Source organism: Ursus maritimus, unplaced genomic scaffold (assembly GCF_017311325.1).
Source record: "Ursus maritimus isolate PB19 unplaced genomic scaffold, ASM1731132v1 scaffold_8, whole genome shotgun sequence".
NCBI classification, from domain to species: Eukaryota; Metazoa; Chordata; class Mammalia; order Carnivora; family Ursidae; genus Ursus; species Ursus maritimus.
Window position 1 is genome coordinate 2943958 of NW_024426996.1, and position 144179 is coordinate 3088136.

General features: G+C 38.6%; 3 protein-coding genes across 7 annotated transcripts; 1 reads left to right on the top strand and 2 right to left on the bottom strand.

Moving 5' to 3' along the window:
- Positions 1–21904: 21904 nt before the first annotated feature.
- Positions 21905–66883, bottom strand: LOC103677927 (microsomal triglyceride transfer protein). Its single transcript, XM_008707199.1, has 18 exons — positions 66823–66883; positions 61000–61187; positions 59552–59695; positions 53881–53988; positions 52883–52999; positions 52430–52569; positions 50358–50508; positions 47716–47873; positions 43941–44109; positions 43017–43124; positions 37628–37840; positions 35900–36111; positions 33604–33701; positions 33361–33482; positions 31715–31942; positions 27066–27190; positions 24710–24880; positions 21905–23212 (listed from the first exon to the last, which is right to left on the bottom strand). Exons 1-18 carry the CDS (start codon positions 66881–66883, stop codon positions 23041–23043), a joined length of 2685 nt encoding a protein of 894 aa, XP_008705421.1. The 3' UTR covers positions 21905–23040.
- Positions 66884–78507: 11624 nt separating this feature from the next.
- Positions 78508–95050, top strand: TRMT10A (tRNA methyltransferase 10A). Of its 5 annotated transcripts, none has more exons than XM_008707195.2 (8): positions 78508–78774; positions 84614–84830; positions 85660–85822; positions 86746–86817; positions 88416–88490; positions 90768–90917; positions 92618–92723; positions 93940–95050. In XM_008707195.2, the coding sequence occupies exons 2-8, from the start codon at positions 84646–84648 to the stop codon at positions 94206–94208; spliced, it is 1020 nt and encodes a 339-aa protein (XP_008705417.1). In that variant the 5' UTR covers positions 78508–78774; positions 84614–84645; the 3' UTR covers positions 94209–95050. The 5 variants fall into 5 exon arrangements, with proteins under 5 accessions (XP_008705417.1, XP_008705419.1, XP_008705420.1 ...); XM_008707197.2 differs by having other exon boundaries at positions 84625–84830; XM_008707194.1 differs by lacking the exon at positions 78508–78774 and adding an exon at positions 78862–79410.
- Positions 95051–106456: 11406 nt separating this feature from the next.
- CUNH4orf17 (chromosome unknown C4orf17 homolog) lies at positions 106457–131995 on the bottom strand. The gene is made up of 8 exons (XM_008707246.2): positions 131926–131995; positions 123168–123377; positions 120822–120886; positions 115641–115784; positions 110653–110734; positions 109109–109295; positions 108135–108178; positions 106457–106644 (listed from the first exon to the last, which is right to left on the bottom strand). The coding sequence occupies exons 1-8, from the start codon at positions 131993–131995 to the stop codon at positions 106457–106459; spliced, it is 990 nt and encodes a 329-aa protein (XP_008705468.2).
- Positions 131996–144179: the final 12184 nt, after the last annotated feature.

Below are 144179 nucleotides of genomic sequence, written 5' to 3' on the forward strand. Positions count from 1 at the left end.
CTATGCGGCGAGGCTGACCACCCACGGGGGACCCCGTATGGTCCCACAGGCCAAGAACCCGCACGCCAGCGAGAGGACACAGACCCGTACACGCAGACCTGTGAGACCAGGATTCAAGTCCTGTCTTAACCTTTAAGATTCCTTCCAGCTCAAATAATAAGTATTTCATCGTCTATTTTTAGCTGCACGTTGTAACAGGGAGCTTTGCTCTCTCCCCCTGTGTATATCTGAGCGTAACCAGCTGCTGTGATCTCTCTCTGACTATGAGGTTATGAATTTCCCTTTGGTTCAGCTTTCACAGGGGTCTTGCTGCTTCTTGCCTCCCTGGGGTCCATGTGGCAGCATTCCTCAAACTTTGCCAGGTCACAGCCCAGCTAAGAAGATAATCAGCAATATTATTTCCTTTATCCTTCCTTAGTAATGATGTCACACATTGTGGCCAATGGAGGCAGCTCACAGCCGGTGGCCCAGCGGCCGGTAGTCACAACGGGAGCCCTGGACGTGACACACCAGTGTGCTAGGCACACCGGTTGCCAAACTTCGCCGTTTTCTCCTTTTTTGTCAGGACTTTTCTGTTTTAGGCCTTTGTTGTTTGTGGACTTTGGGTTGAAAGTCCCTTTTCCGCAGGATTTTTGATGCCTTTTCTGATGAGATTATTTTTGGTTGAGTTTTCTGTCATTTTGATACATGTAGCTGTATTTTTCCTTCCCCAACATGTTCACACTCATGCTTTCTCCTGCCCACCCACTTCGATGCCAAAGTTTTGTTTTAATACGTTTGTTGAGGGGGCGCCTGGGAGGCTCAGCTGGTTAAGCATATGCCTTCAGCTCAGGTCATGATCTCAGGGTCCTGGAATCGAGTCCTTCATCAGGCTCCCTGCTCGAAGGGGAGCCGGCTTCTCCCTCTCCCTTTGCCCCTCCCCCTGCGCACAAACTTTCCTTCAGACTTGGTCACAAATGCCATTTGCGGGGGCATAAAGAGAAAATAAATACGTAATAATAACAAGAGAAGACTGTAATGGGCACCACGCCTGCCCCACGGTGGGTCACACAATTGTTTTGTTTCATTGAATGTCTGGTTTTTTCCCTGTAAGGCTTGATCCACTAGTCGTTTCATTTCGGAGTGTGCTTCATGTTACTCCTACACCTTGGACTCTCTTCCTTGCCTCCTCTGGGTTCTTTCCACCCCCTCAATGGAGCCCCACACAGCAGCAGCTGAGGTGGAAAGAGAGTGGGGCTGGGCGCAGGGGCAGCCCTCCAGGGCTCCTCAGATCATCGAACCCTGTCACTGGCATTCAGATTGCTGGAAGGGAGGAAGGGGAGGGGCTGGGGTAACCGGGTGATGGTAGTAAGGAGGGCACGTGATGGGACGAGCACTGGGTGTTATACTCGACTGATGAATCACTGAACACGACATCAAAAACTAATGATGGCTAATTGAATTTAAATAAATTTCAAATAAAGAAATAAATAATAAAACAAAGTAACACTGCAGGAGGAAAGTGGGGCTCAGAGAGGTTAAGTGACCCTTTTTACGTCACAGTGTCCCTGCGGGCAGAGTTGGGACTCAAAACCCGAATTATCCGATGCCAGGATCTCTTCCCAGCTGGCTTCTTTCCTGCTCTTCGTTTCGCCTCTTCTCTTCCCCTTGGAGGCCTCTCCTCTTTGGTGGCCGTCCTTCCTGCTGTCTGTCCCACCCGTTCACTCCCCATCCCTTTCTTCCCTTCCCATAGGTTTGCGAATTTAGTTTTCACTGATTTTTGCTTTTCTGTGTTTTGCTTGGCGATTTCATTCCCTTTTACGGTCTCTGTTTTCCCATCCGCTTCCGGCTGACTTGGTGTGATGCCCCACCTTGCTTCTTCCCGCTCCTCAGCTTTTCCTTCCTGCGGTTTGTTCGCATCACCCGCTGGGGGGAAGGACAGGTGCGCCTGTGCGTTCTCAGTGGCTTCGTGCGGGAGGCCAGGGGGCAGGGCTGCAGGCTGCAAGCCTGACACTTCGTGCATTCTGTAATTACACTCCTGAATCACTTCGCTTATTTCTACTCCCCCCTCATTTAGCTGTAGCTTCCTCTCTCGGTTATCTATAGCTGCTCTTTTATTATCTTCCTCATGTCTTGTTCGCCTTTTCTCCCGTTTTCTTGTCTTCGATTCCAGCTTCCCTCCAGCTTACACGTGTGTGTCCTTCTCTGCAATTGGATTGCCTTTATATTTTCTTCTCTACTGTCTATAAAATTAATAATAAATGAAAAATAATAGCTAATGGGAATTAATCATTGATTATATATCAAGACTTAATATCATGCCATTTGATTCTTAAAGTAAGTAGGTACTATTTCTAATTCCTGTTTGACCGATGAAAAAATGACATGTCCCAGATGAACAGGTCAGCTGCAGTCCAGGCCCTTCCAGCTCTGTGGCCCACCCTCTCCTGGGTGACCCCTCTATGCCTGCTTCTTTTGCTCTTGGGTCCCCATGCCTCAGTTTCTTGTGGCGAATTGTCCCTCTTCCCTTCCCTGGGAAAAGGGGGAGGAGAATCAGGTAACAAACTGACCCGAATCTGGCAGTGTCTAGCAGCTACTAAGTCTCCATATTAGCGGTCCTTAGTTATTTGAACATCTTATGCCTCAAAGAGAATTCAAGGCAGGTTCAGAACTTGTAGGGGTGGCTGTGGCTGCCAGTGGGCGGGGGTAGGGAGGTATTGTGGTACGTGGGCAGGGGTGGGTGTGGGGTGCCCACATGAGTTAATGGGTTCATGCGTTGTAATTGAAGGGGAACTGTGGGGCTTTGACTAAAGGCCAAGCATATGCACCTTGAAGTCAGGCAGCTCTGGCTCAAATTCTCATGCTCGTATTACTTTCGGCAGGTGACTTTTCTTGTCTAAGCCTTGATCTCTTCAACTGTAAAATGGAAATATGTTGTGAGAGTGTTGTGAAGATTGAGTTCTAAAACCAGTACGAAAGACCTAGCAAACAGCTATGAACGTCCTGAATGCCTCAGAAGCCCCTCATCCTTGAGGGCCCCTCCCCGGAGCAGCAAACTGGCCCCGATCTAGGCAGGTTTCCAGGGCACCCAGCATCAGGGGTCTGCGTTCAGGATCACTGTGTATTTCCCCCAACTGAAGGCAGTGCTCACAGCCCCGCGGTCGCCTCTGAGCTGGCTTATCTCTTGGGGAGGCCAGTTGGCTGTGGGTCAGGGTACTCTAGGACCAAGGCCTTCCAGAATGTTATATAACTCTGGATATGGCTGGCCAGCCGCATGTAGATTCGCCTCTCTGTCTGGGCACAGGTCTGCATGGGGCAAGGGAAAATCTGACCCAGCATCCCTGCGGAAGTCTGTCATGTGTTCTGGTCCTATAATCACAGGAAGTCATCCAGGCCAAACCGCCTGGTGACACAGTGTCATCACCCCTCTCCTCTTTACTGGCTTCTTCATGATCTTCTGGTAGGTTAAACTGGTGGTTTTGTTATTTTACCCTTAATAGGAGTCGGAGCAACTTTATTATTTCCAGAATTTCAAGTAAAAGTCCTCTGAAGTTAATGTAAGCAGACCCAGTGTCCTGGGAATGAATGGGAAGGCAATATCTGGACTGTGGGTCCCGGAAATGATCCTAGTAGATTGTATAACTAGATTTCTCCTTCACTTCTCAGACTGTTCTCACCGTCCCGTAGTTCACCTCCTGCCCCATTCCACCCTTGTCGGCAACCCCCCAACTACCACCCTATGTCCTTCTCACCCTGCTCAGGGAATCTTTGCAAAATCTTGCCTCATGATGGGCTCAGCCTGAGCTGATCTTGTTGTCAGATCCTTGGGTCCTTGAATCTGAAATTATTCTTCTTAGTTTTCTATTTTCTTCTCCTCTGCTTGTAATTATATTTTCTTGTCTGGTTGCTGCTTTATATGTCCTAAGGTTCAAAAACTTAAATTTAGCAAATGAGAAGTGTTCAAACCTACCACAACCCCTTTCATCTTGAAGGTCAGTCCTCAATATAAAATACAGAAGAATAAAATAAACAAACGTGATATATATACGTATGAAATCATAACTATTCTTTTTTTTAAAGATTTTATTTATTTATTTATTTGAGAGAGAGTGCTGGCACATATGAAAAAGAGCATGGTGGGGAGGGGCAGAGGGAGAGAGAGAAGTAAGCTCCCCGCTAAGCAGGGAGCCCCACATGGGCTCAGGGCTCAATCCCACCACCCTGGGATCATGACCTGAGCCGAAGGCAAACACTTAACCAACTGAGCCACCCAGGTGTCCTCATAATCATAATTATTCTTATAGACTTTTTTTTCTTACGTGTTTAACACAGGTCAGTTCTTACATGACAGGAATAAAATATCCATTGCCGAGCTACTCTGATTGCATAGAATTGATTAGATAGCTATTGTTTGATACTACTCAGAGGTTATTTTCCACATGATAGAATCTTCTTAATCCCTGACAAATATTACCTGTAGGACACTCTACTTCTGTCTTCATAATATTGTGTTCAAATATCAACTCTCAAATGTTAAAAAAATTTTTTTTAGGCAAAGTGTTAGTAAATATACTGTATAGAGAGAGCTCGACAGGGCTCGTTTTCAGTTTGAACTTGTCAGTGCTTGTGATCGAATGGATTTAAGTAAGTTACAGGGTCTAGTCAGTATATCTCATTTCCATCAAAAGGCACTGTATGGAATTCGACACTATTTAAGTTGTGATCATTCACTTTTAAGAATTCTCTGTATAGAGTTTACTCCCTTAACTAGATTACTATCTCATGATAAATTTCAAATATTTCTCCTTAGCTTACATATCATTTCTGCATGTTTTAGGAACATATCTATTACACCGTTTCATCTCTGCTAGGGATGATTTCAATGAAACTAAACATTTAACTCTAAAATCATCTTCAAACAGTTGATTGGATTTAATTCAAGCTTCAAAGAGAGGTTCCACTCTGGGCACTTTCTTGAAGTCAGTTTAATGTCTAAATAAGTTCAGAAACACATTTGCCAAACACATTTGAAAATGTGAACTTCATCATTAGTAATGTTGAAATTAGCCAAATAGTTAAATAAAATGTGTCCTGACATTTTGCTTGCTTGTTGAGAAGTGAGATTTACTGTTAGAACTAATGATCTTCTCTTCGACTATGTTTGTTCATAGGAGCAAGACAGAAGATGGACTATTCTGTAATCCGAAGTTTGCGTTGTAACAGCACTAAGAAGTCAGCTGAAAAGCTTCCTCTACATGTGTTATTCTTAGTTTTTGCTTCTTATAAACCAAGTGTGTAAGTTTCTATATTTTCCCGAACAGCCCTGTTGAGACAGTTTGTGTTATTTTAGTGTTACGAAGCTGAGTGAATGGTTGCGGTTTTCCCCTGTGAAACGATTTCTTTTTATACTTTAATACAGAAGATAAGCTTTCTCTTCATCTTTCCCTCCTGTACTTGTGACTAGGCCAGCCATCCCTTAAGTGTTCTCATAGTTCAATCCAAACATACGACAGAGCGAGATTGTTCAGAAAGCCTGCTGGCGGATCAATGATTCGGATCGCGGATCTCCCTAGAGGTCTCGGATTAGCAGACAGAGTTGGAACACGGGTCCGATTTTAAATACCACGGGTCTGCATTTTGAATCATATACCAGCCGAGCCTAGTCATTCCCTTGGTTATGTTCTCCTTGTTCTTTTGTTGGGTTTAGCATGATTTCACATGTGATTGTGAAAGCTAGTGGTTTTAACTCTTGGGCTTTGTTTTCATTTTCCCATTTGTACAACGCCACGACGCTATCTGTTGCCTTAAAGTAGAATGGCTTGAAATACCGAAGAGCCAGTGATTGCGTTTAAAATTAAGTTCTTAGTCTCAGAAAGGTATAGAATACCTCTTTGCCTCTAGGAATCCAACCTTTGTTGTGAGTGGATAGCCTCTGTTTGTCTTCCTCAGTGAGTCCCTCCCTCTGGAGTTGCTTGCCCCTCTCTCACGGATTGTTTGGAGTCTGAGGAGCGACCTGTTTGGGGCAGTAGAGTGAAATGTAAACTGATTCAGCGGCTCTGATGCTCTCCAGCCCCAGCCCTACCGGAAGCAACAACCTGGGATCGCATCACTTGCTCCTTATGGGCTTACGAGGTGTCAAGGTGTCGAGAATCCAAATCACAGAATCTTTCAGCGACTTTCAATACTGCCTCGGTTGTAACTCGATTCTGAAGGTTATTTTAGTGAGTGTTCACAGAGAGTCTTGAAGAGTTGTTTGAACAGATAAATATTTAGATTGTCATCATTAATAAGTGTGTCAACATATATTCGAAAAATGATACGTTGAAATATTTCTTACTTTTAAAGAGAATAACTTGAAGGTTCTCTCAGACTTTCTTTAAGGAATCTCCTCTTATCTATTTATTTATTCGAAGACAAGGCATCCTGGTGAATTTCTTTTAGATCCTTTATGATTTTAATGATCATCAGTCTTTGGTTTCTGCTTAAAATTTTTTCTCGAAGCCACAGCATTTTATGCTACTCACAACTGAGATGTGAGTAAAAACCCGAGACTGATTTTTGTATGATTTACATAATCTCATTACTTTGTAGTTAGGCTTCCCATATCAGACTCCTTTAGGAAAAATAACTTAATTTCACTTTCAGGGCCTTCCTTAAAGGGATCTTGTTCTAAAAAGAAATACTGTTGGATAGAAGAAAGGGTTTAAGGCAGGAGTAGTCCGCTCTGGTCGCAATTCAATCAATGCACTGATGAGCCATGAAATGAAGCACGAAATATAAAACAGCCTCCGTGCATAGACGAGATGCCTTTGTCCTGTACTGGGGAAAGCCTTGTCCTTGGCCACGGAGGTCCTCTCACCCAGGTACAGCAGCAGCTTTGCCCCAGAACTGACTTAATTTTTCACCACTGGAGAGCTTCTCTGACAGCATCAGCCATTCCTTATTCTCTATAGAGATTGGCTGGGTATGAGCTCACTGAATATTACAAGAAGAACGTGCAATCAATTTCAGAGCGCTCCAACCTGTAACATTCAAAGCAGCACCATGAATTCTCAAGTGTTTGAACACATCTGGCAAAGCCGATCTAGGATCTGGGGGGAGCTGGTACCAGAATTGACAAGACTTAAAAAACCGTGGGTGACTTTTAGGAAAAGGCTAACATGATCATACCGGGTGAGTATCGTCGGTGACCGTATGGAGTAACCGACTGCTTGCCAGGTCTTCAGAAAGAGAGACATTCTTTCCCCGGCAAATGTGGTAGAGTGCTCACCTACCAAGGGCCTGGGACCCCATAAGCTATTTCTCATTATTTATCACCAGCAGATCTGAGCCTTAAATTCTGGGTAAACTAGTACAGAAACTAGGAAAGAAAAGAGAACTTTTCACTTGTCAGCTCTATCAGAGAGGCCACATCCTCTAAGAAGCTGTCAAGGATATAGTAAATGTCCAGGTGGTTAAAACTGTAACTCTGAACATAATATTCTATGAATGCCATGTTGTTGAGTGATAATTTTATGGTTCTCTGTTTCATCCAACCAAAAACCAGACCAACGCTGCTGGCCATTTACTATCTCAAGTGATAGGGAGGAACATTTTTAAAGACATGAGGTAAATCCAAATCCTTATTTTCAGTGCTTTTTTTTTAAAGATGTTATTTATTTATTTGACAGAGAGAGAGCGAGCACAAGCAGCGGGAGCAGCAGGCAGAGGGAGAGGGAGAAGCAGGCTCACCTTGAGCAGGGAGCCCGACGGGGGCTCGATCCCAGGACCCTGGGATCATGACGTGAGCTGAATCAGACGCTTAACCAACTGAGCCACCCAGGTGCCCCTGTTTTCAGTGTTTTATTATTTCTCGAGGTTGCCTTGCTATTTGAATGAAGTGGTTGTGCCCTTCCCATTTCAACCAAAGTTAAGTGGAATAAAATAAGAGTCTATGAAGCCTTCTTATCCATAAAGCTATTAGCCTGACACTGTCCCTGTAGCTACTGGACTACTCTTTTATGTTTTATGTACCAAAACCATTGATAAAGCACGTGGCATTTCCTAAATAGTGCCTCGCACCGGAGTCGAACTAGAATTGTACAGTCCGGTTTTTGCCATTTCCTCTCAGGGTTACGTGTGTGACTCAGTATTCCAGAGGAACCACAGGGCGTCGTCTGTAGAAACCCTCGACCCGTTTCCTCTTTCCCCCTGTTGGTTAAATGGTCAGGTTGAAATAGGCTCCATTTGAGTCGTTTCTGGAAAACTGAATGCATTTGTAACCAGTATGAAAACTTTAATCCACTAGAATATGTTTTCTTAGCACTCGCTGAAATTGCCCTCAGGATTAAGTGAAGCCCAAATATGCCATTACTGACTTAATATATAGGCTCTCTGTGTGTCCATATACGTCTCTATGCATTTGCGTGTACGTGGCTGTCTATACACCACTGAGTAGATAAGCTAAACCAAATTACACTTTGACAGCTTTGTGACAAATCTCAAATGTTAGCATACATTTCAAATTCATCCTTATAACACTAGGAACTATCTAGTGATATAAATTTCTTGATTTCAGATTTGACTTTATCATTCTTGCCTCTTAAAGAGATTTCATGCATTTTAATTCTGTTCATACTTCATAGAAATGAAGTCTGTGTTTGCTACAAATTGAATGCTCATGCTACCTGAATAATACTTTGGACTGCAGGACAGTATTAATTCTTAAGTAGATTGACTATATAATCTCATGATAAGTATATATATATGTGCATGAGAAAACACATTCAGTAATAGTCTCTGTGTTTAAAAACTATCATGGTATACATTTTCCTACGTGGTGCTTAAGGAGTTTCATTCTACAGTTTACAAGGTGTAGGTTTGCACCCCAAATTCTCAGGGTATACTATTTTACCCAAATACTTGAAAGAAAAAGGTGCCCTGTATTTTATCAGTACTGTTGAGGGGAAAAATTATGTGTAGGCTTGTTTTAGAAAACTACTTATAAAAATCAAATTCATAAACTACGTTAGGCTTTTTCATAATTTCTAAGAAGCTAAACAGATAGCTATGATATATATTTCAAGAGACTGTTTCTATATTCTTACCTAACTTCTGGGTCCTAAGTAGACCTCACAGGTGCATAAAATCATTAATAAAGCATGTAGCATTTGCTAAATTGTACCTCGAGCTTGAATCTAATCAGAATTGCAGCCTCTGGTGCTCTGGAAAGAGACACATCCATCTGTGGCACATGCGACTACAAGGCCCAGAGGAAGAGTCTGCAAATTGGACTCACGTGTATGCCCCGTGTCTCAGAAGAGAACTGAGCGTTCCGGCAGTGTTTGTAAGCTGTTAACATTCTCGTTTCGTGGTGCGACTAGAGCGTATTATTAGATTTGTTCCTATTTAATTCAAGATGGTGCAGAACAAAACACACACACACACACACACACACACACACACAAACAACACGTCTAATTTGATTTCTTTTTTTTAAGTTTCACAATTACTTTTTACAAGCTAGTGTTAACGGCAGAGTCCTTGCCAGGGCTCCCTGAGATCACCTGTCCTACCGGATCTGTGCTCTAGCAGCTGGTCCGTTCTTTTTCTCCCTCTCTGAGGATGTGGGTTCTGTATTTATATGCAAGTCATATTATTGTATAGTAAAGACGGTGGTGGCAGAAAAGAATGTGAAGACTGCGGAAGTTGTGTCCCAAGCAGAGGAGAGGACATCGTGTGGTAAATGGAGAAAGACATTGGGTAATGCCGAATTGTACCCCCGCCTATGAAAAAAGCCAGAGGTAAATGGAAAGAATGTGAACGTTAAAACTGCTCTCAAGACAGACATCTTGGTGGAGAAGTTCCTACCTGAGGTCTGATTCAATTATAAGACACAGTGAGCTTGGCCAATGGGACTGTGAAATCAGCCCAGCAGCTCTGAGAGTTACATTATCGGTGTATTGCAGACGGAGAAAACTTCTTAGACAAGGACTCTGTGAGACTGGCCTACTTACCTTAAACTGCGGCATCCGTAGTGATTGTGCAATCTTGTGTAATGGTCTTTTATTTTGATTCTTTTGAAAAAAAATGTTTTGTTGTTGTTGTTTTTCCAGTAAAAGTAACTGCGAAGAAAACATGCCCTGTTTGTCTCTATTTTGACTCAAAAAACAAACTGTGGACATTTTGACTTTTTTCCGTGTTCTGATTTAAATCCTGCACTTAACTAAAACCCTCTGTTGTAATGGCTCACATCCAGGTTGCATTGGTTTCCAATTGCCGCGGTAACCGCAAGCTTCGTGGCTCCGGACCCCACGAGTGTGTTATCTGACGCCTGCGACATGGGGAGTCTGGCATGGGTCTCTCCCTGTGCCCGGCCGGCGGGAGGAATCTACGTGCTTGCACCAGTAAGCAGCATGGTGAGGGGCACCTGCCACGGTGTGCGATGCTCCAGCGACACCAGAGGCCAGCCCGGACAAGTGTCCCTGGGGGCCCACACGGAGGCCCGGAGAGGAATTGTGCTTCTCCCCCTCAAAGCACAAACACTAGAGGCATGTATTTTGGAGCCCCGGTGCACGGTGAGAATCAATTCTGGAACGTGCCCCATAAGTCAACCGCTAGTCAACTGAAGTCACTCTAAACCTTAAGATCGAAGCCCCCCAAAGACTGGAGCCCACATTCCACAAAGAGAGACATCCAGGATCCCTCACATATGTCCAGGGGCTGGGGGTTAGGGGTGAGAGAGAGTGGAGGACAGTTACAAACCTTATGTGTTCCTGAGTCACCTCTGGCTTCTGGCTCTTGTTTCCAGTGAATTCTCAAATTGCATTCTCCATTTGCCTCAAGTGTTCACCGTGTTACTCGGCCCCGCGTTGTCTGCAGACTTGAAGGCAGTACCCTCATCAGATCCTGAGCAGTCCAGACTGGAAACTAGACATGCAGCAGGATGGGGGGGGAAGGGTTAGGGTGCGTGGGATGGAGTTGAGGAGGTGCTCCGTCATGGCAGCCGCTGCCTTAGCAAACACCTTAAACCTGAACCACGGTATCTCCGTTCCAGGTCATCTCCGGCATCTCTGGCGCTAATTTCACAGGCCGTTCAGTTCATTTATCCTTCGGCCACTCTCCCTATGTCTACAGCCCTCTCCCTCCCTTCCTCCTCTGCTTCCTCTGCTCCTCAGCTTGCTGCCTTAGAACCGTCCAATAGCCTGTTATCTCCTACACAGAGCCATTGAGCCACCGACGGGAGCCCCGCTAATGCAGACCCACTGCAGTGTGTGCAGATAACCGTGTACACCCCCTGTTTTAGTTGTATACGGCTAACAGTCCGCCCCCAAACAGGGTCTGAAAAACCACAAAAACCATTTGTTTGGCTCAGGAATCTGTAATTTGGGCAGGGCTCAGCACGGCAGGGCTGGGTCTGCCTTACCCAGCAGCTGCAGTAGGGACCGGAGAATCTGCTTCCCAGGTGGCTTACTCACATGGCCGCAAAGCTGATGCTGTCAGCTGGGTGTTCATCTGGGGCCTCAGTTCCTCTTCCGGGGGGGGAGGGGCTCTCCACGGGCTGCTTGGGCTTCCTCAAAACATGGTGGCTGAGTTCCAACAATGAGCATCTCAACAGACAGTAGCAGATGCTGCCAGTTCTCAAGGCCTAAATTTATATATAGTGACATGGCATCACTTTCTCCACACTTGATTTGACACGCAAATGCAGAATCCAGATTTAATGGGCTGGAACACAGATCCCACTTTTCTTGACAGGAAGAGGGTCAACTAATTTGGGGACATGTTTTAAGGCCAGCATGCTCATTAAGGTGTGGTTTTAAATGGATACTTTCTTTTAAAGGAATTCTAAAGTTGGTTCTCAGGTTAGTAAAGGCTCAGTCAAAGATTCCAGAAAAAAATCTAGAGTGAGAGTGGCCTGTACAAGGTTTAGTGGGCACGCCTTTTTGTGTGTGCTGAGTATATGTTGGAGTCTCATAGGGAAGAAATCACTGTTGCATTTCTAGTGTGGAGGGAATCGATGTCCTTTAGGAATGAATGAATGAATGCCTACTGTATGCCAGGTGCAGTGATTCATGAAGAGGTTAGGATTTCAGGAAGCCTGTAAATATGGTGAGAATGCCTGATATGCTGATGAAGCTATCTGGTCTAAGCCTTGTCAAAGGCATGGGGACTGAAAGAGGAAACTGGCTACCAGCCACAAAGAAGAGATCCATGCCAACGCCCCAGCATGGGGCAGGCAGCGAGCAGAGGGCTAGGTGTGAAGAGAGTCGGGAAAACCAGAGCGATAGCAGGAGACCAAAAGTGAAGAAACTGCATAGTTGTGCAGAGGGCAGGGAGCTACTGAGGGGATAGTATACCCACACTAAAGGGGATAGGGAGAAGCAGCCCGGCCCAAGCCCTTCGATAGGAAGCTTATCCGACAGAAGTGCTGAGAAAAGGTAGTCATCAAAGACAGAGCCAAAACTAGTATTTCTTTCTGCCCCTTGAAGTTACAACCTTGATCAGCAGATTGTCCCTCGAGTGTAGTCTCCTCTGAACGCTTACGTATTTCAGTACCACCAGATACGGAATAAGAACAGGGTTCATTATATACATACGTACATGCACACACAAACCCACACTAGAAATACAGTGTTGTGGAATAACATTATTGGATTATACGTATTTTTAGAATGTGAGAATTATAAGGAGATACTATGTATTACCTCTAGCCCGAGGTTAGCATTCGGGAAATATTAACTACTACAATACGCATCTCCCTTGCAGCTTTTCTGCTTCTGAAAAATTCAAATTCACTGCTATACAGGTTGCTTAAAAATACTCAGACCATTTACTGGGACACATTCTACTTATAAAAATAAAGGATGTTCTTGGAAGGAAATTTAGAAAATGTTAGAATATTCTAGAAACTGACTAGTCGGGAAAATTTGTAATCACCCAGAGCTACCCACTACACAAGTTGTCCTCTAGAAATAAATACTTGTAAGCATACTTGATACTTTACATGCCATTTTATAGTCTACTTTTTTGCCTCATGAAACTATTAACCTACCTCCTTATCTTCCTATATTTTTAGGGGACTAATTTTTAACAGCTGTATCTTACTTCCTCATATGGCTGTATCATAACATGTCTTTAAGTACTTAGTTTTTAGTTTTGGATTATGAAAATGATGCTTCAATGAACCTCGTTGAACACAAAGTTTTCCAAACATCTCTGATTATTTCCTTGAACTAAAGTCCAAGCCTTCTAAGTGCAATTACCAAATAAAAAGGCCATGAGCGTTGTTAAAACTTGTGACGCATGGGATTTTGAAATGTTTTCCTGCCTCCTATATCCCAAGTCTGCCGCCCCCAAACATGCACGCACGCCATCTAGAAACTTCATCTTTTAGTATTCATTTAAAATTATCCCCAAGATGGAGGGGTGAGAGGCTCCTAATGATTTGCTGAAATACATTTTCAGTGTAGAAACTACAAACTCTTACACACACACACACACACACACGCACACAGACACACACAGAGTTTACAAACATGAGGAGAGATCACGGTTTCACTTGATTTTAAATCTCTTCCTCTTTCTCTGAGCAAGGATCTCAAAGGGCAGCCCCCGTACCAACAGCGTGGGCTTCAGCTGGCAGCCGTCACCTGTTTTCAGAGCAAATTCTCTACCTACGTCAGGCCCGGTGACTCTGAAATGGGCAGGGATGGGCAGCATCTGTGTTTTAAGAACCCTCCAGGTGATTCTCACGCACACAACGTTGGGCACCGCTGCTCCGGACTCCAGTTCACCGGCGAGCACAGGCTGACCGCTTGGAAGGAAGCAAGACGGTTGATGCCGCTGCTAGAAAGCCCTGCTTGAGTCATCTAGTCAGCATACCGGCCCCCAGGAAAATATTCCCTTTGAGAGCCTCCTTTTCCTCAATGATTTTTTTTTCTAACAGAGACAATGAACATCTGCTTCGGGGTTTTTGTGAACATTTAAAAAAGATCGTACTTAAGAAATATTGCTTTCCTTCCTTGTTGGCAGAGTTAATCTAGCCTTTATTTTTTGCTCTTTGTTTTATGTGTTGTTGTTTTTGAGGGGAGTGTCAGAGCACTGAGCCATGAAAGGGGAGTAAATTGATTTGTTCCGGAGGATCTGATGGCAATCTATCCACACAGATGGCTCTTTGGCCATCCTGAAAGCAGTGGGAACATCCGGAAAGTTACAAATGCGCTGACATCGTAGGGACCAGCTCAGTAGTTACCGCACATCACACACGGTGTGGAGGACACTGAGGACTGCAGAGAGGGTCCTGAGCTTGAGAAGCTCACACTTTATTTGGGAAAATAAGATTTACATAATGAAAGTAATTTTTTAATAACATGAGACAATGAAGAAGGGCAGTCACCCAAGTCGCTACGGTTAATTCCCAAGCGGGTGGTATGCGTAATAAGCGTACCTGGGAAGCAGGTGTCTCAGCAGCTGGCAGCCTCCGTGCGCAGGAGATGTGGTGGGAGCTGGGCTTGCTCGGATTCCTTTGGGCAGAAGGCGGAGGGAAGAACGAGAGCAGAGGAGCTGAAACAGTTGAATGTTGGTGTGTTCAGAGCGTGCCCGCTGCAGAAACAGAAGGGGTATTGCTCGTGAAGAGTAGTGCACATGAGGCTGCAATGAAATGTTGACCTGAGTGTGGAGGGGGAATGGATTTCCAGGCTTAGGGGCTCAGACAGGACCCACCTCCTTTCTGGTAAACGTCAGTTTGCTCTCCATAGTTTAGAGTGTGTCTTAGTTCGGCGCTCTCTCTTTTTCTCCCACCTTTGCTTGTTTGTTTTGTTTCTTAAATTCCACCTATGAATGAAATCATATAGTATATGTCTTTCTCTGACTTATTTTGCTTAGCACAATGCTTTCTAGCTCATCCACGTCATTACAAATGATAAGATTTCATTCTTTTTTATGACTAAGTAATATTCCAGTGTATATGTGTGTGTGTGTCTGTCTGTGTGTGTCCCACTTCTTCTTTATCCATTCATCAATCAACAGACACTTGGCCTAGTTCCATAATTTGGCTATTGTAGATAATGTTGCTATAAACATCGGGGAGCATGTATCCCTTTGAATTGGCATTTTTGTATCCTTTGGGTAAGTACCTAGTACTGTGATTGCTGGATGGTAGGATAGTTCTATTTTTAACTTTTTGAAGAAACTCCATGCTGTTTTCCAGACTGGCTGTGCCAGTTTGCATTCCCACCAACAGTGCGAAAGAGTTCCCCATTCTCCACATCCTCACCACACCTGCTGTTTCTTGTGTTGTTCGTGTTAGCCATTCTGACAGGTGTGAGGTGATGTCTCATTATAGTTTTGATCTGCATTTCCCTGCTGATGAGTGATGTTGAGCATCTTTCTGTATGTCTGTTAGCCATCTGTATGTCTTCTTTGGAAAAATGTCTATTCATGTCTTTTGCCCATTTTTATAGTATTATTAATTTTGGGGGGTGTTAGGATTTATTAATTTTTTATATATTTTGGATACTCACCCGTTATCAGATAAATCATTTGCAAATATCTTCTCCTATTCCGTAGGTTGCCTTTTAGTTTTGTTGATTATTTCCTTCACTGTCCAGAAGCTGTTTATTTTGAGGTAGTCTTACTATTTATTTTTGCTTTTCTTTTTGTTTCCCTTGCCTCAGGAGACATATCTAGAAAGAAGTTGCTATGGCTGGTGTCAAAGAAGTTACTGTCAGGAATCAGGTAATTTAAACCTGGAGCCTATTCTGGAGAGAATACATCCAAACTTTTTTTTATTGAAGTATCATTAACATACAGTGTCATACTAGTTTCAGGTATACAGTATGGTGATTCAACAATTCTATACATCACTCAGTGCTCACTAGGACAAGTGAACTCTTAATTCCCTTCACCTATTTCACCCATCCCCACACCCACCACCTCTCTGGTAACCACCAGTTTGTTCTCTGTATTTAAAATCTGTTTTTGGGGGGGTTTTTTGCTTGTCTCTTTTTCCTTTGTTCATTTGTTCTGTTTCTTTAATTTCACATATGGGTGAAATCACATGTATTTATCTTTCTCTGCCTTATTTCACTTAACATTATACTATCTTGGTCCACCCATGTGGTTGCAAATGGCAAGATTCTTTTTTATGGCCAAGTAATATTCCATTATCTATCTATCTATCTATCTATCTATCTATCTATCTACCTACTTACCTACCTGTCATATCTTTTTTATCCATTCATCTATCTGTGGACACTTGGGTTTCTTCCATACCTTGGGTATTATTAATAATGCTACAGGAAACATAGAGGCACATGAATCTTTTTAAATTAGTGTTTTCATTTTCGTTAGGTAGATGCCCAGGAGTGGAATTACTGGATCAGATGGTAATTCTATCTTTAATTTTTTGAGGAATCTTCATACTGTTTTCCACAGTGGCTGCACCAGTTTGCATTCCCACCAACAATGCATAAGGGTTCCTTTTTCTCCCGATCCTTGCCAACACTTATTACTTTTTTTATTCAAGATATTCTGACAAGTGTAAAGTGATATCTCATTGTGGTTTCGATTGGAATTTCCCTGATGATTAGTAATGTTAAGCATCTTTTCATTTACATGGTGAAGGAAACCATACCCAAAGCGACAAGGCAACCTACTGCATGGGAGAAGATATTTGCAAATGACATATCCAATAGGGGGTTAATATCCAAAATATATAAAGAACTTATACAACTCAACACCAAAAAACCCCAAATAATCCAAATTTAAAACGGCAGAGGACCTGAACAGACATTTTTCCAAAGAAGACAACCACGTGGCCAGCAGAGAACGAACTTTTACATGTAATCCTAGAAGATTACGGCAGGAATCTTTCTAGTAAAAATAGAAGGATGAAAATAGCTTACAGGTTTTATGTGATGTTCCAAGTCAACTGTGAATAAATTACACTTTTATTAATAGGAGGGATCACAAATTCATTCTAGATTAGCTGTGATCCCATGATGGAAGGCAAATGATGAACTAATGTACTGCCAATGATGATCTACAGTTTTATACTCTTTTGTAATCTTTTGCAGTTACGCGGTAGTTGTCTGAGACGGAGAACCGTTTACCCGCACACTCAAGCAGAAGGTACGCAGAGCACACTCCACTTTGGGGGTTCAGATATGGTGGAGAGTAAAGGCATCTGACACAGCCAAAGGAAGAGGCCAGTTCTGGTTGACTAGTGGCCGGGACAGGGGTAAAGAAATCATGTGGCCCAGCTCAAATTTTACCTCCCTCCTTATCTTTCTCTCCTTTATGCTCTCTTAGGACTTTGGACACATTTCTGTCCCAACATTTATACCGTTGTGCTAACCCTGTTTTTAGCTGTATTAATTCCCTCACCTCACCGATTTTCTTGAGATGAGACAACCTATTTTACTTTCTTTTTTTAAACCTAGTACATTTATTGATCTTAATAGACCCACCATGTTGTACAAGATGACTGATTAAATCAATTAATAAATTCTATGGAAGACCTTATCGTATAAATTGGGCTGGATTTTTTCCATTTTCCCTTCCGAATCCCTCTCTGCCCTTTCCACCATTGCAGATAGTCTGGATCAATAGGCACTCATGCCTCTGGCGTCTGGTTGGTTTCAGCCGGTGGGTACAACAGAGAGATCACAGGGAGGAAAGAAAATGAGGTCACAGTGTTTGTTTCCCTGGTTCCCTCTGGGGGATGTGGTGAGGGCTGCTTGTTCCTTAATTCAAAGCCATAGCTCCCCATAGTTTATGTTCTCTGGGTTCCAGTGATCACTCTCTCCCTTGACCTTCCAGGCTCCCTATTGTTACGAGCCTCGGAGTGCTGCACCATCCGTTGTGGCTTCCCTTCGTCCTGCTCGTATCTCTATAACATTTATTGAGCTCTTCTCAAACTACCCAGTTTGGATGTGCCATCCACGTCACACAGCGACTCTGTGCCTGCAGGGTCCCTGACAAAGAAAGAGAACCTGATAGAGAGGGGGTTGGTGAGTAAGAATAGGCAGAAGTTTAGACACAGGACATTCTGTTCAAGTTCCTGAGGTGGGATGAGGACTGAGATGAGATGCAGTCTTCTTCCAGTGTTTTCTTCCCTTTCAAAATGCCATCCATTTCATTTATGATGTGGAATCTTCTTACTATTTTCTCCAAGAACTCTACTGGAACTTGCTTATTTTATGGCTGAATTTTAGATTCATTCTATGCTTTCTCATGAAAATACTTACTCTTTCCTCTTGGTAATTATCACAGTCACAGAGAACAAAAGCAAAGCAATTTGGTAAAGAAAGGATCAGTGAAATCCGAAGTCAACTTGGACGTGTGGAGAAGTGGGTGAAAGTCACGTTGTTACAAAATATGAAAATGATTTTTATAACGTGAAACTAGTGATTTCACGATAAGCAAAGAAGCAAACCTGGTAATCTTCCTAAAATCTATGATGCTCATGGGTGAAAATACAGAAAATAGAATTTACTCCATGGAGTCAGAATATAAAATGTTGCTTTATTCAGGAGTTCTCTAGGACCGCATATTAAAAGTTAGCATTAGGGGTACTTACAAAGTGCATGCTACCTGCCAGGCACAGCCTTACAACAACTTCTGAGCCGCTGCTTCTTTTACAGCTGAAGCCGCGGAGAGGCTGGAGGGGTAGATAGCAGGAGTACGTGGAAAAGGTGAGATCGCCCGTACGCAGGCGTCTCTTACTCCAAATCACCCTCACCGCTGTACTGCCCTGCTTCCCTCCTTCCTGCATGCTGCGTGCAAGAGGTTTAGATATGCAAGCCATGCTGCCCCGAGAGCTAGAGGACCACGGTGCTCTCCAACTAGTTGCAAGGTAAAGGGAAAATACAGTGCCAACAAGCCTCTTTGCTAATGAATAAGATCAAAGCTGTTCGCTGATACGTAAGAACATGGCTCACTGCATCTCTCATATTAAACACAACATTGATGATACTAGAAAACATTTCTCACATGCTACTGTATGCTTGGCACTGTACTTTACATGCCTTGTCTCAACTTAAAATAACCCCGTGAAACAGAAATTATCCTACCCATGTGAGAGATGACGATTGAGTGACATGCCCAAGATCATTCAACCAGTAGGTGGTAGAACTAGAATTCTATACCAGGCCTCCCTGTCTCACTCCCTGCCCTGCCACCCCACTGCTCTTTAGTTAGCAACTAAACCAATGAAGAGTAGTAAAGCTTGAACTGATCTGAACCTGGAAGATTCTTAATGCCAGGCTAGATACTGCAAGTTCTACTTTCCCCCTCCCTGTATTTAGGGAGGGCATTTAGACTATTTAAATATTTTAAGCTTTCAAATAAGATTTTATGAATTTTCAAGTATATTACTAGGCGAAAACAGAACTTGAGCCATCCCCAAATGATGTGAGCCTTCCTTTTATGTTCTGTGATCATGACTGTCTGTCACTGCTATTACTTCCCATCCCCGTGTTCACCAGCACCTGTCACCTTGGCTATGACTACTCTCACCGCTCCTATTCAGCAGTGTCCTAGAGATTCTAACCAGGACAATCTAGTCATAAAATGAAATTAAAGAAATTCAGTTTGGAAAGGCAGAAGTAAAACAATCTCTGTTTACAGGCTGTTGAAAGAAATTAAGGAAGATTTAAGTAAGTGGAAAGATGCCCCATGTCCATGCATTTAACGTTAAAATGGCAATATTCCTAGAACCAATACACAGGTTCAACACAATCCCTATCGCATTCCTAGCTAGCTTTGTAGAAATTGACCAGCTGATCCTAAAATCCATGTGGAAACTCAGGGGACTCACAGTAGCCAAAACAATCTTGAAAAAGAACAAAGTAGGTGAACTCACACTTCCCAATTTCAAAACTTACCACGAAGCAGCAGTAATCAAGACACTGTGGTATTGACATAAAGACAGACATATAGATTAATGGAATAAAACTGACATCCGGAAATGATTGTTTATAGTCAATCGATTTTAAGCAAGGGAGCTAAAACAATTCAATGGGAAAGAATCATCTTCCAACAAATGCTGTTGGGACAATTGGATATTCATATAAAAAGGAATAAATTTGAACCCTCTACTACATACAATATACACAAATTAACTCAAAATGGGTCAAATACCTAAATATAAAGCTAAAACTACAATACTCTTCATGGAGGAAGGGTTACTTACCAAAGAATAAAAATAGAGGTCTCTGAGTGGACAAGGACTCCTGGTACTATCAGAGAAGGAGACACAAGACCCACAGAGAAAGGGCACTGGCTCTAGAATTTTGTAATACAGCTTGAAGCCTTATCGCTGCTGTCCCACATTGGCCATTTTAATAACTACTGTCTGGATTTTTCTAGCAGCAAATTTTTAAAACCACAATGATCTGGAAAATAGAATGAATTCAGAGAGTAGGTCCTGGGAAAGACCACTTATATTTGAATCCTAGTTTTACCATTTTCTAAGTGAGAAAATGTCTTCTGTGGGGTAAGTTACATGTCTTCTAAGCCCCAGTTTCTCCATCTGTAATTGCACCGCGCACGTCGGTAACCACTAGCCACATCGGGCGCTCGAACACTTGAAATGTGGCTAATCCAAATTGAGATGTGCTATACAGTGTATGCGAATTATATATCACGACTCAAAGATCTAATCCTCCCCCCAAATATCCCATTAATACTTTTTAAATTTATTACATGTTGATATAATACTCTGCATATATTGGATTGAAAATATATTACTGAAATTCATTCCACTGATTTCTGCTTATTTTTTTAAAGTCCCTACTAGAAATTTAAAATTGCTTCTGCGGCTCACCTTATACTTCTATTGGACAGTGCTGATCTATCACATGGAAATAATAATGCTACCTATTAAATATAGTTATGGTGAGAAATAAGAAATTCAATATATCTACAATGCTTCAAATATCTGCCACATTGCAAGCACTAAAAAAGTGTTAGCTTTAAAGATATTTCGGAAGGCGTTCAGGTTCAGAGGGGCAGGGAGCGAGCTGTCGTGGGCAGAAATCTAACGCGATACAGGGAATGGCAGCAGCCCTTCGCAGGAGAAATGCGGCCAGGCCACATCCTGCAGGTTTGTGGGCAGAAGCCGACAGGGCAGAGGACTCAGGTCCGAGCAGACGTCTCTGCAGACGACAAAGCTGTCTGGATGTTTGAGACAGTGAAGAGGTCAGAATTAGAGACGGCGAGCGAGGCTTACAGCGATATTTCGGGCTCCAGCATGTCCATCCAACACGTGGGCTATCGCTCCAGCCCTCTTAGATTTCTACTGTGTTCATCCAGAAAGGAGTCCGTGTTTGTCCTATGCGTCTCCAGGTTTCTTGTTTCTCTGGAGCAAGTTAGAGCTGCTAAGTGCTATCCATTCTCCAAACTGGCAGCCGTGTTTGACTCGGCCAGGCGGACAGGCTGTTGGGAAGCAGCAGGACACTAACATCCAGGACACCACACTCATCGCTCTTGAGTGAACTACTATTGCGCATTTTACAGAAGCAGTTATCATGTGTTAAGCATCACACGGCTGAGGTTCCCTGGCCCGTGACATCTTTGGCTTAGTGCCTGAGCTCAGCTTGCTTTTGCTGTAGCACAAGTATCTTTACAGAGTGCTTCCCCCAAGGATTCCAGTCTCTCTTCTTAGTAACGTCACAATAAAGGCGCCACCCCAGGGCATCACGAAAACTGGAATTTTCACGTTTTCAAGTTTACAGGTATTGAAGAGGTTCTGACTGCTGGTAATCTGTGGCTCATACTCCACAGGGCTCTGACCTCCTATTAGAGACTTTGGGTCTATAGATAGCAGAGGCTTAGTCGTGTTTGTGTCTGGGCTCAGAAAGTGGCAGAAATAGAGAAATAAGGTGTTCAAAATAATGGAAGACAAAGACAACTCAATAGGATGTCCATATATTTATTTCATCACACATTATTTAAAGTTTACAACCAGTGGTGAGCTAGCTAAATTTCCATTGCGCGCGTGTGTGTGTTTAATGGACAAATGAGCACCTGTTATCTGTTTTGAGTTTATCACCACCCACACATACGTCTGGTTTATTAATAGGTATTTGAAAACGTTTAACATGGCTCTTTTAATCTGTACAAACAAGACAATCTTTTCTTGATTTCATATTTTAGAAGTCAAATCCATCAATTTCTAAAAGCAGTATTAAATTCTCTTGGCCATTCTGGGTTTTGTGCAAGACTGTAGTCAAACAGAATAGAAATTCTACCACAAAACACTCGAATGAAAGAAACAACAATGAACATATGAAAATGTCCCTTATAAAGGACAGTGTTCCACATTACAGTCTCAAAGAGACACAGCACAAGTAAAATCAAATGGAGTTTCTGAAATTCATATTTCTAACTCTTCTGTGCTAAGTCCAACATTCTTGCAGGGCAGAAGGCAGAGAGCGAAAGGGCTTTCTTCTAGCAATCTGACCCTGTGGTCAGTGGGGAGATGATGCTGTGTTTTAATTTTGTGTGCCTTCTACTCAACTCTCAGTAAAACTAATGACAAAAGAGATAAATATCCACTCTTGAAGCTGTGACAAAAGTCTTTAAAAAGTCTTATCCCCTCCCCCCACTTCCCCTTTAAAAAAAAAAAAAGGTCTTTTTTTCCCCCTGATTGGGCAGCATATTTGGTAGAAACAAGCCATGCGTTAGGTCCTATGGAGGGCTTCATACACATTGATTGAAAATCGTTGGAACAAAATTGGGATCTCCTGAGGGTACGTGTGTTTTGTTTTGTGTTTTACAGACAACTGTTTCTTCTCAGAACAACACTCTTCCCACTGTACCAAATGGGATTTGACAGAGGAAGCAGAACACTAGGGATGTTGCTGGAAGTGTCACGTACGTTGGCTCAAAATGACACTATCGGTGGTATACGGAATAGGCCCAAATTTAATCATCTGAGGTTTTTCGGAGCTTTTTACAAAAATCTTAAATACAGGTAAATATGTAAACACTGTGCTCTCAGAGAGCAAGTATATAAGCATGTCACATCATATCCCTTCTCGGAAGACAGGTCCAAGTGAAACTCAGCAACCAGGTTCAAAACCAACCGCCAGAATTACTCTCGGGCTCAGGGGCAAACACCACATTGCACATGTCAGAGTTCTCTTGGTGGAGCGGGAGTTCAGACCCCGCTATGCGGCTTTCTTTTCTTCTTCGAGAGACATAAGCTCTGCCTGTGGACAGCCTTTCATACTTGGTCTCAAATTGCCTGCATAACAACAGCAACAATAGCAAAATTAAACACATATTAAAAGGACCCCACAGCCCTCAGAGCCAAGCAACTGGGTGTACACTTGAAGCTTCTGTTTCAGAGCAATTTGAGAAGGGATGGGAGTGCCAAAGACTCCCGGCTTCCATTCCCATGAATGGCATGATTGTTTTCTTCCCATTTCTTTCTACACCGACAGATATACTTTGAATGCCTGGAATATGGGAGTCCTGCCGTACATTTTTCTAGAATGAAGGACCAAATTCCTCTCAGCTTTTTGGAGATGCTGTTAAGCTTTGCAGGCCTTGCTATGTCTCCCACCCCTCATTCCAGGAGCCCCACCTTGGGAGCACTCCCCTTTTGAGTAAGGAGCGAGTCCAACTGGATTTAAGCTGAGAATGCTGACAGGCAAACATTCCTAGAGCTCTGGGCCAAGTGGAATGTGGGACGAAACCAGTTAGCCATGAGCCTGGCTTGGTGGTCACTGCATTTTGACCACTGGAAGGTTGATTTTTTAAAATCCATTAATGGAAGTTTATTCTAAACATAAGTTAATATAAGTTAACAACAGCTTAATATTCTGTTTATAATCCGCTATCTTTTATTCCGTAAAAATATAATCTACTCATATTTGTACTGATATCATTTATACATTCCTCATATGAATCATGAAATGTCAATACAATAAAGAAGGTGCTCAACTTTGATCTACTAATCAAAGGAGATGATGTAAGATATGCTTGCTGTTTTAAATATACCAATTGCCTTCGTGGTTAATAACGTGTCAGGGAGATCTCTACAACTAACAGAAGAGTCAACGCTAACGAAAGCATTCTAGTTCCATGTGACAGTATTGTTATAAATAACCATTATAAGATTCAAAGGACACAGTGTAAATGAGAAGCTGGAGGGTAGAAAAGGTGATAGCAAGCTTACATGAACAATCATACATTTGGCATTTGAGACACTAAGAATTCTACTGAAAGCATTTTTTTTTAAATTCAAAATCCCAAACTCTCAAGCTTGACCCAAAACTTAAACAATTTCAAGTTGCTTGTGTGATTACCTAAAAATTATAAATTAATTTGGGCTCTTACACACGGCAAATGATTACCAGGTGTTTTGTTCTGAATTTTCAGTCCAGGAGACAGTTGGGAAGTTAGCCGATAGTAAGTGCACATGCACTATTTTTGCTGAAACTACGTGGCAATTCTTAGGGTAAATCAAATCCCTTTGTTACCTCGATGAATTACTTCTGGACTAGAATACAGTATTATCCCCAGAATCAAATGAACTAGTCCTTATGTTTTCTTGGTATCCTAGAAACTGATTTTTTTAGCCTTATCAATTATTCTTTTACTTATTTAAAGGAAATTTATGTTTCACTGTATTTTTACCATTTTCTTTCAATTTCTGAAACTAAATGCTCAAAACTCCAGGAACTTTCCTGGCGAACTGGGGACTGCCCAGGAACATTCCATGAGCACTGAGTCTTACCTGAATGGAGCTCCATCCTTGTCCATCTGCATGCAAACCAAGAAAGGGTACTGAGAAAACTGTACTGTGGAGATAAACTCCAGGCCTGCTTCTGTTTCTGCACTGATTTCCAGGCCAGCTTTCACAAAAGAGGAGTCCACGGTGATGCTGCCAATTATTGCCAGAGCCACCCTAAAGATTTAGGCCAAAAAAAACAAAAAAAAACCAAAAAACCCTCCCGTTACTATCACATTTAACTGATCTGGACCAATAGCTCTAATTTCACAGGGTCTGAACTCAACGACTGGAAGGAAACATGTAAAGGACTACCATGTGACCTAAATGCACCAGAGTTCTGCTGGGAGTCAGGGCAGGGTTAATCCCCAGGATGAGGCAGTGAAAGTCTGCCTTTCCCCTGCACCCGCCCATGGCCTTCAATTCCGGATGTGGGAATGAAGTGTCCAGCAGGTACTGCTGTGTGATATTGACATACCAAGGGCCAAGAGGAAAATGTGCCTGGAACCTGATCCTTTCAGGAAATCAGAAATACCTGAGCGAGCTTAAAACAAAGTCTAAACTCAAAAAGACAGCTGACGTTCATAACAATTTTCTTGGTAACGATCTCTCTGTGGGCTTCAATGGAGCTATTTCGAATCCATTTCATTACTTTCTCCAAAGGTTCTCCAGAGACTTAAGCCTACGGTTGCCAAGATATTTGAAAAAATATTGTGTCACCAAAAACCATTCCCACAGTGGGGCATGTACGATGCGTTGTCCCAGGAAGGACAAATATGGTGGGGTCCCCAACAGTCGCCTAGAGAGCTGGATAGGCAGATTGGGTTGACGAGGGAATGTGGCTTGGACGATGACACAGAGGATAAACAATCCCAGTAGAAGGCCTACCTCTAGGATCGCTCTAATTTAATTGTAGACTTTAAATGAAATTGTAGGAAATTACTCCCCCAATTAAATCTGAGTTCTGTGCCCAGGCTTTTCTGACAGAAGGATACAATCAAAGCTGGCTGTGCAAATAAATTAAAGTCCTCGCGGCTGTTGCTGTCAGTGTAAAAGTAGGTCAGAGGTGGTATCATGTAAGTCCCTGAATCCCTTACCATACCTTCTAATATCTTACACTCAACAAAGGCTTAAGAGATATTTTTTAAATGAACAAATGAAAAATTGAAGATAGATTGGCTACAGTGTGGATACTGGTAGATTCTTAGCAATACTGTGTCCTTTTTAAAAATCCAGATAATTTTGGGTGTGGCTCTGGTTGATTTCTTTCTGCAAAGAATTCAATTCCATTTAATTTGGGGAAACTTCATCTCTGGAAATTACTTCAAAAAAGGAGAAAGAAGATGGATTCACTGCGAAGCCCTAAATTACACTGCTGATCCCTCTGATGGCCTGTTCTGTTTCTCTTCTCTGGTTCCTTTTAGCAACACTGTGTGTCAGCTGTCACATTTAAATGTGCTGCTTTTTGATTTCTCAATTCCTTTAGCCACAGTTTCATAGAAATCAAAACTTTAATTTTATCACTCCTATCTCACTTCGGCCCCACCATATTTTTAAATATCAAAAAAGGTAAAAATCAATTGCACTCCATTTCCTTTTCTTCAATTCTGTAACAAACAGAAGAATAATTCTTTTGATTATCACACTGGTTTAGAAACATTGCCTTAAGCTCAAAATAAAACACTTCCATTTGACTCGACATGTACGTTAGAAAAACTAAAGGAGCTGAGAACATTTTGTTTAGAAAAAATAATGCTAGTGAAAAAACTTAAGGACTCCTAATATTTAAGACTTCGATTTTGGCAAAAGTGACCATCTTTTTATTTTTCTCCACTGAAGACAGCAAAGGAGTAAAGATTTAAAATTCTAACAAGGCAAACGCCTGGGTGGCTCACTAGGTTAAGTGGCTGCCTTTGGCTCAGGTCATGATCCCAGTGTCCTGGGATCTAGTCCTGCATTGGGCTCCTTGCTCAGCAGGGAGCCTGCTTCTCCCTCTGTCTGCAGCTCTCCCTGCTTCTGCTCTGTCTGTCTCTCTCTCTCTCTGACAAATAAATAAAATCTTTAAAAAAAAATCTCAACAAGAGGGATAAACTAAAAAGTTTGCAATGGAGCCATATTTTCTGATAACGTTGGCAAGCTGGCTGTGGATGTCTTTAAAAGCGTGATGATTCTTGGTTGAGTTGATCAGATCACTGGCCTGCTCATGAAAAGCTATGGAAAGAATGACTTCCCTTGGTTTCTTCCTACTCTATGATTTAATAATTACAAACAGAAAACATAGATTTTGGAAAGTCAGAAAGCTAAACAATTTCAGAAGCATATCTCTGTAGTTCATCGCACAGAATATTATACATATGCTTACCGATTTTTCACCCGGGTTTTAGACTCACGATACCACAGGCTAAACTCCATTGCACCTGAAATGTCAATAGCTAGACCACCCTGGACATCCATATTGGCCTTTAGTCCAGACTGCAACTGAAGCTCCTAGAAGCAAAAATATTTAATAATAGTAATAACAACAATAAGCAAATTTAGTCAACCCCTTCCCAAAGGCACATTCAAGCTCCTGCTATAGATAATACCATTTGAGTTGTGCTAATGCTGGAGTCTTTCTCTAGGCTTGGAAACACATTGTCCTAATCTTGATCACTGGAAGTAGACGTTGATTCGCTAAAGTATTTAATCCATTAAAATACTAAAAAAGTGAAGTGCCAGTTGAGATGGGTATGGATTTTTTCCCCCAATCATTGCCTCACTTTGGGAGAGGCAAAGATCTCAGAGTATGGTCCCCTTCAGAACAACACCAGCATACCGGGAACTTGTTAGAAAAGCAAGTCCCATATCTACTGCATTAGAAACTTGGAGGATGGGGCCCAGCAATCTGTGTTTTCAAAAGCCCTCCTGTGATTCTGATACACCTGAACTTGAGAACTACCAGACTGGGGAAAACGAAGGTATCTTCATCAGAAATGCAGCTGTGGTTTGGGGGTGGGGGGTGTGCAGTTTCGGCCGGATGAGCCCTTGCAGTCCTTCGGCACTTCTCTGGTTACGTGCAGGGTTACGTGCGGGGTCAGATATAGGCAACTGCATCCTGATGGCTAACGAAAGACAGAATAAGAACTGCCGGTGCAATACGCGAGTTCCAGGAATCGACAAAGCTGGGAGAGGAAGGTGAGGCAATTAAGCCGCAACACCTTGCTGTCTGACATTTGGAATGGCATCAAATAAGCAAACAAGTCCAACATGAACTCAACAGTATGTTCCAGAGCGACAGGACTCATTCACAAACATAGTCCATCCTGAGCCATTCTGCAGTTGTCTGAAGCCCATGGTTTTGTGTTCTCAGTAGTTGGCCTTTAAGTCTTGCATTTTCTGAGTACATTAGCTGGGGTGATGTTGGCTGAAAAGTTCTTCAGCTGGACTGCAATCACATTGCCTGGGGACAGTGTTGGAAATGCTAGTGGCTCTGGAGAAAAAAAGGCTCAGTATCCTTAATTTTGATATCCCTCCAAAGATCTTAGGTTGGTGGTAACTGGCAGCATGACTAACTTCCTTATGTAACTGCCCTACTCAGACCAAACAAGCCATGCTTTCCCCAACTATAAATGCCACGATTTTGCTTTCTAGACAGGATCACATTGATCTCCCTGAATTCTCTCCACTTTCCGAAAAACGTGGCAAGAAACTTCATTCAAAGGCCTTGGTTTACAACCAGGTATACCAAAAAAGTCTCACTGTGGCATGAAGCTACATTCAGTCTAAAAAGACACTGGGAGGAAAGCATGAAGTTCTTGATGTGGAGCTCAGGACGCATTAGGAGAGATCCTGAAGAATACTTACAGCTCCATTCAGTCTAGAACTAATGTGATTGTAGTAGGACGCAAGGTTGTCTCATGCTCACAACTAATACTGAAGGAACACAAATTATCCTGAAAAAGCCAGCATAATTATGCTCCTATTTTAACCTATGCCTATGAACTACAGAACCAAGATTTCAGAGTTCTGCATTTGCACTGTAATCGTGATTGTTCCTAAATGAACCCTACAGTGTGCTCTGTTTTAGAAGTATTTCTTTCTGGGGCACCTGGGTGGCTCAGTCAGTTAAGCGTCCAACACTTGATTTCAGCTCAGGTCATGATCTCAGGGTCATGAGATTGAGCTCCACACTCGGCTCTCTCCCTCTCCCTCTGCCCCTCCACCACCACTCGTGCTCACATATATGTACATGTGCTCTCTCTCTCTCTCAAAAAAAAAAAAAGTATTTCTTTCTTTGAATCTTCTCCTCTCTTCCCAATTTGAAAACTATAATCTCGTTAGTCCACCCAATCAAAAAAGGTCTTTGGGGGCGCCTGGGTGGCACAGCGGTTAAGCATCTGCCTTCGGCTCAGGGTGTGATCCCAATGTTATGGGATCGAGCCCCACATCAGGCTCCTCCACTAGGAGCCTGCTTCTTCCTCTCCCACTCCCCCTGCTTGTGTTCCCTCTCTTGCTGGCTGTCTCTCTCTCTGTCGAATAAATAAATAAAATCTTTGAAAAAAAAAAGGTCTTTGATGTGGACTTTGGCTTTCCCACTGGCCATACATTAGGTAGACGTCAAAACACGCCAAGTGCCATGGAAAAGAATATTTCACAGCTTTTAGACAATATGCCTTTTGTGGGGAGAGAGCATTTCCATTGCAGTCTGGGTTTTAAGGAGTGCCTTGACTTTCTGGGAAGATCCCATTTCTCTCATGCAAAGGGACCATGGAAGAACTCTTAGATGTAATCACAGAGGAACTTTCCTGAGCTCCCATTGAAGGACAGAGCACTGACCCCCGTAGAAGGACACACCACTCTTTCTTTGTGAAAGGGATTAAACCACATAGTGCAATGGTTCTCATTTTTAAGGGTACAAAGTAAGTGGAACTAACAGTTTTGAGTACCTACTGTGTCCCCAAAGCTCTGCATTTGATATCTCATTTAATTCCCACACTAATCTTCCATGATAAACATTATATCTGAAGATCGAAAAGGAACTCAGGCCTGGTAGCCACACATGGAGACAGGATGAATGCCCAGACTGTCTCTAGGGAGGATACTTTTCTATTACCCACATGGCTATCACAAAATCATAACTCTCTTTTGTCTCCTGGTGCACAGGAAAGGATGTTCTGTGAATTATGGTAATAAAGATCATAGGGTTATGTCCTTGTTTGACCCAGAATGCATATTTATTTAAATTATTGCCTATGAGCTACAAGTACAAGACAGTTTACATTTGTAGCTAGTGTGACCCCTTGGTCTTGGACCTTTGGTCTCAAAGGTTTCTCTTACAGTTCAAACACTGATATTTTGACAACTTATCCCATTGCTTCCATTCAGGAAAATATGTTCCTTTGCTGGCTAAAGAGGATCTCCCTATTAAGCTGACTTTATCAGACATCCTGCTCTGAAGAGTAATCCAATTAGCTGAAAAGAGAGAGCTAGAGTAAGCACGGGGTAATTCCATCTGCCCTGGTAGCTGTGACAGGCTATCCACTGCCCAAATTTCCTTCAATGTCAGCACTTGACCTAGAGTGGCATGTGCCTCTGGAGCCGGGATGGCATTCCTGGATTGCTCTGCAGAACCAGGGAGCCTCAAACAGCTTATTATATGGTAGCCCCTGATGAGCCAAGTGCTCCAGGAGGAAATACACAGACATCGGGGCGCGTTTGAATAGCCGCGGGATGGTCTTTGCCTGAGAATACACCTTAGGTGCCCTCTCTTCATGAGCAGAAGAACTTTACAAGACCCTCTAGGCCAGGAGTTGGCAAACTGTGGCCTGCAGGCTAATCTGGCCCGCTTGCTGGTTTTGTAGATGCGATTTTGTGGGAGCACTGCCACGCCCGTCTGTTAGTATATTGCTGAGGGCTGTTCACTCCACAGCGGCAGAGCTGAGCAATTGCAGTAGAGACCATATGGCCCACAAGGCCTAAAATATTCGCTTTGTGCCCTTTACGTGAACAGTTTGCTGAGCCTGATCCAGATTACTGTGTTTTCATCAAGTTTTACAGCCTAATTCTGACCATCAGAGATTGTTGCTAGGTAGCTGGGCTCACACAGATGGGGTCAAACTGTCATGATTCCTGTGTCCTCAAACATAGATCACTTCCTCAGCACTCTCATGCCTCCTTCGGAGATTTTTTTCATTAAGAATTCATCTCCCCTTAGGGGCACCTGGGTGGCTCAGTCGGTTAAACGCCCAACTCTTGATTTCAGCTCAGGTAATGACGTCAGGGTTGTGAGCTTGAGCCCCACATCGTGCTCCATGCTGTGCATGGAGCCTACTTAGGATTCTCTCCCTCTCCCTGTGGTCCACCCCCATGCCACATGCACACACAGACTCTCTCTCTCTCTCTCTCTCAAAAAAAAAAAAATTTCCTCAGAGTTAATACTGCAATGGATACATGCAATGCAAAATTCTGATATAGTCTGAGAACTGTTTTTTCATATGTGACCTTGAGGATTAAGGAATATGACAGGTACTGCTGGTTGTCCTTCTCTTCATTCATATTAACTACAACACAGGCTAGTTCAGAGTGACAATGCGCCCTTTGAAAAACTACACTTACCAGTTTTCCTTGAAGCTAGGGATATCCATAAGACACAGTTTTGATCAACAGAAGGGCTTAGGTTATTTTCTCCATAATTTCTTGTTTCTGTTAGCAGCAGTATTTTCTCTTTTTTTTCTTTCAGTTTTATTGAAATATATATGACATTACTGCACTCATATTATATTGACTATTTTCTCTTTTGACTCAACAGTGAGGCTGTGTCTTCATCAGCTAACAAAGGTGAAAGAAAACCCTGCTTCCCTATAACAAAGGGGAAAAGGAGGAAGGGCAGCAATACCAATAGGGTGAGTGCTTAGAATGAGAACTCCCAGATGGGTGGAACATTGTCCTGTATCCTCCCAGCCTACAGGACATTCCAAATGTGCCTGGAACAGGTTAGGGATTCAACAAATACTTGCAGAACGAAAGGATTACCTGGGAATGATCGACCAGCAGAATGAGTCCCTTCACCACACTGACAGGGTCACTAGATGCTGACAGCATTTTGGACATCAAATCACTGTATCCATTGAAAAAAGTGACAGGTCTGAGCTGAACATCAAAGAGGATGGCTGACATGCCAGCGTAGGAGTCAAGGTTTTCCTCCCCCTCATCAGGAGTAGCTGCAATCAAGGCCTCCAGCCCTTGGGCTTCAATGACCACCTGGGGAAAAATGGAGATAACAGTTCTGACATCAGCTCCCTGCCAGTTCTGTAAGTGATGATGAGGCTTCTGAGCTGTGGCTAGAACTTTCCTAAGAGTCAGAAATTCAGGCACCTGCAGCAGCTAGGCAAACAAAAACAAAACAAAAACAAAAAACCAACTCTATGCCTGAACGTAAGGTGAATTCATTTTCTTCATTTAACCCTTATAACCTCTTATCCCTTTTGTAGATGTAGATATAACCAAAAACCAAAAAAACTCAAATGGCAGAGGCAGAACTCAATCCCTTCTGTCTACCAAGGCCATGGGCTTTCCATTTTATGGTGTCATCCTTGAGACTCTTAGTCGCTCCAAGACTGTCATACATAATGGACCAGTTGTCCTGCAGAGCTCCTAAAAGGAGATGGAGAAATGTTGGGACAGTGGCCGTCAGGCTGCTGTTACGAGAGGGTGTGGAACACTCTAAGCCGTGACCCACACCTTTCCTGTCAAACTTCTCTCTCGAGCTGAAAGAAAAGATGATGGAGGCTCACATCAAGATCCCTCCCATACATAGGAATCCTACATATTCTCTGTCCCCCATACCCAGCCCCCTAACCACTGGGTGGTTGGCATTTCTGAGTGCATATCAGCAAACAGATGGTGATTTCTCAGGACTGAAGGACATAGTGTTCTGACTAGAGTCTCACCAAAGGGTATAGTAACATAATATTGATAAGAACTCAAGTTTGTGTAGTTCTGGATTATTTTTAAAGCTCAAATGAGCTTATTGAGGTTATAATTTGATATGCATAAAAACTAAAAAGAAAGTATATTTTAAAATTAGGAAGCCTTTATAGATTGTAACCAAATTTTGGATAAAACTAAAGAGATGGAATTCAGCCAGTTGTCAAATGCCTACACTTTATTCTTTTTTCTCCTGGAGGTACTGAAAATTGTAGATGGACTCTTTAGACAGTCAAAATTTTTATTATGGGGAATCAACCTCTTCATAGAAACACCCAGAGAAGGAAAACATATTCCAGAGTTAGGTAAGTGGAACTTTAAGCAATATATCTATGAATAAAAATATAATATTTTTTAAAACCTAAGTGAAAAATATTTTCAGAATTTCAATTTTGTGAATAGATTTGCCTTTGAAATGACAAACGGATGTTTGGCAAGTCCAGTAAATCAAATTACTTAGGTTTCAAGTTCATACTTGAAACTCTCTCTGGAATTATAAACCATACAGCCTCCCACAGACGATGGAGTCATGAGCAACTTAAAATGGGAGCCACCATTATATAGTGTTCTATAGTGTTATCACCAGTGTGTGTGTGTGTGTGTGTGTGTGTGTGTGTGTGTGTGTGTATAATTTTACTTTGGACTAATTTTTTACATACTTTGTTAAGCAAAACTAATGGAAAATGAGTTACCTGGCTACTGTGAAGATGAGCTTTCCCAATGTACTGAAAGATGTTCAGGTTACTTCTCCTTAGAATGCCAGAACCAGAGTAAAGAATGTCCAGGCTGTAAGTGGATGTCGAGTGGGGAGCACCTAACAACAACAACAACAAAAAATAACATCAAAAAACCAAACTCCTGTAATTTAGTAACAGTTCCAGCAATACCAACTTGGGGAAGGACAGAGAGGGAGAACCCCTTTTGGGGTGACGTACGTTCTATGTAGCCAGTATAGGCAGAAGAGGATCCACTCTTGGAGAAACGGTCATAATTATGAGTAACCATTTCCTTCAGAACTCGACGGACCATTTTGCTGCAACACAGAAAAGGAAAAAGCTGCACATTCATTGTAATGGCTGCTTCCCAACTCAGATTTGGAAAAAAAACAAATCCTCAGTGGAAAAAAAAAGGGGCCAAATTTTCCTCATGCCGCTCCAAGACTGGGGAGGTGCCAGCTGGAGTGCCAGTGTTAGGATTAGGCTTTCCCCTTCATTCCTCAGATATTTGAAACTCGGCTTGGTATCAAAATGGACGCGAGGCGAGGACACCCAGCTATGAATGGCCTAAACCAACTGACGGACACACCTCAGGAGTGGAGAACACATGTTCCATGAATCATCACGGTTCTATTGTTAAATAGTATATACTTTCAAGGAAAGCTGTACCAAACGGGGGGGTGGGGTTGAAGGTTTGCTCAATATTTCTTTAAACATTTTCCTATGCTCTCTAACGTTATCAGTGGCTGATGACATGTCACGGTTCATTTCCAGGAATTTTTTCTACTTACAGAGTTTTCAACTAAAGAGACATCTCAATAGAATTCATAAATGAATGATTATCCCCCCTAGAGTAAGTCTTAAATTTTACCCTATGCCTCTATCTTGCCTACTATCTAAGGAGTGTTGAGATCTTTCCAATCCTGACTAAACACTAATCATACCCGTAATACTAAAATTATGGTAATATCACAAAAATACCATAATAATCAACTAAAGAAATCTGGATCTAGACCTGAGGTAGAAAATTATTGAGGGGAAGGAATAGTAACCCTATAGTTTCCCTGCCTCCCCAAATATTATAAGATATTAGCCTGGAGAAGAAGGGATGAGGAGGCTGTCTTCAAATATTCAAAGGGCCTGCATATGGATGAATGATTAGACCTGCTCTGCTTTGCTCCAGGGATTGGGGCAAATAGGGACATTAGGAAACTTTCAGTTACATAAAGAAGTACTGGTGATAGTCTCTGAATAATGACACAATTTCCCTCAGAGGAGGTGAGCCCCCTGCCACTGGATAGGTGCAAGCAAAGACTGGACACCACCTGCTAGGAGACTAGATCCCACACTGGAGAGAGATACCAAGCAAAGTGGCCTGTGATGTCCTTTCCAACTCTAACCATTCTGCTCCTGAGAATCTGCCCTGCAGTGTTTGCGATAGCTTCCTCGCCTTTCCCTGGCTGCTCTCTACCCCACTGTGTCCTCTTTCATTGTCCCCTGCATCACTAGGGTCACAAGACAGGGTAGTAAACCCACTCAGGATCTCCTCCACAGAGTCTCATAAAAGGAAACAATGAAATAGAAGTCAAATCTATTCCACTTGGAATACATGGCTACAGACAGACTGCTTCTTCCTCCCTTACTCATCTGCTCCTTCTTCCTTATCCGTCCTGTTCTCTTCTCCCTTCTACCCACTCCTCCCACACCCTTTCTTTTACTGCTTTTAAAATTTTTTTCCTTTGTCTTTATCTATTTTCCAACCTCCTCCATGTCTTTTACTTTTCAACTGAAAACGCTCAAATTTGATCTTTCCTGGGGATCCAGTTGTGCAAGTAACTCAGGGGAAAAGGAGATCTCTTTTCCAGCCCTCTCATTTCAGTGAGGAGGTGCACAGAGCTCTGGGGAAGCCCCACTTTGAAGGGAGACATCAGTGAATTCAGAAGAAGAGACCTGGGAACTGGAAGGAAGATGAATCCAGTCAGAGTTACTGAGACCGATGAAATTTGCTGATTCCACTCTCCATACCCTGCATAGTCCCAAAACATGAGCCATGCCTGAGGTTTTTAACTTAAATGGTAGATTCATTTGATCTGTGATAGATGAGGTTTCAATATTAGATCACTAACATTTGGAAAGTTAACATGAAAGACCATTTGGTGAGAACTTCTATCACTTTGTTGTGCTATTGATAAAAATAGTCCTATTAAAAATGTAGTTGGGTTTTAAAACATTACAAATGTTTGGCAATATACATTTACCAGACTGAACAGGAGACCTAAGTAAAAATCCTACCCCGGGTTTCAAATCATAGTGCCAAAGTAAAGTTGTTTTATCTGGCCTGCTAAATACTTCTCAGAGGAAATTTGGCAAACTCTGGTTTTATGTAACATAACCTAGCATAATGACCATGCATTATTGTTAGCCACACGTGTACTACGTCAATGTGCAAGTAAGCCTGAACAAGTAAAGTGAAATAAGTTCGCTTAAATAGAGAGACGGGTGCACTCCATCATACCTTGCAGGCATTTCAAAACGTAGAATGTCTTGAACAACAGCGAGCATGTATTTATTCATTTCTTTGGGAAGCTCCCCAATAGAGAGCAGAATGTTTTTTACTTCCATGTAGGACGGATTATTATTTAAAATGACAGTGGCTGCAGTAGTGCGTACAGTCTTCTCATGAACTTTACGATTCTGGTGGTATATCCTGCTCAAAGTCTTCTTCACCTGTTCAGAGATGTTCAAACTTAGTGCACATCCAGATTTGTTAAGTTGATATTGTGATAGGAATAGTTACTGCTCTTAAAAATATGCATGTGCTCTTACTCTTCCCAGGGCTCTTTGCAATTAGAATGGTGCCATAGTTCTAGCCAATGGATCACGAACAGAATTGCTGCGGGTGACTTCTGGACTGAGACAGTGAAGAGCTAGTGTGCCTTCTCCCTCTCTTTTTACTACCTCTGTAGTAAACTTAGGGCCACATTTTCCCTTCATTAGGCATGGTGCGAATGAGAAGCATGCTTCTGATAAGCTGAGATTTTGAAGCTCATTTGTTCTTGCAGCATATCATGGTGTTACCTAACTAATACAGATTTCTAAAGATACTACTGGGGAGTGATTGCTGTATTAACTGGTATTTCCTTACAATGAAGTCCCTCACAATCTTTCCTTATCCTTTTAAAAAAATTAATAAACTTCATTTTTTAGGGCACTTTTAGGTTCATAGCAAAACTGAGCTGGAATTTCAGAAAGTTCCTAGACACCCCATGCTTCCAGTCTTCCCCCTGCCCAACACACATGTAACCGCCCCCCCCATCAGCATCCTGCACCACAGCGGTACATTTGTTACATCTGACAAACCAATATTGACACACCATTGTCACCCAAAGTCCGCAAATTACATTAGGGAACTCTTTTCTTAACAAAAGATTAACACCAAAGAAAATCTGCCCAAATAATGGCATTCTGTGGCAAAAAAAAGTAATGGCAACAAATAATTTTGTTGGTTACTAGCATTGCCTAACAATATGTGGTATAAGGGGGGAGGTTCTGTACTAGGCATTTATAAACAGTTCTTTCAATTCCATTTCTCTCTGCTTTTTTCAATCTTCCCCAAATGTTGGCCTTATTCTCAAGTAAGTATAGAGGAGTCAATAACTCACCTGAGCACAAACAACTGGGAAAAAATAGCCGGAACTTATGGGTAGGTCTCTGTCTCAAAAGCCCATGACCCTGGCCACCGTGCTTTGCAGCCTACCAACTTTGACACAAAAGTAGCGGGAAGGTGCTCAGCTGCAAACTAGAAGGATCATTCTCAGCAGGCAGCTTATCTTGAGGTTTAAAACCTTTTCTGTTCTAACAAAAGTTTAATTTAGATGGTTTCCTGAAAATGCAGCTATAGGGACCAACACAGTAATTCGTAAGCCAGGATATTTCGGTGAAACATTTAATAGCATCTTAAAACTTATGGAAGTAAAGGTATTTCTGGAAAGAATTTTTTTCTTAAAATAAGAGGATGCACTTCAATATTTATGCTTCAGGATACAGGACATTATCTATTCAAAATGTGAGGCTGCTTCAGAATAGCCTTAAATTCAATTTAAGAGTTATTTCTAAACAGGAAAGAGAGATCATTAGTTTGGGGGAAAAAAGAGGCCGACATCAGAGAACTTTGCATTTGACTCAAGTTTAGACATGCTTCTTTTCCTTCTGCGAATGTTGCAAATACTCTTGGGGAATTTACCTCATCAGTTATGAAACGGACATCGTATCTCTGGAGCGCGGTGGTGGCAAGGTGGCTGACGGGCCCTTCCCCTGCCTCTGCGTACTTCAGAAGGAGTGGGATGCCTTCCGGAAGCAGCGCATTCTTCAGAGCCAGGAGGTACATCATGGTGTCCTCTTTTTTCTCTGCTCGTTCAAGTCCTCCCAGGATTAACTTCTTGGCTTCTACCACTGCCTAAAAAAAATCACGTACTACCTCAGGCATATGGATAATCATACATTAAATAAGGCTTGGACAAGACTGGCTTCACTCTTGGGTCCAAGAAAACAACCCAAAGTTTTAGAAACTTTTGCACTGGTTGCCTGACTGAGACATACAATGAAAATGAACAAGTATACTAATAAAGGTGGTGTGTTTTTTAAAAAATGCATACATTAACATATTCTTAAAAAGCAATGAGCATAATTAATAATAGATATATTTACTTTTGAACACATTCTGAATGTATAAAGCCTTCTTAAAAATTCCCTTGTGATTGATTATTCATAAAACTGCCCGTCCATTGAATTTGTAGTGCAACAATTAGACGGCAACTAAGTGACGCCACACACTTTTTCTTAAGTAACGGTTGGTGAAAGTACTTAGAACTTGACCATAAGGTCTTGTTCTAAATGTTTAAAAAGTGCTTGTTTCCACTTGAAGCCAAATTTGATTAATGCTGCCATGCAGTTCAAAAAATCTTTCTTGAATACCTTCTATGTGGCCAATACTTTGTTAGGTACTTTAACTTAACTTTAACTTAACTATGTTCTTTAAAAAAGGCCCCTTTTTCCGGCCTAGAAAAAAAAAGAATTGAGTATAAGGTAGTAGTTTAATGGAAAAGCAAGCTACAAATAGGGACGTCTAGATTCTGGTCTTTGCCACTACATATGTTTTAGAGGCTTCAGATTCATCTTTAACGATCCCTAAGGTCTAATTCATCTATAGGATTTGCAAATTCTGAAATTAGGCAGCAGGTACACAGACACACACACAGACACACACAGACACACACACACACACAGTAGGGGAGAGAAAGAGAGGGAGATTGGGGGTGAGAGAAGATATAAAGGGTCCCCAAATAGAAGGAAAGGTACTAAATCTCATTTATAATCAGAAAAATGTTATTTTTCAACTATCAGATTGATTAAAAGATTCAGAAGTTTGATAACATACTTTCCTATTGAGGCTATGGGGAAATAGGGATTCTCATGCATTATTGGGGAAAGCATAACACGATACAATTCCTAAGGAAGGTAATTTGGCAAAAGCTAAGATATCTGCATTTTGTTCCAGCAACCCCAGCCCTGAGGCTACATCTCCAACAATAAGAAAAAATATGCCTATGATCATTCATCTCAGCATGATATATAATAGCAAAATAGTAGAAACCATCTCATGACCATGTGCAGCAGACTCTGAATACACTGGTCCATAGACATAGTGGAGTACTAGGCAGTTATGAAAAGGAGTGAGGAAGATCTCTGAGAACCAGTATGGGGTGATTTCCAAGGTATATTGTTAAGTGGAAAAAATAAGCTACAAAAGAGTATACATAGAATACTGTATTTTGTGAAAGAAAAAATGTGTGTACATCTGCTTACTGTTGCAAAAAGAAACACAGGAAGGAGAAACCAAAAACTAATGAAAACGGGTACATGGAGGAGGAGGCAGGTAAGAATGGGTGGAAGGGCTAGGAAGGGGAACGGGACCGCTTTGAGAATGCTTTTAAAATGTAGTTTTGACTTTTGGACCATGTTAATATTTCACATATGCAAGAAATAAAATTAAATCAATAAGGATGGAAGATTGCCAGAACTGAATTCAAACAGAAACAAACAAACATAAGTGCGTATCAAACTGCTAACATAATCAAACAGAAGAGAATAGAAAGACTTGATGCAAGAGACTTCCGAATATAGAACTCTGTACACAACTATAGACTATATTCTAAAAACAAGAACTGCGATGAAGTCTTAAACTTTACTTAGTCTGACTTTTGTAGCATCACTGGTGTAGCAATTCCCAAACTATTTTGTGTGTGCTTTAGGACTGACCACATGAATCAGCATATGCACGCTCTTGAACACCAAAGTTCTCACTGCAGGAGAAGGAAGAGAAACGAATGGAATGGAAGCAGAGAAAGAAGCTTGTTGCATTGGACTGGAATTAGAGATAGCAGTATGAACTCACCGTATAGTAAGTATAGATGTATGTATTTTGTCCATTGTAAGGGCCTAGATGCAATAGTATTCACGTAATAAGAAGTAAAAGCATTTAGGGGTAAAATGCCAGATGTCTGCAACCCACTCTCACACAGTTCAATCAAAATACAAATAAAATGAGATAAAACAGAATGAGATAACGGAAATATGCAAGATGTTAAAAATTGGCAAATCTAGGTGAAGGATACCCAGATGTACATGGAATTATGTAATTCTTGCAACTTTTCTGTAGATTTGAATTTTTTCAAATACAAATTTGGGGAAAAATGAAATTAGGATGCAAGGAGGTCAAAATGTAACAAAAAACTAAGAAGAAAAAGAAATATGGGGCTTTGTACTCAGTGAGTAAACTTGGCTAGCTGCCGATCCGACTGCTATGGGGTAGGCGAGAGCTTTCACGCTAGTAAATGCTGAAAACTTCAGCACTCGATAGGATGGCAGGTACCTTTTGGGCAGTCGAAGTATTGTATGCCCAGGATATACCCTAAATTTTTGCTGAGAATACATCATTTTCTTTCTATTCATATGTCTTCGATTTAGGCTACAGGTAGATGAATATTCCACAGCAGAAAGTTGAACACAAATGTGAACATTTACAACAATCCATCTGGTGGCTAATAATCTTCAAAGATGCATTTTTAAAAAAGTTCCCCCAAAACATTAACAAAATTGAATGACAGTGATAGGGGATAGTCTTAAGCACCTGCAAGTTAACTTTAAAGATGTGATGAGAATTTGGCTATCCAGTTTTCAGCAAAACTTTACATTTAATCCTTTGTTCAGTTTCCTTCTCATGTGCATTCTACTCTCTCCCAAGTTTGCAGCCACCCTGTTCCTGGCCCTAACCCTGGGCTGCAGGTGGCTATGGCCATCTGTCTTTTGGACAACTCAACTTGGTGGCCCAGAGGATTTCAACTTAACATGGCCAAAACAAATTCATAGCTCTACCCACCTCCCAAACCCAAATTAGATTCTATAAACCGTGCTTAAGTGCTTGACATCACCACACCTAGTATCCTACCCTGGAATCCGACCAGTCTTTCACACTCCCCACATCCCATCAGTCACTGAGTACTATTAACTCTACCTCCTAAATGACTCTTGAATCTGTCTCCTTCTCTCACCCCACTGCCTCTATGTTAATTCAGACCTTTATTAATTCTTGTCTGGTTGTTGCAAATATTTCCAATCAGATCTTGCAGGCTCTAATCCAGTCAACAGCCAGTCCCTACACTCTGCTTCTTTCTAAACAACAACAACAAAAAATCTGAGTATCTCATTCATCTGCCTAAAAATGCACTGTTCTCCCTTCTTTCTATGGAGTGATGGCCAGACTCTTTAGCTTCTCATTAATAAAGATCCAACTTCTTTTTTCTCTTCCCTTCTTTCCTGTAGCTCCACTCTCACCCGTCTGCCCCACAAATACGAATGCTTTGTGCTCCAGCTCCACAGAATTTCTCACTGTTCTCAGGCATACCAGACGCATTTTGACTTCAGGCCTTTCATGCATTGCTGTATTTCTCCTAGAATGTCCTTCATTCCATACTTTCATCTCTTCACCCAAATAGCTCTTCTAGACAAAGTTCAAATATTACTATTTTGGTGAAACCTTCCCCAGCACCCCCTAACAGAATAGTTTGCTGTTTGCTATATAGTCTGTATTCTTGAAGCCCTTTGTTTGTATTTCGATATTATTTTTTGTTTGTATTTGATAAATAGACTGGGAGTTCTTTGAGGACGGCAGAATATGTTTTGCATCTTTATATTAAGGGATTAACATCACACCTAACACAGAGTAGATGCTCTTTAAATTCTGCTGAATGGATGTTTTCATATATGAGTGTTGTCTTTAGCTAAGATATTTGATACATAATCACTGAAGTAAATCAGCTATTCAAATAATTATGGAAATTGAAAAAAATGTACGAAGTCCTAGAAGTCAACTACCTTGATGTCATAGTAGTAATACAAATTTGATCTCTGCCAGAACTCACTAGGCTGATGTTCAAACATTTTCAACGCTGTTTCTTTTTTTAGTAATCTTTTTCATACTTAGTTTACATTCTAGTTATGGGTTGCCTCTTTTGACACTATTTCAAGAATGTTCTCCCTATTATTTTTAAGAGCAAGCACTCAGCAAGCAAAATAATATAGCGATGTCTTTTTTGAGAGAGAAGAAAAATGCTGACTAGAAGCTGGATGTATTATAAATGTGGACCAAAAAAAGACTTTTTATATATTCAGCTTCTTTAATCTATTTGCATTATAGAAAGATAGGCTGTGTTGGATATTAATCCATTTGGATTTTCTATATCTAGTTAAGCTCACAAAGTGAGGTTTCTGGTTTTTTATGAGAAAGATGTGAAAATTAATAGTCCACTCAGACAAATGGAGAAGCTTTGAGCAAATAAATTAAAAAGAAAATGTAAAGTTCTAGGTAATTAGAAGTAACTAAATTCTCTCCATCAAAACTCAAAACTGCAAACCACACTTATTATAAAGCTTTCCTCAGGGCACCTCAGTCGGTTAAGCATTGGTTTCTGCTCAGGTTGTGATCTCAGGGTTGTGAGATCAAGCCCTCTGTAGGGCTCCATGCTCAGCACAGAGTCTGTTTGGGATTCTCTCCCCCTCTTCCTTTGCCATTCCCACTCGTACTCTCTTTCACTCCCTGTCTCTCTCTAAAATAAATAAATAAATCTTTAAAAAAAATAGTTCTCCTCTAGGAGACAGCCCTAGAGTCTAATATTTTCCTAAGAAAAAGAACTATACCATACATGCCATTGAAAGCCACATATGTAGTGGGCATTCAATAAATATATAATGGTGAGGGATTAATAGACTATTCACACTCTTTAGCAAGTATCTGTTAAACATTATCATGCATCGGCTATTATTTTAAGCAATTGTTGTTAACAAGACAAAGATTCATTTCTGCATGGATCTTACCTTTCAGTGGGAGAGAGAAATAAGCAATAATTGTCATGAATAACTGAATTATAAAGTATGTTAGGTGACAATAATTGCTATGAAATAGGGAAAGTGGAGTAGGCTAAGGGAAATCAGGAGTGCCAGTGATAGGCAGCTCAGTGAGTATGACATAGAATGATTTGGAACTATATAATACATGAGATTGGATTTGCACTTACTTTGAGTTTGCAGCCTTCATTCTGACACAGCTTCCTGACGAGGGCCCCAATGATGATCATAACAGTTTCTCTGATGTCATTGCTCCCAAAGGAACCTTTGAACTTACTCTATTAGCCAAACAGAGATAAAATAGGTTATCAAAACATTTAAACATTTCCAAGGGACATTTTTAGAAATGTTTTTTAAGACGCAACGTAATCTATGTCTAAGGAAAATGTTCTTATGTTCTTATATAGCAAATTGAAAATTTTGATTTGCGGACACTTACAAATTCACTTTCTAACTTCGAATTGAAGAATTAATAGAATCTCTCCTCTCCAGGTCTTCTTTACATGGGTCTATGAACTCCTGAGGGGTTTATGGGTTGGGTTCACTGGGTCAGTGAACCAAAAAAAGTCTGTAAATTTTGCATATGGGTGAAGAGGAGATTCTTTGCTTTTATCAGGTCCTCAAATGGTCCCATTTTCCAAAAAGATTATAAATTATTCCACTAGATCATAAGTGGATAAGTGCACATTTTGTTTTTGAATCTTGGATCCAAGAGAAGTCTAGCGTTTGTTTCCAACATAATTTTTTTTAATATTGGAGGAATTGTATCTCTTCAACGTATTGTATATTAAATGCCATGAAGACTTTTGAAGTCAAAAGAAAACCTTTAAAACCAATTTTTGAAGCATAACCAAAATTCATCTCCTCTGAAATTTTGTTCTATATCATATCATATGGTAGGTGAATATAATCTTTAAATTTCCTTACAATGCAGCTTATGTTATCTTAGAGGAATTGTAAAGAAGACACTGTGTGAAACAGTTTACTATAGTTAATGGATTAATGGATAGAAAATAATCCAACTACTGCCTGGATTCTTAATGAACTTTCTAGTAGCTGAGAGACTTTATTTTCCCAGTGTTCATTTGACTTACAATGAGGGCTCTCAGGAGTTCTTCATCGGGATGGGAGGCAAATCCACAGGCATAGAGAAACCTCTCCTGGAGGATAATGCTACTGTCACTTTTGAAATCCAAAAAGTCCAAAATGGCGTCTAATGAGTCTGAAGTCTGAGCAGAGGTGACAGCATCCACCAGTTGAGGTCTACAAAAAAGGGAGAGTCATGGATATCAATGTTTAGTGGACTTAAGGAATTATTTAAATCTCTACCATTCACAGACTTTCCATTGATTAGAGTTTCCTAAAGAAGTGAAATTTTTTTATATAAACAAACACAAAATAATAACTTCCTCAAAAAGATCCCCCTATTTTATTTTAAACCTCTCCTTTAATACCTCTTTCTCTAATTCAATGTATACTCAGAATATACAAACTAATTTTATTGTAATAGCCTAAGGCCAAACATAATTTGGAAATTTATATGTCAAAATTATACATGCAAAATTATAAATTAGGTTCAAATTCTTTTCTCCATGAGTGATACATTAGAGTTATGGTCTCAAATACTGATTCTCTTTTGTCTAATTAGCTTTGCAAATGTACACATTTCTCAAATGCCTAATTTAACTCAGCTGGTATTATTTAAAGAAAAGATGGGAAATCCTTTTAACTTTAATATATATCTGAGGGAGAAGATGTTGTTCATTTCTTCTAAAAATAAAAATTACCATGGTATAGTTACCATGTTCATGTTCAATGTTCAACCATAATGGCTATGTGGACCGAGAACTCCTATAGGCAAGTTCTAATTATGTACACCGGTCATCAGGAATCCGGTTGAGTCTGGGATGGTAAAATTTCTGAAACTAGTTGTCATACTAATGAATATGGACATTATGTATGTAAGTTTATTTCACATCATATGAACACACCATACATGTGTTTAGTGCTTTGTACTTCAAAAAAAGGACACGCTTGCACTCTATCATTTTGTTCCTAACAAAAACCCAGTAGTGAATGACGCAGAGACCGAAAGAGAGTACTTAGTAGGTGCCTATTACGCAAGTACTGCACCAGAAATTTTAGGTGCGCAACTTCTCTTTTGCTTTCATTTCTTTGTAAGATGAGGCCAAAAATAGTAGTTACCTTAGAATTGTTGGGAGGATTAGATTACATAATCTATGTAGAGCACTTAGAACACTCAATAAATATATGCTGTTATTAATACAATTCCTTTATTTAATCCATGAAACACCTCTGTCAGTTTAATTCCCCCTTACATATGAGGAAACAGACTCAGAGATGTTCAAGGCCCCATAGCTGTTAAGTGTAGCTGGGTTTGGAGCTCAGGTTTTTCTGACTCTGGTATCCATGCTCTCTTAAATACATTGGTGTTTCCCAAAGTGTTATTTTCCATGTGATTCTAGTCCTACAAAATGCTGTAAGGAAAGTGATCTTCAAGATTATTTAAGTTTAGAAAATGTTTAAGGAAACATATATAATAATTTACAATCGAAGATGTTGAAAATTTCTGCAGCCAAGAAAACTATTCAATTTGGTTTCGCCCAGCATTTTTCCAACTCAGTTGCTCACAGAATTCTTTCCTCTTGGCATACTTGTTAATATTCTGCAAATTACAGGATACAAACATGGACACTTTGGGAAATGTTACATTCCACCACCCTGTCTTCCACTATGCTACAATAACTAGAAGGAATTATTCTCCACATTTTACAGATGTTGAAAGTGAGGCTTGGAGAGGCTAAACATAAACAATTTGCTCAAAGGTTATACAGTGTTGGAGGTCAAAATTAAAAACCAGGACTTCCAGGGATGCCTGGGTGGCTCAGTCAGTTCGGTGTTGACTCTTGATTTCAGCTCAGGTCATGATCTCAGGGTCCTGCAAAGGAGCCCGGTGTGGAGCTCCCTGCCCAGTGGGGAGTCTGCTTGAGAATCTCTCCCTCTGCCCCTCTCCCTGCTCACTCTCTCCCTCTCTCAAATAAATCAATCTTTAAAAAAAACTAGGTCTTCTGATTTTAGTTCATCCTAGTATCCCTTCCATTACACTATGCTACATGGGGTTACATATTATATGGTACAATATTATGTAAATACAAGTATCCTCTGATTTTCCAAAGTTTGTGTTAGGCTACTTTGCTTTTACAAAAGCCCTACATTAGTACCTGTTTTTGGTAACCAAAAGAAATCTGAAGAGGATTTCCGCTTTTACCGAAAAAAAAAAAAAAGGTTAAAAGCAAAATAGCATTCAACATGTTTTGCAGCAGGCCCGTTATGGAGGCAGTGCGCATCCTGAGCAGCGAGTGTGGCCCCACCAAGCCCCTTCCCAGAGAACTACACTCAGCATCTCAGCGTCAGGCCACCATAGCTTAGAACTGTGTCTATGAGTGTCTGGGCTTTATCTCAATTTATTTCGTGTATCCATTTGCAACATGTGTCCTAAAGTATCAGAAAAACCTAAGAGAGGTTATTTTTTTTTTGGTCTGGAAATCCTCAAAAATTTTCCATGTAAATTAATGGTAATTCTTTGCTTTACACCATTTAGGGTGACAAAAGGTTTCATATGAAGGCTCTACTTCGGGGTGGCAGAAGAAACCTGTAATCTGATTTAGAAACTACATCAAGAAATTATCCAAATAATTGCTACCTTAAGGTTTTTAGGATACAAATAAGGTTAGAATTTAATTCAATCTCCATTCTAAACTAATAGCCAATTTTTAAACTTTTCTTGTCAGTATCTTTGCCTTTCCTATAAAGACAAATCACCCTACAAATATATTTTAAAGTTCTATGATTAAAACAGGAGTCGGAGAATCTCTGATTTTGTGTACCTTTCAATTTCTGGTTTAAATATTTAATTTTTGAAGAAAGCAACCAACTCTGGTTAGTCATATGGAATTCCTATCAATTTTTAAAATGCCCTCAAGGCAAGTAAATAACAAATATAATCAAGAATAAAGAGACTTCTTGAAAAAAAAGCTCAATTTCCTTCTTGGAGAATTGAGTCCTTTGAACTCAGTGACTACAGCTACTGGTACTGTGGGTATGTGTATGTGGGTGTGTGTGTAAGTTGGCCAATTTCCATTTTTGATTATGGTAATGGCTAGTTTTGACTGTCAAATTAATTGAGCTATTTTCTGTATCATTAGGGTAATTATCATTAGGGTTATATAAACAAAAACCACTTGTATTTACAAAGTAAATCTGAGAATTAAGTTAATTCTATTATGCATGTCAATGAATCACACTTTCAGCAAACATTCAAATAATGCACAGATTTCTTTTTTCTAGATTCTTTTGACTATTTACCTTAGTTATCAATTTTCTATATAAAAAATGGCTTTGATGGGTATGATCACTGGATCTTTAATAAAATCACATTTTTCAGTTGAAAAGTCATACTTTTTTTGTTTTTATAATCAACTCTGGAGTCTTTGCAAATGTAAATTAATAGGTCCATCCAAACACAGGAAGGCAGCACATGCATCATGGTGTCAAGATGAAGCTCTGCCCTCCCTTATGTATGTACCAATTTAGACTTGATTTAAACTCAGAAACACTCCAAAAATGTTCATTCTGAGTCACTGCTAAAACCTTGTTTTAGTACATTTCTGGTCAAGTAATTGTTAAGTTACTGTATCATGGCATAACTCTTTGATGAAAATGCATAAACAACGCAGTAATTGATTTGGAAGTTGGGCAGTTGGTTAAAGGGTCTTTCTTGCTAATAAGAAACCAATAACCCAGAAATGCTTCTCTACAGACAGCCCTGCACCAGATTCGGGAACTTACAACACTTCCTTGCTTTCAGCCTTGAGGATTTGGAGGATCTCTTCCCTTTTTGCAGTCCGGAGGCGCTGAATGAAGGCCAGGAAGCTTCTGACAGCCTCAGCCTTGGAGAGGTTGTCAGGCTGCAGGTGTTTTCTGGTTGACTGCCAGTGCTCTGCGAGCTGCAAAGAAACACGGCAGCAGGCTCACACTCCATTCGGGATTCTGGACAGCCGCACTGTCAAGGGAAGTTCTCCCCAGAAAGAAATCTTGCCTTGTAACTGACAAGCAAGAGAAGCTTTTTGTATCTTACCGTCCATATCCCTGATTGCCACATGCCCCTCTCACACTCCTGTGACTCTCAGAGACAAACATAAAGACCTGCTCACTCTGTTTGCGATTCCTCTGCGAGAGGACCATTTTGGTCTGTTAGTACTTAGCTTCAGAGAACCGAGGCTTCTGGACCTATAAGGTCATTTTCGTTACACCAAGGGAATTATACCTAAGCCAGGCTTTGACGATCATCCCGCAACTGTGCAGAATTTCTGATAACAGCTGGAGGTGTTGGAATAATAAACTGCTGAATAATTGTGTCAGGTTTCTTATGTACTGCGACCTCACTGAAAATCAGTCTTCGAAATAACTTGAGCTCCCTAGTGTATCTCTTTATTGTTTCTATGAAATGTCATGTTTAGCTATCCTGAGGCCTGAACTGTTCATTACTTACATGTTTTTTTTAAAGATTTTATTTATTTATTTGACAGAGACAGACAGCCAGCGAGAGAGGGAACACAAGCAGGGGGAGTGGGAGAGGAAGAAGCAGGCTCATAGCGGAGGAGCCTGATGTGGGGCTTGATCCCAGAACTCCGGGATCACGCCCTGAGCCGAAGGCGGACGCTTAACGACTGAGCCACCCAGGCGCCCCCATTACTTACATGTTAAGTAGAGTAGTATTAGATAAAGGTAATTCTCATACTGTTGTTATTCTATTATGATTTTAACAATAGTAAATAATTCTAATTAGGGACATATTCTGGCTTTGAAATATGCTAAATAACTGATTTTTCATAGTTTACCACTTTTCCCCTCGTTGTAAATAATGTCTTTAATCCCATTAGTGACTTTCAGCTCTCTAATTCTGGGGTAATCAGGATGCTACCAATATTTAAATTAATCACTCCTTCTAATAAGCAATAGACACATATTTTCTCTTTTTCAAATCCTTTTTGGTTATCTAATCTTAAGAGGATATTCCAAAGCAAAATTCCAGCTATTCTTAGCTTAAGATCTACTGGGTCATTTCTGAGGGCAGAGAGCACACCAGTGTCAATTCAGATTTTTTTTCTTTAAAGGTTGCAACGGTGACAGTGTATTGAAATTGTGAAAGCAATTCCTCAAAGACATAAACCCTTCCTACAATAATGAAGAAGTAATTATCAAAAATCTAAAATGGCTTATAATTTTTAATAACCAGCAGGGAGAGAAATTAATAGTTCATAGCATTAAAAAAGATGATTGGTTTCATCAGTCACTTCCCTAAACAATTTCCACCTTCATATGACACATTTGAAAATTACACTGGAACATTATGATATATGGAAGAAAAACAAATAAAAAATAGGATTTGACCCAATGATAGGTATTAAGGAGGGCAGGTATCGCCTGGAGTACTGGGTGTTATATGCAAACAATGAATCATGGAATACTACGTCAAAAACTAATGAAATACTGTATGGTGACCAACATAGTAAAATTAAAAGAAATATTTCAAATAAAGATGTAAAAAAAAAATACGATTTGAGAAAGACGATTCTCTCTTTTTGTTTTTCCCCTAGTTCAATTTTGGTAAATTTGAGAAATTAGCAAGCAGGCATAATTTAAGCAAATTATGATATTAGTTCTTGATAATTCTACTTCTCTGAATACCAATAATATCCAAGGGAATGGCATTTTCTGGTAGCTACCAACAGAGCATGAAGCAAGGGTTTGCTCTCCTGACAAAAGGCTAAGTATTAGGAAATGCTAGACCCGAAGGTCCTATCAACGGCCATTAACACAACTGATTCATGCGATAAATGAAAGCTCTCTTTGTTGGACTTAAAATGTTATGATGATCTACAGTTTGCCTTGGAGATGTGCTATCTCATTTCTGTCTGTAATTGTAGGGGAGTTGGGGCATGGTAAAGAAGTGTTTCCTAACTTAGCAGAGAACTTGGTATCATTTTTTAGTCCTCACAGCAATACTCAGAACACTGACCTCAGTAAAATATTTCACCTGAGGACTTACTGCTACTCAGTGGTAGAACTTTCAGGATTCAGATCCCTGTCCATGCTCGTGACACTACATGCTTTCCCCAAACTTCATTAGGCCCTTTATCCCCCACTGCATTCTAGGTATTACTATTCAGAAGCAGCCCTTAAGCCATAACATTTTTAATTTGAAATGAGTGGACAGTAATTATTTGTTAATTATTGTTGGATTACACATCATCTTGGGTGCATATTGTTAAGTGCTAGAGCCATTAGAATTCACTGGTAGCTGGTAGCTCTTTATAAACATTCTTCAAAGAATTAAATGAAGCTTCCACTGGAGACAAAAGAAAAACCGAAGTTTAAGCCATGATTATTCCCCTATCTGACCACACAACGGAGTTGTTCACACTTACAGAAGGGCATCCTTTACACTCGCTCTGGAAGTCCTGTCCCACAATGGGAAGTGCCCTGTACTCTGAATCAACTGCTTTAATTATGGCTGCAACCTGCTTTCCGGGTGTCAGACTTGGACCTGCTTCAGTGGTCTTCAGCTCTAATTTCTGCCTGCACAAGCGAAGAAGAGAAATATCACATTAGCAGCTTTCTTTTGAGTGAACAAGTTACTGATTGCCATCCTTTTGGCAAACCAGATACTAATATATTCACACTATGTAAGTCCATGTCTTTCAAACTGCAATATCTCAGTAGCAGAAACCTCAAGATAATTATAAAATCTTTCTGGAACAACAATTTTACTCAAGGGTTTGAAAATCTAAGTCTAGATTTAAGAGAATATAGGGAAGAAAACTTGCTTGGATGCTGAAGAAGATATATGATGTCACTTCTTTTAAATTTAGCCCTGCTTTCTGAAAATATCATCCACACAACAACTTATTAACTAAGACTATTAAGAAATCTTATTTACTGAAAATGCCTTCCATGATATTTTTGCCTGAAATGCTTTTTCAGAACCTTGTCTTTCTCCCGTCAAGAGGTAGAGTCTGCATGCCTATCCTTGATCCTAGGGAGGACTCTGTGATTTCCCCCAACTAAGAGAGGGACAGTGGAAGGAAACTATGTGACTTCTAAGGCTAAATCTTTAAAGGAAATGTAGCCTTCATCTGGAATGCCAGCAGCGCACGTCCCTTTGGAGACTTGAGCTGCCATGTACAAAGTCTGACTCCCTGAAGCGGCCATTTTGAGAGCCCACATGTTGATAAAGAGAAATGCTTGGGGAATCTCAGTAGTTTGAGTCTTCCCAGTCCAGATAACAAATAGGTGAGGGAGCAACCTTTTAACCAGCTCTGGTCAGTGACTGCCACTGCAGAACAGACACCAAACAAGGCATTCCTCGCTGAGCCAAGGCAAGACCCAGAATTCTGAGAGAGAATAGTAAAAAGACTGCTGCTTTTTGTACCACTAAATTGGGAGTGGTTTGCTATAGGGCAGTGGAAACCTGATAGACCTGATTAGTAATTTAAAATATTTATTTTATATGAAAATACATGAAAACGATATGGTGCAAAGTAAAATGCAAAATTCTATCCAGATGAGACTTCAAAAAAATTTTCAAGCATTTATGGTTTGAGGCACTTTTCCCAAGACTCTGCATCCACTGTGCTCTGTTATTAGAGCTACTTAAGAGAAATCATTTGACAAGCGATGGCATAAGATAGAATACATTTAATGCTAGGAAGTCTCTTAAATTAAAATCTGAAAATGACATACAGTCTTAGATTTGAAAGTTCTAGTTCCTAAGCCCCTGAGAACTTCTGACCAGAGAAATTTTCTCACACTGAAATAACGGGCTTGAATATGGTATTATAAACCAAAAATACAAAAATTCTGTCATATCACTTTACTATGGAACTTTTTATGTGTTTCTTAACACCACCAACAACAAAAATCTCAAGAAGAGAACATGCAAATGCCACCACTTTTTAAACTTATCATTGGAAAGATCTGACAGAAAAATTAGAAAATAAACTAGAATGAATCAAGTAGTTTGCATTTTTAAAATGTAAATCTATTTAATAAATGATTGATACAATTTTAAATGAAATTCTATTAAAAACTATTTAATATATGCCATATATTAACAAAGAATCATGGAACACTACAACAAAAACTAATGATGTACTGTATGGTGACTAACATAACATAATAAAAAACTTAAAAAATAAAAATAAAAATAAAATAAATAACCCATGTGACAATGGAAAATGAATAAGAGAAAAGAAAAAAATTTAAAAAATTAAAAAAAAATATGCCATATATTAGTGTAGATGATGTGAAAACTAAAGGTGAGCAAGACATAATCACAGTTTTCAAGAAGCTAACAGTCAAAATGAGGAAGCAATATATATATATATATATATATAATCTCCTACATACATTTAACACTTCTAACATGTATATTTTAAAACCAAATATAATAATATATCAAAGAATAGGAAAGGAAATTTAAATTTCATCATTATCTTACTTTGATACTATATTGCCTGCAATGGTTTGTAGGAAATTCATCCGAAAAGCATGTGTCTCTTCTGCAAACACAGCTATAACAAAGCTGTCTTCTATCTTATAGGTAGTGACAGATGAGGCTTTTGAAGTGACACCCAAGATCTAAATAAATACATAAATAAATAAATAAACATTTGTCATTGTAACAATCAGTTTTTTATCTTTGAATCAAGCCAAATAGCAAACTCTCTTCTAATCTTCATAAGAGCTTCCTCTTAATACCTTCCCTTCACCACACAAACTTATAACATATGAAAATAAACCTTTTCATTTGGTACTATGTGAAACAATACCCTAAACTAAAAATTATAAATGCTCCCAAATTATATTGTTACCTTATTCTTCTATCATTTTAAATTAATCTTTACAAAATGTAATTATTTGGATGCCTTAAAGAGGCTGATACCGATCATACCTGATTTGAGGTTGTAAATCCAGACCTCTCTATTTTGCATGAATCCAAGGTCTTAATTTTGGTCACTTTGTCCTGATGAGCCTGGTATGTCACCTTACAATCCCCAGAAATATCTACCTAAAAAGAAAAGTGAAAATACAATGTTTGGGATTTTCACAGGGACCATTTAAATTCCAGTGGGAAGCAGCCTGAAAACTGGGGCTCCTGATGTTTCCATGGCTGAATTCAGAACAGGTACTCAGACTCAGCTCTGCCTTTGACTCAAAGTGGGATACTGGGGAGCCACTTAACTTCTCTAGTTTAACCTAACTTTCTTCATCTGTGACATGAAGGGGGTTGGTATAGACCACTGGATCCCCAGACTGACAATGCATCGAAACTGTCTGAGAAAACTGTTACAATACAGATGCTCAGGACCTCCCTGATTTATCGAATCAGAATCTCTGCAGGGAATCCATATCTTTTTTTTTTTAAAGATTTTATTTATTTATTTGACAGAGATAGAGACAGCCAGCGAGAGAGGGAACACAAGCAGGGGGAGTGGGAGAGGAAGAAGCAGGCTCACAGCGGAAGAGCCCAATGTGGGGCTCGATCCCAGAATGCTGGGATCACGCCCTGAGCCGAAGGCAGACGCTTAACAACTACGCCACCCAGGCGCCCCAGGGAATCCATATCTTAAATAAGGTCCCCATGGGACCGTGAGGTACAGTGATGCCACTGAAATGCTCCCCAACGTTTTCTGCATCTCTATCATTTAGTCATTCCATAAGTCTCCTTAGTATAATGGATTCTAATTTCCTTCACCCTGTATTTGAGTACGAATTGGGGTAAATGGCAATTCTGTTTCACATGTAAATGAGACTTAATCACACTACTCACCTTTTCCGAGCATTACCACAGTAGTAAGTTTTACTGAATTTCTACAAATAGAAATCCATATGAGCAATTTTGGTAACTATTGACAAATAATATTCTGGATCCTTAATATTAGTAAGTACCTCGTTGGTGGTTCCAGAGCTTAACTGCATCTGAAATAGGCTAGCCAGGCCTCTCTTGAGATTTTCTATGGCCACAGGCTCATTTGGATATGAGTAGAACTCTTTGATCTAGGGGGGGAAAAAAGACAAACATACATGAAGCAAAAATGCATCATTCATCAATTTGGTTAAATAATTAGCAGGAAAGATCAGATTTTCACCCCCATCAATCTGGGAGACAGAGATCTGTTACTCCAAAGCTGGGATTTCTTTTTTGTGAAAAGATGTTATTTAAGTTCCTAAGAAGCTAGACCATGAGAATATGAAATTTTGGGAGACAGATAATTAAGGCTCTGAACAAGATGGGCATAGCCTAGGGAAGGAAAGAGTGCCCTGATTTAGACTAGGATTTCTGTGAAAGCAAGAAGGATTGCCCAAGGAAGAGAAATCAGGAATATTTTCTTTGAACATATGAATATGTTCCCTACCTATAACTCTACTTGAAACAAAAATGAACCAATGTTTAAAATAACAAAGAAATCAGTTCTTGGAAGAGAATGGCAATTACCATACTTGACACTCATAAACTAGGACAGCCTCTAAGGGCTATGACAAGGGCCTACGCATGACCCCAATTAACGCCCACTCTTTCTGGCCCTCCAGCATTCACACTGACCCTGGTTTTAAGGAGATAGAGATGGTTGGAAAATTTGAGGTTGAGATTGCTACCATTGCATGGCCTGCCACAGGCACTGCTTTGAGTCCCTTCGGAAGGCAGGAAAAGAGGTTGAAATGAGGAGGATGACTGTGATTTGTCTGTAATAGTCAATGGCTTAGCTCTTGTTTGATCCTTGATATTTATAGGCCCAGGGGTGATAACGATGTCTCATACCATTTTGATAATTTAGGTCATGTTTAGGAACAAGAATAAAAATACAAAGAGAATTTTCTGGGAGGTCTGTCACTTTTCACCCTATATTAACTCCAAACACCTCACACAATTTAGAAGTAGAGGCTTCCTTATAAAAATTCCCAAGGTCTATGGTAATTATAGCTGAGCATTCCTATTGGAAATATCCTGAATGCCTTCCTATTCTCTTTAAAACCAACCATGATTTCTCAAGTAAAACAGAAAGTTCAGTAATTATGCAATGAATTCAGTTAATACCAATCTGAACAATTCAACCTATATGAAAACTCTCTCACACCTTAGAAAAGAATATTTTGCCTGAATTAGCCAAACAAGTGCCTCAAATCTCTATTTTTATTTTCTACATATACTCTGCCTAGTGACAAATTTATTAGGTACTTTATCCAGCAATCAATTTTAGTCATTATACTGAACGAACCTATAAATGTTGGAATTGTGTTTGTCCAGGTTAAAAAGGAACTGGGATGGTGACTTCAGCGTCTGAAAATCCATGGTATCATATTCTCAAACAAATCACTGGCAATTTCTCAGATCCAAGGCTGAGTTTCTGATGTTCTATTTTGTTAACTGGGTCTTCTTTCCTTTTCAGACTTACAGTGTAACTTCACTTTCAAATTTCTGTGAGTATATCTCCAGATTAGTAAAGGTTTTAAGTGGATCGCTTAAACCCAGACACACTTAGTGGCAATATGCATAGCCTATGACCTGTGACTTTTGTGGTCTGAGTCTTAAGTACCTCAGAAAGCAAAGAGGAGCCGTTAAATGGTGAAAATACTTGTACGGTCATCAGTATTCTCACTTTCCTTCCAGGCTATAAAATATGCCCGAAGTATTTATAGAAAGTTTTACTTAAAATTTCAGGAAACATAGTTCTCTGATTTAATCTTTGGACTACAGAAAAGATTAAATGCTCTTTTATCAATGGCCCATGCCTATGGATCAAGTTTTGATCTTGACTGCTAGATCTCTAAGAAAATGGTGTTAGCAACTTGTTTTCCCTAACAGATTGAACAGTGTAAACTAGAAGACATAAAAAGACTTTTTTTTCATTCTTCTATTAATTTTTATTGTTTCCCTGAAACTAGAAAAGTGGACAAATCTGTTTTTCCTCACTTGTATGACTGCTATCTTTAGGGCCTAAATACTGTTGTTTTAGTGTAGACCGATGAGATTCAAAGTAAAGACGGCTCTGGTATCTATATTAGCTAAAAGTCAAAACAGTTAGAATGGAGCAGGCTCCCGATAATTAAAAAAAATTATAAGTCAGAACTTTGCAGTTCAGTCCATGTGGCTGTCACAGCAATAATCTTAAATTCATTATTTCACAACAGGAACCAAGTTAAGTCTTATTACATTCAGGCTATAAAGCTGATTTACTTCATTCAGTTCTGAAATGAGCTCTGAACATCTGAGAGCACAGGACTCTTATCTAAATTCACAGTGCCAACAGCTTCCGGAAAGCAACAGTGACACCAGCTAGTTACAAACTAAGTCTTTAACCCAAGGAAACCAAACACAGAGGAAGATGGGTGAATTGTGGAAAAGGAGATGCAGTGCCTCTTTCTGTCAAATTTTGAGGGCCAATTTTGTCTTGGAATCAGTAGGGATTCATCATATTTTTTCCTTAGGAAAAAAAATGCTTCTATACATCCCCTTAAGTTACACATTCTTTAAGAATAAGAGAAAGCAAAATTCCATTAACTGGCACAAACAGCAAAAATGAACAAAAAGAATCCCAGCACACAGACTAATCATTTTATTGAATTACTTAGCTGGAGCTGTATCTCTAAATATATCTTTGATGTGTATCTAACAGAGTATAGCTAGGGAATGACACATTGGAAAACAGACAAGTGAAGATATATAAGAAGAACTGAAGGTTTTCAAGGGGTCGGATTCCTTATGGAGGTTCAGCATGTAAAGGAGCCACACTGCCAGATTCAGAGAACAAATCAATGCCTAGAAACAACACAAAATAAAGGGCCAACTCAGCAGCCATGAGGTTAATTTAATCAATACTGACAGTGAAAACCAGAAATGGAAATCTGGTAATTATCCGGTTAATTGGATTAGCATTTCAGGCCAAAAAAAGAATCCATGCTATAACTTGAGGCATCTTTTGCCTGTCAGTGATAATCAACTTAACCAGGAAACTGTCATGTTTCCAACTTCACCTATGATTTGTAGACAAAACTGGAGCCATGCCCAAACACCTGTGTAGGGAAGATGAGTGGGTGTGGAAAAAGGATGATGTGCAATAAATATGCATCTGAGTGCTTTAATGGGCTCTCTTTTATAATGTAAATATAGGAGCTTAAAACAGGGCTCTGAAAGGCCAAAAAAAATACATGCTGCTGAGCATCCTTGAAATCACAGAAATTTCAGGGGGTAAAACTGAATTTGAGTCTGGGGTAGAACACATTTTTTTAAAAAACTGCCAATCAGCAGTTTAGCTTTTCCTTTCATAATTCCTCTCATAGTAAACTGAAGTGATCATTTAAATAATGATCTTTCTGACAGTGATGTGGCTGAAAATTCCACATGGCTTCTTAGTCTCCAGGGTCATATTTTTTTTTCCAACGAGTACTTTGTCATATCATTGATAGATACCACCGTGCACTTTAACCTGAGACTATCGTAAATCATTACGATCACAGCTCGTGCAGAATTGGCATGTTGGAGTCACCGAAATAATGATGTGGCAGCTCCAGCCCAGCCTTTGAACAGTGAGGGCACCGAGTCCTTTTGTGTGTAACAAAAGACTTTGTACTCAACTGCTATGCAAGGGGCTATAAAAGGGTAGATTGTCATTAAAACTATAAAAGCAACTAATATTTTATGGGCTCAAGTGTCTTTCCACATTGGAAGGCCAGAGATGAAAAAAACAGGTTTTCATGTTGTTGTGCCATATGAAAATCAAGTGAGTTAATAGATACATTGAAGGATAAAATAGGAATATTACAAGTCAACCAGAGAGGTGGTACTTCCCCAAATCCTTATAGCTGGAAGACAGTATAAGTAGATGTTTCCAACCTAGCCTCTGAAATTAGACATTCTGTTTTAATCCCACCTCTACCATGGCCACTTGTGTGACCCTAAGCAAATTTCTTCACTGCTCTTAACTTTGGTTTCCTCATCTATTACAAGATCCTTCCCAGAGCTCTCAGGAGGATAGAAGAGATAATTCATGTAATGCCTTCAGCCTCTGGTACACAAGAAGTGCCCAGTCTGATTTAGCTATTATTAAGCAAACAGTAACCAAAGCCATTCTCAAAGTTCAACTCATTTTGGCCCCAGGTATCCTTATATGCTCATGCCTTTAGTTTACAAACATTCATTGAGTCCCCACTATGAGCAAGGCACTGAATATACAGAGTTAAAGACACAATTGCTGCCCATGAGCTTACTCTGAATACTGACTATAGACAAATAAAGAGAGAATTTCCACATACTGTGAGAAACACCAAATAGAAATAAGCCCTAGGAGAGAATGGGGTTTGGGAGAATGCTGGGAAAGTCTCCTGGAACACCAAATCAGTCGATGCAAGGCATGGTTCTGGGTGCTTTGGGGAAGAAGGGAGTGGAAGGGCATGAAGGAGAGAGGGAGGGCCTGGAATATAAAGTTTTAAAGAGGGGTGGTTATTTCCAACTGGTTGGAAGGATATAAACTTTATAAAAGAAAGGGCCTTGTGAGCAAAGCCTGAGGCATGGGAAGTATTTTGACGAGGAGAAGAGAAGCATTCTTGAGAAGGGGATTCATATTTGGTTGTAGAATTAACAACACAAGAATCCCTTCTTAGTACTTTCTATAAAAGTGCACATCATTATTAACAATGTATCACGTCTGAAATTTATAATTAAAGTATTTGCTTTCACCTTTATTTTGAATCTAGAAATTTTAATCTAGAGACATTTTGGAGATGTGCAGCATTTTAACTCTAAGGATCTCTTACTGTTTTTCTACTTTGGTACCTAAAATTGAGTTTTCATCTTTACAGATACATTTTTATGTATGTCAATATAATATCTATGCTTTTCATAAACCCACATATGTAATGGCTAGTAATTCACTGATCACAATTGTGTCTCAATTCCAAACATATTTAGACCATTTTTAATAGCCTACAATCAAATCATAAGTAATGCACACTTACAGACTTCTCTGAGCAAACTTCCAAATGGATATTATAGTGTTCACTCATTACTTTAATATACAAAATGCTTTTCAAAGTCATAGTTTTTAAATAAACTCTAAGTGCTTTTTTAAAAAATCAACTCTACCTTAGGAATGCCATGCCCTTTCAAAAGCTTCAGTTTTGTACATTAGCCAGATACTGATATTCTCATGAGTCAATATCATTAATCTAAGTTAGATCATTTCAGTCTCATAATTTGTCTACTTTCCTGAACAATGTACACAATCACCTGTAACGACCTAGTGTGTTATAATATCTTTCTAATCCTTCCTAACCTAATAAGGAATATACCTTTTAAGAATGCCTCTCAGTAAACAAATACTTAGTTGTACCATTAAGATTTTCATAAAAATGGGAAACAAATGGCTAAAAAATATAAGTGAATTCAATGCCTTGATTTACTTCTGAAGTATTTAATTTACAATCTCTATTTATCAGTTCTTGAAAAAGTTCCGTTTACTATGAAAGTAGTGATATCATAATTACTGCAAAATAATAACCACTGAAGGGAAGAAAAATTTGAAGTAGGAGAAAAAAGATGTGGGACCCCCAAAATCACTTTTACCTTTCCATGGACTAGATGAAGGAGCACAGGTCTTTGTAAAGCTTCCAAGTTTTCCTTTCTTATGATTTTGGGTGGGTTTTTTCCTTTGAAAATGTTCTTCTCTCCTCTCTGCTCGTTCGCATTTTCAACATTTACATCTTTCATCTGGAATCACGGAAAGAAACCTGTTAGAAAAACTTGCTATGTCTATTTCCATCACAGTCTCTTAGAAAATAAAATGGTAAAGCAATAAACAGGGTTGGCCATAATATATTCTGTTCTTTTTCAATTCATGATTCATAGGACTTAGCCATTAACTTCAAAAGAATGGAGAAGGTATCCAAAAATAGGGTTTTTGAATAAGGTAAAAACACTGATTCTTAAAGAAATCTGTGAATTCAGGTTTACAATAATTATGACTGGAAGGTCGCTCTTTTTTGTCAGTCACTCTCCTCGTTCATTTTGACTGTTGCTGTTTGCCTGGTTTCTTCACTTTCTTTACCTTTTTTTTTGAAAGGAATCCTAACCCATTGTATTTCACTTACATATACAAAATTAAAGATGAACAGTTGGTTACTGAACAAGGAAGTACATAATGTTTTCTGTAGAGTACTTTACAGTTCTATTGAGAAATGGCTCAGAGAGGTGGATGATGAAGTTTTGATCCAACTTGGAAGACACAACAGCTATTAGAGACGTCCAAAGAAGCAAAGATCACTGGGTACACATATTACAGTGACACCTCTTTATAAAGTTTATCAACAACTACTTATCAGTTACAAGGGAACAGATCTTTGTCCTGTGTACCTGTTTCACACTAACATGTAGAAGAATAACTGATTTTGCTAGAGAAATCTATTGGCTTTAGGCCCGTGGAAGCAAATATGGAATCACCACATATTAAAACTGAAAGTTTAAGGCCTCAGAGGCCATCTAATTTGACCTCCTTTCTTAACACATAAATCTAAATTATCATAACTGACTAAACACTGCCATGCAGGACAGCACCTGTTTCTTACCTCAGGAAGAACACAGAACAGGTTCATTTCCTCCTTGGTAATTCTATCTCTTATACGGAAGAACTGAGAAAAATTGAGAGCTCCTAATTTATCTCTTCTTTCAACTAGAGTGGTCTTAATTGTTTTTCACATGACATGGATTCTAGACTTCTCACTCCTAGAACATCTCAAATGATTTCTATTTTAATGTGCCTATTAATGCAAAATATAGAACTGGACATCATGCTATAGTTACCACCAGCATATGCCTTCTTTTGCTTGCTTCAACTACTTGGACAGACCAGATCACTTTTGATTAGCAAAAAGCTTCAAAACTGTAGATATACTTATTTTAGTGATAGATAACAAACTAAAACAGGTATATAACCAAGCCCACAAAAGTGTTGAATGATACACTTCGCAAAGACTTTGCTGACATCCAAACTTTGATCTCTGGTAGAAGATACTTACTGTGATTTGGATCAGTTGGTCATCATCACCATCAGGGTTCCTCCAGAGTAAGATGACATCCACATTAGATGAAATTCGGTAACCTACACTGTCTTGTTGTTTTCCTTTGCCCCGATCAAGAAAAACTTCAGTGGAATATGTGAGTTTATACAGCCGGTCATTATTTAATGAGAGACCAGTTGTGTGACCTGCATAAAGATTGTGACACAATTCAAGTCTCAGTTGCAAGGTACCTGTCAGGTCAGGGACTATGCTTTCTTGCTATCAAAGCATTCCTCATCTAGCATAATAGTGCCCAGTGGGAACTTAGTAATATTTGCTAAGTAAAAGATGGTTCTATTCTCCATCTGCTGAAATTATAGACTTGAACAACAAGAAGAACACCTAGCAAACAAATAAGCTTCCATTTCAGGAAATGTTTATATCCCTAATCAAAATCAGATTATCTAAATATTGCCCTGTTTGAGCCATAGAACATTTTTAAGGAAATGTCATCATTATGTTTTTAATTATATGAATATGATTTCTCTACTCTCCCCAGTTTTACTGAGGTATAATGAGTATGATTTCAAGTAAAGGGTTAGCCAAGAATTGTTTTACAAAATTAATAAAAAACCATTTGCAATTAAGATATCATTTCAGTACAACAGATCAATGCCAAGGTAATTTTAGGGGTTAGAAGGCAATATTTAAAGGCTATCCCCTGCAATGTAATTTCTCTATTAATTATAGTAAATATATTACAGTTTATTTAACTATAGTAAACTTTTAGCACAAAGGTACATTCCAAGGCTACACATATGTAAATTTAAATTAGCTGTTCCTGAATGAAATAATGTTATACTACATAAAATCTTAGTACAGGCTTTAATATGGCAGGGGCAGTTTAACGTCAAATAGTATAGTGAGCCAAAATAATTGATATATGGAGCAGTTCACACACTCTCTAATTCAGCCTAACTTAACCCAAAGAAATGTGAAGGAGTAGGATCAAATCTTTCAAACCTAATGGGGTAGGTACCATTATTAGTCTCCTTTTATAGATGAGGAAAGGGAAGGGCATAGAGATATACATTTTGCCCAAGGTTACCCAGACAGTGAGTGATAGAGCCAGGACTTGAACCCAGGCTGTCTGGCTCTAGAGACTGTGCTCTTCCTTTACTATACACATCTAAACCTTTAGGTTGAACTCTTTTCCATTCCTAGGGAGTGAGCTAGGGATTCACCCACACATTCAACAAGGATATACTGAGCACCTGCTGGGTATAGGCACTTTTCTAGGCTCTGAGGTTATACCTGTTAGTAAGCCGACAAAATATCTGTCTTTGTGGAGCACTTGAATGAGGAAAAGATGGGCAATAAAAAATATATAAGCAAATTACAAAGTATTAGAAATGTTAATGAAGAAAAATGAAACAAGAAAGGGAATGGGAATGCTGAGGGGAAGACCTTCCTGAGAAGGTAATATTTTGGGCAAAGGCTATTTAGGCTAGCCACGTGGATATCTGTGGGAGAAGCATTCCCCCCCCTCCTACGCCCACACTTTTACCTTCCCCTCCAAACCCCTCCACACACACACAGTGTAGGGGTAACGGAGGAAGAGCAGGAAGGCCAAAGAGGCTGGAATTAAGTGAAAGACACTACAAAAGATGAGGTCAAATAGGTACCTATGGGTGACAGGGAGATTTGGAGGGACATTACTTAGAATTTGAATGAGATGGGAAGCCCCTGGAAAGTTTTGGGTGGTGAAGATATATGCTCTGACAAACCCCAAAGAAAGGAGATAAGGAGACAAGAAATAAGAACCTAGAAAAGCCAGGAGAAGGAAGTGTGGGAGGTGGGTATACTAAGAGTATGCATACAGAAACAGACTGTGTCCAACCACCAAATCAGGCAGAACCTCTGGTATAAGATACGGAAGACAGAAAAAGTCAGGAAAAACCTTGAAGGAGATAAAGTCTGTGACTGTCTCTTGCCTCCCTACCTCTACCTCTTCTGCATTTTACCTGGGGACACAGCTACAAGTTCAAACATTGGATTTCCGGCCAGGAAAGACAGCTTGGCCAGAGAGGCCTTCTTTTTATGATGCCTATTGAATTCCACAGAGGACATAAAGGAAATACATGTCTTATCTATCTGTGAGGACAGCAATTTTGAAAGGTAAGCATTATATGACAAGCTGAGAAAAGCTGACTCTGCTTTCAAACCAACATAGCAGATAGAATGCAGAATTTGATGTTTAAATTACTGAGATCTAAGTTTTGTGGACTACACAAAGGTGTCTTCCGGTTAAAACAACAATGACAAATTTGTAGGAAGGTAGCCTCTCTTAAATTTCAAAGATTTCCAAAGTATCATGTTGATCATGTTTTCCTTTTACTTTACCAGTCAAAAGAATGTGAAAACAGGGGCGCCTGGGTGGCACAGCGGCTAAGCGTCTGCCTTCGGCTCAGGGCGTGATCCCGGCATTGTGGGATCGAGCCCCACATCAGGCTCCTCCGCTATGAGCCTGCTTCTCCCACTCCCCCTGATTGTGTTCCCTCTCTCGCTGGCTGTCTCTATCTCTGTCAAATAAATAAATAAAATCTTAAAAAAAAAAAAGAATGTGAAAACAGACAATATATTATAGATCAGTTCTTGACTATGATTTGGAAGTGATAAAACATCAGAAAAATTAGACCTCATTCTAGATCTTTTTCCTTTTTTTTTTTAGGGGGGGGGAGTAGGGAAAGGCAGAGGGAGAGAAAGAATCTTAAGCAGGCTCCACACCAAGTACAGAGCCCAACATGGAGCTCCATCTCACGACCCTGAGATCACGACCTAAGCCAAAACCAAGAGTCGGATGCTTAACCGACTGAGCCACCCACGTGCCCTTTTGCTACCTCTTTTAACAGGAGATAAAGCCTAAAAGGATTCAAGTAATTGGACTGCTGTAATATTGTCCCTGTTATTCTTCCATCTTTGATAAGTATTTCTCTCTTTGTGTTATTCAGGGATCTGGCAACACTGGGCAATGGGAGCATATTCCATTTATACTGTCGACTTCTTTCTTTCTTAGGATGTTGCTCTATAGAGTATGCAAAATGGCACTTTTTGAAACTGAGATTAGATAAAACCTCTTCATGCACCCCTTCAAATGCATTTAAAAATTTTGAAGTGACTTAAAAGCAACAAAACTCTCAGTTTTGAACCTGTTAAGAAATATATTAAAATATGCATTTCTCAAAATTAGGAAAATTCAAGGTGAGATTTAAAGACATATGCAATAGTGATAAGGATAGGTAATGGGATTTAGGAATCCAACAGAAACCTACAAGGTACAAAGTAAAAGAGTAGGATGAAGGATAAGGGAAAAAGATNNNGAATAATGTGAATGGACTGAAACGTGTAGGTCAGCCTAGGGACGGAGACAAAGACTGGAAGTGAAGGGACAGTTTGGGTTTAGAAGTTAGAAGATTAAACAGAAAGCTCATGCCTGGGTTAGCAAAAGTAAAAATACTATAAAGAAAACCTGAGTAAAGCACTGAGAATAGATCCGCCATGCAATTGAAAAAAAGTAGGGAAAACTTGAGTCTTTAAGACATTCACTCAGCCTATCTATTCTTTTTTTTTAAAAGATTTTATTTATGTATTTGACAGAGAGAGACAGCCAGCGAGAGAGGGAACACAAGCAGGGGGAGTGGGAGAGGAAGAAGCAGGCTTATAGCGGAGGAGCCTGACGTGGGCCTTGATCCCAGAACGCCGGGATCATGCCCTGAGCCGAAGGCAGACGCTAAACGACTGTGCCACCCAGGCGGCCCCAGCCTATCTCTTCTAAGTAGACCCTAGTACATACTAATCCCACCCTTACTTCTTTCAGTCCAACCTGCACTCAGAATCCACCCAGATCTGGGCATTTGCTAAACAGTTGCATTTATAATTAAGTTTGAGTTGGGTTGTGAGGTGATACATGAGATCCCAAAATTAATAATGGCCTGATTTTAAAATAGACTTTTACAAGTAGTTTGTTTCTTAAATGTCAATCACTACAGAGGGCAAGGAATCTACAATGAAATCATGGTACCATAATACAAAAAGTTATCACATCCAGGTAGAGAGAGCTGTCAAGTCCTCTACTTTTTATTTATGATATTTGGCATACGTAGCTTGTAGATTGAAGCTAATGATACTTAAGCTTTGGGGCCCTCATATCCCCAAGCTCTTTCCAAGGTCTTGGAAGGGGACTCTAGCAATGTGTACACATGCCATATCTTTTTTTTACAGTAACATTTGCAAACGTAAGGTATTTTTGCAATCTTTTCTCAAAGATGGCCCCTAAATTGCATAAGCTTCAGGTTCTAAAACTCTGGAGTTGCCACTGAGCTTGTACACAAAAAACTGTAGCTATCTGTCATGTTTAAACTGTATTTCCTGTATGTCGTGTGTGTGTGTGTGTGTGTGTGTGTGTGTGTGTGTGTATTTTAGAGTCTTTATAAGTGCATGTATTGGAAAACATCAAGTTATCCGATTTTCTCCTTTATAGAGTGGGAAAAAATAGAAGTGTACAATAACTACTATAGTTCAATAATTTTTCACAAAATAATAAGGGTATTAGATTTGAAATTATGGTGTATAAATCCCTCATATTTTAAATACTTAACAATTTATTTGGCAGATAATACCAAATAAGGGCTGTATTTTTAAATAATAAACACTTTAGAAACTGGTGAAAAAAATATTATCTTTAGTTCAAGAACCTAAGTGTGATTTGCTTAGGTGAAATAATTTAAATTTACCCTTGCATTTATTGCTTCAATAAGAAAGATTGTCTCTTAAGAGAAATCCTGAGACAAATTTTATTTTATGATCAAAAGCTAGTTATCCCAAAAGTGATTTAGAAGCTTACAAGTGAATTGTTTTATGTCACTTAGAGTACATAGTTATTAAAACTGGAGCCTATCATGCTAAGCTATGTGTTAGATGAATTGGTTTTTACAGTGTTTCTTCTTAAGAGACTCTAAAAGTGACTATCTAACATCAGGTACAACATTTAGAAATCCAAGGAGTTTGTTTATATGCTAGCTGATTTAAAACAAGATTCCATATTAATCCATTTCATTCAGCTTTTAGAAACCATCCCTTATAAAATATGTTTGTTCTGAAAGGTATCAATTCGCATGTGTTTTTTAAAATCAACTTTTCTTAAAGTAAACACTATAACTAGCAACACTATTAATCCAAAGATAGTAAGTTTTATTTCTTAAATCTATACCATGTAGTTTTATTTTCTTTAATTCACCAATTATGATAATTCTTACTTTTGAATGGTAATGCAATTAAATGCATGCTTTACCATTTCATTCATAATTCTTTGGCAAATCAAATGCCTTTTTCATTGGGTCTAATTCTTCTTGATGTTCCATTGCTAAGCAACTAGAAGGAAATTTAAAAACTGTTTTTTTTTAAAATCCTCTTTTACAATTCAAATGAAGGAGCTGCATTCAGTGAGTGACCAACAGCAGCAGGTAACAATAGCTGGCATTTCTTTTCTCCCTTTTAAAAATAGACCATGAATGAGAAATTGAAGCAAGGAGCACATTAGTCTAAGGGGCTGAAACTAAAAGGAACCTCTGTTTTCTTAATGTATGTAGGAATTTGAATTTGGTTTTCATTCCAACCCCAGCATGCCTTCACGAATATTCCAAAGTTATGTAGTTTTGAAGATGGTTTGGTTAGGAACTCTTTCACTACTCACACACACACACACACACACACACACAAACACACACACACAATTTTCCCCTCAATGATTAAAATTAAAGTTTAGCAAAAACATAAACTTACCTTTAACAGAAGCTGAATATGAGGAAATGAAGCAGAGAAAAAGCACAGCGAGGAGAATCATATTGACTAGCTACCCTCTAATGCATCCAGTTCCCAGCTAGGAGTCACTGAGAAGTGGACTCTTCTGATGGCAGCGAGGGAGTGACCCTCTTCAGAACCTGCAACAAGCATGTTTATCTTTGGGGAAAGGTCAGATTCCAAACTCCAAAATGAGGACCTAAGTTCACCAAAGAACTCACTATTAATGATTAAACTTTGGTGGGCTGTAGTTTTCGGTCTCTCTCTCTATTTAATTATTTTTTTACTTAAGAAGGAAAATCAAGAAAATTTTCACTTTTGAGAGCTAAACTGGTCTGCCTTCCTATAAATTCAGAAGTGTTGAAGGACAGTCGAGAAAAACTGGTGGTGATACTTTTCTGCTCAATACACAGTCATCATCATCCTATATTAAGTGCTTATCTGTACATTTTGCCACTTTATGTGGGAGGGTGGGGAGGATTCTCAAACTAAGCTAAACTTAATTGAATTTTATTATGTCTTTTACGGTCACCTTGGAATTTTTTTACACTATGTGTATGCTATTATTTAAAAATCTCTCTGAATTTTAGGATTTATTTTTAAATTTTTAAGTTTGCCATCACCAACCACGTCAAAATAATGTTATAGTAGATAGAGCTTTCCATTTTGAAAACTAGATGGTTCTTTTTATGTGTGAAATTAACGGGGTTGTAGCAAATCAGCACTGTCTATCATTAACATGCTAGCAGGCCAATTGAGGATATCATAGTAGACCTGTAGCTATTTCTATGATAGGAAACACTTGTCTGAGTCCTCAGACTGTGTGGATGCTGTCCCCTATGCTTTCTGAATCCCATTTCTAGGAAGATTCATAAGGAGAATTCTAGCCCTTAGCACTTTTACTACAGAATCAAAGTGAATATCCTAGTATGGCTAAGACTATACTAACTGAACCAACTCTTGTCCTTGAAAACTCCTGCAAGAGAAACCTGCTATGAACAAAACCTACTAAAATGAGATGGTTGGCAGGGGTGGGGGGTGTCTGTGGGGATGTTTTGGTAGGGAATAAAGTACTGGTGAAAGGCTATTTGAATGAACTTGAAAAATACTTACAGCCATGTTTAAGTATAAAATGGGTCCTTGAATCTTCCCTCCTCTTTCTCAAAACCCTTTTCTAGAATCCTAACCTTAAGCTTACATCTTTTAGACAACCCAGATAAAAGACAGCCAACTTAATAGGGTCACAAAATGAAATATAAAATTTTTAAACCTCCAAAGTTGAGCATATTACCTCTTGAAATATATTTTTGTATGAAGAACTGAAGGATGAAAACTGTTTATCTTCTATTGAGATTAAAACTTTATTTGCCCTCCTAAGTTTCATATATAAATCATGGCTAAAGTACTTATACAAAAATAAAATGTTTGGCTGTGACTACCACCTTAAAAGTATAAATAATAAGTTTTTCTGGGGTAAACAGAAAAGGCCATTCTTAGAAAAATGTTTATTGAAGAAATATAAGTTTTTATGAATTACAGGAATTACAAATACAAGGTAATGTGAAAGTGCTTTGCTGCTTTACTTTTTTTTTTTTTAAGATTTTATTTATTTAGTTGACAGAGATAGAGACAGCCAGCGAGAGAGGGAACACAAGCAGGGGGAGTGGGAGAGGAAGAAGCAGGCTCCTAGCAGAGCGGAGGAGCCTGACGTGGGGCTTGATCCCAGAATGCCGGGATCACGCCCTGAGCCGAAGGCAGACGCTTAACAACTGAGCCACCCAGGCGCCCCTGCTACTTTACTTTTGAATGGATTTCTATGTGCTCCACAATATCTGCATTACATACATAGTGATAGGAAGCTATTATAGATACCTAAACTTTACACGATCATTTATTTTTTAAAGATCGGTTTGAATCGTATATGATTCTGTGAAAACCATCTTTTGTATTTCCATTTGAGGTTCACAGTTACATAGACCTTTAATGTTTGTGGTTAGACTATGCGATGCATGCATGTTACGTGTCTCTTTGGGTAAAGTACCATTTGTTGTCAAGTGTTTACCAGAGTCCAACCAATAAAAGACATATCAGTATTGCCTAATAAAATAAATGCTCTTTCATTTGAGCATTTGCTTTGAACTAGAGAGCTTCTATGAATCACAGTATTAAACAGTCATTTCAGCATAGGATGTTCAAAGATGCCTGTTTATGTTAGTAATAAATAACATCATTCTTTTATATTTTGCTTGTAACTTTTACCTCGTACAAAGATATTTGAAAGAATTAAGATTGTTTCACCAGAAATAAGAATGCCAAACTCTTTTCATATTCAGTGAATTCTGTACCAAAAAAGGGGCACTCTCCTCTGTTGCTCAGTTGATCAAGGAGAGCAAACGTGGCATAATATACGTGGAAGATAGCTCTCCAAATCCATCACCTATTTTACATGGCATGTGAAGCAGGACAGAAGCACAGCACAGTATAAAAATAGCAAGAGCTGCCATCTATGAAACAATTACTACGTATAATACACTATGCCAAGCACTTTAGATTTTTTATACTATATCCTAACAATCAATTTACATATTAGAAAAATGAGGTTTCATTAATTTAGTAAAAAATAACTTAAGAAATATAGAAAAATAAAACTTAAAACCTAATCACTATTCTCCTTTACTCAAAAAAATTAGAGATGGGAAGTGGAAAAATTGATTTCTTAAGGATGACAGAGAAATATTAATTGGGACTATCACTAACTTTAGTAAGTCCATCACAATTTTGTACAGTGGCTAATGGAGCACTTGACTGCTGTGTTTAGATGTTCCAGGCTGAACATACGGGGGGAAAATTGATCTGTGCTAACCAGGTCAAAATCAAATAATAGATTTTAAAACAATTCTATTGCAAAGAAATTCTATTGGTAGTACATGACACTGTGGAATATCTGCTATACAACCATTTTGCAGTGACAAATAAGAGACTATGACATAAAGATGAATGACTAATTCCAAAGTGCAGTTGTGTTTCTGTTGAGTATCAGAGGTTATTAGGAGTTAACTCATTTTCATAGATTGGAAGACAAATGAACTTCACCCACTAGAGGTTGGAAGGAAATGTATTACCCTTCCAGATATAGATATAGTAAGTCAGGCTATAAGATAGCTATAGAGGGGGGAAAAAGTCTTTATAACATTAGAACACCTTCTCTGTTCTTAGAAAAAAAAAGCATGACATTAATAGGGAAAAAAAAATTCGGAAGGACATTTCAAGTTACCCCTAAGTGGTCATAATAAAGTTTAATAGCATTTTCAATTCAGTGAGGGAATTAGAATTTTCAACAGGTCTTGCAAAAAATAATTCTGTTAGGTTGAGAATATTCTTATGATGATCACATCATAAGATCTCTTTTATACCGAGGCAAAATTATAGGAGAATACATAAACTATGTTAAAAGGTATACCTTAAGAATTCTCTTTAAAAATATAAACACCTAAGTGCCTAACACTAAATGTCTTTCCTTAACAAGAATAAACTTGAAACTTAGGTTTGAAACATTTGAAATCTAAGGCTCTCTGAGAAGGATAGTAATTTTTCCAAAATGAATTTATTAAACAAACTTTACTCTCATCCCCACCTACACACACACACACACACACACACACACACACACACATTTGACAACAACAACAAAAAATCCTTATGGTTCAATAATAACCCAACAGCTCCCTAAGAACAGTCTAACTTTACATTATCTTTGGCCACAAAAAAAACCCCTGAATTTCTAGCATTTAAAGGAGAGAAATGATGACTCTTTCAGTAGACTACTATAAAGAAAACAAAATTTAAATTTGGATCAGATTGATTTATTTACTAAAGCAGTCCAGATATTTCCCATAGAGCCTGCACCCAGTTATTCCTATTATTATCTTACATTATTTGAAAAATTTGTTTTGGGTTTTTTAAATTAACAGACCAATATTGATACATTACTATTAACTAAGATCCATGCATACCTTGTTTTATTGCACTTCACTTTATTGTGGTTTGCAGATCAAATTGGTGCCATTTTTCCAACAGCCTTTGCTCACTTTATGACTCTGTGTCACATTTTGGTAATTCTTGCAAAATTTCAAACTTTTTCCTTATTATTATATTTGTTATAGTGATCTGTGATCAGAGATCTTTGATGTTACTATTGTAATTGTTTTAAGGCACCACAAACCATGTCTATATAAGATGGAGAATTTAATAAATAAATATCTGTGTTCTGAGTGCTCCACTGACCAGCTGTTCCCCCATCTCTCTCCATCTCCTTGGGTCTCCTTATTCCCTGAGACACAATATTGAAATTAGGCCGATTGATAACCCTACAATGGCCTCTAAGTGTTCAAGTGAAAGGGACAATCACATGTCTCTCACTTTAAATAAAAAGCTAGAAACGATTAAGTGTAGTGAGAAAGGCATGCCGAAAGCCAAGATAGGCTGAAAGCTAGGCCTCTGGTGCCAAACGATTACCCAACTTGTGAATGCAAAGTTCTTGAAGGAAATTAAAAGTGTTAGTCCACTGAACACAAGAGTGATAAGAAGGTGAAACTTCTTCTTGCAGATATGAAGAAAGTTTGAGTGGTCTGGATTAGAAGATCAAACCAGCCACAACACTCCCTCAAGCTAAAGCTTAATCCAGGGCAAGGTCCTAACTCTCCTCAATTCTCTGAAGGGTAAGAGAGGTGAGGAAGCTGTAAAGTTTGAAGCTAACAGAAAAGTTTGAAGAAAAGTTTGGAGCTAGTAGAGGTTGGTTCATGAAGTTCAAAGAAAAGAGTCATCTCCATAACATAAAAGTGCAAGGTAAAGCAGCAAGTGCTGATGTAGAAGCTGCAGCAAGTTATCCTGAAGATCTAGCTGAGTAATTCATGAAGGTGACTACAATAAATAATAGATTGTCAATGTAGAACAAACAGAAGAAGATGCCATCTAGGAATTTTATAACTAGAGAGAAGTCAATGCCTGGTTTCAAATCTTCAAAGGACAGTCTGACTGTCTTGTCAGGTGCTAATGCAGCTTGTGACATTAGGTTGAAGCCAATGCTCGTTTGCCATTCAGAAAATCCTAGGGCCCCTAAGAACCACGCTAAATCTACTCTGCCTGTGCTCTGTCAGTGAAACAACAAAGCCTGGATGATAACACATCTGTTTATAACATGGTCTACTAAATATTTTAAGCCCACTGTTGAGACCTACTGCTCAGAAAAGACTTCCTTTCAAAATATTATTGCTCAATGACAATGCATCTGGTCACCCAAGAGCTCTGATGGGGTTGTGCAATGAGATTCATGTTGTTTTCATGCCCATTAACACAATATCCATTCTTCAGCCTGTGGATCAAGGACTAATTTCAACTTCTAAGTCTTACTATTTAAGAAATACATTTCATAAGGCTATGGCTGCCATAGATAAGTGATTCCTCCGATGAATCCGAGCAAAGCCAATGAAAAACCCTCCAGAAAGGATTCACCAATCTAGATGCCAATAACAACATTTGTGATTCATGGGAAGAGATCAAAATATCAGTATCAACAGGAGTTTGGAAGAAGTCAATCCCAACCCTCAGGGAGTACTCTGAAGGGCTTAAGACTTCAGTGGAAGAAGTAACTATAGATATGGGGGAAATAGCAAACGAACTAGAATTAGAAGCAGAGCCTGAAGATGTGGCAGGACTGTTGCAATCTCATGGAAAACAACAACAACAACAACAACAACAACAACAACAACAACTTAACAGGTGAAAATTTGCATCTCGTGGATGAGCAAAGAAAGTGGTTTCTTGAGATGGAATTTACTCCTGGTGAAGATGCTGTGATGATCGTTGAAATGACAACAAAAGATCTAGAATATTACATAAACCTAGTTGATGAAGCAGCAGCAACAGAGTTTGAGAGGATTGACTCCAATTTTGAAAGAAGTGCTATCAAACAGCATTGTTGTATGTGAGATGTGAAGTAATAACCCATTGTGGCCTTTCCCTGATGATTAGTGGCATTGAGCATCTTCTCAAATGACTGTTGGCCATCTGAATGTTTTCTTGGGAAAAAATGTCTACACAGGTCCTCTGCTCATTTTTTAATCTGGTTGTTTGGGTTTTTTATATTAATTTGTGTATGTTCTTTTATATTTTGGACATTTACCCCTTATTGGATGTATGCTTTACAAATATTTTCTCCCATTCAGTAGGTTGCCTTTTTATTTTGTTGATGGTTTCCTTCACTGTGCAAAAGCTTTTTAGTTCAATATAATCCCAATTGGTTTATTTGTTTTGTTTTTTAGCTTTTGTTGCCCTTGGACTAGGAAACTGGTCCCAAAAAAGTATTGTTAAGCTTGATGTCCAAAAGCTTATTGCCTATGTTTTCTCTTAGGAGTTTTATGGTTTCAGGACTTATATTCAAACCTTTAGTCTATTTGAATTTATTTTCTATACAGTGTAAGATAGCGATCCAGTTTTCCCAGCACCATTTATGGAAGAGACTGTCTTTTCGCCATTGAATATTTTTGCCTCCTTTGTTATAAGTCAATTGACTATATATGCATGGGTTTATCTCTGGGCTATATATTCAGTTCCATTGATCTATATGTCTGTTTTCATGCCACTACCATACTGCTTTAAATGCCTTAGGTTTGTAGTATAGTATCAGGTAGTGTGATACCTCTGGCTTTGTGCTCCTTCTCAAGATTGCTTTGGCTATTCAGGATCTTTTGTGGTTCCATACAAATATAAGGATTATTTGTTCTAGTTCTGTGCAAAATGCCCTTGGTATTTCAGTGGGGATTGCAATGAATCTGTAAATTGTTTTGCGTAGTACGGGCATTTTAACAATATTTATTCTTCCAATCCATGAACATGGTATATATATTTATCTGTGTCATCTTTAATTTCTTTCTTCAATGTCTTACAGTGTTCAGAATACAGGTCTTTCACCTTGTTGGTTAAATTTATTCCTAGATACCTTTTTTTTGATGCAATAATAAATGGGATGGTCTTAATTTCTCAGTTAGTTATTCCTGTACAAAATGCAACAGGTTTCTGTATATTATCCTGCAACATTACTGAAGTCATTTAATAGTTCTAATAGTTTTTTTGGTAAATAAAGTCTTTGGGGTTTTCTATATACAGTATCATAACATCTGCAGGTTGTGACAGTTTTCTTCTTCCTTACCAATCCAGATGCCTTTTATTTCTTTTTCTTGTCTGATTACTGTGGCTAGGACTTCCAGTATTATGTTGAATAAAAGTGGTGAGAGTGGCCATCCTTATCTTGTTCCTGATTTTAGAGAGAAAGTTTTCAGTTTTTCACATTAAGTATGATGTTAGCTGTGAGTTTGTCATATGTGGCCTTTTTTATATTGAGGCATTTCTTTCTATACCCACTTTGTTAACAGTTTTTTTTAAATCATAAAATGATGTTGAATTTTGTCAATCTCTGCATCTATTGAGATGATCATTTGATTTTATCTTTTGTTTTGTTAATGTGGTGTATCACATTCATTTATTTGTAGATGTTGAATTATCCTTGTATCCTTAGGATAAATCCCACTTGGTCATGACTTATGATCCTTTTAACGTATTGTTGAATTCAGTTTACTAATAATTGTTGAGAATTTTTGCATCTGTGTTCATCAGGAATATTGATGTTATCTTTGGTTTTGGTATCAATATAATGCTGGCCTCGTAAAATGAGTTTGGAAGTGTTCCAGGTTTTTATGGAATAACTTGAGAAGGATAGGTATTAACTCTTCTTTAAATGTTTGGTGGAATTCACCTGTGAAGTTGTCTGCTCCTGGACTTTTATTTTTTTGGAGACTTTTAAAATTACTGCTTCAATTTCATTGCTTGTAATTGGTCTACCCAGATTTTCTATTTCTTCATGATTCAGTCTTACAAGGTTGTGTGTTTCTATGAATTTATCAATTTCTTCTAGGTTTTCCAATTCGTTGGTATATATTGTTCTAGTAGTCTCTAAAAAAACTATTTCCTTTTCTTATCTTGTTGCACTAGCTAAGACTCCCAGTAAGATGTACTTTTTATATTTTGTATTCTCTTCTGAATTCTGTCACTCCTCTTCAAATCTTTTCTCCACTTTATTTCTGAGGTTTTTGTTTGTTTGATGCTGTTCTAACTTCCATCATTAAAAAAAATTATCTTGGTTTGAAATATTGGGTTATAGTTTTCATATGCTTTTTTTCTCTATTTCATATTTTATTATAGCAACTTAAAAAGGATTCAACTGTAATCCTTTTTGTGTTACATTTTTAAGCTAAATAAGTTATTCTTTACCTTTAAGAGGGAGGGATGGGTATAATAGCTTCCTAGCCTCATGGTTCTAAAGCTTCCTTTCCTCATGTTTTCATACAATGACACCTATGTATCCTTGTCATTTCTGAGCTCTGTCTCTTCTCTCCCACTCTTATTTGGACCTGCATTTTTCTTTGCCTCTTTTGTCCCTGTCCTGTTCAACTTGGATTCTACTCCCAGAAGTTTCTCCTTAATGTTGGGCTTTGTCCAAGAAGGGAGCTCAGGTTTATTAAGTTTTATGAATTCATAAGCTCCATATCTCTCCAGCACTTTCAGACCTTCCTGCTCCTCCCTTTGTACTCACCCTGAAATTATAGTCAGCCAGTTTTGCTCCTGATATCATATTGGTCTCCCTTGCTTTTCAGTGAATACCTGTTGTCAGTTTGGGGGCCCTCCCACTCTCATGGCCTTTGGATGCTCTGTCGTCTTCCTGCTGTTTCCTTCTACACAGAAACTGACACTAAGTTGACCGTTTGTTCCCACCTGCTTATATTATGAGCTTTATGAGGACTCTTTTTCACTTAGTTATGTTTTACCCATGGTCTGTATTTGTTGTTATTACTGTTTTGCTATCCAAGGTGTTCTACCTGTTTTTATGAGGAGATTCAGACTACAATGCCTCCACAGTTATCTTCATAGAGCTTCAATATTCATGTATTAATTGGGGGGGGGGGAGTTATATTTTTTCAAGTTTTAAATTTTTCCTATATTTTTGAAATCAATCAAAATGCAAGTTGAAATGATTATAGTATGTTGATTCTGCCTTTTAGATAACTTTCAAGTAATTTAAAAGTTAATTTGTTTTGCTTTCTTAGCCTAAAATTATTGTACTCACAAGCATTATTAGTCTATTCCCACACCTCCCCACTCCCAACTGGCTGAAGGACACTCTTAGACTTAATGAAATGACAGAACTAGGCTTAAAATCATGGAATTTGTAATGACTGCCCAATGTTCTCAGGCCAAACATTTAGAGGAGCTCGTAACTGTATTTATTACCATTTGTTGTTGGTGTTGTTACAAAATTCTGGTTCTCTCTGAGCCCCTTTCTCACCCTACAAACTACAGTCCAACTTAACAAACTGGCTGCCAATTATCTGATTGTGGTCTATGTTTTGTTTAGCCTGCTCACTATTTAAAAAACGAACAAACTAAATCGTTGCCAACACTTAAAAACCAGACTTCACATAAAAATCCAGGTTCCTGGCTGCTCTTTAAAAATTGAGATCTGGTGTAATGAAGCCCATATTCTTACTTGGAATTTGTGCCCTGACTAAACAGAGAATGGTCTCTCAGGTTTGTGACACTTTTCTCCCAGACAGTTTCTCTCATTTGTTACCTTCTAGTCCTCATAGACATTATAGGTTTGTAATCCATGAACTAGTATCTTTGATTTCAAACTCTTATTTTGGCTTAAACAACTAAATATGTGCTGATGATTTCTAAACCTGTTTCTACTTAGATATCCTGCATACTCTCCAGAACCCACATATTCAAAATCAAACTATTTTCAAAACCTAATTTTCTCCCACTATTCTCTAAATGACCCAGTTAACATAATTGCATTCCTACAGTTGTCCAAATTAAAAAACCCTTAGGGTTATTCTTTCCTCCTTTTTTTTCATCCTACCTATAGCTTTTCAATCATGTGCCAAATTATGACATGTCTTTGCTTTTATAGCTCCCAATATTTTGAATACCTTTCTCTTCTTGATATCTGGAAAACCACTTACTTTCCAAGATGGAGCGAAATTACTCAATTTCTAAAACTATATCCCCCGTCTCCAAGAGCATTTAGTTGCTCCTTTTCATGTATAGGCATCTCAAGTACATTGTATGTTGTATGGGTATTCATTTACTGCTGGCTTTCCCACTAGTCTATGGATTCCTTACAAGGACAGAGATTATGATTTAGTTATCTTTATATGAACAGTACTAAGACAAAAATATGAATTCAATAAATGTCACATAAACAAATACATGAATTTTATAAATCAACGAATGAATGAAAAGATTATTTCATATCATGAATTTACTTTCCTGTACTTTCTATATTACGCTTCAATTTCTGATTAAATCCTCCCCCCCATTTTTTGCTGGCACTTTTTTGGTGCTTGCTTTGTATTGATAGTAGAATCACTTAAATTTTTGCACCACATGACTGTAAAGTTAAAATGGCTATAGCAAAAGAAAACTTATTGACTCCACCAGGACAGTATGAGGATTTTTAAGGTAACTTTAAAAATTCTGCTTTAAATATATAGGGATGCCAAATATTAACACTGAAAAAATATATTATTACTCGTAAACAGAATCCTGAGAGGCATTGAACAGCTGTTGAAAAATTCGGCACATCACTATGCCAGCCTGAGTTTAATGACCTACATGTGAAGGGCTACATATCCAATTACTAATCCTCACTCAGCTACTCTTTGCCCTGATATAGAGGCAGCTGAAAAAAGATGCCCTACTAACATCAGAAATGGATCCAGACTTTGTTGTTAATGTTCAGTTAAGAGATCTTTTAGATTTAAGATGAGGAAGAAACAGGGAGTGACTCACACTCTTAGAGCTGACACAGTTTTTCAAGTAAAATTTGAGGGTTTAAAGCAAGAATGACTTCAGTTTTGTGACTAGAGAACTCAAATTCTAAATTTAATTTTCTATTCATTAAAGTCTTCAAACATGTTCAAATATGTTTTCAAATATCAAGAATAATTTACTTCACAATTCTTTCCGTACCAATACGGCAGTCTTCTATTCATCCATTCATATCTCATTCTTATCTTCAAATTCTGCAATAATCACCAATTAGAAGTAGGTTAAAACAAAAGCTAAAAACGACAGTCTACTAGATTATGTTTCAGTTCTCCCTCAGTTGACTTGGTCTATATATAGAAAAAGATCATATAAGGTCACGTATTATAAACAATGAAATGTCACATGATGTTTTGCAAAACAGCATAGGAAAAATAGTTCAAGGAATGAATGGAGAGTAAGACTCATGACTATAATGAAGAAAAAAATTGAAACATTCTAGATTTAAATGCATCTAATTGGGCATTTGACTCACTCTTTAAATTTGATTTTCCATTTGAGTTGTGTGAAATCATGTGATACTGACAACCTTCCTCCGTATACATTATAGCTTAGGCGTAGCTATGCTTTCCTTTCATCTCCTGTAGAGAATTAAAGAGCCCTCCATCACTGTTTCGCATTTAAAATTTATAAAAGTAGGTATGCCTTACACCCCTCCTCCATCCCCATAGGAATATATAAATGAATACATGCCTGCAAGTATACACTTGCTTCGAGGTGGAAAAACGGACATCACTGTAACTACCTCCCCCTCCAAAAACCCTAACTCCAGACTCCGCCCAACATGAACTCCCTCCCCTTTCTTTCACTGCAGGTCCGAACGTGGCGCAGTGCGATGACGCAGAGGCGTACGCGCCGTAGCCTCCTACGCCTAGCTGCCGTCCCTGCCTCTGGGAGTTGAAGTTTCCTAAGCAAGATTCGTGAGCTGTATCAAGACCATTACGAGAAGGCTCAGTGTTGGTGCTCTCAGTTCCCTGACAGCTCCTCAGCTCGGTAAGTCTCCTGGCACTGCCGCTGGCGCTTGCCTACTCTCTGGTCTTCTTTGGGCACAAAAGGGGCTCTTGCGAGTGCCATCCTCGACTAGCAACACGGCTTCCGGGGGAGAGGGGAGTGAGGCTGTGGAAGTGGCGCCGCGACCCAGTTCCCGAAGGAAGTGATGTCAGATAGAGAGCGTCTTCGGCGCCAAGCAGCTCCCTGATTCGCAGGCTGCAGTTTAATCCCTCCTCGAGTGCGTCCTCAGACGGGTGGCCTAGAGGGGGGTGTGGGGCGAGGCTCTGCCCACCCGCTGTGGGGGCGCCTATGGTCGACTTTTGTTTGGGGGTCGGGATCCGGTCCCTAGTGTATGAAGAGTGTGAGTTTCCAAATAATGAAGGGAGAGGGAAATCTGGACTCTGAAGGGCTGGAAAACAAAGGTGGCTCTGCCACTTGGTGGCCAGAGACCGTGAGCAGTCGCTTTACGTCTTTAAATCGGCCTTACCTCGTTTCTCCAACGAGGGGCTGACGTAGCTGAGCGCTCTGAAATGTCGAGAGCGCAGGGGAAAGTTGCTGCAGGTGCTGTTAGCCCCACGGTGGTGAGCCGAGGATGGTTTTAAAGAACACTGAGGCGTTACTTGATTTCAGTGAAATATTGTAAGTGTTAAAATTGGGGAATTTTTCTAGAGATATAAAGAGGATAGCAACAGATGACTTTCTCACTTTTTGTTTTGGTTGTTTTTTAATTCCTTCGCCTCCCCCTATCCCAGCCCAATTCTGCCAAGGGGTCTGACAACTGAATCACGTGCTTTCGGTACTGCAGATCTGGCCGGCGCGTTTTAAAAAGGGTTTTCTCTCTTTCTTTGCCTGTCACTGTCAGGTCATTTAATTCCATTTGCAGTTATTCCAACATTCGTTTGGATCTTTTAGGAAGGGAGGCTCTGTCATAAATTATGAAGACTGTTTATTTAGCCCAATCAAAATCCATGAAATTTGGGCTTTATTTTTATTTTGGCTGCTCGCTGATGGATGTATGTGTGTGTGCCCTGCTGGAAGGTTGAAATGCCTTTTTTTTTTTTTTTTTTTTTTTTACTTCTTTGCCTCTCAGACCAGATGTTCTTAGTCACCTTTATCCAGTTCTTGGTTTTATTAACCTATTTCTGTGACTATAAATGAACCAACCTTGTAAAAATTCTATATTAAAGTAAACTACATTTCACACATATTTCTATAATTGCTACAAAATATTGTTCTTAAATATTTGTTGAACATGGTTGAATAAATGAAAATATACTGGGTCACTGCATGTGAGGGAGGAACACAAAACTTCTGATATGGAGCTTATAAACTGTGGCAAAAACTTTAAAAAACAGGTATACCGAGTAAAAAATGCCACATTTTGCTTCGGGTCATCCGAACAAGCTAGTACATGGTGAAATGCTTATCATATGGTATAGGAAGTGAGAGTTGATACATATCTTTATATGCGGAGTGTGATGTAAGCATCAATACATTGGATCGCAAGCTAGCATCATTTTTTTTATTTTGTGTCTCAATGTATCTAGCTTATCAAAGCTTAAAAAAAATTCACTCGCTTTAGTGCATTTTCTTAATTGGGAATAGCTTTAAAAATAATGAAAATGTCGACCAGCTCATGACCTTTCCTTCTATTTGATAGGCTGTTTAAAAACATTAGTATGCAATGATAGGCTAAGTTAAATTTAATTTACACTTCTCAGGTAAGAAAGGCAAAAGCTCCCCCTGGTGTACACGAGCTACAAAACATTGCTCTATATTCCTTTTTTTTTTTAATTTCACATTATAGAGCCAGTCAACACTTGCAGTTTTTTTTAAAAGAATAAAGTGATGAACAGAAACGTTCTGTTTTGGAATATTAGTCATAGTTTTATGAAGAGAGCAATTTGTTTCCTGTGAATTTTAATTGTGCTTTTAAGTTTGCACATTTAGCTTAGTGAGGTTTAGCTTGTTTTCTCTACCATGTACTGTTTTGCATACATGCATTGCTTTTATTTAATGTACTGTGTATATAAAGGAAGTAAAACAAAAGTGATTTTGGGGATCACAGTATATATTTTAAAATTTTCTTCCTTCTAATTTTTTCAGGCTTACTGAGTTTCCCCATCTCCTGTTTCTTAAGTTGAATGCTTATTTATTTTCCAGCTTTTTAAAAACACTCTTTAATGAATGAACTCAAGGTTATTCACTTATTTCCAATTACTTTTTGCTTGTATTTCTCTCATTCTGTTATTTAAGTCTTTCAGTTGTTCTGACATATTTTGTCATTCTGTTTCTTTGAATTCTGAGATTGTCAGGATGTTTTCTCATTCATTCATTACCTCTTGGACCCCAGGTAATCTGGAGTTCATCTCATCTCTTGAAATTTTTATATCTTAATTTCCTGGTTTCCAAATAGGTTCTTTTTCATAGATTCTTCTTTTGCTTTTTTAATGCCTCCCTTTGTGTCCCGATTTCCTGTTTTGTTTTTTATGGTTCTATTGCTATGATCTCTGAAAGATTACAACCAAACTTTTTTTTTTTTTTAAGATTTTGTTTATTTGACAGAGAGAGATAACAGCGAGAGAGGGAACACAAGCAGGGGGAGTGGGAGAGGGAGAAGCAGGCTTCCCGCTGAGCAGGGAGCCCTATGCAGGGCTTGATCCCAGGACCCCTGGATCGACCTGAGCCGAAGGCAGACGCTTAATGACTGAGCCACCAGGCGCCTCCCAACCAAACTTATTTTAAAGTTTTTTTCACATTGTCCTATTATTTTCAATTTGTGAAGAGTGAATTAATCTCCTGATTATTGATTTTGTTGGGTTTTCCCTATCATTTCTTTTTATAACTTTGCTTAGTCCTCTCATGGAATTATCACTTCCTCTCTCCAAACCATCTATCTGCTGCCGATTTTGTGGTCGCTCCTACCCCTGGCCCTGTTTAGTGCTTCATTCCACAGCACAGCTTGCACAGGTGATTCAGAATTCAAAACCTGTAGTGTTCTAAGTTCATATGTCATCTCATGGTTTGGCCCTGGTTGTAGCTGAGAAGCTGTGTCAATTCCTTCAGGTTTCCCCAGGTAACCAGCATGGTATAAACCATCAGTCTAAATTTCACCTGTTTTCAGGCTTTTTTTTTTCATGGAAAAAGGAGCCCCACCCCCAACACTAGTTTAAGAGTTCATCTTAAACTCTCAGCTAGGGGCGCCTGGGGACTCAGTGGGTTAAGCGTCTGACACTTGATTTTGGGGTCAGGTCATGATCTGAGGGGTGTGAGATTAAGTCCTGCATAGGACTCTATACTCAGCAGGGAGCCTGCTTCTCTCCTTCTCCCTCCGTCCCTCTCCCTCAACCCCCCCCCAAGTGCATGTGCTCTCTCTCTTTCCCTAAGATAAGTAAATAAATCTTTAAAAAAATAATAATTAAAAAATGCTATTCTTTCTCCCATCCTCTTCAAAGCTAGGAAAGCTCCCTTTCCTTTACATAGCCTTTACATTTATTTACATTTCCTTTACATAGCCTTTACATAGCAGACCCAGCAGGAACAATATCTATGTTAGTTTTTATTTTTGGTTTTGAGAGAGGTTATACCTTTTTTGTTTCCCCTTGATTTTAACTACTGTTGTCATGTATTTCAAGATTGAGAGACAGGATGCCTCAAAACATGAACTTTTGGCAACCATCTCTAGGAAATCTGTCCCATTTTTGTACTCAGTGGCATAAGAATTGAACTGGAGCTATTTTTTCTCCTCGTTCAGTGACGCAGTGTTCTCAGAGCTCTCCAACAGCAGGGATGAAGCCACACAACTCTTTTACATTCTTTGGAAACCCTCATTTTCTAAATAAGATTTTGGATTTCTGGGAGAGAGTAGAGTTGGATCAGGGTTTGAATCTTACCTCCATCACTTCATTTGTCTATTCATTCAGCAAGTATTTTGAGGACTTTGTCCTAGATTTGTTCTAGGTGCCTTGTTTCTTAGGAATTAATTAGTACTTTTGTAATTTGGGGCAAGTTATTTCATGGTGCCTTCTTTGGAAAGTAGGCATGATGCTGTCTACCTCATAGGGTTGTTTTAAGGATTAATTTAGATAATACATTATTTAGCACAATAAGAATTAATAAATGTTTATTATAACAACTTTTATTACTTTTTAAAATCCTTTGTAATATATTCACTCGTTTGTTTATTCCACAAATAAATAATAAGCATCTACTAAGTGCCAGGCACTGTTAGTAATGTAATGTGGCGATACAACGTTAGTCAAAGCAGACATCATGCATGCCTATAGCCGGTTTCCAGTGTAAAATCAAATTTGAGTTGTCATTTCTAGGAGATATAGCCCCCAAACTAAGGGTACTATTTGGTTAGTGGTATAAGGAAAACTTGTGAACTCTTACTTGGATTTCTAGATGGTTCTTTCCCCTTGAGTAATTTGTGACTTAGCAAAATGCCACTGTTTTTGCTGTAGCCCCCAAAACACATATCTTAAAATTGATCTTTCAGTCAAAGTTTGGTAAGCTTTGTGTTTTCTTAGTTATCCCTATGTGTCCTATTACAACATTACACTTTTAAAGAAAACAAGAACCATATAATAAAACTGCTTAAAAATTATCTTCTGCAAGATTTTGTCCTTTCCATTACCTGAATTTTTGGGATTTTTCTCTTAGATGTTAGCTTCTCTACACAGACTTGTTAGCCATCTCTTTAAGAAGGAAGAATCATAGAAATTTTTTTAATGCCAATAGAACATTTGCAAGTCATGCTTAGTCTTTGCTAGGGATAAAGAAATTTTTAAGTTATGGTGTAGGTAATCTATTAAAGAGAAAAGAAATCTTAGTATTTTTAGCCCTTTCCTAATCTGAAGGTAAGTTCCGTTCTAGACAATAGATACAAAGACATGGGTGGTTAATCCAATCAAATATGTTTGAGATGGTCCTACACATCCCATGACTGATTATAAGATCAGCCTACATATTTGTTTTGTAGCCATGACTAACATGGGTATTTATAATTACATATTTACAATGAAATATCCTGAGAGGCAACCAAATTTGTTTTCTTCACTGTCCAAAATATATAAATCTATAGCATATTGTTTGTCGAAAATGATTTCTGAGTATACACCCAGATAATGAAGTAACATTCCCCTTGTAGCATTAATGACAACTAAAAAAAAGGTGCTTCCCATCACTTTTTAAAAAATATTTTTTCTTTTATAAAGCAATATACTTTCATTATATAAAGTATAGAAAATCCAAAAAAATGGATAAAAATTAAACATATTTATGTGTACATATTCTTTTTAAAACAAAGTTGGACATGATGTATATGTTGGTTTTTTTTATTTTTTTCTACTTAGCATAACCATTTCCTATCACTAACTAATTTTGGGAAACATGATTTTCACTGGATGCTTAGTATTCCCAGCCCGTGTTATAGATGAACTGTAATTTATTTACAGCCACCTTTTGCTGACATTCAAGTAGTTTCTAATTTTTCATTGTTAAAAATTATACTGCAGTACATATACCCTTTTGCCTTAATTCTGCATATTTTTCTCATCCATTTACAGGGAATTATTCTAAGGAAATAAGTTACTGGGTCAAAGGGCATCATGACATTTTAAAGCTCTTGAAACACAGATCTGTGTAACCTGGAAAATTGTGCCATTACTGCTTTTAGTATATGCAAACACCCATTTCATCAAATGGTCTTTGCCAGTAAATGATATTTAATTGTCTAAATTTATATTTTTATTCATTATTGATAGGATTTAATTCTAATCACATCTTTTTTTTTTTTACTTTTTGTATATGTTTGTAACTTAACTGTTCATGTCAAAAGTTGCTTTTCAGTTTTTTCAGAGGCATCAGATAATGTCCTCTGAAATGTTGCCAGCATTTATTGAGTCTTCTAATGTTGAAAGAAAGCAAAGCTTAAGTGAAGATCGAGAGAAGAGCCAGAAGCCAAGATTAGGTGAAGGGTTTGAACCATTATCTAAACGACAAATGAAGAAGCTCATTAAACAGAAACAATGGGAGGAACAACGAGAGCTCCGCAAGTATGCATACATATGCTACCCTATTCAGGAGGGTTGAACTTTGCACAGCCCTTTGACACATCAAAAGGAATTGTGATCATTAAAATTGGAGCTACTTATGTTGTTAGCCAGCATTGTCAGTTGGCTGTTAAAACTGTATTTGTTTCCGTCCTGGTGGATTTACGCTACACTTTTTCTCACCCAGAACCTATTGTGAGTAGCAGCACAGTTTCTGAAATAACTGACTTAGATAAGGGATATAGTTAGCATCCATGTCCTAGATATAGAACAAAAATAACCACCTCAGAAAGATCAAATTTGGGCCTACCATTGATTTTGCTAGAAAAACCATTGTAGGTTTTGGTGAGAGCAGTTAAGCTGAAGCTGTTATTATATAATGCCAACATTTATTGAGGGAAAATAAACTATAGTTGATGTAGATTATAGAAAAAGCATGAGGTTTTTTTAAAAAACACTTTTACTTTGCTTTATTCTATATTAATGTTGTGTGAAAATCATGTAGGAGAAGAATGATAAAAGTAAAAATTTATCCTTAAGTCTAAAATTTCAGTATTTTATAGTCTTACTGTAATACCAATAACAAATGAAATTAGTAGTAGTAAGGGTTTGTGTAGAAAGTATTCTATTGTTTTTTGCAAAATCATTTTCTTTCTATCTGAAGCTTTTAGATGGACTATATAAAATTGCTGACATTTGATCCACAGAAGTGGTAGTTTCATGTGGCTCAGCCTGCTAATTTAAAAAACTTATTTTTTTTGTCTGTTTAGAAGAGTCTTGTAAATATCTAAATATATAAATAACAACAAAAAGTTTCAATACCTAATTTTAGACAAAAGCGGAAGGAAAAACGCAAGAGAAAACAATTAGAACGACAGTGTCAACTGGAATCAAACTCAGATGGAAACGACAGAAAACGTATTCGAAGAGATGTTATTCACAGCACACTCCGCCTTATCATTGACTGCAGTTTTGACAGCTTGATGGTATTAAAGGTATCATGAATCATTGTCAGAAAAATCCTGAGATAAAGTAGGTTGCGGGGCACCTGGGTAGCCACTCAGTTAAGCATCTGTCTTCAACTCAGGTCATGATCCCAGGGTCCTGGGATCGAGTTCCGCATTGGGGTCCCTGCTCAGCAGGGAGTCTGCTTCTCCCTCTACCTCTGGTGGTCCCCCAGCTGTGCTCTCTCTCTCTCTCAAATGAATAAAATCTTTAAAAAATAAAAACCAAAATAAAGTAGGTTGAATAATTCTTGCTTTAATAGGTAATATCACTTTGATATAAATTCATATACTAAAATGCATCTTAAAGTTTTTCAAGATCATGCCCCATAAGTTAAACCAGCTAATAAATTGCTCTTATTTATATGCATAGAAGAGAGAGACAGACACTGTAATTAGATTACAAGACTCAGTAACTCTATATTAATCATGAAGATCCAGGAGTGTTTTTGTTATTTGTTCTAATCAAAAGAAGAAAGTAAGAAATGCGATTGGTTTAATAGAATTATTTCTTATTTAGTAATTTGAGAAAACTGGCTGTCTGAACAATGTTAGCGAAGAAAACATACTTTACTTACTTTGCAAACCGTTAGTAAGTTATGAAAATAGCAGTAGTATGGCTCTAAGAGAGTTTTTCTTCTTTTGTTGTCTCTTAAGAAGAGTAAATGTTTTCATGAATTAACATTTTAAGTGGATACAAAATTGAAATTATTGGTCAGGGTATTGACTTTACTTGTAGTAATTATTATGTATGTACAGAAGTTGAATGGAAAATGTCAGAAAGGACCTGTATTTCCAGAGGAAAAAAATGTACTTGTCTAGTCCCTCTCTTCTGTTTATTCTATTCTACCAAGATTATGGAATGGCCATAGATGATTTTCAAAATGCTGCTTTAAAAATTACACTCTTTATAGGACATTAAGAAGCTTCATAAGCAGATTCAGCGATGTTATGCAGAGAATCGACGAGCACTGCATCCTGTGCAGGTATGTTTGGGGAATTTAAAACAGATTCCAGGTTCCTTTTATAACTTCCTTGGAAAAAGGCATAGGTAATCCCAATTGCCTATACAAGAATCTTACAGATGCTTTTCCTTAGAGAACAAAATGCCTATTTGAAAAACATTTTAATTTGCTACAAAAATATTTTCAACATTTCCCATGTCAGTCTTAGTCACATGCTGCACAGTCATCGTGTTTTGTGCACACTGACCACATTCCTGTGTAGTTAACATCTTCACTAAGGGATATATACATATTTTCATTCTAGTTTCCCAGCTCTTAATTCCTTCCCTCACACGAAGCGAGGGAACTGCCCCCAGCTTGATGGGTGCCATCGTACCTGTTGGTTAGGTTACTTCTACCTAAAGGATTTTGAGTCTGACCATTTCGAAAGGTACTTCCTGAGACTAATTGGCTGCTGTTAAGAGTAGATAGGGTCTTTTCTCTTACTGAATGTGTTTGAATTCTAGGTGACCTAAAAATTAACACTGGCTCACTGGTGTTAAGAACCAGAAACTTTTTTTTTTTTTTTTTAACCTGAGATATCGTTTATTATTCTATTTAGGAGAACAGTTACAGTTTGACAAAATCATTTTGAGTAATCCAGTTTAGAATTTTTCTACATGACTTAGACTTTATTTGTTTATTACTAATACTATTAAAATGGAATATAATGAGTGAATAGCCTGAATTACGCAATTGCCTTTTCAGAATTAAGCTATCTTAAATTACAATTATGAATACTGCTTAAAATTAGGAACACATTTTTTAAAAATGAAGATACAATTTCAGGTACCTTGGGCTAATTTTAAGAAACATTTCAAATCATGAATTTTTATGAGTATCACAATGTAATTTGAAAGTAATAAAAAATCAAGAACATGTTTAATCATAAATGTTTAATGAAAAACACACAAAATGATGAAATCTGATACATGCTACTCTCATGCTTGTAAATCTATGGCAATGCCTTCTCTACTCCTTCTCAGGCTTTTCAAGAGGTTTGCTAGAATATTGCTGATAGATGTATTCTATATTACAATAAAATGAAATTTTAATACTAAATGAATAAGAACCAGAAACTCTTAATAAGATTTCTGGTTAGATATTTATTTTCTTTTTATCAAGTGATAGTATTTTTATATTTTTACATTTTATATTCTTCTCACCCTTGATGAGACTTGCAATAGGTGTCAGGGTTTAGAATCAAAGGAAAATTATGAAGACTTTGAACTGGTAAAAAAAAAAAAAAAAAACAGTGGTGGCAAAAGAAATTGAATGAAAACTTGACGTGGGAATAGGGAAGTAGAAAAGCTATCACTGAGAGAGAATCAGCTTGTAGCTGCTTGTAAAATGGGGAAAATGTGGACGGACTATTCAAGGTAGTGGGTTATGAGCTACGCCAAACATGTCACTTCAACCGCACATTTATTCTTGTATGTTTAAAGCATGTCTCAAATTTATTTTTTTCTAAAATGACTGTATTTTATGTTTCATTGATGATCAGATGTGAATAGAAGAGAAATAAAATATTGGACTCTAATGGTCATTTGCTCTCTTTCTGTGTCTGCCATCTCTGTCAGTTTTACTTGACAAGCCATGGAGGCCAGTTGAAAAAGAACATGGATGAAAATGACAAAGGATGGGTCAACTGGAAGGTAATTAAAATAAATGAACTCTCATGTAATTCCAAGTATTTTTATGCTTAAATTTTTTACCTAAATTCTATATAATGCCAATAAATATAGGAGTCAGCACTCTCTCAACCCTGTATATCACTGTACCTAAGTCTAATATTACTAGTGGGAGAAGCTAAAGAAACTGAGATGCCTGTTCACATCTGCTCTCATTAAATCTCCCTTATTTTACCACCAACTTTATTTTTTTATTTCAATTTTTTATTTAAATTCTTGTTAGGCAGCATATATGGTAAAATTGGTTTCAGGTGTGGAATTTAGTGATTCATCACTTGCATATAATAATACCCAGGGCTCATCACAACAAGTGCCCTTCTTAATTCCCATCACCTGTCTAGCCAATCCCCCACCCATCTCCCCTCCAGCAACCCTCAATTTGTTCTTTACCACCAACTTTAAAAAAATTTTTTAAAACAGGAAAAATTTTAAAGGTCTATGTGTACAATCTCTACCTAGCAAACTGATGATACATTATTTATAAGGGTGAAGTCATGTTAAAATTTGAAAATGTACTTGCATTCTGGTTCTTCTAAATCTGTGCCGTCCCATATGGTGTTCACTATCCACATGTGGGTATTGAACTCTTGAAATGTGACTGGTCTGAATGGAGATGTGCTGTAAATGTGAAATATACATTGAATTTCAAAGACAGAAAAAAAGAGAGAGAATGTAAAATACCTGCTTGAAATTGAAAATTATGTGTTGAAATGATAACATATTGGGTATATTGCGTTGGGTACAAAGTATTAAAATTAATTTCACCAATTTTCACTTTTTTAAACGTATCTACTGAAAGATTTCAAGTTACATATGTGGCTCACATTTTTTCTTTCTATTAGACTAAACTGTTCTCATTTATAAAGATGACTAATAGATTGGCTTTAGTACTAACCCCTGAGGAACTTGCCCTATTCAGAGAAGTACTGGCTTAGTCCTAATTTTTTTTCCTTCTCAAAGCCAGTTTTTACGTGACAAAATTTCCCTCTCACATTCACTAATCCCATAATGACTGAATTTTTTTAATTTTTATTTTTTTAGAGAGGTGAGAGGAGGAAAGGGAGAGAGAGGATCCTAGGCAGGCTCCACACCCAGCATGGAGCCCGATGTGGGGTTTGAGCTCATGACCTTGAGATCATGACCTGAGTCACATCAGGAGTCAGACGCCTAACCGACTGAGCCACCCAGGTGCCCCTGCATTTATTTTAATAATAGCCTATGGTGTGAAACATTTTCAAAAGTTTTCCTAAGTTTTAAAGTAGAATATATTTACCAAGTTTTATATTCATGCCTATCTTCCTAAGAAATAATGTAATTAGTTAGTATAGGCATACTTTTCGTTATTTTGTGGCTTGTTAAATTTATTATTTATACCACTAGTTTTCCAGAGACTCACGAGTTTGCTGGTCCCCACTCAGGTCCCTTTAGGGCTCTTATTAAGCATAGGCATCAAATTAATAATACCATTTTCCAGAAAAGTGGCTATTTATTACCTAGTAGGTTATACATTTTAGGCGAGAAGTCTCCTTCATTTTTTATTTCTTTAAAAAGTATTAGGTAAGTGCCATCTGAGTCTGGTGATGCATCGTCCTTTATTCTACCAAAGTAGTTTGCAAAATGTTGACTGTCAACTGTTGTTCAGTCTTGTACCTCTGACCTGATAATTTTGGTGAGGAAGATTTCAAATGTGTATCTTTGTAGAAACAGATGCATGGAATTTATTAAATCTATAAGCCATTTCCTTTTGTGATGATTCATGCAGATGGAGAGGAAGTAATTGGAAAAGGCATTCTTTGGTTGGAGAAGAATGTGAGCAGATATGTGGCCAAAAAAAATGCGTTTGTTTTATTGGAACAGAGTTAAAGTTAGAAAGCTAGGTTAGTGCCATATTCAAAAAAGAGTTACTAAGTAAAGGGACTTAAGTTTTATCCTACATGTAAAGACAAAACATTGAAAGTAGGGTTTTTAGAAAGTGAGTCTGCCATTGGTGTGTGGAAGTAAATTGGAGGGATCAGGGGCTAGAGACAGGGAAATAAGAGTAGGATGCTACTTGAATAATTGGGGTGTGAGGTGATCAGTATTGAAGTAATAGGTTCTCAATAATACATTGTAAAATATTCTTTCATACTTCCTTTCGTATGCTGTAGGGTGGCTTTATCTAAGGAAAAGAAAATAATCATTTTTAGCCAATTTCCACAAAATCCTATTAATTAATAACATCTTTCTCCTTCTGTCCTAAAGGATATCCACATCAAACCAGAGCATTATAGTGAATTCATAAAGAAAGAAGACCTGATTTACCTAACATCAGACTCACCTAATGTACTGAAGGAATTAGATGAATCAAAGGCCTATGTGATTGGAGGGCTGGTAGATCACAACCATCACAAGGTACTATTCAGTGTTTATTTTTGCTTTTGCTCATACTTAAAATGGATATACCAGTTTTCTTGATAGTAGCAATAATACTAACGAGAGCTGATCATTATTGAGTGCCTGCTATATTCCAGTCACCTTTCTAGCTAAGAAAGCATTTCACATATGTTACTAGTTTGCTTAATCCTCCCCAACACAGTGAGGTCAGTGCTGTTATTATCTACATTTTGCAGATGAGGAACTGGAGGCACAGAGCAACTAGGTCTAAGATCAATAGTAGTAGGTGATAAAGCAGATATTTGAAGCCAGCAGATTGTTCCAGAGTCCACATGCCTACAGGATATGTTGTATTGATAGTAGATGCTGCTGGTGGTAAAATCGATACCAATGTATACCAAAATTAATACCAAATGGTAAATTTATGTGAGTTTTTAAATATGTAATTTTCGTGGGGTGTGTTTTCTCTTAAATTTTGTACTTTTGTCTCTTCTCATCACCTCCTTACCCTCACTTGAATGGAAAATTACAGAAATGTACATTCTAAAAGAAAACATTTTGTACTTTGCCAGCTACTTTGCAGTATGCTAAATTCAACTCAACTCAAGGAAAAACGTGTTTACCAATTGTCTGAGGAAATGCTATCAGCAGAATAATAGGAAGTAATCCATTATTCTGGTATAAGGTCGCTCTGAGGTAGAACTGTCTGTAATGTTGGGGTTGTTTATATCCTCGTATCCGTTATGGTAGCTATGTGGCTGTTGAGCGCATGTAATTTCATAGTACGGTTGAGAAACTAATCAATTTAAATTCAAGTAGTCACAATTGTGGCCCTAACTGGACAGTGCAGCTCTGTAGCATTACAGGGAGTTTTTATCAGAATCATCTTTAGCTTTTCAAAGTTTTTTCTTAGTGGAAAAATTCTATTTTGTTATTTGTTTAGAGTCAAATTTTTTTCTCTAATGTTGTATGTTTTTCTGAACTACATTAATTTTGTTTTCAAAAAAACTGGTCTCAGTCTATTATTTGTCCCTAAAATTTGCAAACCACTGGTCAAGAAATTTAGCTTTTCTTTCTCCTGTACTTTGTCTTTTGGCGACTTCAGTTCTGTTTAGAACAGGCTTTAAGGATTTTAACTTTGAGGAGAAAATTATATTCAACAATCTTTTAATTGATAGGGAAAATAAAATTTATAGGCAATTTAAAATTTTTTTCAAATTAGGTTTCATTTACTTTGTCTTTGCCATTTGTGCCTCTTAATGTTATGTAATTTAAACGTAGTTTTATCTTTATATCTTCTTTCATTCACGGGAAGAGTGATGGTTCTTCTCTAGGAGTTCGGTTTGAGTATTTTAAACTGAGAGAAAGTGTGGAATGGTGAAGAGCTACCTGAGTCAAAAGGCATGAGCTGGGTTTTTCTTGTGGTTCTTTCACTGAAGAGCTTTGTGATGGGGTAGGAAACGTAATATCATTGGTCTCCTCATTTGTAAAGCTGTTAAAGCAAATGCCCTAAACATTCTGATGATACTTATTGTTGAAAGTATGCTTCCAAATTAGCAATTACACACACACACACACACACACACACACACACACACACACTTCGTCAAATAATGTTCTCTGAACTAAAGTTGTTTCTAAAAAGTACTTATTCTGTTGTAGACTTTAAGTTAAAATAATCTAATGTTCTAGTCCAAGTTATAGTATCTTTGTTTTAGGGACTCACATATAAACAAGCATCAGATCATGGAATTGGTCATGCACAGCTCCCCCTTGGAAATTTTGTGAAGATGAATAGTAGAAAAGTTTTGGCAATTAATCATGGTAAGCTATAAGGGGATTATGAAAACATACTTGAGTGAACAATGTGAAGAATAATATTACCTTTGGACAAGTAGAAAATATACATCTTGCTGGAGACAAAGTTATAAAATGTAATCATTTATAATCTGTTTGAATATAGAAATAATACGTGCATATTTTAGAAAAAATTGGAAATATAGAAAAGTATAAAGAAAAATAAGCTATAATTTACTACCCAGAGATACTTGGAATTAACTTATTGGTGTGTTTCCTTTCAGTTTTTTCCTATGCATATATAATACTATTTGTTACATAATTGGATTTTTACTCTGTTGCATAAAATGTTATAAATTTGGGTGTTTTCCCACCATTTATAATTATATTTTTCTGTCATTGAATCAATATTAATGGCTACATAATATTCCATCATCTGAATATACAATAATGTAACTGTTCTGCTGTTGATCTTTTTTTCCTTTTTTACTACTGTAAATAACATTGTAGTAGATATTCTTGGACCTGAGTTTTTGCCTGCAGTTTTGCTTTCTAAGATTTTTTTAGTAGAGATTTTTGTTAGTATACAACTATTCATTGGCTCTTTTTATGTGCTAAACACTTTCTCTACAGCACACTCTAGGGAATTACAGAAATGAACTTATTGATTCAAGGAATGAACTTCTTCTAAGACCTTTGATAGGTAGTGGAAATTACTTTTCCATAAAGTAATGCAGATTAAGCCCTTCAGCAATATATTAAAGTGAGAGTACCTTGCAGACAGTATTTATATTCTTTACCTCTAATGTAAAGAAAAAAAAAAAAAGCAGGCAAGATGCTCCCCAGAGTGAGTGACTTAAAGACAGAAGAAATTTAGATTAATGTTAACCTTTTGTTTTGTTTGTTTCTTGTTTATGTTAGCATATAAAGAAGTGAAAGGGATAAAGAATAGGAAGGAAATGAAAAAGGTCCCCTGCCTATTGATTATAATTGACAAAAGATAATGCTAAATCTTTGAGTGCTCATGAACTGAATTGAACAAAAACTAGAGAAGAGGTAACAGGCCTGGAGGGCGTTGGGGCAGATTGGCTCTGACAGTGCATAGGAGAAAGAAGTGATGGGAACGAAGTAGTTACTAGGACATACTAGCACTCTTAATATGAAAGCAATGTATTTTAAAACACAGAGTGCAACATTGTGATGAACCTGGCTAAGAAATGTATGGAGTTTGTCTTTGTTGCAGTGTTTGAGATTATTCTGGAATATCTGGAAACCAGAGACTGGCAAGAAGCATTTTTTACTATCTTACCCCAACGGAAAGGAGCTGTTCCCACAGACAAAGCCTGTGAAAGTTCTTCACATGACAAGAAATCTGCCAGGGTTGAGGACGGATTGGACAGTGATTCCAGTGAGGAAGAAAATAGCAGAAATGAACCAGAATCACCACATTTAGAAGAAAAACAGGATAAAGAAAATAGCAATGAATCCACAGTGAACTCTATACCACACTAGTGTCATCTGTTGTTTTTGGTTTTTGTTTGTTTGTTTGTTTTTTGTTTAAGGAAAACTTAGGAGAAAATGAGGTGCTTCATAGAATATTCTAATTGGGAGAAAATTTTATTTCCTCTTCTGTTGTGAATTTTTAAAACTTTTTTTTAGAGCTAAGTGATAAAAAGCCCTTATAAGAAAGTATTCTTTGTTTTTACATAAAATTTAAATGTTTAATTTTTAAAATAGTTTTCTAAGTCTCAACAGTTTCTTGAGAATTTTACTTTATTGGTAAACCTTCATTCTCTTTTATTTACTGGATTATATTTTTTAGAATGTGCCTTCTGACCTTTCAGTTTTATTTTTTTATGTTTATATCAAGTGTCTTTCTGATTTATTGTCTACTTAGTTGTGGAGATAGATATTCATAAATCTCCTGTAAGTCTACCAAAATGTTCTGTATGGGAGGTTACAACCTATTTGCAGCTTTTTTATTCAACTCAGTTACTTCAGAAGAGTGCATTTATTTTAGGAAGAAGTGTTAGATTGATAAACTCAACAATTTATTTCTTTTGGACTGTGGAGCCTGTCTCTGTTCTTCCTCTGTGATGCCTTTTCGTGGTTCTAAAGCAATCACTAAAGAGTAAAGAATCTCTTTAATGTATTTTCTTAATTTCAATAATGGTAAATTATTTCAATTACAAAATGTAATTTTTCACGCTAGATTATTTTAAAAGGCCGTTGAGTATCAATTTTGTCTTAAATTTAAAAGGAAACAGCTCTTAGCTATCCTTTCTTTCTATGTGTACTTCTATTAAAAAAATATTTCTTGGTTCTTAAAGTGAATAAAGTTAACTTTATATGTGCATCTGTCTACTAGCATATAATATGCAAGCTAATATAACTATGTTTCTGTAAATAATCTAAGCATGTATGAAAAAGTATATATAATTGTATATATATATCTGTCTACAATCATGTATGATTCTCAGTGGTTAATGATAACAGGACTGAGTTGCCAAATATCTGTATTATTTGCATCAGTGATTGTGTTGAACAGCACTAAGAATTTGAATTTCAGAAAGTGCAAAAATCCGTATCTAAACATTTGTATGAGGACATTGGCAAGGGAAGATGGGACTAAAAAGAGATGTTTTTATTTTCTCCTGCTAAATGTAGAGCAGTTATGTTTACAGTAGTGATTGTTCTTTGTCACAGCTAAAGTAAGATTTCAGAAGCCTTCACTGAGTTTGGATAAATTAAGTTTCTGTTCTTTTTACTCATTGGCATCTCAAATTATGTACACAATTGGTAGAAAGTTCATTAGGTTTAGTGCTGATATTCACTGGCTCTTACTTTTTGTTGCTTTGTTCTTAGTAATCTATTATAGCTGTCCATTTAAAATAAGGTCTGTGAGCAAGGTATATAAATAAAGAAAAGCCCCTACAAGTCTAGAAGAGCAAAGTGTATGTCTTAAGTTGTATTTTTCAAAGGTTCAGGTATTCCTGAGTAGATATGGCTTAGTAGCACCAAATCCAGTTGACGCTTGAAAAGTATGGGGGTTACGGGCACCGAGCCCCCACACAGTTGAAAGTCCACGTGTAACTTTGTCCCAAAACTTAATAGCCTACCGTTGACCGGAAATCTTACTGATAACACAACAAGTGTATTAACATGTATTTTGTATGTTATATGTATTATATACTGTATTCTTAAAATAAACTAGAGAAGATGTTAGGAAAATCGCAAGAGCAAATACATTTACAATACTGTACTGTATTGAAAAAAAATTACATGTAAGTGGACCCATGCATTTCAAACCTGTGTTGTTCAGGAGTCAACTGTATTATGCCTTTTACTTAAATTATTTGATATGGAATGAGGCACAGGTTAATTCTGAAAGATGGGGAAAAGTCATTACAGGCACCATGTAGTTTAATTGTCACTAATTATGAAAGCCCTGTATTATTTCCTAGGGCTGCCGTAACAAATTACCGCTGGGTGGCTTAAGACAGCAGACATTTTTTCTCTTATAATTCTGGAGGCTAAAAGCGCAGAATCAAGGTGGGTCATGTTCCCTCTGAAGGCTCTAGGGAAGAATCCCTGGCCTCTTCTTGGCTTCTGGTGGTCCCGGAAATCCTCGCTGTTCCTTGCTTGCAGCTGCATCACTCAGTATCAGTTTTGTCATCAAATGGCTTCTGCCGTCAGTCTTCCTTGCTTGTGTCTGTGTCCCTCTTATAAGCTTATCAATCAGTTCATTAGTGTCCACATAATCCAGTACAACCTCATCTTAACCTGATTACATTTGCAAAGATCCTATTTCCAAATAAGGTCACATCCAAAGGCACAAGATATTAGGACTTGAACATATATTTGAGTAGGCACAATTCTATCCATACAAGCCCATATCTTAGTTAGGCTGTTGATGATGGAGACACAACCTTCACCTCAGGAAAGGTAAGATTACAATTAGAGATCAGTAATTGCTGAGGTATTTAAAAATCTTTTTTAAATAATAGATCTCTTTCTTATTTTTTTTTTAAGATTTTATTTATTTATTCGACAGAGATAGAGACAGCCGGCAAGAGAGGGAACACAAGCAGGGGGAGTGGGAGAGGAAGAAGCAGGCTCATAGGGAGGAGCCTGATGTGGGGCTCGATCCCACAACGCCGGGATCACGCCCTGAGCCAAAGGCAGATGCTTAACCGCTGTGCCACCCAGGCGCCCCTCTTTTCTTATTTTATGTATTATTTTCTCTCAACATTGTTTTGGCTTATTGAGGCGCCTTATTTAAGACTTCCCTAATATTGAAGTCATCTGTATTCGAACATCATAAAGGTAGGCAATTCATCTAGTATTTAAATAAATGCATCAAAAGGACTTGTCTCCTGAAATAATAAAATTTTCTCTCACTTCATATCTTCAAAAACCTGCAGTCTTAATACATCAAGCTCATTCATAAAGGAAGGAGCATTCTGCGGATCGATTGTCCAGAATCAGTGTTGCCATCTTGGAGCATTTGAAAATACTTGAGACTGGAAAAGAAAAAAAGCAAGCAATTCTGAAGGAATGTTAAGGTGAATGAACAATTATGAAACCCATTAATTACTGCCAATTACAAAGTAAAGTGATAGATCATTTCACTTTATAGATGGAGAGGGTCACAGGTGATATAGGTAAAAGGTAAGAATTGTCCATAGAGCACTGAGAACATGTACAGACAACAGTTGTAAAAAGAAATAAAGGGAGAAGAAAATGGCAGAGATCAGAATTAATGACAGCAGTGGCCTATGGTGCTAATTAAACTTTGATCTCAGTTGGCATAGAGATGTTTATGTGTGTTTCTAGCTCCACACAGAGTAGGCACTTCATAAATGTGAAGGAGAGAAGCGCTATCAGAATGAAGAGACAACAAAGTTAGTAGGAAGAGTAGGCTTAAATTTTGGCACAGCCGCCTGTTAGTTACGACTTTGGGGAACTTAATAATCTTCTGTCAGTCTTTGTGTCCTCACTCGTGAAATAGGAATGGTACCCGTTTATCCTATCTCTTCGGATTGAGCAATCGATTGATTTGAAACCAAGTAGCAACTAACTTCACGATACTTTCTCATTAACCTTTCTTCATTTCTTGCCTAGTTTCTCTTGTTTCTCATTTTTTAAATCATGTTAGTCACCCTACAGTACTTCACTAGTCTTTGATGTAGTGCTCCATGGTTCATTGTTCATGTATAAACACCCAGTGCTCATCGCAATACATGCCCTCCTTCATTCTTGTTTGACATTATGTGCCCCCCCAAAAAGAATAAATAATATATAAGCCTTTGTTTCAGACTCTGCTTTCTGAAGAACCCAGACTTAGGTAAGATTTTTAAAATATGAACTTTCTAAATTACCAAAATGAACACTTATGAAACAAAATATGGATATCACAGATCATGTAGTGAAATATTTTAAAAGGCAATGAAAACAGAATGCTAACATAAAATAACCACACAAAACCAAATCTCTCCTATGAGCAAGTATAAATGTCTAAAATCACGCAAGTTGTATTTAAAAAACCCTGAAACCTAAATATATGCTGTACTTACATGATGTTATTCAGCAGTGTTAAAAATAAAAGAATAGAGAAAGTCATAGTGGGTTAATAATATAAGAAAAAGAAGTCACAATTTAACATTGGGTAAAGATGAACACATTGTGACTAAACAAGGAACAGAAGGGCATGTTGTAATGTTCAAGAAAGCAATCCTTATGGGCGCCTGGGTGTCTCAGTCGGTTAAGTGTCTGCCTTCAGCTCAGGTCATGATCCCGGGGTCCTGCTCAGCAGGGAGCCTAATTCTCCCTCTCCCTCTACCCACTCCCCCTTTGTGTGTGTGTGTATGCGTGCTCTCTCTCAAATAAAATCTTTTTTTAAAAAAATGACAGTATGAATATCTATGCACAAAGTAGCATAGTATACTCAAATTCATTGAGAAAAAACTTCGGGAATTATATGAAATACTAAGAAATGCATTAGTGTAAGGAGGCTTTAACCCATGCTTCCCAACCCATGATAGCTCAAATGGACAAAAGATAAATCTATGGGAGATGTAAATGCTCTAATTAATAATTGATATATATATATCAAGTTCTCTAGGCTGAAAGTAGTTTTTCAGAGTCCATGTAATGTTCATAAAAGTATCTACATATTAGGCCACAAAAGAAAATAAGTTCCAAATATAAGAAATAGGCAGCTTCTCTGATAATATATTTAAGTAGAAAATAAACTTTTGAATGGGAGGAACACCTTACCACCTAGAACTTTTTTCTTCAGTGTTAGATGGTCCTTATTGTAAAAATTAGTGTTAGAGATAAAGTTGGTCATGTCTTCATTATAAAATTCTAAACTGTGTCTATACATCACTTCAAAGTGTATGAATCAAAATGGACGAAATTACAAAGACCACAGAACTACAACGTGTACCCTAATAGTTGGAAAATTTTATTACACATCTTTCTAACTGATAAATCAAGCACAAAGAAAAATTAGACAGGATATATAACATTTGAACAGCACAAATAACACATTTGTTCTAATGGATAGATCTGCAACTTTGTGTCCAACAATTTTAAAATTCTCATTCTTTTCAAGTCATATGGGACATTTATAAAATTAACCTTATGCTAAACCTCAAAACTACCCTCAAGAAAATAAAAAGATGGGTCATTTTTACAGATCACATTATTTGCCACAATGCAATCAAATCTTTAAAAATATAACAAGTTTGAAAAACACTCTATGTTTGGGAATTAAAAAAAAGAAGAAACTCTTCTAAACAACTTGTTGGTCAGAGAAGAAAGTGAAAATTAGAATATATTTAAAAGTAAATTTAATGAAACCACGGAATGAAACTTGTGGGATGCAGCTAAAGCAACATTTAGAGGAAAGTGTATAGAGTAAATTGCTTAAGTTGAAGAAAGACTAGCATTATTGACCTATGCATTTAACAAGTTAAAATTATAGAAATCAATAATGGAAATATTGGAAACATGAATATTATAAAATACTTTATGTCAATACATTTGAAAGTTTATATGAAATAACTAAGTTATAAATTAAAATTACCAAAATAACTTAAAAAAATTTTAAACCCCAAAGAATTTTTTAACTCAGAGTAAACTGGTGTAGTGTTTTAAAATCTAGCCCCATTCTGTTTTATGGGTGTATCTGTGAGACATACCAAGTGCAAACAAGTCAACTTACACAGACTCTTTGTAGATAATTAAAAATGAGGGAACACTCATTTTATGAAGCTTATTAACCGTGCTGCTCAAGTCTTATATATTTTCCCACTTATATATAGCTTTAATTATAATAAAACACAACATTAAATTTACCATATTAACCATTTTAAGTGTACAGTTTAGTAGTGTTAAGTATATGCACATTGTTGTGCAACAGATCTGTAGAACTTATCACGAAGCACTGAAATTCTATGTCCACTAAACACCTAATCCCATCTCCCCTCTCCCAGCCATTGGTAACAACCTTTCTACTTTGCTTGTGATTTTGACTACTTTAGATACTTCATATGGTGGAATCATACGGTATTTTGTCCTTTTGTGACCAAAGTCCTTTTATTTAGCATAATGTCCTCAAGATTCATCTATGGTGTAGCCTTTTTAAGGCTGTATAATATTCCACTCTGTGTATGTACCATATTTTCTTTATCCATTCATCTTCTTTCACCTCTTGGCTATTTTGAATAATGCTATGAACGCGGTATGAAAATATCACTTTGAGATCCTGCTTTCAATTATTTTCCATATGTAGACTGAAGTGGGATTGTTCGGTCATATGGTAATTCTATTTTAATTTTTTGAGTAGTCTCTAGCGTTTTCCATAATGGCTGTACTATTTTAAATTTCCACCAACAATGCATAAGGGTCCAACTTCTCCACATCCTTGCCCACTTTTATTTTCTGTTCTCTTGATGTCTGTGAGGTGATATCTCATTATGGATTTGATTGTGTTTCCCTGATGATTAATGCTGTTGAACATGTTTTCATGTGCTTCTTGGCAATTGGTATATCTTCTTTAGAGAAATGTCTGTTCAAGTCCTTTGCGCATTTTTAAATAGCAATGTCTTCTATCACTGAGTTATAGAACTTCCTTAAGTATTTTAGTTATTAACCCCTTACCAAATATATGATTTAAAAATATTTTCCCCATTCCATAGGTTGTCTTTTCACTATATTGTTTCTTTTGACACGAAGTTTTAAAATTTAATGAGTCTCATTTATCTATTTTTTATTTTGTTGCTTGTGTTTTTGATGTCATATCCAAGAAATCATTGCCCGATCCAATGTTCTTAAGGTTTTCCCCTGTATTTTCTTCTAAGAGTTTAATAGTTTTAGGCCTTACATTTGTGTCTTTAATGAAATTTGAGTTAGTTTTGTATATGGCACATGGTAACTTCATGCTTTTGCATGTGGAATCCAGTTATTCCTAACACCATTTGTTGAAGACAGTCCTTTCCCCATTGTGGTGTCCTGACGTGTTGGGAATCATTTGGCCATAAATGCAAGGGTTTATTTCTGAGCTCTCTGTTGTGTTCCCTTGGCCTATATTTCTGTCTTTATGCCAGTACCACACTATCTTAATTACTGTTGCTTTATAGTATGTTTTGAAATCAGGGAGTGTGAGGCTTCCAACTTTCTTCTTTTTCAAGATTTTTTGTTTTTTGGGGGTCCCTTGAGGTTCCATATGAATTTTAGGATTTTTTTTTCTATTTATGCAAGAATTGTCTTTGGGATTTTGATAGGGATTGCATTGAATTATAGATCTTTTTGGGTAGTGTGGACATTTTAGCAATGTTGTTTTTCAGTCCATAAGTATAGGATGTCTTTCCATTTATTTGTTTCTTCTTTGATTTCTGTTAGCAGTGTTTTGTAGTTTTTAGTGTAAAAGTCTTTTACCTCCTTAGTTAAGTGTATTCCTAAGTATTTTATCCTTTTTGATGCTATAGTAAATGGGATTTTTTTTTCTTAATTTCCTTTATTGAATCAGTCATTGTTAGTGTTTAGGAATGCAAATGATTTTTGTATCATCAACTTTGCTGAATTTGTTAATTCTAACAGGTTTGTATGGGGTGTGTATGTGCATATAATCTTTAGAGTTTTCTACAAATAATAGCATGTCATGTGCAAACAGATCATTTTAATTTGCCTCTTTTTTTCCCAGTTCTCTTGCCTTTTATTTCTTGTTCTTGTCTGATTGCTCTGGCTAGAAATTCCAGTATTGTATTCACTAGAAGTATGGTGAGAATGGGCATCCTTGCTTTGTTCCTGATCACAGAGCAAAATCTTTCAGTGGTTCCCCCTACCGAATATGGTGTTAGCTGTGAGCTTTTAATATACAGCTTTTATTATGTTGAAGTAGTTTCCTTCTATTCCTGGTTTGTTGAGTATTGTAATCATGAAGGATATTGAGTTTTGTCATCTTAAAAACTTATGCTAATACATGAGAATGAATGAATATAACTATATTAATAACATCCACCTCAAGACATTAGAATACTAATGAATATAAAGAAACTAAAATAAATAAAGAATGAAAGGAGGTATTAATGAAATAAAGTATAGGAACATTGTGGAACATAGCACTAAATCTAACGGATTTTTTTGAAAGTGATAATAAAAAGTAAAAAGCCATTAGCTAGCTGAATCAAAAAAATTACAAATACATAAAAATGAGATTGCAGAATACATACAGCAAGGAATTTAGAATTATGACGAATCTGTCTCAATTCTATGAAGATAAGTTTGGAAATGTGGATGAAAGGCTTAATTTTCTAAGAAAATGAAAATTTCCAAAATCAGTTCTGCAAAATACAGAAAATATAAACAGGCCAGTTATCATAGAAGGAATGAAATTGTCAAAGGGCTACCACCCCACAAAACACCAAACCTACATGGTCTGATAGGTGAATTTTACTGACATTTCTAGGAAAGGGAATGTGCAGTGCTACTATAACCTCTCTATAGCAGAAAAAAGAGAGAAAGAGAAAAATCTTTGACATTAATTTTATGAAGTGAGCCCGGTTTTGATATATATCAGTAGTGCCTATTGGTTAAGCACGTAGGTTCCAGCCACACTTTGAGTCAGCCACTAAACCTCTGCGTCAGAGAGAGTTAACTGTCCACCTAAATTCGATTTTCCTTTTCACAGAATATAGTCGTAACTGGAATATGATTCTTACTTAATTTTATCAGCCCCCTTTCAGCTAGACCATTTTCCAACTATGGAATGCGACTAGAAGTGACGTTTGCCATTTCAAGGCCAAGATTTTTTTTTTTAATGATTTTTTATTATATTATGTTAGTCACCATACAGTACATCCCCGGTTTCCGATGTAAGGCTCAATGATTCATTAGTTGTGTATAACACCCAGTGCACCATGCAATACGTGCCCTCCTTACGACCCATCACCAGCCTATCCCATTCCCCCACCCCCCTACCCTCTGAAGTCCTCAGTTTGTTTCTCATAGTCCATAGTCTCTCATGTTTCATTCCCCCTTCTGATTACCCCCCCTTTCTTTATCCCTTTCTTCCCCTACCGATCATCCTAGTTCTTATGTTCCATAGATGAGAGAAATCATATGATAGTTGTCTTTCTCTGCTTGACTTATTTCACTTAGCATTATCTCCTCCAGTGCCGTCCATGTTGTAACAAATGTTGAGAACTCGTTCTTTCTGATAGCTGAGTAATATTCCATTGTATATATGGACCACAACTTCTTAATCCAGTCATCTGTTGAAGGGCATCTCGGCTCCTTCCACAATTTAGCTATTGTGGACATTGCTGCTATGAACATTGGGGTGCATATGGCCCTTCTCTTCACTACGTCTGTATCTTTGGGGTAAATACCCAGTAGTGCAATGGCTGGATCATAGGGTAGCTCAATTTTTAACTTTTTAAGGGACCTCCACACTGTTTTCCAGAGTGGCTGTACCAACTTGCATTCCCACCAACAATGTAGGAGGGATCCCCTTTCTCCACATCCTCTCCAACAATTGTTGTTTCTTGCCTTGTCTATTTTTGCCATTCTAACTGGCGTAAGGTGGTATCTCAGTGTGGTTTTGATTTGAATTTCCTTGATGGCTAATGATTTTGAACATTTTTTCATGTGTCTGTTAGCCATTTGTATGTCTTCATTGGAAAAGTGTCTGTTCATATCTTCTGCCCATTTTTTGATTTGTTTATTTGTTTCTCGTGTATTGAGTTTGAGAAGTTCTTTGTAGATCTTGGATACCAGTCCTTTATCTGTAGTGTCATTTGCAAATATATTCTCCCATTCTGTGGGCTGCCTCTTAGTTTTTCTGACTGTTTCCTTGGCTGTGCAGAAACTTTTAATCTTGATGAAGTCCCATAAATTCATTTTATCTTTTGTTTCTCTTGCCTTTGGGGATGTGTCATGAAAAAGGTTGCTTTGGCCGATGTCGTAGAGGTTGTTGCCTATGTTTTCCTCTAGAATTTTGATGGATTCCTGTCTCACATCGAGGTCTTTCATCCATTTGGAGTTTATTTTTGTGTATGGTGTGAGACAGTGGTCAAGTTTCATTCCTTGCATGTAGCTGTCCAATTTTCCCAGCACCATTTACTGAAGAGACTGTCTTTTTCCCACCGGATGTTTTTTCCTGCTTTATCAAATATTAGTTGCCCAAAGAGCCGAGGGTCCATTTCTGGGCTCTCTATTCTGTTCCATTGGTCTATGTGTCTGTTTTTGTGCCAGTATCAAGGCCAAGATTTTAAGCGGATGTACCCTCCTTGTGGAAGGGAGAATAATGGCCCATCAAGATCCTAAGTAATCCCTGGAACCTGTGAGGTTACACAGTAAGGGGAAATCAAATTGCTAATCATTTGACCTTAAGATTATCTTGGATAAGGTGAATACCAGGCAGGTCCGGTGCAATCACAGCATCCTTAACAGTGGAAGAAGGGGGCAGAAGGGTCAGTGTCCGAGGGATGTGCTGTGAGAAAGACTCAACTTGCCATTGCTTGCTCTAAAGATAGAAGGGAGCCATGAGTCAAGGAGTGTGGGTAACTTCTAGAAGTTACAAAAACCAAAGAAACAGATTCTCACTTAAAGCCTCTAAAAGGAATATAGCCCTGCCAACACCTTGATTTTAGCCCTAGTGAGACCCATTTCGGACCCCTGTGCCCCAGATATGTAAGAGATTAAATTTGTGTTGATTTAAGCCACTAAGTTTGTGGTAATTTATTACAGCAGCCAAAGGAAATCAAGACTTTCTTCCACTTCCCTCTCCCTCTTTTGCCAGCAGGATGCAATTGACAGTGAAACCCTGGGTGATGTTAAGTCACAGGATGGAAGGATCCTGGGCCCCTGAATCACCAAGTTAAGCAAAATCACCTGCAGACTAAGAACACACACTTTGTTGGGTTTATTTTATTTATTTATTTTTTTATTATTATGTTCAGTTAGCCAACATATGGTACATCATTAGTTTTAACCCGGTGGTGGGTATTCAGGAGGGCACATGTTGGGATGAGCATGAGGTATTATACGCAACTAATGGATTGTTGTACATCAAAATACACACTTTGAACTCTTATGTGAGAAATAATACACTACTGTATTTGAAAGATGACATTTATTACAACTGTTGACCCTATCCCAATGAATACAACTCTCGGCACCTCGGTTTTCTTATTAAAAGAAGAGAGAATAGCAATAGTAGCTCTCTCGAATAGTCATTGTGAAAATTAAATATTACAATATCCAAAGTGTGTAGAATGATTCCTGATACACAATGAAGTATGATATAAATTTGTCATCAAAATTGCACAGATACAGGGTGCCTGGGTGGCGTAGTCGGGCAAGCGTCCAACTCTTGATTTCGACTCATGTCATGATCTCAGGGTCATAAATCGAGCCCCACGTCAGGCTCCACGCTCAGCAGGGAGTCTGCTTAAACACTCTCTCTCCCTCTGCCTCTCCCCCCACTCCCACTCTAAAAAAAGAAAAAAGGGGTATGTACACATACACAAAATTTACAGTATCTCTTGACTATCGTGGCGCACATTCTAAAAGATTGGCTAATTTGTAGATGAATCCAGCAATACACTGAAAGAATAGCAGCCATGGCCCAAGAGTGGTTTATTTTAAAAATACAAAAAAGCTAAATATTAGGAAATTTGTTAATATCATTCACAATTAGCAAAGAGTAGAAACTAGTTCTTTTCTGGCTCATAAATTAGTGATAATGTTTATACCTTTTTTGGGGAGGAGGCCAGTATTTTTCCATTATCACCATAGAATCCATTCAGAATCCATCCAACAGCACTGAACACTGTAGATTGTAAAAATTAGCTCAGATGTTAAAATTCTGTGTTTGGTTTTGTTTTTTCTCTACCAAGAGTTTGGGGCATGTGTCAAACTGCAGCTACCTAATTCTGTTATGGACGGTTTTTCTAGTATCAGGACCCTATGCTTATGTACAAATGCAATCAGTGCAAGACTAGAAATGGAGTATATAAATAAACATACTTCTTTTACACATGGTGCTAAATTAACTACAAATAGAAATACTGTCTCCATTATTATTTATTTAGTACATTATATACAGGTGCTCTGAGATTTACATGTGCCACCAGATACGGATTCTCTCATGCCAAAATACTTTTTAAAAATAATCTGATACTGTTATGGAGTGAAGCTCATGTTTGTGAAAGAAATAGCTCAGTCTAGAATTTCTACCTTTGGAATGTTTAAGGATAAAACGCTCTCTGGGGAGAGAGATTGCCTCCTTGTTGCATAATCCTTGCAGACATTGGTTTTGTTGATATGCTTTCCTGAATTTTAGGCCTGGGAGGAGATTTTGGTTTGCTGAAATATTCTGCAATGGGCATTTTCATATTATTTCTTCTTATAAACAATGTGGGCTTGTGCTCAGCCTCTGAAATAGAAAAAAGAAAAACTAAGTAAGACCAAAATTGAGACATCGAATATAGTTTCTGCCATGTTTTAGTACCAAATGACACACACACAAACCCCCAAACTATATGAAGTTTAGGTGAATTAAATATAACCCCAATTCACAAAAGAATCTATTCTTATCTTTCTTACCACCTGCTCATTTTTAATGAGTCATTTGTTCCATAACATGCAGGATATGTTCTATCCTCTCAAAATCAAACATTATTTTGAAAGGAATTCATTAGAACTGGTGATCGTAAAGATGATAGGCAAGGATGGGACCAATGAAAGAAAGGAAAAGGATTTATGGTCCTGATAGACAAAAAAGAAAATTGACAAACAGATTAGAACAAGTTCATTATACTTATAAGATCTCCCCAAAACCTATAGGGTCAGACTCAAGCGGGAATAAGAATTTGGAGAGGTGCTGTCTATCACCACTGGAAATGAAGAAGTATGATTGAGGCTTCTTATACAAAACTTCTTCAAATATCCAGACAGAGGCCAACAGGTAAGACATGAAGTTGAATAACAGAAACCATCCCTGTTGTGATTTTGTAGTTCTAGGGTGAGGAGTTTGGTAGAAGTCAGACACAATGGACTATCCTTGGTGTGTCAGAGTAAGGGAGTATTTTCTAACTTCTAAACTGTCTTTCTTATCGCCTGTTAGCACGTATAGACTCTTTGGGGTTTGGTTAACCCCAACAAAAGCTGCTGGGGTTTAGAGTGACCTCAAAGAACTCTGATCACCATATGATTCCTGGTATAAGAGAAACTTGGAGAAACCACAGGACAGACTTTTGTTTGAGGCTTATCGACATACTTCCGAGTTGTTGCTCTGTGGTCATTGTTGTTACACTTGTTTTAAGGTTAGGCGCTGCCAAACACACAGGGACATTTCAGTTGGCCTATTCTGGACCAAAGTAGGACAAGCTACAATTCTTTATTTTTCTTGGTCCAAATTGTAGGGTGTGGTTGGGCTTCTGGTGAGGACACAACTCTGTCCTCTCCCATACTTCAGCTGTCTCATAGAGCATCTGCTCACGGCCGATTGCCATGTTACTGTTTTCTCTGATCAACTTGGTTTCTAGTTAAAATAACTTAGCTTGACAGTTAAGCTATGAAGAACCAAACTCTGAGATCATTGTGTTTTTGTTAGGTCCGTGCAGGGCTTCTCCTATCACCGGGTTGGCAAGACTAAACCTATGTTTCCTGCTATCCTGCTATCTTACTTCTCAAAGAGTATCTGTCTTTCTCTGATGGGGCACTTTGCCTTTCAAACAAAGTTAAGTTTATGTCAAATTTATCTCGATGAGAAATTCAGTGGACACTCTCCCTTAAAAGTAACTAGAAATCGTCATTGAATTTTACTGCCTATAAAACCATAGATCCTTGTCTGTGTCCCTAAAGAGTTCAATACTTACTGGTTTCCCTATACCAACTCAGTAATTATCACAAACTGTACTTAACCTTTTGGCACTTCCTTACTTCCTTCAGATCCTTGACTTGACACTCTAGATAATTGGAGAAGAGAAAATGAAATTCAAAGATACAAACAAGTATTTTCTATAGACTGCACTATCATCGATAAGCTAAGTACATATATATCTTAAATATTCTATCCCAATTCTTTGTTTTTCAATGCAGACAGCATTAAGTGTACTTTCCAAAGAAAAATTCTTCTGATTTTGAGTAAACATCTAAACAATATCATACATTATTCACTAATGTAGAAAGACTGACCCTATTTCCCAGTTTCTCATTTTATGGAAACTTTAAGGTGGAGACAAATTGCAATACAAAATTCTCTGTCTCAGTGATTTTTAAAGTGACTTGGGTCTTGAATATTTATTTTCTCTTGATTTCAGCTTTTTAGCCAACTTTTTATTTTAAAGCAACAAGATTTTTTCTCCCTACTTAAATAATATCTTATCACATTCTTTCACCATATTATACATAAATATGTATTTTCTTCTGTCATTGAAATAATAAGGTTTAAGAAAAATTTATATTAAAATAATTTCCAATTCCTGTCATAGTTATTTTTCAGTCTAGCGGCGTCCAGGAGTGTGCCAGAGAAAATTAAGTGAAGCAATTTATTTTAATCTAGCATTGTTCTACACGAAAAAAAGTGATACTTGTGTGATATGCATTTAACAAAATACATAACAATAATACAATTTCAGTTTCCTTTATTGCTTCCATTTGTAGAACAAATGAAAAAAACTACATTTTCTTAGATGTCTGGATGGCTACAATTGGATTTAGAATGATTCTCATATTACATTCATGAAAATGAAAGAAAATAAATACACACTGTGGTCATTTACCGAATAAAGAAGAGACTGAAGACATCCGCATGCTTAGTGTTTTGAAAGATAACAAAAAGCAAATTAAGTCTTTCTGTACTACGTACCCTGTAGGTAGCCAGTATATCGATTTACCTGGTTGGTTGATGTCCTTGCTTCGTTCTGGTCAGCACTTTCAATTGTGCAGGTGAATTTGGGGGCGATTTAACTTTGGGTGGCTTTCTAGTCTCTGCTGTTAGATTTGCCGTGCTGTTTCTTCGTTGGGCCAACAAGTTTATTTCAGCCAGTTCAGCATGAATCAAAGCTGAGACCCACTCTTTTTCTGCTTTTAAGAAAAAGGGGGTAGGCATGAAGGTTATAATTATCACGTTGGCTAGAAGCACGGGATTCATTCTTTTATCCAGCACTCTAGTGTGAAAAGCTGGTAATACCTTTTCTGAGTAGGCATTTATCTGTGAGTCAAGGTTTCTGTGGAAAAGTTGGTTCACATCACCCTGATTTCTGTGGACCTGTCATACTACAGAGCAATGGAATACAGTGGAATAACTTTTAAATATTGAGTACAAAACCCAGCCTTTCAGGCTGCTGCCAAATAAAAAAAGAAAACATACCTATTCAAAATAATAAGTACGATATGATCTCATTAAAATAGACTAACAAGTAATAGTTAGGAGCATATCTCTAAAGATATGTACAGAAGTCATAATGACGGAAATGATGTCTGTGATGATTTGATTGATTATTGCTCTTCTTTTCTTGTATTTTTTCTGGTTCAGCTGGGTTTTTTTCCCCCAACAATAAGCCCATATTATTTGTGCATATTTTTTTAAAGTTACATCCTTAAAAAGGAAAAAAAAAAAGATAAGAACTAAAGACTCCTACCCTCAAATACTTCTTAATTGCTTGCCAAGTAGTCTAGAATTCCTGGATAAAAGACAATTTCCAAAGTGCTCCCTATTCAAAAATATTAGTCTATCCCTAACTCACTGATATTTCCCAACCTTTATTAGTGCAGATTCTCAAAGAGTGGCCGCCAGACCAGCATTATCAGCATCATCTGGGAACTTGTTAAAAATACAAATCCTCGGGCTCCATCCACCTCCAAAGTTCTGCCTGTGTCAGTCTGATGACCAGCGAGGTTTCAGGACAGACACTCTATGCTACTTATGGTTGTCCCACCTGAGACTGGCATATGCTTTCATGGAACAGACCCCAAAGGCCCCAAAGGAGGCTCAGAGAGGACTGAATTGATGGCTTTGGTGGGGAAACTGGCAAGGCTGTTAGAACCTAGAACTTGGAAGGCCGTGCTACGGCCATCCGTACCGGAGAAAGGAAACAGGCTCTGTGCTCAGAGTCCACAGCAGGCCAGAAAATATGCTCAGGGAGACCCCTGGGTGTGTGCACCTGGAGAAGCAGCACAAACCAGCCCTGGACACAGTGCTTCATAGCAAACCCCAAGAAGTCTAAATTAGGGCATGCCGAATTTGGGGTCATCGAATGACCAGTTGCATGCAGTCAATCACAGAGGACTGCAGAGACTCGGATACTGAATCACTAGGGAAGTTATATTGCAACAGTATGTTTGCAAAGCCAAGGTAGAAAACTTCAGATATTGGCACATCCCTACTTTCTGATGATACACTGAGCTCCGTGTCTGCAAATGCTTATTTTACTCTCACCTTTTGAGCTTGCATGAAGCAGCCACTGTAGAACTTCTGCCAGAGAATCAGTGCGTAAAATGTGACAGAGCTTCGCCAGAATCTAACAGAAAATATTAGAGTCACACAGCGAGCAAATACACGGCACAAGGGCTATAATAAGATTTTCTTTACTTCCTCCACAATCCCATCTTCCCAAATGTCACTCTGAGCGTGAAGCTCGATTAGGTCAACTGGGATTTTAGCCTGGGAACCAGATTTCAAACAGCGTACAGTGGAACCTTAGAACAAAACATCTCCAATACCAGTAAGGATTTGGGGTAGGCGATACAATGTTTCTCTTCTTTTGCCTGCTCAGTACCCGCATTTTCTGGAGGAGAGATTGGCTTTTCTTCTTTTGGGGGAATGGATCTTTCCCCGCTGTACCAGAGGTTTTAACGGAGATTTTCCAGTCACAAAACTGTCCCTGTCTGTACTGCCCCTCTGTACAGTGCGTGAATCTAGCTGGAGTCATTTTCCCTCAGTTCCCTGAACACAGTCATTGGGCCAATGGGTGGGAAATATAATTCCCTTTTGTCAATCCATCCTTGACTTTTTTATCTGGAGCTAAGGGCTGAAGTGTGGATGACAGAGGAGATAAATATATGAAATAACTGTAATAAAACTGGACTATAATAAATATTAAAGTACAAAACATTAAGCACAAGTAACGATGTTGCCACTTTGATCCTAAATTGTGTCTCCTCTTAGAATTTAGACGTATCTGAAATTCAGTCCTTTATACCCATCTGCCTACCAAATGTATCCACGCAGATACACGACAGGTACTTTGAGTCCAGATCATCTAAAACTAAACCCATCTTTCTCTACCTTGGACAGCTCCCTTGCATCTACAATATGTTCCTAGACAACACGTTCAGTAAATTCTTTCTTCTAAATATTTCTCGAATCTCTCCGTTCCTTTTTACCCCCTGGCCCTGACCCAGTCTAAACTATCATCAGTTCTGGCTTGGGCCGCTCTGCAACATGCTTTTCCCCAGGCTGCCTGAAATTTTTTCTTTTTTAAAAAAGATTCCCTAGGCTACTCTGCCTCTAATGGTTTTTTCATCAATATGATGATTACACGTTGCTTCCGCTTCTTCTAACTTAGGATCACTCAGTGATCAACTTTGAGAGACTATAATTATCCCTTTAGTGAGAGGAAGTCAAATATGTCCTTTAAGGAAATCTCCTGCATTCTTTTCATTGAGTTTTTTTCTGGAAGGTACTTAATATATTGGCAGGTGAATTTGATCTGCTGAAGCTTGATTTCAGGATTTGAGATTATAGACCTAGAGTAGCCCCTCCTGTAGGGCTAGAGCATCCTATTCTCTTTCTGGGGTTTCAGTTGAATTCCTGGTGTGTTCAGCAAGGTCTCTCTGCTCTGGCACGTCAGAACGTCAGCATCTCTAAGCGATGGGCTACCTCCCATTAGCTTTCTTCTGCCAGGTCTCAGAATCTCATCCTGTGCGTGTGCGATTTATGCTGAACTGAAGACTCATGGAACCCTTTACAGATTTCTGGAGCTCATTCTCTCTGCAGATTCCTCTTTGTAAATTCCAGCCACCTCAGAATCCCCAAACTCTGAGCTCTGTTTTCTCTACCTAGGGAAGACGTTCCTCTCGGTTTGGGCTCCACTTCTCGGTGCCGTGATTAGGAATGTGCCCCCGGCTGAAATCTAGGTTGAGTGTGGAAATCATCCCAATGGTTTCCCTTCTCTCAACTGTCATAAATCTATACTGTCTGTTGCCTAATGCCTGAAAACAGTCTCTTCATGTGTTTTTCCCAGTGATATAGTTATTTACAGCAGGAAGCTAAGTCTTGGACCTAATCCACCATTTGGAAGCAGAGTACCTTCCCTGCAATTTTGCCTCCACCCTCCAGATTAATTCTGCATATTGTATCTAGAGTGATTTTTCTAAAGTACAAATCTGACCATGTAATCCTTACACTTACAAAGTAATTTCAGTATAACTCAGTGTTTAAAATTCTTCACTAGCTTCCCACAGCACTTCAGATGAATCTGAACACCTCAATACAGCTTGAAAGTCCTTTATTTCTGGTCTCTGAAGAGCTTCGCCAGCCTCATCCCCTGCAGCCTTCTCCCCGCACTCTTTGAGTCTGCCATATTGTTTTTAGTTCCTTGAATAAACAGTGCTCTCGCCTCTTAGCTTTAGATATGAAGGTCTCTTGTGTGGGAATGATCTCTTCCATATTTCTTTTCATCTTTTAATTATATCTTAAATATTCTTTAGGTTTCTTTCCCCTTGAAGAATCTCTCAGCTCCAAAATCTCCTCCTAAATGTTCTTACAATGTCTGTACAATCCCTCTCATAAGCAGTGTGAATGAAGGAATGAACTATATTCCCAAACCCTAGTATTTTGTCATTGATATTAGATATTTACAAAATAAATGAAGGTGTTTGGCAAACTTTTCATGTCAATGGTAAAGAGACTATTATTTCTGTAAATTCAAGATTTTTGAGAAGAAGTCTAAAGACAAGATAGTAAGAGACACAGAATTTTGTTTTTCTTTTCCTCTAAAGTAGTAATTGTGAAACTGTATACTCTTTCATACACACCCCTGCACAAACATATCTTGCCTTCATAGCCACTCAGAGTTACCAGCCTCGATAGTAGGAAATTAGAAGATATTTCAGATTTTTTTTGTAGAAGGTATGTAAGGTTGGAATACCACTAAAATGAAATCTCTTTCTAGGATTCATTTATACAAGCCAAAAAATTTTGGTAAGACCTATTTTCTCACTTTACCCCCTCTTTTTCATTTATTTCCAAATAGCCACCAACTATTTGATAAAATTCCATGCTGTGTATGTGCCAGTTAATAGTTTTCAAGCAAAGTGATGAGTGCTGACGAATCGGTTGTGAACAAGATAGAAAGGATCTCTTCCTTCAAAGAGTTTACATTTTAGTGGAATTTGTATTAATGTCCAGTTAAGTCAATATCTGTGAGGTAGAAGATGCTTTTGGGAGGAGGGCCCTTTAATTGATGCCCCAAAGTCCAGTTCTACAGGATCATGCTGCTGGTCTATTATTGATGTGCTTAAGGAAGTAAGACAACCTGACTAAAACTGCAGTCAGTTTATGGTTTGGTTGCATAGATCAGATGTGAGCATATCAGATGACATATTATAGAGAGGGCCTATGCCAGCTGATTTTCTACAGTTCCACTTTGATCTCGGTAGAACTTTTCTTTTTAATTTTTTAATAATTACTCGACGCCTAGCAGTTATTTAGGCATGAAAGATAAAGCAGGAACCAAGACAGAGGAGTGTGAGATCCTATAAGATTTTAGTGTGAGTGGGGTGAGAGGCAGAGACACTATTGAAACAAATGAATACAAACACATCAGATAGGCATGCGCTATGTCAAAGATAACAAAGGGTCGTAGGATAGAGAGTAAGTAGGCAGCTACTTTAGATTGGTGATCAGGGTAAGTATTTCCGAGAGAAATTTTTACTGAGACCTTAATGAGAAGAAGGTGACCACTGAGAGGACCAAGGAGAAGAGATTTCTTAGTAGGAAAAGTTCCTAAAGGTGGGAATGAGCAAATTATAGAGAATCAGTGGTGCCAGAGTGTGGCGGGTAACATGGACAGTGATTCTGAAGACTCTATATAATCGGGAGTCTTTCACCAGAAGCATCTGGAAATCATGTATAACCCCACTCTTGTCTGCAGATACTCCCCTCTTCTCCATCCCTTTTATTTTCCTTCCCAGTTTTAATCATCAGCATAATTATACCCCATGCCACTGTTACATTTTACTTTTGAAATAGTCCCTTTTCGGGACTATTCAATAACAATCCTCAGAATCTGCTCTGCTATTTGTAATTGCTACTACGGATAACTCATTTACAACTGTTAGCAAAGTCATCATTACAATGCTTTCAGCCTTAATTCATTGCAGTGGGTCTTACAGTGAGGCAATGTGGAGGTTACCAAAAGGGTCTAAAGAAGGAAAACAAAGGAGGAAAACAAACATCAGCCGATTGATTCGCTCTTTGTTATATGTCATTCTCAGAAATAACTGTGGCTGGAGAGAACCTTCCAGTAGTCTGATATGACACATTACTATAAATATAAATATAACTAAGTTTATAACCTCAGGCAGAGTAGGTTTGAGGAAAGAGTTTTCCACAGATAAGAGGCAGAGATGAATGTTGATTGGAGGAATCACTGACTTCAAGTACGTGAAGGAAATTATACAGGCACCAGCAAGAAGTAGTGCCTCCCAAGCATCAAGGATGATAGAGAAAAACATGGGAAGAAAGAGCCGAGTTTGTCGGCAAATGCCAAGGTCTTCATTATGTCTAAATTGAAGGTTGTGTTTCTGTAACAGCGACTGGTTGTGGTCCATATATACAATGGAATATTACTCAGCCATCAAAAAGAACGAGTTCTCAACATTTGCTGCAACATGGACGGCACTGGAGGAGATAATGCTAAGTGAAATAAGTCAAGCAGAGAAAGACAACTATCATATGATTTCACTCATTTATGGAACATAAGCAGTAGGAAGATCAGTAGGAGAAGAAAGGGAAGAAGAAAGGGGGGGTAATCAGAAGGCGGAATGAAGCATGAGAGACTATGGACTCTGGGAAATAAACTGAGGGCCTCAGAGGGGAGGGGAGTGGGGGAATGGGATAGACTGGTGATGGGTATTAAGGAGGGCATGTATTGCATGGTGCACTGGGTGTTATACACAAGTAATAAATCATGGAACTTTACATCAAAAACTAGGGATGTACTGTATGGTGACTAACATAATATAATAAAAAAATATTATTAAAAAAAAAAGAAGTAGGCCTTGCATTTCAGTCTAAGTGGTTTTAAATCAATTCAGTTGTTAAAGGGGAACCGCTAAAGAGTCTTAAGGATGTTAGTAATGTGATTTTTTTGTATGTTCATGCTGTTCCCAAGTTACAGATTTAGTAAATCTGCCTCTTACTTTGATTTCCTGATCCAGATAGTTTGGTATGCAAACAGTGTTCTCTTTGACGTCAGTCTTGGTACTCATCACCTCTGAAGAACAAGAGTCAGCAGTAGAGCATGGTTTTGGAGGAGACAGTGGCTTTTTTACCTTAATTTCTTCCTGAATCAAAGGTATAATATAATCAATATGCATTCGCATCCACTTACATTTAGTTGAATATAAAATGAATGAGAAATATTGTAGATAAATAAGAGATAGACATGAAAGTAAAGAGAGGTTAGTTTTAATCTTCCCTTAAAAATCTAATGATCAAATATTTGCATTTGGAGACAGAACCCATAGTGATGTATTATTTACTTTTTATGAAGCCATCTTTTTTTTTTTTAAGATTTTATTTATTTATTCGACAGAGATAGAGACAGCCAGTGAGAGAGGGAACACAAGCAGGGGGAGCGGGAGAGGAAGAAGCAGGCTCCCAGCGGAGGAGCCTGATGTGGGGCTCGATCCCATCACGCCGGGATCACGCCCTGAGCCAAAGGCAGACGCTTAACCGCTGTGCCACTCAGGCACCCCTGTGAAGCCATCTTAAACCCTTGGTCAAACACCAAGATAACAATTTTTGAATAGTGTGTAACCTTTATTATCTTGCTCCTCCAGATAACAACCAACTTATAACACATGAGATTTTTCTGTTAAGTTAGGAAGATTTATGACAGGAAGAAGACAGTCCAGAGATTCCACGCAATGTCTGTGAAGACATTACATGCTGCTTCCTTGCTCTGCTGACTGGCAGCTGAGAGCTGGAGAATTAGAGAGCTCAGCTAAATTACTTCCCTTGACTAACTGGAAGAGGAAAGAGAAAGGCTATTTTCTTGTTCTGGGAGGTAAATATACTCTATAGTTTAAAAATAAAAAAGATTATAAGAGCTTTAAGTCCAAGAAGAATTATAGAAGGACTTAGATCTATGTGCTTATTCCAGAGAAGGCGTTTAACCTTCAGAAGTGAGTGATATTTAATACACGCAGAAGCCAGTAGCCGAATATGTCGATAACCGGGGACTGTGATGATTGGAATTGATGGAACAATACTGAACTATTGTAACGAAAATAAAGCTATATTGCATACTGATGCATTCTTTTGTTAACGTTTATTATGTAACAAGATTTTCTGTTTTAGGGAACAGCAATATATATTTTTTGGTTCAACCCTTCAACTGGATGCAACGAAAAAGGCAGATTAAGATTTAAAGTAATTAAAACTGTTGAGGAGTGAATAAGGCAGGAATTAATAGCCCAAAGTAAAGGGGAAGTGAGAAGTCTCAGCTGTAGGGAGTACGGTAGCCATTTTTGCCCTAAAGTCTTTCTTTTGAGAGTGAAAACTTTTCTTCTGAGAGCTTACAAGGTCCTGAAAGACAGGACTTAAAACTCAGGACCCAATTAAGGGCCAACGAAGGGCTACAGCCTGAAGATGAAAGTGACCTAGAAGTGCAATGGTCCTTAAAGAAATATAACCCAAGGTCAAGGTTTGAACTTGGCTTAAGTTAGTAGAGGCTGGTAGGGCCTCTGGGTCCTACAGAAACAAGCACAAAGTTCTCTTTGGAAAAAAGTGCTTTTATCATGAACTTCAGATTCCTACAAATAACTTTTCATACATAATGTCCAGCCACGAAGTCATGAGGCAAAAAGAAATTATAGGGCAAATTAGAAAAAAATTTTAACTTAAATGCTGGTAACAAAAATTATGAAAGCAGTTAAAACAATCCTCCAAGAAGAATTTATATCTAAATATATATTTTAGAAAGATAAAAGAGTCAAGTAAAGAACAATAAAATAAAGTATGTGCATGGAAAGAGGGAAAAGATAACATAAATCAACAAAATAGAAAAGAAATATATAACAGAGAATCAAAAAACCCCACAAAAATTAGTTCTTTCTTACACTAATTGATAAACTACTATGGACACTGATCAGGAAAAACAAAGACATAAATTAACAAAACTGATAGGTAAAAGGATACATCTTTTTTTTTTTTAAAGATTTTATTTATTTATTTGACAGAGATAGAGACAGCCAGCGAGAGAGGGAACACAAGCAGGGGGAGTGGGAGAGGAAGAAGCAGGCTCATAACAGAGGAGGGGCTCGATCCCATAACACCGGGATCACGCCCTGAGCCGAAGGCAGACGCTTAACCGCTGTGCCACCCAGGTGCCCCGTAAAAGGATACATCTTACAGATCCTGGGTAGATTTAAAAATGAATATGAGGTTATTATGTATAACATTATCAATAAATTAGAATGTTTCAATGAAATGAATAATTTCATAAACAAAATCATTTCAAGAAGAAATAGAAAACCTGAATAGTTTGTTCTATAATGAAACAGATTTCAAACCAAAGAATGTTATCAGGATTGAAGACAGTAATTTTATGATAAAAGGGTCATTTCATCGAAAGGACGTAATAAACCTAAATAGTAATAATCCTAATAAGAGAGCTTCAAAATACATGATTCCAAACTGATATAAGTACCATGTACTAACTGATTATGCCACTGGAGCTCTGAAAAAACTGATATAAATTAAAAGAGAAATATACTATAGTCAGGGATTTCAACACCTCTTTCTGAATAATTGATAGAAAAAGTGGAGAGCAAATCGGTAGGCTACGGAAGACCTGAATGACAGTATCAACCAACCTAACTGGTATTTATATTACATTCTACCCAGCAACAGCAGAGTGAACATTCTTTTCATGGCACATGGAAAATGTATCAAAGTCGACCATATTCTGGGCCATATAACAAGTTTCAATAAATATACAAAGTTTCAAAGTACACAAAGTATATTCTCTGAATGCAATGGAATTAAACTGGAAATCAACCACATAAAGATATCTTTAAGATACCCCAATATTTGGAAATTAAACAACATAATTTTAAGTAACCCATGGATAAGAAATTTAAGAGTAAATTAGGGAGTATTTTGAACGGAATGAAAATGAAAGCTCAACATTGTAAAATTTGAGGCATGCAGCCAAAGCAGTGTTTATTTAAAAAGATTATAATAATATATGATCATATTAGGAAGGAAAAATATCTCAACTCAGTGACCTAAGCTTCCCTCTTCTATAAAGACATGAACCAAAATCAATGAAATAGAAAGAGAAAATCAGAACAAGAGATATCATCAATGAAATGAAAAGTTTATTCTTTGAGAAGATCAAGGTAACTACCAAACCTCTACTTAGACTCTTAGAAAAAAAGAAGACACAAGTTCCCAATGTCAGGAATGAGAGGCAGAACATCTCTACAGATCATATAATCATTAAAAGGATATGTTATGAATGACTTTTTATCTGTAAATTCAACAACTTAGATGAAATGGACAAATTCTTTGAACAATAGAAACTACCAAAGCTCCCTAAAGAAGAAACACATAACCTGAATGGTCTATATCTGAACGGTCTATATCTATATGAAAATAAGAAACTGATTTTGTAGTTAAAAACCCTGACTCAGGGGCGCCCGGGTGGCACAGCGGTTAAGCGTCTGCCTTCTGCTCAGGGCGTGATCCCGGCGTTATGGGATCGAGCCCCACATCAGGCTCCTCCGCTATGAGCCTGCTTCTTCCTCTCCCACTCCCCCTGCTTGTGTTCCCTCTCTCGCTGGCTGTCTCTGTCGAATAAATAAATAAAATCTTAAAAAAAACAAAACAAAACAAAACCCTGACTCAAGGAAAACTCCAGACCCAGATGGCTTCACTGAAGAATTCTACAAAACTTTTAAGGAAGAAATAATATCAATTCTACATAAAATCTCCCAGAATTTTAAAGAGAAGTTCCCAACTTATTCTATGAAGCCAGTGTTATGCTAGTACCAAAACCACAAAAGACATTACAAGGAAACTGCCAACTTATGAACATAGACACAAGAATGTTAAACAATATTTTATGAAATTAAATATATAAAAAGGTTAACACAACATGACCAACAAGGGTTTTTTCCCAGCAATGGAAGGGTAGTTTAACCTTTAGAAGTTAACCAATGTAATTCACCATATTAGCAGATTGAAAAAGAAAAATACGATCATTTCAAATAGATGCAGAAAAAGCATTTGGCAAAAACCAATCCCTATTTCTGATAAAAGCTTTCAGAACACTAGGAAGGAAAAGGAACTTCCTCAGCCATATGAAGGGCATCTATAAAAAACCTGATGTCGCAATCAATGATGAAAGTATAAGCTTTTCCTCTATAATTAGGTGCGAGGCAAGGGTGTCTGCTCTCATCACTTCTATTCTACATTGTACTAGAGGGTACCCTTTACAGTAAGGCACAATAGAGAGGTAAACATCATGTGGACTTGAAACTATGATAGAAAAATTTTAAATTTGGGTTTCATCAAAGTTATAAATTTTGGTTCTTCAAAAGCCACTGTTATAAAAAACAAAAGGTAAGCCTCAGACTGAAAGAAAATATTTCAAAATGTATATGTGACAAAATAATTTTTATCTAGAATATATAAAGAACCTTTAAAACTTCATAATAAAAAGACCAGCAACCAATTTACAAAGTGGGCAAATATTTGAATACACATCTCTCATAAGAAAATATAAGGATGGCAGGTAAGAACATGACAAGATGTCAACCTCACTAGTCATCAGGGAAATGGAATATTACTCAGCCATCAAAAAGAATGAAATCTTGCCATTTGCAATGACGTGGATGGAAGGAGAGGGTATTATGCTAAGTGAAATAAGTCAGTCAGAGAAAGAGAAATACCGTATGATTTCACTCATGTGGAATTTAAGAAACCAAATAGATGAACATAGGGGAAGGGAAGGAAAAATAAAATAAGATGAAAACAGAGAAGGAGGCAAACCATAAGAGACTCCAGGCTCTAGGAAACAAACTGAGGGCTGCTGGAGGGCTGGGGGTGGGGGGATGGGGTAACTGGGTGATGGGCTTTAAGGAGGGTGATGTAATGAGCACTGGGTATTATATGCAACTGATGAGTCACTGAAATCTACCCCAGAAACTAATAATACAGTATGTTAACTAAATCGAATTTAAATTAAAAAAAAATTTAAGCTGTAAAGAATATTGTGAAATGTTACCTTTTCAGAAAGGTATGTGAAGAAAAGCAGAGGAAATGACAGAAGTTGAACTAAATAAGGTAACTGTAAATAGTTGTTTCTTTACCTTTTTAATTGCTAAGGGATTCTCACTGGAAGTTTTGAAGCACTCCTTGATTTTTCTACAGGGCTCTGAAATGATATTGCAGGAAAATATATTTAGATCGAACTGAAACACTTTCTACCACATGACAGACATGTCACTTGCTGAAATAAAAGAGAGGGTATCTGGATTTCAAATAAGGTCAACTCAGGGATCTGTTTATAAATGTTGGAAACCTTGCAGGTAAAGTTATACCACAATAACATAATAAAAGTATATTTATATTTACAAAACTAGTTCTATGCCCAGGAAGATGATATAAAGAAAGACTGGAAGAGTTTTCTTGATCTGGGTAAACTAGTTTTTAAAAGTACATATTTCAGTATAAGACATGTTTTTCTGTTTCCTGTCCATATAACTGACACTTTCCCTGATTAAAGAGATTTCATGTGTGCTGTTTGCCCTGTAGCCAGAAGGAGATGCGTGCTGAGTTATAATTACATTTTTTACTTTATTTCTTATTTCATCAGTCTCTCAACCCTACACATTCCAAAGATTCATCTAATAAAATCACTCTAAAACCATTTAAATATTTGCTTAATCTCCTTCTGCACTAATTTAAAGATATATTCTCTATAAGTAACGCTATCTTTTTTACCGAAGCCACAGTTAACACAATTTCTTACAAGATGAAAAGATATTGTGCATTTCCCAATAGTAACTGAATTCGTTAGTTCTAGCTGAAGAAAGAAAAATATTGTGAAGTTACCTCTCTCCAGAAGAGAGCGGGAAGGAAGTAGGAAGAACAGAGTTATGGGCGGTGAGCGAGTCTGTTAAGTTAGTGTTCACTTGTGGGAAACAGAAACCACTCTATTTTAAGCTAAACTGTAAATGAGACAGGGAATTAGGTGTTTGCAGTCTCAGTGGAAGGGCTGGAGCAGTGAACCCACAAATCGCTTGAAGAGCGGCACCTTGCACCTGGCCCACCCAGGGGGGCACAGTCTTTATCACAATCAGGACAAAGGGGAGTCAGGATGCCACTCACACTTCAGTTGCTGTCACAACATCTGTGAGACTAAAGATGAGGCACTGGGTCACTGCTGAGATCTGAAAGCCACCGTATCTGCTGACATTGCCCTCTGACACCCATAAATCCAGAATCTGAACACTGGGATATTGTAGCAGGAAAAGCCCGTGTCTCCCGTCATGCTTGAGAGCCGACAGCAACCAAAAAGATCACCTGAGCCCCACATCTGAAATATAAATCTTAGCAGATGGCAACACTTAACTCCCAACTGTTAAGTTTCTGGGGTTTATGGTATAAGAAGGGACACCAGAGAGAAGGTGGAGTATGTGGGTTTTGATTCTTTATTGCTACTGGGTAAGGAAGAGGAACGCTTGAAAGGATGAAAGGAGTTAACAAGTGTGAAGACTTTAGAATGGAATCACATGGTCCCTCTTACTGTTATCCTTTGAAAGATAGTATATTTTACCACATTCTACCAAAATAATTTTCATGTGCCCTGAAACTTCCAGTAATAAGAGAAAGAGAACTAGATACAATTTCCACCATCCAGAACTCCTTCTATTTTACCTAGAGCTTTAGATTATGCCACTAATGATTTTTAAAATGTATCGGTGTAAGACATACAACATAATGATTTGATATATGTATATATTGCAAAGTGATGATCACAGTTAAGTGTACTTAACTATCCCCTCACAAAATTACCAGTTCTTTTCTTGTGATGAAAAATTTTAAATCTACTCTTGTAACTTCCAAACATACAATATTGTTAACTATATGTTCTGTTGATTAATCCCTTTTTGTTTCAATTCAGTAATCATTGATTAATTGATTACTGAAGATCAAACGCTGTGCAGGGACCTGGGGACACACCAAGAATACCAGAAACACAGAAGGCAATGACACTGCGCCCTGAGCTTCAGGAGCTGACTGTCTCACGGGGCGGGATGGAAGCGTGCAATTCCATCCCTACTGCATTTCCCTGACTCACTTTTTGTCGCAGTGGTTTCCTCATCAATGTTGGCTAAACATACATTTTTAGTACCTCTTAGATACTTTTGTCAGGATTAGAAACTAGAACCACACCAAACAGGTTTTGGACATAATAAAGACAATAATAATATTTATTAACATTATCGAACTACTGAAATGAGATTAAATGAGGGAAAATTTTTTATAATGAATAGCTTATTTCATAGCAAGAAAATTTCATGACTATTTAAGAATCACGGCAGCTATATTGACAATCATATAGACTACCCTCCCTGCCCTCCCCACCCCCGCCACCCCCGATAGTTTGCAGGAGGCCTCAGGAAAGATTTCATTAGTTGCAAGGGACTCACCAGAATGAGGCCGTGGGGGCACCTTGACCTGGTTTGGGGCTGGCGAGGCTCCTCTGACAGGGCTCTGAGGGGCTGCAGCGCTGGGTGGGTAACCGCATTTGGCAAACGGTATCTCATCCTTCTCTAAGTGGTTGAACTGGCCAACACCCCACAATGCTCCCAATGAGTTCTCATCATCATTCACAGTACAGATGGGAATATTATTCAAACCTAGGTGAGTCACGATAAACAGACCAGACAACCACATTAGGTTTTGGGTAGATTTTCTTTGAACGATCAGCCATTTCCCAACCAGATATTGCTAAGTCTACACAAGCTGTCAGACTACACATTGTTTGAACCGGCGCTAGGCCAATGTTCTTTGAAGGTCAGTGTGGCAAATTATGTTTGCAATGCATGCTTCCTGAAAATGTTCTGCCTTCTCGTCAGCCTTGAGAACCAGGCTCACACCTTTGATGTTGGTGTGGGAGTCAAGGGCAACAGATCTGCCTCCATCCCAGACAGACCTCGCATTTCCCAAGTCTTATGATGACGAAGGAATTCTGTTAGCCCTCTTCACGAACACCACATTCAGGTGTTTGAAGCATCCAGATAGTCTCAGTACAACAAGGCCTCTGAAGAGACATACACTGGCCCAGCTTTTGTCCTGGCAGAAGGTATGAACAGCTGCAGGAGCTTGGAAACAGGATGAGGTAGACTGGGGGGAGGGAAGGAAGGAAAACGCGGTACAAAGGAACCCCCTTCCTCATGTCCAAGCTTTCTAGGCTCCTTCACTCTCCTGTAACAGTAATTTGCCTTTGGCTTACATATTGAATTATAGACAGATCCTCTTTTTGGATCGATGCCAACTCATGACATATTGACGGCTTAGGAAATGAAAGTGTGTAGGCCTTTGTTCTATGTTAAACAGTGAATTACGAGACATAGGAATACGTGGCTGCTTTGTTTCCAAGAAAGGTGCACAGGAAGCTTCTGGATAGTGTTTTCCATACTTGCTCACTTTTCTCAATTTCCTTCTAGGACTATCAGTCCACCGCCTTCTTATCTGCTCAAATGACGTCAAAAAGGTCTTTGTTGAGAACTCTGAAAGTTACCCCATCACGCTCCGTCCTTTTATGCTCTTTTGTTCTTCTGTAGCATTCGTCGCCTATCATATCTGCTTGCACATCGCTCTGCGGAGCTGCCCTAGAGTGTAAGCTTCACGAAAGCACGTATTTTGTCTGTTTTGCTTGCTGCTCTGTTCCCAGTGTCTAGAATAGTGCCTGGCACAAAGTTGATGCTCTGTGATTATTTATCAAATGAATTAATAACACAGCCAAATATAAAGCTTTTATTTAGTCTGATACTCAGAACTTTACGGATGGTAACTGCTGCTAAATAGGAATGAGAATAAAATTTTTGAAGATAACATCACATCTTATCATTTTATCTTAAACACCTGAGGTAGTGATTGACCCAGGTGGGTAATGAAAAATTGCCTACCAAGTGAAATAAAATATTAACATGGAGATGAATCAATGGAGAAATCCCTATTTTCTCTGCTATCTCCTTTAATTAAAAAATGGTTAATAAGCAATATGAGAGAATTCAATCTATCCAAGAGTCAGGAAAGAACTACATAAAAATGTAAAAAGTGCAATGTCATTCAAGTGGCTTCAGAGTCAAATGGGACAATATTAAATGATTTAAAGGTAGTCGGGGAAACGTGAAACCCAACCCAGCAGTGAAGGAGATTAGGACAGTATCAGTGGGAATTTCATTAACTTCCTTGAATATACAGAGGAATTAGGTAATGGAGTCCTGAGCTCAGGAAGGACCAGCTCCCCATACCGGGCATCAAATTTCTGTTCCAGTCATGATTCTGAAGGACTCACCTTTCAGAGACTGCCAGGTGAAGATTCAAATTTCACATTCCTGCCTAATTTTCTGATTGACATCCAACCTCAGTTTAAGGAGAAAATAACTCTAATTTTGTTTTTGTCCAAGGTAACTGTTTCCTTAGTTAATGGTGTGCTTTAACATTGGGAAGGTTTCAAATAAAAGACAGAAATAATAAAATACAAAAACTACATACTATTCTTATTCATGGGTTAAGTTTAGTAAAAACTATTGCATATGTGTTTTTAAAATGTATGTAATATTTAAGCAGAAAAGCATGAGAATATCATTAAGTTGGTAAACAGTAAAGAAATATTTTAAATAATGTATATGTCTGTATTTATGTTTAATTTATTAAATTTACAGGAGTTATTTATAGCTTGGTAAGAATCCATGTGATAAGGATGTGACATTTTTAAAAGAAAGCAAATCTACTTAATGAGTAATTGACATTTAAACTTTTAAAGGTATTTTTTTACTAAGTTTGTAAATGGGACTAAATATTAATCAAAGACCCCCTTGAAGTTATTTTTAAAATTTTCTAGATTTATAAGTAAAATAATAAAATTTGTAAGTTAAATTTTAAATGTTAAAACAAAAAGGTTTACAATTTTAAAGTTTACTTTAAAAATAACAAGTAACTGCAATAATCTTTATTGTGCTCAAAACTTTCCATCAAGGATGCCAAATACTTACTATCAGGGTAGCTAGTGCTATAAAAGTATTAGTATTCCTTTCACACCCTCTGTCCAAGCCAACGATGACCCAGCCTCTGCAGAGGAGAGTGGGGGTGTGGGCTGTGTTTCTTCCCCTTGCTCTTCCACTCTTCCTTCCCCACTCACTGCTTTCAGCTCCTCTGGAGTTGGGGTGGAGGATGAAGGAATGGTGAAGGGGACACAAAGTCTTACTTGCTTAATGGTTTTAATTTAGTGTTGAGGCATCTGTGAAAACAGATCTGTAGGGCAGAGAAGAAATACTGTTTCTTTCCCTCACAAGGTATTTTTGTGGGTTCTTTGAAGACCCCTGGCTGAGGAAATCTCTGACACTGTTCACTGCCATGGGTAATGTATCTACCAGATAATTGCTAACATCTCTTCCTTCCCACCTTCACCCCAGGTGAAATGTCACCAGCCTCTTTTGGCTGGAGTTGTCCTATTATCTTGTCCTCTTGGGCTGGGTTCTTGCAAGACCGTTCTCGACCAGCTTCCTCCTGAGTGTCCACTTGAGCCCACAGGAAACAAAATCCTTTGCCTGGTCTTCTGTGCGAAAGCAACTTAATCCCAGTCTGTGCCGCTGACACAGCCAGCTTCAGCCAGCTCCAGTCAGCTCTTGTCTTGAGATTTTAGAAGAGAATCAGACACCATTCTCTGTGTCCTCCATAACATAGAAGATACAGAACAAGTTCACCCCAGGAATAGTCTCCCCATAATCCACTGCAGAAACAGTGTAGGGCAGACCAGGAACAGCACAGGCAAGGAGCTAGCTAGCCAGTGAGCTCTGTCTCCTCTCTAGACATTCTCCATACATGGTTCCCTGACAAGCCCTGCAGGTCCAGGTGAAGGCGGCTACCACTGCTCCTCATGGAGGGGAAGGGGAGTACACAGCACCCCAGTGACTCTTTTCAAAGAAATCCTCATTCTCATTCCTTTCTATGAACTTTTCTCTAAAGCAAAAGAGCCCGGAGATAAGCTACCATCATAGGGCCAGTTTTTAAATTATCTCTTAGCAAGTCACGCGTAGATGATCTCAAAATTTGGCTTTAGCAAAAGTTCCAAAAAGCCTCATTTAATTCCACGACTAGATATAATGCTTTTTTGCCATGAAGTAGTGATACTCAGATTTCTTTGGCTACTGTGCCCTTTGTTCAAACACATTTTACTCCATCTTTATCTCTTACCCAGATCTCTAGGACTCTTCAGAATACAGTTAAAAACTTCTGCCAAGCAAATGTAATATTTTAATATAATCATGTCTATAAATTCAAACCTTCCCTATACTATGTAATAGAAGAGGTTGTAGAGATCACTAGTTTGTAAATTAAATGGAAAATTTTCATCTTTTACATGCACTATTCCTTCTTTCCTTAAAATCATTTCTCTCCATTTTCAGAGACAACTTTTTCCATCCTAGCACCTCTGCTATTTCTTTTTGGTCTCTTTCTCTGGATTTTCTGTGTCTACACATCTCCGTGTTTTTCAGAGTTCTGCTGGGATTTCTTTCTTGGGCAACAACGTTGCTGTTTTCAATATGCTCCTGCTTTTCAAATCTACTTTACAGTCTCATCTAAGCCTTAGGCTCCAAGTCTCTGCTTGGTCATTTACTCCTGAATGTTCCGTTGGCACAAGTACAACATGTTTGTCTGAAATGAAGCTTTTAATCTTACCTCCTGTGTATGTTCTTCCTCCTACATGCTCAAGACTGAGAGTTGGTCCACTATCCACTCTGTCAACCAAGCTAGAAAACCCTGATAGTAATTCTAGACTTTTTATTCCGTCCTTAAGTCCAGTAAATGCCGAAGTCCTGCTAATTGTTTCTTTTTAATGTTTATCATGTATCTCCCAATCGAAACCTCTGTCAAACGCATTCTTGACACTCCTCCAGTGGTTTCCCTATCTGTGTACTACATCTGAACTCTCATCATACTCCTATCATTGCACATAACACAATGTATTATAGTTATTTCCTTGTAGTCTTATCTCTTCCAAGTACACTGTGAGCAGAAACTGGCTTGTGTTGTGTTGTTAGCAAAGTAAATGTATGTATCACAAATAGAGACTTTAAATTGACATTTCCTAGACTGAATAAACTTACTGATGATTTGATTTTTAAGGATTTATCTATGAAAATAAGATTAGATCTCACAGACTAGAACATTTGAACGTTGGTAAAATGGACCGTAAGAATTATCGTTGGGGTAAAACTAGAGAAATTAGTTGTAGTGTCCTTGTACTGAGTATGGGTTCAAAGCACATAACTGTTAACACTCAAAATAAAGCAGCTTGCTGCTCTTCTCTTCCTCATACAATTCCAGTTACTAGGCTTTCTAAAATTAGCATGAATATCCTTGAAAGATTTCCAAAGAAAATGTTCTATTCAATTGAACGTATATTTATATGCGGACATATATTACTATACGCAAGGCTTTGTGGTAGACATTGCAGGGGATTTGAAAACAGTCCCTTGCCTGCCAACAGTTTTATATTGTATTATAGATATAAGATAATTCAAGGCAGAATGCGAATTAACATATACAGGAGTTATTTGTAATTTACTTTAAAGTATTTGAAAGTCAGAAAAAATATTATACTCAATTTGGTAGTATTTGCCTCCATAGGAAAAAAAAGTTCTAATTAAATGCAATGCATATGCACTCCAATGTTCATAGCAGCAATTTACACAATAGTGAAACTGTGGAAGAAGCTGAGATGTCCTTCAACAGATGAATGGATAAAGAAGATGTGGTTCATATACACAATGGAATATTGCTCAGCCATCAGAAAAGATGAATAGCCACCATTTGCATCGACATGGATGGAACTGGAGGGGAGTATGCTAAGTGAAATAAGTCAAGCACAGAAAGACAATTATCATATGGTTTCATTCATATGTGGAATATAAGGAATAGCAGGAAAGACCACAGGGGAAGGGAGGGAAAACTGAATGGGAAGAAATCAGAGAGGGACACAAACCATGAGAGACTCAACTGCAGACAATAAACTGAGGGTTGCTGGAGGGGAGGTGGGTGGGGGAATGGAGTAACTGGGTGATGGACATTAAGGAGTTCATGCGACGTGATGAGCCCTGGATGTTATACGCAACTAATGACTCATTGAACATTACATCAAAAGCTAATGATGCATTATATGTTGGCTAATTGAATTTATACATAAATAAATATATAAAACAATGTTTTCTCGTACGGATTTTGAAAAACTCTGCCATCAGATTTTGCCAAGACAATAGATTCCAAGCCATCGATGACTTCTTTATTGTAATATCTGTTTGTTTTCTCTTGGCCTTCATTTTCCTGACCTTCTTTAGGAATTTGTCTTTGATGGTCAGTCACCCAGCCATTCTCACTGAATCTCGCTTTACCTCATAACCCTCTGATGGCTTTCTCTGTGCTGCTCATCTGGGCTTTTCTCTTGCTCTACCCCAAAGTTCAGGCATCGCTTCTCCGCTCCGCTGTCTGCCCTGGCCCATCCGTGATCCCTCTCACGTGGATGACTGAGTCAGCCTTTTAACTGATCTCTCAACCCCTACAGAGGGCCCTGTTCCTCTTTCACTTTCAGCTAGAACGATTTTTTAAAGAATGAAATCGCTTGCTCAAGGACACACAACTAGAAAGCTGAGGTCGAATATGAACTCTACTTCAAATTTATCAGAGGCTCTAAAATTTAATCTGGATGTAACGTAAGCTTCCTTCTCTCCTTCCACAAGAATTATCTCCCACGTGACAGGCACTCTAAGAAACGGAAATAAGTGGTGAGCAAATCAGACACATCTTCTGCTTTCAAGGAGCTCACAAATTCATAGAAGATGTTTGATAATAATCAAATAAAATATTTCAACATAAGCTGCAATAATTGCTGTAGCAGATGTGGGGGTGCCTCTACCCGAACCGTGCCTTCAGGACCAACACACTCATCTGTCCACCCGACAGATGTGTCGGCTACCGATGGCTCACGCTGAGTCCCTGTCTGGGAATTGCTCTCATTGTGCTCTCATGCACAATGAGAACTTGACCAGAGAGTGGTTGATGGGGTTACAAAGGCCTGACCTCCTTGCTTTAAGCTGAGACCCCTCTATAGAGTGGTGCATGGCTCCTTATGGGACTGACTGGCGCCTCTTTTGTCTGCATCACAGTTCAACCTCTGTCCAATCCTGCTTCCCTGGCCTCTTATACATGTTGTTCCTAAGAGCAGTCCCCAGTAAACCTCCTTCACACAAATCTCCATCCCGGAGTCTATTTCCGGAGAACCTGACCAAAGGCAATTGCTCTGATAGAGTACCATGAGAATATACTATAAGGAAATTTAATTTAGATTCAGGATGTGGAGCTTAGAATATCTCTTTTAAGGTACATTTAAACCAAAACCTGAAAAATTAGAAACAGCAAATAATGAGGGAGTTTTATTGCAAGAGGAAATACTATGAGTGAAAATCCAGAGGTGGGAAAGGTCTTATATGTTCAAGGAACTTAGGCAAGTCCAGTGTGGCATATATATAATGAAGATGGGGGAGGTGGGCGAGTATTGATAGGAGATGAGTCATAAGAGGCAGAGGCCACATCATAGGGAACATTTAGTCTATGTCAAGATAGACATTATCTTAAGTGCAAGGGAAGTCTCTGAAAGGTTTTTTGTTTTAAAGATTTTGTTTATTTATTTGACAGAGAGAGAGACAGTCAGCGAGAGAGGGAACACAAGCAGGGCGAGTGGGAGAGGAAGAAGCAGGCTCCCAGTGGAGCAGGGAGCCCGATGTGGGGCTCGATCCCAGAACGCCGGGACCACACCCTGGACCAAAGGCAGACGCTTAATGGCTGAGCCACCCAGGCGCCCCTCTGAAACATTTTGAGTAGGACATTTAAACAGTTAAATTTGATTTTAATATGATCTTTCTTGTTCTATGGAGAGTGGACTGGATGAGGGCAGGAGTGGAAATTGAGCAGTTAGGAGGCTACAAATTGCAAAAGTGGTAGTCAGATCAAGAGATAATAATGGCCTAGAATGGAACTGTAACCGTGGCCGTGGAGAGAAGTGGCTTAATTTACAAAATATTTAGAAGAAAAAGTGACAAAATCAAGGGAAGTATTGCAAGAGGAAAGGAAGGAGAGGAAGGAGTTCAAGAATGGCCCAAATTGTATAGTACCACTTACTAGTTAAGGTAGACTAGTCGGAGAAACACACTTTTGAAGGAAGATCCAGAGTTCAGTTTCAAAGAGCAAAATTCAAGGTGCCCATGAAGCATCAGTGCCTCACATAAAGGTCAAGCAGGCAGTTGACTATGGAGGTCTCGATCTTAGAAGAGAAGTCTGAGTTTATGACACACATTTGAAAGTATTTGGCCTATAGACGGTATTTGAAACTTGTGAATGAGTAAATGGGAATAGGGTCACAGTATAGATTAAAGAGAGAAAATGGCCAAGGACTGGACTGTGAGAGACTCCAACATTTACTACAGACTCAGAAAGAAAAAAAAATCGGGGAAGGAGAAGTCAGAGACAGGAGGGAAATTAGCAGTATATGGTACTAAAGACACTAAATTTTAAAATGTGAAGAAAGAAAGAAAGAAAGAAAGAAAGAAAGAAAGAAAGAAAGAAAGAAAAGAAAGAAAGAAAGAAAGAAAGAAAGAAAGAAAGAAAGAAAGAAAGAAAGAAAGAAAGAAAAAGATGGGGAAGGCATGAGGGAAAGATGGAGGCAAGGAGAAATGGAGGGAGGGAGAGAGACAGAGGGAGGAAGGAAGGGGAGAAAGAGAAAGAAAGAGGAGAGAAAGTGAGAGAAAGAGGGGAAAGGGCTGGAGGATAATATAAATGCATCCCCAGGGCTAATACAGCATGTAAATGCCAGCATGTCCAAGCAGTTTGTTAAAATATTGAATACTTCTATACCAATTGGTCAGTCATTGCTATGAGCTGTTTGGCACCTCTCCAGGTCCCTTTCCTAACAGTCAAGAAATCCCAGGATTAACGCCTGGCACAGAGGATGCCTACCGGCTCTGCTCTATCTCCAAGGCTGGCATCTTGTCTCAACAGTCAACGTCTGTGCCTCACCATTAGTTAAATATTTTGAATAGTATCCCTGTGTTTACCCACAAGAATAATCAAGGAGCCCAAATGCAGGGAGAGAGAGAGACATTCTAGGACCTGGAGTCACCTTACCTTTGATGTGGCAGACCCTCCTGGGATGAGGGGTGTGCCGGACTAGAAAACAGCCTCCATTTCTAGCCATGATATGACTGCCTTTGCTCTCAAACACAAGAGCAGAAGCCGGGGATTTGACTCACGTCCTTGGGGTACTGGTTTGCCCCTCTCCACTGGTGCTGCAAAGGTCTTGGGGTTCTACCTCGTTAACCTCACTTCCAGAGGTGCTTAGACCCTGAAATCATAGAAGGACAATCATTTTGATGAGGGGGTTCTTGACATTTCTGTGCACATTAAACATTTCTTCCCTCTTTGCCCGAAAGTGTTCCTCTTGTCAAAACAATGTGAGGCTATTTTACTTTAGACCAAATTTTTGTAAACATTGAAATGAATACAGGCATGGGTGGAACAGAAGAATTTCTCCTGGAAAATTCAAAACCTTAAAATATGTTCTATGTTTAATTACATTTAAGGTCACTGTGTTAGCTTACCAACATAACGATACATAATGTGTTTATCAATTTTGATACAGTAAATGAAAATGAGAGCTTTAAAATATAATACCCACAAATGTGTGTTACATTACTGCACCTTTCATGTTACGATGTAATATGTATAAAGGGAACCTTTCATATTATGCTTTAAGACAACCAGCTTCTTAAATTTGTATCATCTTCTGAGAAGATAGTGACACCTAAAGGAGAAAACAAATCTGATAAAAAAAGATTAATATTGCATCTACAAATGATAAATTAGAGAACCTTTGGCATGTTATTATTTGCGATTTTCAGTAATATTTACTGATTTTCTATCAATCACTCAGCAATCATTTATTAGACACCTATAGTGTCATAGGCCTAAGGGAGCAAAGATAATGTTAGGGCTCTTTGGGAATTTACAATTATGTTGGAAAAAGTTTCTGGATTAGAAACATAGGAAAGAGTTAAATAAACTTTCTCTCTTTTTAAAGATTTTATTTATTTCTTTGTCAGAGAGAGAGAGAGAGCACAAGCAGGGGGACTGGCAGGCAGAGGGAGAAGAAGGCTCCCTGCTGAGCAAGGAGCCCCATGCAGGATTCAATCCCATGACCCTGGGATCATGACCTGAGCCAAGAGCAGACGCTTAACCAACTGAGCCACCCAGGCGTCCCTAAATAAACTTTCTTAGAGATGGCATACTCTTGGGGCGCCTGGGTGGCTCAGTCAGTTAGGCATCTGCCTTGAGCTCAGGTCATGATCCCAGGGTCCTGGGATGGAGTCCTGCATCCAGCCCCATGTGGGGCTCCTTGCTTGGTGGGGAGCCTGCTTCTCCCTCTCCCTCTGCCTTTCCCCCTGCTTGTGCTCTTTCTCACTCTCTCTCTCTGTCAAACAAATAAATAAAAACTTAAAAAAAAAGATGACATACTATCTTAAAATTTAAAGAAGGATTTTTTTTTCTGGTGTTTGTTTATATTTCCTATCTTACATGGAAATTCATCATAGCAATACTGGGGAATATACATTTTATTTCTAACCACCACAGGGAGTTTTTCTGGTCAGAATAATTTCAGCATTAAAATATGTCCATGTTCTAGAAATTGATCTCAAGATTTTGTTTGGGCACACATTTTTAGTTCATTGACTACCTTTTTAGACCAAAGAATCTGTGTTCAACTTTTTCATGGTATAAATTCAGAGCGTATGGTGTATAAATTACAAGCCCTGTTGTCACAAAACATCTAATATTCATAAATTTTAAACTTTTCTAGGCTAAATAAAATATATTAAAATATTTTTAATTTATAAAGTACTGTTATCTAACAATAAAAAGTATATTTTCTTATTGTTCCTTATAAATAATTAGGAATTAGTTCTACCCTCTTTCTGTACCTCAAACTGTAGACTTACTCATTCTCCTTTCTGTGTGGGATCTTTCACACAAATAAGTTAGTAAATTCATTTTTATCTGTATTGGGGGAAAAAGGTACAGTCGGCAATTTGGAAAGTGGAAAGGACACTGAACTGAATAAAAATGAGATGTATGGTCCTGGCTTTGCCATTAACAAGCTAAGTGACCAAGGATAAATTCCTTTATTTCCTAGATTTTGATTTGCTCATCTGAAACCTGATGGGACTGATGGAGATGGCAGCTAGAATATTCAGCTATTCTACTATGTGTGTCTTCCGCACCTCGATCATTCTCTTAGGTTAATTTGAAGGGTGGCGATATACTTTACATTCTGGTGTTAAAGGTCAATAAACAACCAAGAAGACTCTTCTTCTTCCTATGAAAACTGCAGTGCGTCCAAGAAGTCTGAAATTCATCTTGCTCTTATATTTAAAAAGGTGCTATAGTGCTTACTCTGGGATTACAGAAAATTCAATTATCTGATGTTATGACTTTATTGTTTCTATTGGAAGTTTCAAAATAATTTTAAAGGGATAAAGGCAATATGTAAATATTTTATCCACATATATCATTAAAAATTTTACAAAATCCAACATACATTATGGGCTACTGAAAGTCTGATTTAAACTTAAATTTTAGGGGCACCTGGGTGCCTCAGTTGGTTAAGTGGCTGCTCAGGTCCTGATCTCAGGGTCCTGGGATCAAGCCCCGCATCAGGGCTCCCTATTCTGTGGGGAGTCTGCTTCTCCTTCTCCCTCTGCCCTTCCCCCCACACCCCCCCCCCGCTTGTTCTCCCTCTCCCTCTCTCTCAGATAAATAAATAAAATCCTTTAAAAAATAAACTTAAATTTTCAGAAATGAGGTAAATGAATAACTCAAGACAAAGTTGTACTTTGAATTGTTCTAACAAGTGATCTAATGATGAAAAAATAAAACTACCTCAAACCTGAAGAAAAGTGAAACTATATTTTGCCCCATGAAAGACATTGTTAAGAGAATGAAAAGGCAGCCCACAGACTGGGAGAAAATATGGTGAAACACATATCTGATAAAGGACTTCTATCCAGAATAACAAGGAACACTTAAAACTCAACATTATGAAAACAAATAGCCAAATTAATAACTGGGCAAAAAAGCTGAATGAACACCTCATCAAAGAAGATCATCAGATGGCAAAAGAGCATGTATATAAAAAGATACTCAACATCATTTGTCGTTAGGGAATTACAAATTAAAACAATGACATACTGCTACACACCCATTAGAATGGCTAAAATCCAAAATACTGATAATGCCAAATGCTGACAGAAACGTGGAGCAACAGGAGCCCTCATTCATTCCCAGTGGGAATGCAAAATGGTACAGCCACTTTGGAAGACAGATTGGAAGTTTCTTACAAAGCTACACACGCTCTTACCATCTGATCTAGCAATTTCACTCCTAGATGTCTCCCCAAAGGAGTTGAAATCACGTTGACACAGAAACCTACACATGAATGTTTATTCATAATTGCCAAAAAATAGAAGCAACCAAGGTGTCCTTCAATAGGCGAATGGATAAATAAACTGTGGTACAGCAACACAACGGAATACTATTCAGCAGTACAAAGGAATGAGCTATCAAGCCATGAAAAAAATGAAGGAACATTAAATGCATATTGCTAGGAAGCCAGTAGGAAAAGGCTGCATACTGTATGATTCCAGCTATACGACATTCTGGAAGAGGCAAAACCATGGAGACAATAAAGACATCAGTGGTTGCCATGAGCTCCAGAGGGGAAGCGGGGGAGTAACGAACAGGTGGAATGCAGGGGATTTGCAGGGCAGTGACACTGGCCCATAGCATACTGCTCTAGACTGTTTGCCATCCAGGGAATTGTGACAGTGCTTCTGAGAGCAGTGTTTCCTTTCCTCCAGCCTCTTGAATCGGCCTGTATATTAGCACACCACTGGATTTTATGTAGACTACGTGACACAAAATCCTCAAAATCTGTGTTTCAGAAGCATTAGTAATCATCTAGTCCTAACCCTGGTCAATGTTACTTTTGAACTAGGCAAATCTGTATTAAATATTCATAATCTTAGTCCAAAATAACACTTACATACAATGTATGTTTAAAACAGGAGAACACATATCTGATCAACGAAGAGCTGAAAGTTACTATGAATTCCCAGAGATGTGAAGATCGTCATTTAGGTGATAAGTGCTGAACCATTTTGCATTTGCTAGGGGCAGCCTAAAATGTACACCGCTCAGATCTTCACTTCATTCGTTGTTCTGCCTAAATGAGGCCTTCTTCTCCAAAAGGCTTCCTTACCCTTCTCTAAAGTAGTTCCTACCATCTTCCCAGCCTCCATTCCATCACTCTCTAACCCTTACCCTCCTTAAGCTATGTCCATAGTGCATGTCGCTCTCTGACTTTTTTTTTTTTTTTTACATTTCTGTGTTTATTTTCTGCTTCTCTCCATAAGATAGCATCATCACGTAGGCAATGGTCTGGTCCAACCTCTGTATTCCCTGTACCCGTCACATAGTATATGCTCGGTATTTGTTATACGAAGTTAGTTTTCCACAGAATACATGTGGAAATAAATTCCACAACCTTAGTTTATTTTATTTGTATGATCTCCTCTATGACGGGTGGCTTACTTTAAAAGATAATACCCCATTACCTCAAAACAGATTTATTTGGCCTTCACATGGTCTTGAAAAGAAGATGAACCTAAGGTCCATGAACTAAAGCAAACCTAAACTGATTGAAAATTATTTTAATGACGAATTTAAAATTATACCTGAGGACAGTTTTCAAAGAAGGTAATCTTGTTGACGGAACTCAAGGTTGCTGATACCCTCCAAGCCTCATAATGGCTCTATATTGAGCTGTCATTGATTTCCTTAAATCTATGCACTTGAACTGGGAATTTTCAATTGGCAGAGACAGCCTAATGTCTAATGCTTCCAAAGGAATCTCACTGTCTCCCCCCAGTTTCTCCCACTGTTGCTCCAAGGAGCCCACGGGGCTCCCTGGTTGTTAAGATACGCTACACAGCTTAGCAACATGGTAACATTCCTTAGGGAAATCCAAATTCCAGAACCTTTCCACCTGCCATTCTTCTCAGAGCTTCACATACTCACAGTTTGGCAAAACCACATGGCAACAGTGACTTTTCTGTTTCAGACATATCATAGTGTTGAGCTGAATGCAAGAGAAAGGGAAAGAAGAAAGAGAAAAGAGAAGGCAATTTCAGTCATATTGATACTTCGCCCCATAATTCTGCTTGAAAAAACATACCGTGCAGACGTAATCAAATGTAATCAAATTTAGCTCACCCAAAACCTCTGGGGAGAAAGTGTGAGTGATTTTAAGGGCATCCCAGTCATCCTGCTTGGTAGTCAGGATGTCCATGATGATGACTTGTTCAAGAACCTTAAAAAAAATCAAAATGTTAATTAAAATTCATAAGGAAACATTAAGTAATACAGTTAAGACATAAAATTTCCAGTGAAAAAGTGAAGGTGGAATCATCTAGTAATTCCATATATGCATGCACACACACACACACACACACACACACGTATACACACATGTTGCTTCCAGCTATCAGGATTAGATATACTGGGACTTCCCTATATTTTTCTTTTCAGACCATATATGATTTTTAATTTCTGAATCACAGTCTCTGAAATCAAAGTAGATAATTTCTAAAGACAAATACTAATTTGAAACAATGCAAGGATAGAGCCTAATTAAGTCTATTTTCTTGATTGGCCCCAAGAATTAAAGGTTAAATATCTCCTCATGCCTATAACCCATTCAGGACTTATGCCATACTGTTTAACTGTATTTTATGGAGGATTTAAAGGATTTTCTAAGGTAATTTTGACATTCTGATATTTTCATTCTGCATTTTGTAATCAGTTAAGCATTTGCTTTACACGGCAAGTCACAGAGACTTACTTTCCCTCACACGAGAGAGTCCAATAGCCCAGAGTTGGTATGGAAGCCCCATGGTGTCATTATGGGTCTAGGCTTGTTCCACATTTTAGATTCATCTTCCTTAACACGTGGCTTCCTTCCTTGAAGTTAACTCTTAACCAAGGTGGTTCCTAAAGTTCCAGTCACCCAAATGGCTGCTCTGTCTCCAGACATGAAATGCATAGTTCAGGCAGAAACAAAGAGAAGGGAGGGTAAGCACTGACAACGACACACGGTGGCTATGTGCTTCCTCCGTAAAAGCTTTCTCATGAGTCCGAGACAATACTCTAGATGCTTTGATCACTTCTAGCTGCAAGGGGGAGAGAGAAAACGTGGCTTCTTCACAGGGCACATTGCCACTGATTTTTAAAAAAAGGGGCTCAGTTACTAACAAAAGAGGGAGATAAAGTATATTGGGTTGTAAACAGCAGTCTCTACCACAGATCCTGACATTCATACCTAACCTCTGTGGAAGAAGCGTCTATGCTTTCTGTGTGGTCGCACCTTTCATTAGAGAGAGCCAAGAGTCCATCAGAGGGAGACATATCCTTGGCTATGGAACTATGGGTCTATTATATTCCTTTTATGAAGACCTATGGGACCTTTCTTGTCTCATTACTGGGGAAAATGGTACAACTGGTTTGTTTGGGCACAGTTTGTAATAATTCTGTCAGAACCAAGGGACAAGAGGTTGCTCTGTTGCCCTGCTCAGGGCACATGTGTATCTTTGTTGCCTTGGTAACAGACTACCAGTCGAAGACACTCTATTATTTTCAGCAAAGACAGAACATAGACAGAGAGATTTCTTGGAATATGTGCATGAATTTTTTAATGGTGATTCGTGATTTTAAAAACAGTGTCTGGGGCACGTGGGCGGCTCATTTGGTTAAGCATCTGACTCTTGGTTTCAGCTCAGGTCATGATCTCAGGGTTGTGGGATCAAGCCCCACATTGGGCTCTGTGCTCAGCGCACAGTCTGCTTGTCCCCCTCCCTGTGCTCCTCCCCCTACTCACGATCTTGTTCTCTCTCAAATGAACAAATAAATAAAATCTTAAAAAACAACAGCTACAGCACTGTCTATGGGAATCGTAAGCAGGAAAAAGCTGCCAGGTTGTTCATTGTCCACAGGTATGTTGAGTATTGCTATGGACTGAATTGTGTCCCCCTGAATTCGTATGTTGAAGCCCTAACCCGTAATGTGACTATATTTGGAGATAGGACCTTTAAGGTGGTAATTAAGGCTAAATGAAGTCATAAGGATGAATCCAAATCTGATAGGACTGGTATCCTTATAAGAGGAAGAGACACCAGAACTCTCTCTTTCTCTCCATGCACACATAGAAGAAAGGCCCTGTGAGGACACTGAAAACAGGTGTCTGTCTACTAGCTGGGAAGAGAGACTTTACCAAAAACCATCTTTTCCAGAACCTTGACCTTGGACTTCCAGCCTCCAGAATTGTAGAAAAAATGAACTTCTGTTGTTTAAACCACCCTATCTGTGTTATTCTGTGTTATCACCAGCCCTAGCAGGTGAATACAAGTGTGAACATGCAGGACACTCTGTTAGGTCCGTTTTCTCCACATATAAGCAGTGTAGCCACATCTTGGAGCCGTGAACTGCTTAGACCTGTTCATCTTTATCTTCATTTTGCATTTTCCATAAAAATGCCAGTGGTGTCTGCTTAAAATATAAGAAAGTAATGTAAATAATTTATGAAAGGCAAAATGCTAATTTTAAATAATGCAAGAATAAAAGCTTATTTCATCTGGTGTCATGCCCATCCTATACTTTGTTCTGTCAATTTTGGAAACACATGATTCAGCCTGAAATTTGCAACAAGTATCTGCAATCACAGAAAAGAGTACTTTGTGATCACCAGAGCATAACAAAAGTACTGATGTTAAGTATAGTAGAAAGCATGCTAAATTAGTCTCCACATTTCCCCCCCTGGCGTATATACCCTGTATAATCCCCGTCCCTTGATTGTGGGCACACTTGTGAATATGATGGATGTCACTCCTGTGATGAGGTTACCCTCTATGGCAAAGATGAAGAGATTTTGCAGATATAATTAAAATCCCTCATCAGAATTTCTGTGAGTTCATCAAAAGGAGATTGTTTGGGGGTGGGTCTGACCTAATCTTCAAAGGAAGATTTAGGCCTTCCCTAAGATCAGACAAGCTTCCCTGCTAGCCTTAAAAAAGCAAGCTATCGTGAGTTCTACAGCTGCAAGGAAATGAACCTGTCAACAACCCTGAGAGCCTGGGAGAGGACCCCAAGCCGCAGATGAGCCCCCAAACTCAGCTGGTACCTTGACTGCAGCCTTAGGAGACCCTGTTCTGAGGACCCAGCTAAAGTTAAGCCATGTCAACCCTCCTGACACATGGAAACTGTGAGGTAACAACCTTGTCTTGTTTTAAGCTGCGAGGTTTGTAGTATTTTACTAGGCAGCAGTAGGAAATTAATACAATAAAATGTAACTTACGAAGACTATTCATAGTCCATACTCAAACATAAACACAGTATCTGTTTCACGTACCAGATCGTGATCTCTTCAAGTGAGTCGTGAAGATGGCTCCCGGGACTGGGTCATAAAATAGATCCATGTGTTCTCAGGGGTGTGTTAGAGTAACGGGCTGCGTGCATGTCCTTGGGTAGCAGGCCAAGCAGGTGGGAATTCAGCTGGTCTGCCCTGACGGTGTGGACTGATCGTTATCAGCTACGTCCCTTCCAAGTGGTTGGTGTCCATGCCACGTGAGTTGTCGGATATTTTGAATATCATCTCTCATTAGAGGACAATTTCTGTCTTCTCAATTTTGAGACATTGTCTAAAATTGCCCAAACAAACCAGTTCCTGGAAGGGAGAAGTGATTACTGCCTACACTTGACATTTGAAATGCCTCAGGTGGGAGCTCACCGGGAGAGCACGGATGTAGTGAGAAGACAGGGCACGAGTTAGGCCAGTGCGACACTTCATGGGGCTTTCAGAGGTTCGTGACCATCCCAAGACCCATGGCAAAACCTGTCACAATTCCAGGACCTTTCAGTTTCAACACACTACTGATACTATTAGTAATGCAAACAGGAGGCTGGGTGTTCTTAGGACCCGTCTGATAGAACAGAGCCTTAGCAGGAAGCCCTGCCAGCCCGCGGAATTAAACTCTTGAGAGAGTGAGAGGTGACTGTCTAAAGAGGGGTTAAGCAGAAGCCCTTTCTTTTGACTGTTTTTGCCAAGATCCATAAGTGAATGCAAGCGAATGTGAGTGTGCATGTGTGCCCACGCGTAGGGGACGTGCGGTGAGACGAGGCAGGTGTCCACCATGATCACTTCGCTCTTGTGACCCTGCACGTGTTTTGTGTGTGCTAGTTCACCCTCAAGGACATTTTGAAAACAAGTCATTTTTATTGGAGAGTGCCACGGGGCAGAATGTGAGTGTGATGAGAAAGACAGTTTTACAGAGAGAAACGACGGAAAGAACTCAGGCTTCTGCCTCCTTCTCAGTATCAGTCATGCTCATTGCTGTCTCTCCCTCACTCTCAGCTTTTCTCTCACTGTAGCTGAGGCTTCTGTGTTGCTGCATTTTAGTTTTTCTCTTACTTTTCAACTAATAGTGTTTTTATTTTAATAAATGTTTCACTCCACAAGCTGCATATCATTCTTTCCAGAATCTTCTCTGAAAAACTATGGGCCAGACATTGTGCAAAGTGTTGGACATAGTTGTAAACAAAAAAAAACCCTGATGGCTCCTTTCTTCAGAAAGCTCAAACACAGACTCAAACACATCAACCTATATCATCTCCCAGCTTGTCCATCAAATACTAACTGTTCTAAAAGCATGTCCGTAGAGGAATCAAGATTTGTCCGTCCAGGTCAATTCCGGGGGAGATGGTGAGGAGGCGTATCCTAAGTTCTCCTTGTCACGTAGATACTCCTAGTGTCAATAACCCAGATAATAACCTGAAGAGTGGAGAGACTCTCTACAGCTAAATGTAGAGAAGAGGCCACATCAAAGAGGGTGGGAAGGGGAGAGACACGGTAGGGAGCCAAACTGACCAGTAAGACCGTCCGTGGGCAGGAGGGACACCATAGGTGCTGAGAGGAGAGAGGAGCGGGCCTCACAGTAGGCACCCCTGGTGTGGGGGACCCACACTGGGAAGACAAATCCTCAGAACATTTGGCTTTGAAAACCACAGGGGCTTAACTTCCCAAGTTTTTATAATCAGTGGAGCTTAACACCTGGAACTTTAAAATTCATCAGGCTCAGCCAGAGGCTGCTAGGAAACAGAGTCCCTACCCTTAAAGAGACAGCAAAACAAATATCCCTGCTGAGACACAGCATCGGAGTAGCAGTTTGAAAAATACGTGGGGTATAAGAGAGGGAGTTTTGTTTACTAATCTCAGAAAGTGTGCTGGAAACGTAAGGATCTTTGGGAAACTTCTCTAAGAAGCAAAGAACTGGCAGGCACCATTTTCCTCCACCCCACTCCAACCCAGATACATGGACACCTGCAAGAACCAACACAGTGTGAACATTCTCCACTTAACTTGCTAATAGTGTGCTCCCACCATCCCTGCTCCCACATTCTCCTGAAGACCTAACCCTCCAATCTGGTAGTTCTCCAAAGAGGCTACAAGTCCCCTCTCACATCAGACCAGCACAAACCTTGCTCACACCATGCACCCTGTCTCTGGGTTCTCCCATGGACTCCCCAATATGCCCTTGGCAGGGATCCCTCCAAAGGGGCACCACAAGCATGGCAGTGTGCAAAGCAGCCCTGGTGGGGGCCAATACCACTCCAAAATGACTCTTGCCCTGGGGAGAGGGGAAGATAACCACACACACAGCAGTGGGCTAGGGGCAGACATCTGGTCTGACTGCAAGCGTCTCAGGGGACGGCAAAGGGGAAAGAGCCCTGCATTTTGCTGTTACTGTATCTCTGGCAAACACCTGGTCTGACCCAACTCGAGCACAAGGTGGGCCCAGATGGACCCACTAACCAGACCAAACCCTGCCCACAATAGGCAAAGAAAGCCATTGCAGACAACTGGACTAAAGGCAAATGCGGCTCCGACACAAAAGTAGGGAGCACGCAACACACAGCAGACACCCCTGAAATCCTGGGTTCTCGTGACAGCGGACATTGCAGTGCGGGGCACTACAGGATTTCTTCATTAGGCCACTATTTAGCAGGAGATGTTGCTGACTTTCCTAAAATACAGAAACAGACACACAGAGTTTGACAAAATGAGGAGACAGAGGAATATGTCCCAAATGAAAGACCAGGACAAAATCACAGCAAAAAAGCCAAATGAAATGGAGATGAGTGATACGCCCGATAAAGAATTTAGAGTAATGGTCATAAAGATGCTCACCAGACTTGAGAAAAGAGCGGAGGACCTCAGCGGGACCCTCAACAAAGAGATAGAAAACATAAAAAAGAGCTAATCAGGGATGAAGAACTCAATAATTGAAAGTAAAAATATACTAGGGAGGGGCACCTGAGTGATGCAGTCCATTAAGTATCTGACTCTTGGTTTCGGCTCAGGTTGTGATCTCAGGGTTGTGAGATTGAGCCCCATGCCAGGCTCCACGCTCTGTGCCCGGTGTGGAGTCTGCTTGAGTTTCTCTCTCTCCCCCCTACTCTCTTGCTCTCTCTCTAAAAATAATAAATAAATCATTTTCAAAAAAATATACTAGAGGGAATAAATAGTAGACTAGAAGAAGCAGAATGGATTAGTGACCTGGAGGACAGAGTAATGGATAGCACCCAACATAGGAGCACCCAAACACATAGAACAGCTGATAACAAACACAAAGGAGGGGCACCTGGGTGACTCGGCTGAGCATCCGACTCTTGGTTTCTGTTTAGATCATGATCTCAGGGTTGTGCGATTGAGCTCCACATATGGCTCTGTGCTCAGCAGGGAGTCTGCTTGGAATTCTCCCTCCCTCTGTCCCTCCTCTTGCTTGTGCCCTCTCTCTCTCAATTAATTAATTAATTAATTTGTTAGTTAATTAAAATAAATTTTCAAAACATAAAGGAAGTAATCAATAGTAATACAGTAATAGTAGGGGAATTAAACACCCCACTTACATCAATAGATAGATCAGCCAAACAGAAAATCAACAAGGAAACAGTGGCTTTGAATGACACATTGGATCAGATGAATTTAGCAGATATGTTCAGAAAATTCCATCGTAAAACAGCAGAATACACATTCTTTTCAAGTGCACATGGAACATTCTCCGGATTAGATCACATTAGGCCACAAAACAAGTCTCAACAAATTAAAAAAGATTGAAGTCATGCTATGCATCTTTTGTGACCACAATGCTATAAAACTAGAAATGAACCACAAGAAAAAATCTGGAGAGAGCACAAATATATGGAGATTAAGTAACATG

What these genes read in the sequence shown, in the direction of transcription:
- LOC103677927 (XM_008707199.1), bottom strand. Translation starts at nt 66,883, where the DNA reads ATGATTCTCCTCGCTGTGCTTTTTCTCTGCTTCATTTCCTCATATTCA. An exon ending in TTCATCTAGTCCATGGAAAG is followed by an intron (nt 53,989 to 59,551) that starts GTAAAAGTGATT and finishes TTCCCCCCCTAG; the next exon opens with ATCAAAGAGTTCTACTCATA. An exon ending in GCTCTGGAACCACCAACGAG is followed by an intron (nt 53,000 to 53,880) that starts GTACTTACTAAT and finishes TTTTCTTTTTAG; the next exon opens with GTAGATATTTCTGGGGATTG.
- CUNH4orf17 (XM_008707246.2), bottom strand. Translation starts at nt 131,995, where the DNA reads ATGGCTAGAAATGGAGGCTGTTTTCTAGTCCGGCACACCCCTCATCCC. An exon ending in ATCCCTTAGCAATTAAAAAG is followed by an intron (nt 115,785 to 120,821) that starts GTAAAGAAACAA and finishes CCTTTGATTCAG; the next exon opens with GAAGAAATTAAGGTAAAAAA. An exon ending in ATCTGGATCAGGAAATCAAA is followed by an intron (nt 110,735 to 115,640) that starts GTAAGAGGCAGA and finishes ATTTTCTGTTAG; the next exon opens with ATTCTGGCGAAGCTCTGTCA.
- TRMT10A (XM_008707195.2), top strand. Translation starts at nt 84,646, where the DNA reads ATGTCCTCTGAAATGTTGCCAGCATTTATTGAGTCTTCTAATGTTGAA. An exon ending in GAACAACGAGAGCTCCGCAA is followed by an intron (nt 84,831 to 85,659) that starts GTATGCATACAT and finishes ACCTAATTTTAG; the next exon opens with ACAAAAGCGGAAGGAAAAAC. An exon ending in AGTTTTGGCAATTAATCATG is followed by an intron (nt 92,724 to 93,939) that starts GTAAGCTATAAG and finishes TCTTTGTTGCAG; the next exon opens with TGTTTGAGATTATTCTGGAA.